Here is a 144,179-nt window from a genome sequence, read left to right on the forward strand (position 1 = left end):
TGTCAAAACTATTAAAAATATTACATAAAGTTTGAAGAGATAAGTATGTTAATTCGACCTTCCTCAACCTAAGATCTGATGTGGTGACATTGGTAAGACAGTTAATTAGTTGCGTGGGCAATCTGGGTTCAAATTCACCTTTTGCCCGTTTCACTTATCACTTTTCCCTTTACCGATCTATGTCAGTGAAGACAGACAGTACACGCCATCATAAAGTTATTTATTTTAAATAAAAATGAACACAAAATGTGTTTATAAAGTGTCTAAGGAGAGTGTGATATCAATGAAAGTAAACGCGGTGTTCTCGTTGTGATCGAGGGCTCACAGTGCAGAGAAGGGGGCGGACTGGCGCACGAACACCTTTCCCGGTCTGGAACGCATGGCTGGCGGCTTTTTCTAGCAGCTTGAGAGGGTCATGATGGAACATGGTTACCCGTTTCCTGGACCTGAAGAGACCACTCCCTCTAATGCCACCCTCGGCATTTGAAGACAGCGTGAGTTACCATTACATGACACATCAGGTGCGTTACATGTCACATCAGGTGCGTTTCTTCCCGCTGCCAGCGATGTAGTTAAGTTCCATCGCACTACTTATTACATGATATACTGTTTTATAATACACCAGGGTGCAAACAGTATATGCCACAGCAAGTTCAAATATCATGTATTGTACCATACCTTAATTTGATTATTTCTTATCCATTTGCATAGAATTTCATTAAATATCGTTTCTGTCTGATGAAAAACACGTATCTCCACCTTTGGCAATTTTGACTTTTAACCATAGACGGAATGCGCTGAATGACCACTTCCTACTGTTTGAATTGTGCATTGAAATGAAATGACCAATGAAAAGATGCCCCCCCTCTCCCCAATTTGGAATGCCCAATTCCCAATGCGCTCTAGGTCCTTGTGGTGGCGTAGTGACTCGCCTCAATCCAGGTGGCGGAGGACGAATCTCAGTTGCCTCCACGTCTGAGACCGTCAATCCGCTCATCTTATCACGTGGCTTGTTGAGCACGTTATCGCAGAGACATAGCACATGTGGAGGCTTCATGCTATTCTCTGCGCCATCCATGCACAACTCACCACACGCCCCACCGAGAGCGAACCACATTATAGCGACCACGAGGAGGTTACCCCATGTGACTCTACCCTTCCTAGCAACCAGGCCAATTTGGTTGCTTAGGAAACCTGACTGGAGTCACTCAGCACGCCCTGGATTCAAACTTACGACTCCAGGGGTGGTAGTCAGTGTCAATACTCGTTGAGCTACCCAGGCCCAAGGAAAAGATATTTAATCATCTGTTTAACAAGTATCTCCATTGGCCTTGAGAAGTGTCCATCAAAGCCGCATATGTTCCGCCCTTACGTTTTGAAGAGCATCAACTAATTTACCTCAACTGTCCAGTAGGGCTGGGCGGTTTTTCCGTTTTTTTCTGATTAATTCGAATATGCGTTTTGACATATTCTATTTGATTTATTTTTTTAAACCGAGAAATTGAGATTTAGCAAAAAATATTGCAAATGCTATAGTTACGTTGTAAATCCACCAAAGGCTGAATAAGGAAAAGAAAAATAATTCATAGCGCTTGTCTTAATGCCGCTTCCGATTTGATCAGCTGCACGTGTGTGGGACGCTCTAAATGAATGTGACAGGTTAACAACACGAAGACTGATAGAAAAGACAGCAGTAATATTCCCAGTACGATTGTACACAGTGTGATTGTAGCTCAACTTTGTCCACCATGCAGGTATACGCCAGCTTAAGACCATAACTGGAGAACTGAATGAATGACATGCAGCTCCTTCTCTCGATCAGCAGATCATTCATGGTGACTGATTCATTTAATTCGTCTGCGAACAAGTTTACCAGTACATGCAGTTCGTTCATTACTGACACGACCATCTAGTTCAGTAAAGGGGTGTATTCATTCAGGGGGTCAAACCAATGATATGCTCCTTCACAGCCCGCTCTCGAATGCTATTGGCTCACGCTAAAGTCAGTCTTGAAAAGCAACACAAATGGAATTTGCATGTCTACAAATGTACGAAGACACTTTAAAAAGAGTTGAAACCTTTTTCACCACAAATGCTGGTCTTAACTTTTTCCAAAATATAGAAAAAGTTCAAGAAAAGCCTAAATATCTTACACTATGCATCAAGGCACAACATTTCCATCTGTAATTCATGTCATTTACCTGTAAGTCTTCAGTCATTTTTACACATTCATAAATTGGGGATCATGTTTTGTATATACCTTTAAACTTGTCTTAAGGGCATCCCCTGTCTCTCCTTGTTGAACACGACTGACTCACATGCTGAACTGAATGAACAACATGCCGAACATCTCGTTCAGCCAGTCAGCAGATCTTCATTCACAAATAAAATGAACGAGATGTTAATTTAATTCACGATTGGGGATGGGGGATGTGCCAGCATATGTTGGTGCGCCGGTATTTGACGCGGGCAGTACGATCTCCACCGCGCCATCTCTGGACGTCGTAGCGGGGGTGTTGATCTATCTGTTGATCTATTGTAGCTTGGCTTTATCAAGCATGCATACATGTTAATTGGACCTCAATTAGCCTCGCTGTTGTGCACATGATCAGAAAGACAGAGGTGATGTGAAAAGTGTATCCAGGGCCAGCCCAAGCATTTTGGAGGCCCTTAGCAGATTTTCAAAATGGGGCCCCCTACAGCTATCCAAACACACCCAACATCAATAACTAAGCAAGTTTAAATTGTGTAAATAAACAAGTCTATTTATTCAAAAGCATAAGGCTTAAAAATGCAAAGGTATTTTTTTTTAAACAAACCAAACACACAATCACATGCACAAATGAGTAAATATATCGTCGCTGTCTGATGAAAAGCACGCATCTCCAAAAAAATTATTTTTGAAGCACATGGAAAAATTATTTTTCTCATAAACATTCTTACAAATTTAATCGAAAATAACATAATTAGTCACCTTTAGCTCCATAAATAGAATTCTATCATTACACATCTATTAGTGAACTGTTCGATATTTAGATTGGATTTTTGTTAGCGAACGTGGACATACACGGTTTTCTTATCATGGGTTCCAGTGGTGCATGTTCAGTTACAGACTCGAGTCTAACTGTTCATGTTCCCAGAACTCGGTAGGTTATTGATTGGTAGAGAATTTATTTTTGGATATAATCTGAGCTTTCACTTACTGTTTTAGATCGAAATCAGTTTTATGACTAGAGTTTCTAGTCCAGTTGTTGAGTGGACAGTTCAGTTTTGAGACACGTTTTCCAGGTCCAACGTATAAATTGTCTGTCAGAATTAGCATTCACTCGTGAAGATGGAAATCTGACAACCGTATATGGCTGGTATATTCTACTTTTCAAAAGTATAGTGTCCCTGTCACTATATTGGGGCATTTGGACCCACACAGACTGAGCACCCCCTGCTGGCCTCCCTAATACCTCTTCCAGCAGCCACCTTAGTTTTCCCTAGGAAGTTTCCCATCCAGGTACTAACCAGGCTCAACCCTGCTTAGCTTCAGTGGGCAACCAGTCTTGAGCTACAGGGTGATATGGCTGCTGGTAAGAGATATACTTTTGTTGTCATTTGTGGAGAAGTGCTTATTATGCTTTAACACTGCAGTGCTGCCATCTCTTAGTAGAATTGTAGACATGCTAATTTTAATAATAATTAGACTTATTCTGGTCGTGAATGACTACTTTTGGGTTTAATGCAATTAATTAAAAGACGTTCATTTGGCGGCATCTACACGCGCAAAGGCATAACTTGCAAATATGGTCAATGAATGAATTGGAACGAATCGTTTTGGTGAACAGAATCGAGTCAGTGAAATGAATCAAAATCACCCCCACTAATAAATTTGGATGCAATGTGTTGGATGTGCATTGTGTGTAAACCATGTAATTTAGTTTTATATTGTTGTGGAGCTGGTTCATTTTCTTTTGATTAAGTTTCAAACATACAGTTTATGGTAGTATGGCAGCACAAGCGGCCAACCTGCCAAAATGTCTCCGGGGGGTATTCCTGAAAGCAGGTTTAGCGACTTAAGCGGTTAAGTTTACTCAAAGTAAGCAAATAACCTTTCGGTTTCGTTTTTTTTTTTTTTTTCTCTCTTCAGTTAAAAAAACTGTGATAACTTTCAGGGAATGTTAGTAGCCATAGCAACTTACTCTCTGAAGATAACTTGCTCCGGAGTAGGTTATGTTTCAGGATTAGTTTATTTCAGATTACGCACATTATTATACTTTTAAAGCATTATTATGATATACTGCAATCTTTACTCACAAATCTTCTTCTCCCAGGTATTTCCAGTCTCACAGACCACAGATTTGCTTTCAAAAGTTAACAAATTGTGTTCATTGTGCTTTTTATTTTAACAGGAAGTTTTTAACACTAATATTTTCAACGTAGAACACATTGAAAAGGCCTCCACACTCTTCACTGTAAAGAGAGCTCTTTATGTATTTATATTTAGCCCTTCTAATAAATATTGTATTTCATGCTTTTAATATTATTATCATTTCTATAAAAATCATAGAATAAAATTAATATAGAACCCACATTCTTTTTACAGTTCTTTCAGTCAGTGAATGTTAATATGTTCATTGCAGGTAAGTTCTGCTAGATAACTAGATAATACAGTATGTGATCATCTCATGAACCACAGGTACAGCATAGAGGTTGGAGAACACTTTAATTCATGTACTCTACATGGAGAAATGCACACATTTCCAGACTTGTTTATTGTATTTTCATTATGTGAAAGTATAAATGAGACGTGTTGTCATTTAGAGTAACATACGGTGTCCTCATTTAGCTGGTGGTCAAGTGATTCAATCAAAAGATGTTTCTTTCTGATGCTCAGCCTCATCTATCTGAAACTTTATTTGGTCCATCTCTTAATTACATTTTTAATCTGCCTTTCAACAGGGACCTTTTACAGCTTTCTTTATGACTACAAAGAAATGAGTTACTTTTCCCGAATGCTGAGATCATGAACATCTATAATGTATAATCAGACACATGATCTTCAATTAAGACAACATCATTTCATTCAGTACCAAGTTGCTGTAGGCAGACGGGCCCTACTGTACATGAGAATCAAGCAAGTTTAACCCTAGAATGCATGACCCAAAAAACCTACACGAATGCATAAAGAGGGTCAAAATGACCCCTATTGGTTTCAGTGGGTTTCTTCCAAAAGTAAAAGGTATCATTTTTATATCTTTATCTTCAAGAACTTAAGAATTAGATTGTTCACAACAGTTGTAATGTTTAATTCATGTTTATTTGTTCACTTTATTAAAAGATAAAATTCAGTATTCTTTAAAATAATTGCAACATTTCCTGAACCAACTTTTTCTAAACCTTTATAACAAACACATTAAAAACATCTAATACGACAGAGAGCTTTCTTCACTTGAATGTTCTAAATCTCATCTGCTTCTCATTAAAACACCTAACAACTACACAATACTTTGTCACAATGACAGTCATCTCCAGGACAACCTGGTCTGCAGTCTGGATCATCATCATATGACTGATTTAAAATATCTGAATGTCAGTGCTTCAAAACGTGTCATACATTTTTTAAGTTGAAAAAACATACCATGTGAATTCAAATTTTAATAGGAAATGCACATGGGTCATTTTGACACCCTTTATAGTGTCTTGGGTTAGTGATAGAATTATTATTTTTTTTTATTATTTTGTTCTGAAAATATGACCAAGAAATATGAAAATGGTGAACATTTGTGAGGGTCAGAAAAAAGATTTTTGAAGCTTTCATGGACGATCAAGTAAATAAATATTTGTATTGATAAAATCGTTCAAACATCAGACCCCTTTGGGTCAATTTGACCCCTTTTTTGCATTCTAGGGCTAATGCCACATCAAATAAGAAAAGGACATAATGGACATATAACTCTGTGGGCCTCCCATCATTGTCCACCGCTGTTACAGCAGATCTTCATCTTATAATGCATCTTATAAATAATCATGAGTGGCCTACTGATAAGCATTTCATTAAATCTATGGAATATTATGACAACTGTGGGAGATCTTACAATTGAAAGAGGTTCTATGAATACAATGAGACCATCAGCAACTGTGGGAAATGGAAGATGATATGATGCTAATTCAAAGTAAGTTCTCAGAAACCCCAATGTTAAACTGGGTACATCAAATGGTATTAAAAAATAAGAAGTACAGGTGCATCTCAATAAATTAGAATGTCGTGGAAAAGTTCATTTATTTCAGTAATTCAACTCAAATTGTGAAACTCGTGTATTAAATAAATTCAATGCACACAGACTGAAGTAGTTTAAGTCTTTGGTTCTTTTAATTGTGATGATTTTGGCTCACATTTAACAAAAACCTACCAATTCACTATCTCAAAAAATTAGAATACATCATAAGACCAATAAAAAAAACATTTTTAGTGAATTGTTGGCCTTCTGGAAAGTATGTTCATTTACTGTATATGTACTCAATACTTGGTTGGGGCTCCTTTTGCTTTAATTACTGCCTCAATTCGGCGTGGCATGGAGGTGATCAGTTTGTGGCACTGCTGAGGTGGTATGGAAGCCCAGGTTTCTTTGACAGTGGCTTTCAGCTCATCTGCATTTTTTGGTCTCTTGTTTCTCATTTTCCTCTTGACAGTACCCCATAGATTCTCTATGGGGTTCAGGTCTGGTGAGTTTGCTGGCCAGTCAAGCACACCAACACCATGGTCATTTAACCAACTTTTGGTGCTTTTGGCAGTGTGGGCAGGTGCCAAATCCTGCTGGAAAATGAAATCAGCATCTTTAAAAAGCTGGTCAGCAGAAGGAAGCATGAAGTGCTCCAAATTTTCTTGGTAAACGGGTGCAGTGACTTTGGTTTTCAAAAAACACAATGGACCAACACCAGCAGATGACATTGCACCCCAAATCATCACAGACTGTGGAAACTTAACACTGGACTTCAAGCAACTTGGGCTATGAGCTTCTCCACCCTTCCTCCAGACTCTAGGACCTTGGTTTCCAAATGAAATACAAAACTTGCTCTCATCTGAAAAGAGGACTTTGGACCACTGGGCAACAGTCCAGTTCTTCTCCTTAGCCCAGGTAAGACGCCTCTGACGTTGTCTGTGGTTCAGGAGTGGCTTAACAAGAGGAATACGACAACTGTAGCCAAATTCCTTGACACATCTGTGTGTGGTGGCTCTTGATGCCTTGACCCCAGCCTCAGTCCATTCCTTGTGAAGTTCACCCAAATTCTTGAATCGATTTTGCTTGACAATCCTCATAAGGCTGCGGTTCTCTTGGTTGGTTGTGCATCTTTTTCTTCCACACTTTTTCCTTCCACTCAACTTTCTGTTAACATGCTTGGATACAGCACTCTGTGAACAGCCAGCTTCTTTGGCAATGAATGTTTGTGGCTTACCCTCCTTGTGAAGGGTGTCAATGATTGTCTTCTGGACAACTGTCAGATCAGCAGTCTTCCCCATGATTGTGTAGCCTAGTGAACCAAACTGAGAGACCATTTTGAAGGCTCAGGAAACCTTTGCAGGTGTTTTGAGTTGATTAGCTGATTGGCATGTCACCATAATTCTAATTTTTTGAGATAGTGAATTGGTGGGTTTTTGTTAAATGTGAGCCAAAATCATCACAATTAAAAGAACCAAAGACTTAAACTACTTCAGTCTGTGTGCATTGAATTTATTTAATACACGAGTTTCACAATTTGAGTTGAATTACTGAAATAAATGAACTTTTCCACGACATTCTAATTTATTGAGATGCACCTGTACATACAGTTCACATGATTTGCAGTAAAATAAAATAAGCATGCACAGTTGTAAATACCAGTAAAATTAACCTTAAAATAACAAATATAGTAAGCCTATATAGGCTATTATTATAATATTAATTGATATTGAATATCACCGTGATCACGCACAAACTCATGGTTGAGTGAGCTAACCAGAACTGATATTCTGGAACCAATAACCGTGAGTAAGCAACGCTTGGATTAATCAACAAGGAGTTCAGGGTTTATGTCACGGTAAGTTAACCTTGCTTTCCGGAATACCCCTCTGCTTCACGGAAACTCTAAAGTACGTTATTAACTATATACTGTTAAATGCCATCTAGTGGCATTTCTTAGAACTATTAGAAATAATACAATAAGTCAATCTATGGGTGAATTCCAAACATGTGTTTTTGGGCCCTTGAAGAGAACTGCGGGAAGGGGACGCCACACGAAGGACGTTCCAAACGAAAGTGAGCAACTCAACCCCTCCATGAAGGGCCCTTCCAGAAGGCCGTTAACCAAGGGTACAACCGATGGTCACTTCAAGGAAGTCATTTTACCGTTTATGATCACGTGACCCTGGGTGGTGTGTCCTCGTGATATATTTTAAAGCAAGGTTGTCAGTAAGAACATATTACCTGTTCAAACATGCTATAATTTCCAAAACCCTCATAATCCTAAAATGCTTTTAAATACGATAAATAAGGTACTCTCTCCTGTTTCCACCGCCTGTCTTGATGCCACCGCTGAGACCTGTAGCGTTTTTCGATTTTTTTACTGGTAAAATCAAAGCTTTGCTTTCAAGCTTCAACACTAGTATTGAACAGCCTTTGGAAGCTGTTGCCTGTCTTATTCTGTTAGACTGGTTTGCACATATTTCTCATATAAATGGCTTGGCCCCACTTTATCTCTCAGACCTCCTCATCCATCATCACTTCTCCAGGATTCTCAGATCATCTGACAAACTTCTCCTACATATAACTGCAATAAATAAGAGATTCCTGTTGTAGGAATAGCTAATGGTTTGATGGACGCTGTGCTGCGTAGTCATGGTAAACATTCACCTAATGTTAACCAATATACAACTTTAAAAAACACACACACAAGAACAAGTGCTGCAAACTTTTTCACAGCTTACTTAAAGCCACGCTATGTACAGTATGTTGTCTGGTAAGGTTGTAATACTTTTACGAATGGAACATTACCCGTGTGTTTACCAATCACAATATATCTATGTTGTGTGGTGAAGTTACTGTGCGTGTTACTAAATGTACAACTTCTAAAATTGACTTCTTTTCATTGTTATATTGCATATTTAAGCATATTATTTTCATGTTTAATAAAGTATATTTTATCCCCAACATTATTGCTCGTTTTATGTTTTTAGTTTATAGGGTTATTACAGTTTCACTTGCTTTATCAACTGATGCTGTACCCAGTGTTAATTTTTTAAGGTTTTCGTTTTAGTCATAGTTTGTCTTTTGACAAAAATGTCCTTTAAAAATAGTCAATATTTTGACTTGTCATATTCATAAGTTTTAGTCGGTTTTACTATAACGACATATAATTTTAGTCAACGAAAATAATATCTTTTACTCGATGTGCAAAATGGACAAAAACCTGCCAAACTATAACAGACCAAACTTGTATTAAAGGGATAGTTCACTCAAAAATGAAAATTCTCTCATCATTTACTCACCCTCAAGCCATCCCAGATGTAAATGACTTTCTTATTCTGCAGAACACAAATTAAGATTTTTAGAAGAACATCTCAGCTCTTTTGGTCCATACAGTGCTAGTGAATGGGTGTCAAAAATGTTAAGCTCCAAAAATCACACATGTCAGCATAACAGTAATCCAAAAGACTCCAGTGGTTTAATCCATATCTCCAGAAGTGATATGATAGGTGTGGGTGAGAAACAGATCAATTATTTAAGTCCTTTTTACTATAAATTCTCCTCCCTGCCCAGTCAGCCTCCACTTTAATTTTCACATTGACATTCTTCTTCTTGTGTTTTTGGTGATTCACATTCTTCATGCATATCGCCCCCTATTGGGCAGGAAGAAGAATTTCAAGTAAAAAATGACTTAAATATTGATCGGTTTCTCACCCACACCTTTCATATTGCTTCAGAAATAAGGATTTTACCTCTGGAGTCATATGGAATACTTTTATACTGCCTTTATGTGATTTTTGGAGCTTCAAAATTTTGGCATTGTATGGACCAAAAGAGTACTACTAATACTAATACTACCAAAGATCTAAAGTTTTTATTTGCACCTAAACAGGTTATGCTAATGTTTGTTCCACCAGAGATATTCAACAAAGAATGAAAACTATGCCTACTAACACTATTATATTTTTTCGTTTTTATTATATTCATTTTCTGATTTTAGCCCAGGGATCTCTAAAATACCGGTTTAGCCACAGCGTCTGAGCGTGTGAAAGGACTTTTATTTTGCTTCTCTGAACTGCTGTGCGTTTGTGACGTCATCAATGCTGCGCCGTTTGTTGTTGTTTGGCTGAGGTAAGTTATGTGTTTTAAAGTGTTTCAGAATTGAATGGGTATAAAAGCGTACAAAACATAAAAAAAAAAAAAAGTCCATTTTATTTTTTAACAATCTAATCATATTATGTAGAGAAGTTTGGGCGATTAATATGAAATGAGTGTAGATACCGATTATAACATCATAAAGCTTGATGTGAAGTTCTGATCGTTGGTCTCTCGTAAATGCTGCAACATGTATGTGTTATTTTGTGTGATGCTTTACGCAGTCCCACTTGAGGAACATAAAGATTTACTTGGCATTTCTTTTTCATTCTTTTCAGGATTCCAGATGAGGAAAAACTCCAGGTGAATCGACAAACTGCTGTAAAGATGGAGTTTATTAAAGAAGAGAGTGAAGACATCAGTATTACAGCAGAATGCGGAATAAAATGTGAAGATACTGAGGAAAAAATAGGTTGGTTTCCATTCTTGATTCTTCATTAATCACTGGTAACTAGGATTATGAATCTTAACAACAACTCTGTTATTTGACACTTTCAGTCATTGATTAAATTAATAAATTTCTACAATAGCATCTAAAACTAAAAACTCTTGCATTTGAATGATGCTGTATCCATTAGAGCCCGACCGATATGGGATTTTTGAGACCGATACAGATTTTAGAGGGGGAAAATTCACTGATTACCGATATGGTGACCGATATAGTTAATTTTTGAGCTGTAATGAAAACAGACCTTTTCTATGTGGATTTTGCACCGATGACTATGTAAAGGTACTCAGAAGGCTGCTTTCTTAAACAAATATTTTTATCAAAGAATATTTGACATTATTATTATATATTGTCAACAAATTGTAGGAATGAACACTGAGAAAATAAAGAATAAATAAAAATACAATAAATAGCTTAATAAACATCAGTACTGTTAGTATCAGTCAATTGCTGACCATTTAAATAAAGAATAAATACAAATAAAAATAAATAGCTAAATAAACATCAGTACTGTATGTTTAGTATCAGTAAAATGCTGACTATTTTAATACTGCCAGACAATTAATGGCAGGTTGTAAAACAAGAAGCTTTTACACCTGCCGAGACAAGAGATAAACAGTGGCAGGGGTGTTACACCGTATTCTGCTATACAAGTTCAGGGGAAACTTTCAACGGTGGAAAACCAGACTTTTAAATATTACATTTTATAAATGACACGACTGGTGTTGTTCGGTTGAAGGGGGTACCAAACTGTGAATTCTGAACAAAACAGTTTGGTGAATACATGTTTACACATTAGCTTCCACTCAGCTGACAACAATGAATGTAGCTATGTGATTAGCTAGTTAGCTATAAGCTCGTTGTCATGGAGAGTAAAAGATGGACTTTATTTACTTTCTAGCATTGCGTCTCACCAACTAGATAGCAGCGTAGCGTGAAATCAACACTCAGCAGACACAGTCCTCTACCACACCGTTGTCTGCTTAGCTGCAAAAAGATGCTCTGATGTTTACCTTTCAATCTGCTACTTTACTGACTGCACTGACAAAGTATAGCTTGCTAACAGCAAACAGACAATGAGTGACATGGTTGACAGGGTTAACGTTATTTTGAAAATGATGGGGTCATTGTTTATTGACTTTCCAATATGTATTTCACAAACTAGTTAGCAACTTACCACAAAGACACCGCTCAACTCCGCCCTGTCTGCAGAGCCACCATCAGTTCAGAGTCAGCTCTGTAAACAGTGGAGTCGGAGCATCCTCTGCTGGACAAACTACGTAATGACACCAATTATAAAGCATTGTTTTCTATATTATATGTTGTGAAAAAAAGTTTTCATATCTGCGCATATCAGTAAACATATACGCCGATACCGATATATCGGTGAAAGGCTAATATCGGCCGATAATATCGGCAGACTAATATATTGGTCGGGCACTAGTAGCCATTCCCCAGGTGTCAGTGTAAGTCCAAATCCACATAAACACAAAAATTACTGATTGCACCTTTAATTACTGCTAACTACTGGGAATTTATTCAACCCAGATGCTCTGTTTAATCCTTGTGCGACCTTCGGGACATTTTTGTCTTTTTCATTTTTTCGATCATTTTGGCTGTGTTAATGCCAACGGCATAAAATTTGCCAAAGGTGTGTATTTTTGGGGGGAATTTTTATATTTCAACCTCAGTTCCTATAATACATCTATAATACACTGTGTTCACAAAATAGTTACACTCAGGACCTTCAGGACCTTCAGGACATAAATGTCCTCATTGAAACCCATTAAAACTGCAATATTTGACATTTGCATAAAATCATGAATTCTAGGATATTATTCTTTCATTCCGGGGCCCTGGCTTCAAAATATAATTTTTTTATATTTTTCACCAGATGGCGCCATTTTCATGTTTAGCCTTTGGAGCAAATACATGCTTTTTCTATATTTTCTGTTTGCTGTATTATAGAGCACTGCAGGCCAATTGAATAAATGATGCAACTAAAATTGTGTGGGTGTGTTGGTATGGATGTCAGAGTGTGTTTTGTGTGTGTATTTAGATGTGTGTGTGTGTGTGTGTGTGTAAAAAACAACAGTGACATTATATAAACAAACTGGCATTTAAAGGGTTAAAATCCTGAAAATGAATGAATATTTGGTATTTATGATCAGGACTGATGTTGGATAAAATAAATTAACTAATTGAAAGTGGAAAATAATATTAATATATAATATTATTTTTTAAGATTAATATTTTTATTGATTCTAAGAAGACAAAGAAAAAGAAAATGCAGTCAGATTGCTCAAGTCTGGTGTTTCTATACAAAAATTTGTAAGACAGAATTACATAACAGAAGAAAATCTATAAAACAAACTCCAGCCCATAAGCAGAATAAACACAATAAAAAACCATGTAGATTCATCCACTTAACTGCCTCGAAGGTGTGTGCCTCCACAAAATAAGCTCCAGCCGCTAGCAGAACCAGAAAAAAAAAAAAAAGGCCGTTCAGTTCTTCGGGCAGTCAGTCTCACTCCAATGTCCTACAAGAAATATTCCACAAAAATAACTCCAGCCAACAGGAGGCATAAGCACCCAAAACGAGCAGATTCATCCACAAGCTGTCCCGAAGAAATGATATTACACTAAACAAACTCCAGCCGCTAGGCGGAACCAGCACAAAACGAAACGAAAAGGCGCTCAGTTCCTCGAACAGTCAAGTGAATGTTCAGTGAGTCGGACCACTCAGCTGCAACGTGAGTACCACAGAATAACTTACTCCATTGACTTTATGAAGGTTATCCCTTGCTGGGGACATGTGAATGTTTTTCGGCCATCCTTAGCATCTATTCTCAATTTGGCTGGGAACATCAGTGCGAAAGCGACCTTCCGTTTATGTAAGAGTTTCTTGCATTCCTTGAATCGATCAAATTTCTCTCTTGTTGAATTTGCAAAGTCTGGGAACGATAAAATGCTGTGGTTCTTCCAAAAAAGCCTTCCTTTACTCCTCGCCTCGCGCAACACAAGATCTTTATCGGATGATCTCAGAAGTTTGGCCGGAATTGATCGGGGCCTGTCTCCCTCGACAGATCTCCAAGCCGGAACCCTGTGAGCTCGCTCGATTTCCAGCTTATGGCCTGTTATGTCGAGCAGACTCGAAAAGAGCCTGTCCAGGAATTTAACCATATCCTGACCCTCTTCGGTCTCAGGAATCCCAATGATTCGGATGTTATTCCGCCGGCTACGGTTCTCCATATCCTCCAACTTCTTCCAGACACGCTCCAAATCCACCTTGGTCGCTAGCGGATTAGCAGATAATTCCCTCTCCGATGACTCCAAATAATTGATTCGTTTCTCCACATCCCCCACTCTTGTAACCACCTCAGTGAATTTCATCTCTATGGCCGTGATCGATCGACATATTAGAAGAAGATCCTTCAAGTCAGCAATGACCTACATCAGCATTGCCGACATGTTCAACATTTCTCGCCTCATTTCCCTCATTTCTCCAAATCAACTCCTGGGCTCGGGGCCTGCTCAGGGGTGTCAGCTTGAGCACGTAAGTGTCTTTTAATGTCTCCAGAGCAGGAGGATTTTGAATCCTCCTAGAACAGTTATGGAACAGAGTGTATCGAATCTCACCGGTTTATGTCATTAATAGTGTTAAAACTAGCAAAGTGCGCAGAGCCCGCCGTTCAGACATCCGAACCTCGCATGGCGTCACGTGACTCCCCTGCCCCTCATTTTCTTAAAAAAAAAAAAAAAAAAAAAAGCTGGTGATCTATCACTTTTAAGAAATACAATCTGTTTTGGGTGTGAAACAGACCAAAATGTAACTCCTTTTTCACCTTAAATCTTGACATCTGCAGTCTCCTTGGCAAAACGTATTTGTAAGCAAAACATTTTGATCCAAGATGGTGGCGCGGTAGCATGCAGCGGCCGCTCCAGATCCAAAATGGTGCTATTTTTTGTTTCTTAGCCCAACTTTTATGGCACATGGACATCGGAGCAACCGGTGTTCGTGTTTACCATTGCCAGACACTGCTCAAATACAAGAATCATGCAACAACCAAGCTGCATGATGATCTGCAGGAGAAGCTATGCGACCTCGGCTTGCTGCGGAGACCAGGCCTCCAATCCTCGGCGTCACCTGATGCCGGTGGCCAGGGGAGGGGACGTCGTAAGCTGTGTACGAGGAAGCGGAAGCGCAGCAAGAGGGCGGGGGTCCATGCTAGGCTAAAAACAAACCCTAGCCGGCCGGCTCTCCCGTCTATCCTGCTCTCAAACGTTTGCTTCCTGGACAATAAACTGGACTACATCCGACTCCAGCAGACTACGCGGCATGAGTTTAGAGACTGCTGTGTCTTTGTTTTCACGGAGACGTGGCTCAGCGACAGAGTTCCGGACGCCGCCATTCAGCTAGACGGGCTCACCTCGTTTCGTGCCGACAGAAATGCAGCTCTGTGTGGTAAGACTCGCGGTGGTGGCTTGTGTGTTTACATCAACACGGATTGGTGCAAGAACTCTATGCTAGTCTCTAGCTACTGCTCATTGCTGGTGGAGTTTGTGACTGTTAGATGCAGACCTTTTTATTTACCACGGGAATTCACCACTGTCATTATAACCGGAGTTTACATTCCCCCCTCCTCCCCCCAGTGCTAATGCTAAGGAAGTGCTCTGTGAACTGTATGGGGCTATTAGTGAACTGCAGAATGCTCACCCTGACGGACTGTTTATTGTTGCCAGAGATTTCAACCATGCGAATCTCAAGACAGTGCTTCCTAAATTCCATCAGTATGTGGACTTTGCAACGAGAGGGGTGAACACACTGGATCTTGTTTACACAAACATCCCAGGCGCATACCGGGCGGAGCCCCGCCCCCACCTCGGCTACTCAGACCACATCTCTGTTATGCTAATCCCAGCATACAGACCTCTCGTTAGGTGCAGAAAACCGCTTCTGAAGCAGGTGAAAACCTGGCCAGCAGGAGCCATCTCTGCTCTTCAGGACTGTTTTGAGTATACTGACTGGCACATGTTCAGGGAGGCTGCAACATATGGCGACTCTACCAACTTGGAGGAATACACAGCACCAGCTACATCAGCAAGTGCATTGATGATGTCACTTTCTCCAAGACCATTACCAGACGCTCCAAACAGAAGCCGTGGATGACTGCGGAGGTGCGTGCGCTGCTGAGGACCCGGGACTCTGCCTTCAGAGCAGGCAACAAGATGGCCCTAAGAACAGCGAGGGCCAAACTGTCCCGGGCCATCAGAGAGGCAAAGTGTGCACACGCCCAGAGAATCCACAGTCACTTCCAGGACAGCGGCGACACACGGTGCATGTGGCAGGGCATCCAGCCCATCACCAACTACAGGACAACATCAGTTGCCTGTGACAATGATGCCTCCCTTCTACGCTCGGTTTGAGGTGCAGAACGACGTGGCGGCGAGGAAGACCACCCCTCCTCCTAATGACCAGGTGCTATGTCTTACCATGTCTGATATGAGGAAAAGCCTATGTAGAGTCAACCCACGGAAGGCAGCTGGACCAGACAAAATTCTTGGCAGAGTGCTCAGAGGATGTGCAGACCAGCTGGTGGATGTTCTTACCGACATCTTTAACATCTCTCTGAGCAGCGCTGTTGTTCCAATGTGCTTCAAGGCCACCACCATCGTCCCCGTGCCGAAGAAGTCTTCAGTGTCCTGCCTCAACGACTACCGTCCCGTCACACTCACATCATCATGAAGTTTCTTCGAGAGGCTCGTCATGAGGCACATCAAGATCCAGCTGCCCCCTCACTAGAATTCTCAGGACAGCTGAGAAGATCATCTTCTCAAGGGTCTCACTTTCCTCCATCAAAGACATTTACACCACACGCTGCATCTGCAAAGCAACCAGCATTATGGATGACCCCACACACCCCTCACACAAACTCTTCGCCCTCCTGCCATCTGGCAAGAGGTACCGAAGCATTCGGGCCCTCACGGCCAGACTGTGTAACAGCTTCTTCCCCCAAGCCATCAGACTCCTCAATCCTCAGAGACTGGACTGACACACACACACACACCTGTACACCATCCAACTTTTGCACATGTCCAGAGTTGCACTTAATTCATTGTCACTTTATACCTGGCTGCTACCTCAATAACTGCTATGTCCATAGAACACTATTTCATAGTATGTTATGTTTACATTCTGCATTTTTAGAAAGTGTCATCTTTTTTCACTACTCAGATTAGAAATGTGTACTGGTCGGCACTGCACTGTCTCTTACTGTGCCTATTGTCCTGTTTCCTTTTTAGTAATTATTGTACTGTCCTGTACTTTTTGCACACGTTTGCACGTGCACTTTATGTAGGAATGTGTAGGTCTTATTCAGTCTGTGTAGTCTAATGTGGTTCTGTGTTTGTCCTATGTTGTTTTATGTAGCACCATGGTCCTGGAGGAACGTTGTCTCGTTTCGCTGTGTACTGTACTAACTGTATATGGTTGAATGACAATAAAAAACCACTTGAACTTGAATTACATTTCCTCTAGTTTGACGCATGTGCAGAGCGCTGTACACACAGAACACATGGATTAAACCACTCAAGTCGAATTAATTACCTTTACAGTGCTTTTTATATCCTTTTTTTTTTTTGGAGCCTTTGACTTATGTACTTGAATATATAATTTTGTGATTTTATCATAAGTAAACTATTCCTTTAATAGCTCTTGAATTTATTTTTTAACAATGTAATATTTTTACTTTAGACCTGATGAAGCTGAAAGAGGAAAGACAAGAACTGAATGAAGAGGAGGAAAAACATCAGTATCAGATAACTGATGATGTCATTACTGGAGTACAAACTTTAAGTTGCTCAAAGACTGGAGAAACAAAATCTAAAAAATCTTTCACTTGTCCTCAATGTGGAAAGAGTTTCACATGTAAAGGAAACTTTAATCGTCACGTAAGAATTCACACTGAAGGGAAGCCTTACACATGCCATCAGTGTGGAAGGAGTTTCAAATCCCGAGTAAGCCTTTTTAACCACATGAGATTTCACACTAGAGTGGACACTGTCACATGCCCTCAGTGTGGAAAGAGTTGCAAATGTAAAGTAGGGCTTGAAAATCACATGAGAATTCACACTAGAGTGAAGCGTTTCCCATGTTATCAGTGTGGAAAGAGTTACATATATAAAAAAAGCAGTGATTGTCATACAGCAGTTCATATTAGAAATAAGTCTTTCACATGCCCTCAGTGTGGAAAGAGTTTCACACAAAAAGGAAGCCTTAATATCCACATGAGAATTCACTCTGGAGAGAAGCCTTTCACCTGCAAACAGTGTGTAAAGAGTTTTACAAAGAAAGAAAACCTAAAGCAACACATGAGACTTCACACTGGAGAGAAGCCTTTCACGTGCCATCAGTGTGGAAAGAGTTTCACAAATAAAGGAAGCCTGAAGCAACACTTGAGAATTCACACTGTAGAGAGCCCTTTTAAATGCCTTCAGTGTAAAAAGAGTTTTACACAAAAAGGAAGCCTTAATATCCACATGAGAATTCACACTGGAGAGAAACCTTTCACATGTCTTCAGTGTGGAAAGAGTTTCACACAAAAAGGAAGCCTTAATATCCACATGAGAATTCACACTGGAGAGAAGCCTTACATATGCCATCACTGTGGAAAGAGTTTCAAATTAAAAAGAGACCTTGATAACCACATAGGAATTCACGCTGGAGAGAAGCATTTTTACATGCCATCAGAATCGGAATCAGAATCAGAAAGAACTTCATTGCCAAGTTTGCTCACAGACTCAAGGAATATTTCTTCAGTGACAGAAGCTTCCAATACACAAAATAAAAAGAGTAATATAAGATAATTATTTTAAAGAAATATAATAGCAAACAGGACAGGGTACACCACAATATCCCTGGTGTTAAATTAACACTCCTTGGTGTTTCCTCGAGTCCACTCTACAAGAGTGTTAAAAACTAACACTGAGCAGTGTTGAATCTACTCTGTGTTGTGTTGAATGATGAACTGGCCAAACAGTTAATGAGATCAAGTAGATACACTCTCTGAGTGATGATTGATCATTAGTGATGACACCTGATGTTAACAAGCAGAGTCTACTGAAGGAAAGAGAAACAACAAGAACAGGAAAACAAGAGAACAGACCAGCAAACACCACAACAATTGAATCTGTCTAACTGAGATGTACATCAACTGTAAATAAAATAGATTATTGGACAACAATCTCTTAATATGTTGTGTGAGGATGTTTAAGAAATGTGGGTTATTTTGTTTTTCATATGTGTACAAAAGTTATTTTTAACAGAGGTTTGTTCTATTTCAGTGTTGCTGATGTCATTGTTTAATTTGTGTTCACTTTGGTTAGACACTTGAACTTTGGTTAATCATTGTGTGGTTTTCTTCTAGCCAGTACAGTATTGTTCAAGAGGACAGTTGTGTTGTATTATGAAGAGGATATTTTTTGATGAGGTCAAGTACCTCATTGAGAGATCATTCAAATTGTAAAGAATAAAAGACATAGCTTAACTTAATGTTTGCTTTTGCTATGGAAATATAATTTATAAATAATAAAGATGGGTAGTTATGTTTTAACAAAGTGAGCATATAATTCCTCTTAGGGATAAAATTCTTGAGTTATCAATGATACACACAGACATCAAGACTCGGCATACAAAACGCAACAATGGTGGCAATCAACAAACTCATTTTCAGGCTCATGCTGCAATGCATTGTGGGTGTCCACATAGTACATAACTCAACATTGGCACCCAGCTTGCATTGCGGCATGAGCCTGAAATTGAGTTTGTTGATTGTCACCGTTGTTGCGTTTTTATGTGAAATGTTGATGTCTGTATTTCTTATTGTCAGCTCAAATGATTATCTACTCTAATGACAGTAACTGCTCAACTTGTCACAACAGTATCATATTGACCCATCTTTATTACCATATTCAGTCTGAGTTTTAAAATTATTTTCCACAAATCATATTAGAATGCCATATTATATAGGTCTTAGAGATATTTGCTCTTAACCAACTATTTCTTTCTCCATCACGATGCATTATTGTTGTTCTCATGAACAATATTGCACTGGTTTGTTCTCTTGTTTTCCTGTTCTTGTTTGTCTTTCCTTCAGTAGACTCTGCTTGTTAACAGCAGATGTCATCACTAATGATCAATCATCACTCAGAGAGTGTATCTACTTGATCTCATGAACTGTTTGGCCAATTCAACACAGCACAGAGTAGATTCAACACTGCTCAGTGTTAGTTTTTAACGCTCTTGTAGAGTGGACTCGTGGAGACACCAAGGAGTGTTAATTTAACACCAGGAATTTTGCTGTGTAACACATGTACAAATAAGCTACATACACACCAGGGCTCAATAATAACTGAAATAAAGGTGTTTTGAATTTATATGATTTAATCATGTACATCAGTTCCACATGAATCAATTAAGTTACATCAACATAATTTTTCCTATTGGTTTAGTTCATCAATTATATGTCAGAAAACATAATTTGTTCCCAGTAATTCAACATAATGGAATAACATTATTTTTAAATCACCCTATTAAGTAGATCCAAAGTGTCCCTATTGTGATTCATTAAATCCGTTTTACATAAAATTTTTTGTCACAATTCTGATTTACACAATAAGGTAATGCTAGATAGCTCGAAATAGGATTTGTTAGCATGCTAAATGTTAAGTAGTCCAGTAAGCAAAAGCTCCACTCTTTAGCACAATGATAAATAACCCAGCATTACGGAATCAGTTCTAAATCCCAAAGTAACAGAAAATCTCTGCCTTTTCTCATCTTGCTCAAAAACACATAAAATAACACTTAATTTTTACATTTTTACTCTCTCCATCAAGTCCCTTGCAAAGCATGCTGGGAACTACAAATCCCCCACCCAGTTACTGTATGTCAAGAAACGTTTATTCATGTAGTCCCAACACAAATGGATTAAGTAAAACTCCATTTAAACATTTAAGTAGATTGACTACAATGAAATTAAGTTGTAACAACATTTTCAAGAATTGTGTTGCATTAGGTCTTTTAATAATGTAAATTAAGCAAACATCAAAAACTACTTTTTTAGTAGAGTTCACATTTTAGAGAATCACATTATTCTAAATCAAAGAAAACAAGTTTAGAAGAGAAACACAATTTTGTTGTGTAGATCGCAAATAAAATGATTTAGTAAATCAGACAACTAGCGTTTTCCCATTTTTATTTTTAGTGATGCTGGCTTGGGGCAAATTCGAGAGAATTTTAGGCCAGTTAATGGAACTGTCACTTACCCTATTGTGTGGTTGATTGATCCCAGTTTACACCTGATATTAACATGCAAATGCAAAATGCAAGTGGTCACAGCAGATGGATTTGAGTGACTAGGGATCACCCGAGACGCATCTTAATACCTGGTGTAAAAGGGATTATTGTCACAAAATCTTATACATGTGTTTTTTATGCCTTGCAAATGTACATGTTTGTTTTTCTGTGATGTATTGAAAGTTGATACAGAAGGTAATGTTATTTAGCAGGCAAATACATCTTAGTTTGTTTTTTTTTAATTGGGAGATTGGCTTGAATATAGTTATGGAAGCATCAGTCTCAACTAGTTGAAAATTATAAACAAATTACTGTGTTATTGTTTTCTTGCAAAGGTGACTGTCTTTAAGTTCAATTAAAACTAAATTAAAACTTATAAATAAATTATTTGTTGTAAGTTGTTTAATTTTTTTGGTTGACTTATATGGTTATGTACACCTGTTACTATATAGTAACTCTAATAACTAAAAAATACAATTAAATATAAGAATGTAATACAAGATCTGATAAAATAGAACATGTGTATATATATATATATATATATATATATATATATATATATATATATATATACCGGTCAAAAGTTTTGAAACACTTACTCATTCTTTATTATAATTTTTCTTCACATTTTAGAATAATAGTAAAGTCATCAAAACTATGGAATAACATAAATGGAACTATGGGAATTATGTTGTGACTAAACTAAATCTAAAATAAATCAAAATTGTGTTATATTTTAGCATCTTCAAAGTAGTCACCCTTTGCCTAGAATTTGCAGACATGTACTCTTGACATTTTCTCAACCAACTTCTTGAGGTATCACCCTGGGATGCTTTTTAAACAGTATTGAAGTATTTTAACAGTATTGCTTTTCTTTATTATTTGGTCCAAGTCATCAATTTCAAAAAAGTTTTTTTTTATTACATTTTAGTTTTATAATTAAATAAATGAATATGGTGGCACAATTATATTTTTGTCTACAAAACTAATTTTAAACATTTAAGCATACACCCTCTGATCAAATATTTTTAAGATCATGAGAAACATTTCAGTCAAGTGTTTCAAAACGTTTGACTGGTAGTGTGTGTATATATATATATATATATATATATATATATATATATATATATATATATATATATATATATATATATGCTCACACACAGTGACCGACCACTTTATTAGGAACACCTGTACACCTACTTATTCGATTATCTAATCAGCCAATCATGTGGCAGCAGTGCATAAAATCATGCAGATATGGGTCAGGAGCTTCAGTTAATGTTCACGTCAACCATCAGAATGGAGAAAAAAGCGATCTCAGTGATTTCAACTGCGGCATGATTGTTGGTGCCAGACGGGCTGGTTTGAGTATTTCTGTAACTGCTGATCTCCTGGGATTTTCATACACATCAGTCTCTAGAGTTTACTCAGAATGGTGTGAAAAACATCCAGTGAGCAGCAGTTCTGTGGACAGAAATGCCTTGTTGATGAGAGAGGTCAACAGAGAATGGCCAGACTGGTTCAATAACCCCTCTGTACAGTTGTAGTGAGCAGAATAGCATCTCAGAATGCACAACATGTCAAACATTGAGGTGGATGGGCTAAAACAGCCGAAGACCACGTTGGGTTCCACTTTTGTCAGCCAAGAACAGAAAGCTGAGGCTGCAGTGGGCACAGACCGGAAAAACATAGTCTGGTCTGATGAATGTGTAAAAGTATTTTTATTGTAAAGAAAATAAAAAAATAAAAAAGGGAGACGCAATGGCTCCATGACATTCAGAGATATGATCACTCTGATCACTTTGCAATGGGAAGTATATATGGGAATTTATTTATTTATTTTTGTCTGATTTTTCCAATAGAGTCTCAGTTTAGATGGGCTCTCACACTCACATGCAGTTTCTTTGCAGGAACTGGAGATATCCTAAGTTGTCAGGTCATGTTTTCCAGACTCAGCTGAGCAACCAATCAAAACATTTGTTTCGGCCAGGATGAGATATTGCTAACCAATCACAGTTTCCATTTCAGTAAAGGGCGGGACATTAAAAGCATCTAAACTGAAATGCTGAAACGCCTGCAGCAATAGTCATCGTAATTTGCGCTGTTAACTTCGCTGCTAAACGTAAATATATTTATGCATTTAAACACAACTTATACTATTAAACTTTGTGAAAATACTGACTGAGAATGGCAATTTTTTGATGCTCTCAGCAAATACTGGCGAACTTAACGGAGTTGTCCCATAATTATGTCGTGTCATTTTTCTTTCTTGGTGTTGCCTTTTTTTCCCCAATAGGGTCTGGCTGCAGACCTCCACTCTCAGGCAGCTGCACTCTCAGACTGCAGACCTCCACTCTCAGGCAGCTGCACTCTCAGACTGCAGACCTTCACACTCAGACTGCTGACCTCCACTCTCAGGCAGCTGCATTCTCAGACTGCAGACCTCCACTCTCAGACTGCTGACCTCCACTCTCAGGCAGCTGCACTCTCAGACTGCTGACCTCCACTCTCAGGCAGCTGCATTCTCAGACTGCTGACCTCCACTCTGAGGCAGCTGCACTCTCAGACTGCAGACCTCCACTCTCAGGCAGCTGCACTCTCTGACTGCAGACCTCCACTCTCAGGCAGCTGCACTCTCTGACTGCAGACCTCCACTCTCAGGCAGCTGCATTCTCAGACTGCAGACCTCCACTCTCAGGCAGCTGCACTCTCTGACTGCAGACCTCCACACTCAGACTGCTGACCTCCACTCTGAGGCAGCTGCACTCTCAGACTGCAGACCTCCACTCTCAGGCAGCTGCACTCTCTGACTGCAGACCTCCACTCTCAGGCAGCTGCACTCTCTGACTGCAGACCTCCACACTCAGACTGCTGACCTCCACTCTCAGGCAGCTGCATTCTCAGACTGCAGACCTCCACTCTGAGGCAGCTGCACTCTCAGACTGCAGACCTCCACTCTCAGGCAGCTGCACTCTCAGACTGCAGACCTCCACACTCAGACTGCTGACCTCCACTCTCAGGCAGCTGCACTCTCAGACTGCAGACCTCCACACTCAGACTGCTGACCTCCACTCTCAGGCAGCTGCATTCTCAGACTGCAGACCTCCACACTCAGACTGCTGACCTCCACTCTCAGGCAGCTGCACTCTCTGACTGCAGACCTCCACTCTCAGGCAGCTGCACTCTCTGACTGCAGACCTCCACACTTAGACTGCTGACCTCCACTCTGAGGCAGCTGCACTCTCAGACTGCAGACCTCCACTCTCAGGCAGCTGCACTCTCTGACTGCAGACCTCCACACTCAGACTGCTGACCTCCACTCTCAGGCAGCTGCACTCTCAGACTGCAGACCTCCACACTCAGACTGCTGACCTCCACTCTCAGACTGCTGACCTCCACTCTCAGGCAGCTGCACTCTCAGACTGCAGACCTCCACACTCAGACTGCTGACCTCCACTCTCAGACTGCTGACCTCCACTCTCAGGCAGCTGCACTCTCAGACTGCTGACCTCCACTCTCAGGCAGCTGCATTCTCAGACTGCAGACCTCCACTCTCAGGCAGCTGCACTCTCTGACTGCAGACCTCCACTCTCAGGCAGCTGCACTCTCAGACTGCAGACCTCCACTCTCAGGCAGCTGCACTCTCTGACTGCAGACCTCCACTCTCAGGCAGCTGCACTCTCTGACTGCAGACCTCCACTCTCAGGCAGCTGCACTCTCAGACTGCAGACCTCCACTCTCAGGCAGCTGCACTCTCTGACTGCAGACCTCCACTCTCAGGCAGCTGCACTCTCAGACTGCAGACCTCCACTCTCTGACTGCAGACCTCCACTCTCAGGCAGCTGCACTCTCTGACTGCAGACCTCCACACTCACAGATTTCTGTGACATCAATAGCAAGCGCACATTATAAATCTGACCTCCATTTGCAATAGCAAGCATGGCTGTAAGTATGATTTTGTTGATATTCAATTGTACACGTTATAGAATTTTAATCAGTGATACACAAGGAAATAAAAGATAATTTTATGGTCTATTAGTTTTTGAATATTTGCTCTTTCTTTGTCTTTCTTGAAGAGCATCTGGTAATGTAGGTATGGCGTTATATCGCTTTGTTGGTAACTGGCTAGCTGGACCACATAAAACAAAATTGTTCAACTACGTGTGAAATGTACTGTCGTATTTTGTATTATATTGTTAATACGGTGAAACCATTCAGTAGTTAACCACCCCTCTTGTATTAAAAGAGTGACAGTGAAGGTGGTAACTTGTCAACTGTGTGTATTCACCGCAAGCTTGATGAATTATTAATCAGTTTACTGATATTATAATAAAATAAATTTGCCGTTTTGAAACCATAATCGGTCACTTCTGTGATTGTGAAGAGCAATGATTAATGTGCAAAAGTGACTGATATATACGCATTAAGGGTCTTTCACGTGACTTGCGTCAGCGCTGCAGAATACATTGAAGTCTATGAAGTGACGCCACTTTACACCAAAGTGTTTTTCACGCACATGTTTTTGCTTCACCAATAATGTCTTTGAGAGTACTAAGCAAAAAGAAATATTTAAAAACTGTCCAAATTTGTGAAGAGACATTGAATGTCTCATCATTTCTTTTTATTAAATATTAGCTTATAGTTTACGAATATCAGAGACCCCAGTTATTGAACTAATTTAAATTCACCAAGAAAACACTTGGACCTAAACATAAACGAGTCCTTTTATTACTTTCTGCTATCAAAGCAACTGAAAGCTTTTTTTCTCTCTTCCAAATACATGTTTTCAAAGTTTATTGTGCACACCTCCCGCTTTTTTACATGGCAACTCGTAAAATCGCCCCTCTGTGACACTTTCTGCAACTCTTGTCATGTGGAGGACAATGCGGCGCTTGATGCTGGCGTTGAACGGAGCGTTCTCGACTCAACTGCGAAAACTGTGAAATGCACTTTACAATGACGAAAGAACATTATTGAAACTCAAAATTATTATTATTTGTCTATTATTGTGGTCTTTTCTGATAAAAGCCATGCTCAGCAGTTTAAATAGGCTACTGTAGGAAAATGATACCGTAGATCTGCTTTGTGTTTATAATTCTTATACTGAAGTCAGTAGATTTGTAGCCATGCAAGTTTTAATAAAGGAGAAGGTAAGGACGTTATTGAAACTCACTATTATTAGACTATTATTGTTGTCTTTTTGGATGAAAAATAATGCTCAGACTGAAGGAAGACTATAGATCTGCTTTGTTCTTTTAATGCTTAAACACTTTAAAGTCTCTTGGTAGATTTCGGTCATGAAGGACTCAAAATGATTCACTGACTCACTCAAAGCACATGAGATGCTCATTTGTCGCCACCTAGTGACATTTCCAGAAGGGGTCACTGAACTAATCCGTTAATAAAATTGAACACATTTGTGAAACAGAAGCAAGCCTCACCAAAATACTCTTTATTTTGCAGCTAATTCTGCACAGTTGTAAACTTGAATAAACTTTAATCACTAAAATAGCTGCAATTGGTGCTTCTATCTTATTGTTTAAAAAAATATCCCCAGAAAAATGTTCGTGGACCAGTGATTGTCTTACCTTTTTCACCCCTCATGAGTTTGCGTCCCTGTAATTTGTTGTGGCATTGATAGAACAAATCTACAAATTAGAAAAGAAGCAAATTTGTTGTTTTTTCACTACGCATTTAACGCTCTTGCCACCTGTGACCTCACACAGCGTAGCCTACCAAGGTGATTTTTTTTTTGTTTTGTTTTGTTTTTTGTTTTTTTCATAGCCGAATTTCAAACATTACAAGTAAACACGCTACTAAGATGGACAGAAAACACGGACAAGTTCTTGAAAAGGAAAAATACTGACGATGATTAGCCTATGTGGGATAGTGGTGTGCCGTAGAATTTTTGAGTCATAAAAAGTGTGCCGGAGCAAAAAAAAGGCAGCGCATAGCCGGTGCTGTCACGTGACACCTGTTACTTTTGGCAGCGCTGTTCAGAATGAGCCAATCACAATCAAGTGTTACTGGAGGATTTTAAAAAATATATTTTATAGATACTGCTGTGGCGGATTTAACAAGTATGAATCCTTACAACTATCAGTTTTAATTAAAAATTACTCTCCAGAGTAAAAAAATTATATGAGACGTAAAACACTGTGAGATTTGAATGCAGATCAATGGAGGATTCAGTTTTGTGAGTCGTCTAGCGTCCCTTGATTTCATGGCATTTGTGTTATCAATGTTAAAACCTTTTTTTTTTTTTTTTTTTTTTTTTTTTTATGTTTTAAATTTTTTTTAAATACATAAAGTTGTGGAAAATAATTTTTAAGGTCTAAGTTCAGAGGCTGCTTAAATATGCATATATTGATTTACCCAGCATTAATTCACATTTTAACTAATATTTTCACACAGTAATATCTGGTGTTGTACCCCACTGAACCCTCAAAATGTGTTGTAACCCTCATTAGTGTTAACTTGCTTCATTCGTGAAACAAAATTAAATAATAAAAGAAAGAACAACAGCCAAGTTTTCCTTTATGAATAAAAAAATGAATGTCAACATGTTACAAAATGTTTACCCTCAAGCGTTAATATGCAAAAACTGAACTGAATGAAAATTTTTTATATTTTGTAAGTTGAAAAGTGTAAATTTTTTGAGAATGACCCATTTGCAGTTTGGGTCAGTTCCTCACATAAATCTGTTGTGTGACTTTATAAAACATGGGACACAGCACGAGTCATATGGACTACTGTTTACGGACACAGTTATTCACTTTTGTTGGAAAGTGAAGTGCATTTTAAAAGAGCACACTACAATTGCACATCAATTTCATCATGAATGAACCAAGAATTGTTACTGTGAGAATATGTAGTTAAAGATGCACATTGAGATATGTTGTACTTGTAATAAGTGGTGTTTTATAAAAATAAATTAATAAATCAAATATGTTCTTGGACAGTGGGGGGACTTGAAGTCACAAAGGTTGAGAACCACTGCCCTATCCCACTGTATCATGGGGTGGTTTATTGTCCTTTTAAGGAGCATTAAAGGTCCTAAAAATTCAATAGCTTGAGAATTAGGCTGTTCAGACTGAATGTCATCATCTGGCTTTTATATAATTAATGGATTAGTTGTTTTGTTTTTCTGACAAAAGATTCTATCGTTACCATTGTCCCGCTTTTAAAAATTCATGATATATTCCCATCATTATTTCTGCTAATAATAATTTCATAACTTTCTTGTCCTCATTTGTCTTGTGATATTTAACAGAAGTGTGTCATATTGAATCTTAAGAATGGAAGTCAGTGGTGTGTAGATAGAAAACTCTTCTTGGATGTTCTTCTTGGATCAGTTCAGCTGCCACGCATACTTTGCATGGAGGACGAAGATATTGCTGAGGCAGTGGACGATTTAGTCAGTGCAAAGTTCCCAGAAGAGAGGCATGTTGTTGTGGAGCTTTTCTGCTATGCAGGACCATTAGCAAAGTTGTCGACAAAATGAAACTGAAAGTGTACTGTTGCACAGATCTTTAAAGCCCATAATGTGGCCTCTTACACAACCTAGTTGAAACCTCTCTACAATAACGCCAATATTCTAATATTGGCTATGGTGTTTGAGCACCACCTGTTTTGGCGCGAAACTGTCCGCTATAAAAACAAGTGCACAAACACCATTTCCTCACAATTTCTTCCTTCAAGACAGCAATCATCTCATCTAGAAGCCTTCTACCCTTCACCGTTGATATACACGAGTCAGCGGGCGGAATCTTCACGGCAACGAGAAGACTCTCCGCTCCCCTGCAGTGCTCCGGCGAACATCACTCCGCCTCGCCGCTTGACGCTTCGCTGGTGAACGGGCCTCAGCATCCTGATTCCCCGCAGCGCTTCGGCAGGTGTTGTGCATCCTTACAAATCAGTTGCATATTGTGTATTGAATATTGTGTGACTGCAGTCTGAGAGTGGAGGTCTGCAGTCAGACCCTTCTCCATTTTTCTTGTGATATCAAATCAGTTCAGTTTATATTTCTTACAAGAAAAACAGTTTCACTATACGAAACAGATAAGCACATTACAGCACACCAATGCAAATAACGTTAATACTTATGTATAAAATATAAGATTAAATTGTTTGCCAATTGATCTTAAAATGTAAATAACGTAATGTAAATGAAGTTTTCTGTTAATTCCTAAACTATAATTACTAAAACTGAAGATAATATATATATAAAAACTGTTATAAATCACCCGGCTCAAGGTAGAGTAACATAGAGAGGCGACACGTGGATACAAATGAGAAAGGTGTTTATTATTTATTAACAATAAAATATCATAATAATCCAAGAAGAAAACAAAAGAGCAGATCCAGGTGCTGGTGAGAAGAGGCAAAAAAAAAAAGGCCCTTCTATAAAGCTCAATTCAGGGCTCAAGTAATTTATTGCACCTTTTCTAGACATAAATAGCATCAACACCCAGGACTGTACAAAGCAAAATAGAAATGTGTTCTCAAAATAAAAACTACATTAAAACTAACAAAACCATTAAAGAAACGAACCAAAACTAAACTGAAATTTATAACAAATTTGAAAACAGTGTGTATATATATAAATCCTTACTGGTGAAACTGCTGCCAGCAACATACTGTGCAATCTGGATGCCAGAACTGTACTGTAATGATTCTGAATAATAGTACTGGCAGCAAATTCACCAGAAATGTACTACAAATTTACAGTAGACAATGTAAATCTAAAGTTTTTTCAGTGTATACAACACATCCACGCATTCAATCTGGCGATGTTATCCGACCCAATTGCTCTACCACTCTGTCTGGTGAAAGGGGTGCAGGCAACAGATGCTTGAATTCATTTGGTGCTGCTGGAGTCACAGAAATTACATTCCTCACCTTTAAGGTACTCAATTTAACAAACAAGCAATTAAATGTCCTTTCTCCAGAAAATGAATTTTCATATGAACTATAAAGTCTGTTCGAACTGTGAAACTCATCCCGCACTGATGACATGTGAAAGGCTTCTCTCCAGAGTGAGTTCTTGTGTGAATTTTAAGGTTTCCTTTTTTATTGAAACTTTTTCCACACTGATGGCATACAAAACTTCTCTTTCCAGTGTGAATTTCTATGTGTTTACTAAGACTGCTTCTCTCTGTGAAATGCTTCCCACAATGGAGACATGTGAAAGGCTTCTCTCCAGTGTGAATTCTCATGTGATTCTTAAGGTACCCATTTTTCCTGAAACGTTTTTCACACAGATGGCATGTGAAAGGCTTCTCTCCAGTGTGAATTCTTATGTGACTCTTAAGGTTTCCTTTTCTCTTGAAACTCTTTCCACACTGATCACATGTGAAAGGCTTCTCTCCAGTGTGAGTTCTTTGGTGAACCTGAAGGTTTCTTTTGCAAGTAAAACTCATTCCACACTGTGGGCATGTGAAATGCTTCTCTTCAGTGTGAATTCTCATATGACGATTAAGGTTTCCTTTATGAATGAAAGTCTTTCCACACTGAGAGCAGGTAAGACATTTTTTTTTGGCACTTGTATGAGTTCTTTTTTTTGAGAATTTCTTTCCAGATTGTGAGCAATTATAATGTTGTTCTTCTGATTTGAAATGATCAGGTTTCTGACACTGATGTTTCTCCTCCACTTCATCCATGTCTTGACTTTCCTCTTTCAGCTCCATCAGATCTAAAATGAACATGGGTAGATGACATGAAATGTGGGATCATGGGTAGATGACATGGGGTATGAAGTACCCTTTTAAATGTTTCCAATTTGTCTCTAAAATGTATTTATGCACTTTGTATGAACTCATAATTGAGGCTACATGAAATATTTGTGCTTTTAAGGGGGCCAAAAAATGTACTGGTAAAATGACAAAAAGGTGAATAAAATGGTTAAAAATTTTGTTGACTTGGTGACCATTTACAGGACCTAAGATACTGTATATACTTTCCCTTTTACCCAAGTGTACATTTTAACCTTGAATCATAATGTTGAATAAAAAAAGTTCATGGCCATGTTATCTTTGTCCTATTTAGCCAGGGTACTAGGGTTACACCCCTGGGATTTTTAATGACCACAGAGAATCAGGGCCTTGGTTTAACATTTCATCTGAAGGACGGTGCCTTTTTTCAGTATCGTGTCCCCATCAGTATACTGGGGCAGTAGGACCCACACTAACAACTCTTCCAGCAGCAACCATTGTTTTTCCCCAGGAGGCCTACCATCCAGATACTGACCAGGCTCAACCCTGCTTAGCTTCAGTGGGCAACCAGGCGAAAGCTGCAGGGTGATATGGCTGCTGAGGTGACAACTAGCCCTTTCACTGCTAATATCATGGCTGCTATTTCCTCACTTAATAAAAGTGTGGACACTAAATTAGTAAGCATCACAAACTCTACGCAGGCCATGCAGAACTCCTTAAAGGCATTCACCGGAAAAGTACAGACACGATGAAAAGATGACAGCCTTGGAAAACAGGTGTGCATCCTTACAAGCTAGGCTATATTCCACTTTACTTTAAACGTACACTCGCTAACTTCACTAAGCACTTCCCCGCCCACACCAAATCCTTGCCACCATTTTGACCCACAACCCCTCAAATTTGACCATGGGAGCGAGCCTACACGGATGTACCAATTAAGCAGTTTATATTTAAGAGTTATATTGATATTTAGCCGCATAATACTTGTAGCTACCTTAAACTGACACAGTCATAGCCTTTGTGTTCATTGCGATGTTACCATTTTGTTTGTGTAAAACTTGACTTCCAGCTCTGCTTGGGGCAGAACATTTTGAATCACCCGTGGTGGTGTATCGCAGCCATCAGACAATGGCACCTACAGCCCAAAGTATACTTCGATTTTGATGCGAATGCTCAGCATCTGCGTACAGCTGAACGGGAGCCAGTCAAAGTATACTCTATTTGATGGTGCACACATACACTGGCGATTGCCGCATGCACACTGCGACTGTTATAAGATACCTGACTAATTCTCTTCAGGAGTTTAGACCCATAAAGATGTCTTTATATTCCTTCAGACTCGATTTATACAACTGCAGGTATCTCCTGACACCATGCTCTTGACATTCAAATCAGTTGCAGCAGTTTCCACTAAGCCACAGAGGCTCAAGGGTTTTCATTTTTTGTGACCTTGTCGAGGCGGTGAGAAAGCAGCAGAAAACATTTGGAGAGGTCTGACAGGGATGTAAGACAGCCACGCTCAAGTATGGATGGATTCCTCTTTCCTGCGCACTTTCGTATCAAGGTGGACGATATGTCCTAGATCTTCGAGGATGCTGGGAAAGTACAAGATTCCTTAACAAAAAGCTGACTTAAGACTGTGGTTTGGGCTAATTTAATTGAACTGGGTATTTAATATTCAAAAAGACTCACTGCCTTGCCGTAAGTTTGCCTATGTGGTTTATCTAGATTTGGAAAATGTATTGTTTCTATGTTCACTGGCAAGCTGATTAAAGGCAGTAGCCAGGTATGGTTTGTTAAAATTTAACTATGCAATATTTGCGTTCACGTTGCCAGTCAGTTCATTTAGGCTGGACCACATAAGTGTTCTTCCACTACAAATTTTATTGAGTTGTGCTGTATGGGATTGTTGATAAATTTACATGTTAAAAGTCCATAATGTAGGTCAGTTCAGATAACTTTAGCTGGTTTAGAAGTCTCATTAGAAGCTATGGGGTTTATAACAATCAACCAAGTGATTGAGGTAGCTAAAAATCAGATTTAGTGTGGAGCCTCAATTTATTAGCTGCGGGGAACTATGCGATCGAACCCTTTAATCGTTTGGGAGTTAGAGATGGGCTTCAGAGGTCGAGGTCTCTCTCTATTGGGAAGAAGTTGACAGGGCGAAAATAACTACATTTTTTTGCATTGGTGTTCTAAAAAGCAGGGGCGGTTCTAGGCGGGGGCCTTGTCAATAGGCTCGCCTAGATCTGGATCTGATTTTCTGACTTATTGAATGCACCTGAGCCCAACTCGTTAGAGATTGCTCTTATTTGGCAAGCATTCATTATAAAATATTATTTGTATGTGTATCTGTCGGGTTTTCATTTCTGGAACAACATACAGTACACACTTAGGCTATGTTATTTATAGTGAGGTATTTTTTCCACTGTCTTTAATGCTCTGCACTGTACAATGCAGAAACAAGACAAATGTAGTGCAACAAGTTTGGTAAAACAAACAATGAAGCGACTCTGATGAAACAGCACGCAGGAACAGATGTAAAGAAACAGGTATGAAGAAACAGCAGCTACCGCTATACAGGGCCACACCGGCACCTGCAATGGCAAATTTATTATGAATACACTTAAAAAACATAAAATAATTTGTAACCCTTTATAAACCACCCCACTAAAGCCCAAATAAATGCCTTACCTTCAGTGAGAAAGGCTCTTACCATACACTAAGCTCACCACATCAACGCACTTCAACCTAATAATATATACAGATTAATATTGGTAATGTTGTGTCACGGTCCTGTCACTCTGTCAGTCTGGGTTTTTGTGTGACAGGACCGTGACAACATCATCCGATGTCTGTCTTGTGTTTAATTTTCTGTCTCTGTGTGAGCACACAGGTTCGGTTGTTATTTCCCTGCCGTGCGCTCCTCTGTTGGTCTTGTGTTTCATGTCCGGAGCATGGTGTCTGGATCCTGACTCCCCTGTCTGGATTGGTTTCGGTCTGTCTCGGGATCCGGACACTTATGCTCCATGTTCTGTCTGTTATTGAGGTGGGTGCATTGCGCTTATGTCGTCTTGGTGGCATACACTCGTGTCAATAATTTATGTCTGTCTCTCATGAACACGGGTGCGCCTAGCATTGCGCGCCCGGGTCGCAAGCCGTCTTCACGTTTTGCTGAGGTTCGGTCACTTCGGTCTGAGGTGTCGGATTTGTGTGTGGCCGAGCTCTCGCACAGGTGTCCTGTCTCGTTTTGTGGCCTGTTGTGTGCATCGCATGGTGTTTGCCTTGTGGTGTACGCTCAGGCTTTGTCTAGTGTAAGAATGCGTGGCACTGCTTTGTTAGCATTGCCGTGCATTCTCTCATCTTATCTGTCAGCTGGCATGAGCACATGTTGCCATATTGTTTTGGCGATATGCGCTCATGCCATTCGGTTGTCTGTGTCTTGAGAGAGCACGTGGCTTTGTTTTGTTTCTGTATTGCCACGTGTCTCTCAGTCTTGTGTCATACCCCGCCTCCTTGTTTGCCTATTATTAGTTAATTTGCCTCACCTGTCCACTTGTTAACCTGTTTGATTTCTCTCCCTATTTTAGTCTCCTCATGTTTGCTGTTCAGTGCAAGTTCGTCTTGTTCGTTGGTCCTGTTGTTCAGTCCTGATCTTCAGTCTTGTTTCCAGTCCGGTTGGTCCTGTTATTTGCCCCATTTTCCTGCCCAGCCCATTTATATTTTCACCGCCCAGTTCCTGTTTTTTTCTCCCATTGGTGTAGTTTGAGTTTTTGCCTTTATTTTTGTATTAATAAAATGTTGTTTTTTAACTCTGCATTTGGGTCCTGAGCCTCTGCTTATTCTCTGCACAAGAGAACCACTAAATAGTTTACAGGGAAGATAACACACACAATGTCCTCTTTATGAACACTATTTATCAATCAAATACTTAACACGTGGCACACCAATCACAAGGGAGAGGCACACATCTGCTCAATAACAGAGAATTGAGCTTAATATTAGCAACAGCATTCTCTAATAAGAGGTGCACACCAAGCACTCTCAATAAGGAATGCGCATAGACACTGGCTGCATCAGAAAACGTAGGCAGCTGACTTTCTGCCTAATTGGTTAATGGCTTAACTGACAGCTTAAGGTTTTGAATGAATGGAAACTGGTCTCCGAACATTTTGAAAAGCACCTAATTTTCATCCTGCCTCCGTATACAGCCTCCAAAGGCAGCATTTTCCTGGATTCGGACACAGCCACTGACAGACATAATAATAATAAAAAACATTACATTTTTTTTTTAAAAAACCACATTGAAGCCATCTTATTGGTTACTTATTACGATGCATGCAACTTTTTTAAACCCATTTTAATTGAGATAGATACATGCATTAAAAAATTCACTTGTTACACTGGACCATTTAAAATGAACTAAATGAAAATTCTTAAAAGAATCTTAAAGGAAATGGTGACAATTTACAAGACCTGTACATGCAGATTATAGCCTACCACTTAAATTCTAACATCATTCATTTTACCCAAGAATTTTACTGCATTAAGGCCGTTTCAACCGGGACACGGAAAGTGGCAAAAATGCCACGTGACTGCCGCTTTCTCTCGTAGTGGAAACATTTTTGCAGTCAAGGCGGTGCTATTGTCGCGATTTCAGGGGCGGCTGTTGCCATAGTTACAATCAACATGAACTCGCGAAGTCACCTACATGCACACCAACAGCAGCAGCAGACTTGCAATGTATGTGAGAGAAATATTCTGCAACTATTTTACCTCACCTGACTGAGAAATGCCCTGGCAAAACTCTATTGTAAAATTTAGAAGCAGTTGGACCAAACAGATTTTAAACTGGGCTCACATTGTTTCTTTGACTGTGTATATAGTTCATATAGTAGTTATATCAAATCATTAGTTGCTCAATTAAGTCATAATCAGTTGAGAACATGAAACGTGAGATAAAACATGAGATAAACTAATGATAAAGTAAAAATGGCATTTGTGTTTATTGTTGATTTGTGTATGTCTGTGATCTGCTTACAAGAGATCCTGATGCATTATTTTGCTCATAATAATCATGTTTTATTTGTTTGTGACTACGTATGCCCGGCCCCCAATAGGGCTAATCAGCCGAGGAGAGGGATAAATGCAGCCGGATGCGGCAGTTTGGGAGAGAGAGCCACACGCAGCTGCCGTGTGTACATTTGTGTATTTTTGTTTAAATCAAATATTACTTGACTGTTCAGCAGGTTCCCAGACATGCCGTCGCCTGGTCCTTGACCACTCCTCCACCCTGGGTGGACAGCAGCGAGTCCTCTGACCCCTGGTGGATGGAACGCCCCTCCGCGTTCTGGCGGCCGATAGCGAGCCCCTCTGCCCCTGGCAGCGGCTCCACTGCTCCAGGCGGCCGCCAGCAAGCCCCTCCTTCCCTCGCGGACGGCGGCCATTCCTCCATATCCAGGCGGCCGGCAGCGGCGACTCCATCCCCCGGCGGACGGCGCGGCTGCTCATTGGGCAGACGGCAGTGGCGAGGACTCCACGACAGCGCATCCCTCCTCCTTCCCGGGTTTCAGCACCAATGTAACAGGGTTAAAATGGGCAAGGAGGAGGTGGGAACCAGCTGAACAGTCAAAGTAATATTTAATTTAAACAAAATGACACAAACACAAATGCACACACGGAAGCTGCGTGTGGCTCTCTCGTCACAGCCCTGCCCTCCTCCTCATCATATTGTTGTTATTTGTAATTTCATTAGAATTGAGTCAAATACTTTGTGTAAGTTTTATGATTAGCATAGAGCTTCATGACAGCTGTTAATTTTTTTAAGCTAAATTTAATTTTGCACTTTATTTTACCTGACAAACTAACTCACACTAACTCACTATGAGATTTTTGAGGCATAATATAACTTCCATATCTTCCATGTTTTCAGCAGTCTGCTATGAGCTCAGTGGAATTTTGTATGATTGGCTGTGAATAAAGCATTCACTTATTGGCTACGCCAGACACGGCTGCCGCAGCCACTCACGAAAAGATCATTTTATCTCTCACAGCACCTGCCGCGAAGAGCCGTGCACGTGAAAGCGGCAGGATTTTGGGTGTACGAGCACCACTTGCGTGCCGCCTCACACCGCTAGCAAAACCGCCAGTGATTTGCCGCTTTCCGCATGCCTCTCATTGAAAATGAACTAGACACTTGCACTTGCCGCGTCCCATGTGGAATGGCCTTTAGTCATTCCAAAGAACAACATGGCTTAAAGTTTGTGGGTAAAACCAGAATGTTAGGGTGTATTGACTAATTGAAACATTTGTCATGAGCCTGTTTGTTGATATATTTTACTAAAATTCGGTGAATCTTTGGTTGTCTTCAAAATTGCATGTCAGCAAATATTAAAACAGCAAATGATGTTTTACATGTGTACAGGAGACATTTAAGGTATAATACAGTTGCCCCCCTTCAAGCACACCCAGCACCTCCAGTCAAAATGGTTTAGAACCGCCCGTGCTAAATAGTCAGTCAAGGAATCTAGACAGAATTGTTTTGTTTATCTTGTCAACATCCAAGAATGTAGATCACATGCAGCATTGTGATGCACTCAAACTAGTCAGATGGAACGTGAAGGGCCTGGGCAGTCAGGTTAAAAGGGCGAAAGTTCTAATGCATCTCAAATCACTTCAACCTTATATATGGTTCCTTCAAAAAACCCATGACAATCAAAAGCAAGAAGGGTCGCTATTTCATTTATTTTTCTCTTTCATCATCTATTATAGATTCTGATGGTAGACAAATCATCATAACTGGCATATGAAGTTTAACCCCAGTTACATTGGTTAACATATACGGACCAAATTCAGATTGCCCAGATTTTTTTCGTAAAGTGTTTACTGCAATTGCAGATCATCATCTTACAAATCTGATTACATTTTGGGGCCTTAATTATTACTCATCACTCTCTTCCATATTCTCAATGAATTATGAATGACTTAATTATGATCATACAAGGAGTTTTCCAATTTTACTGGCCTATGGAGAACTTCCCAGGAGGACTTGAACACAGTTTAGCCTAAACCACAACATAACTGAAATGGTGTACCTTAGCAACCACCTAGAACACCCTAGTCACAACATACTGTATAGCATCAATGTGCTAAAAGCAAAGAGAACACTTTAGCAACCACCCAGAACACTCTAGTTTATTAAATAAATATTGTTAGACATTTTGAGTGCTGGTAATTATTTATACACATTGTCTGCCTTGGTTAAATGTAAAAGGTATTCTAAACACATTTGTTCAACTTTCATATGCTGATAGCACATAACTTATATTAAGCCAAAACACATCAAATTAATTAGTCAAAAAACAGATTTAAACTTACATGAGCAGTTTCTTGTCTTCCCCAGTGGAGACGACGGAACACACACTGTCTGGCACGTGCTTCGCTTGTGATTTTAATTCAAATTCATGATTCACGAAACAAATCATTCAAACCGTTTTTTTGAATCTTTTTGATCGGTTCAAAGGAATCAAATGTTAAAGATTCGACTCAAACAATTCTTTCAGACATCAGACATCACTATAGCTGCTCCGCATGGGATTTACACATACAGCTATGTTATTTTTTGCTGTGTTCAGTTGCAAAAGTAATGAAAGTGTCTGGAATAAAAGTATTAATTTCCTCTTCAAAATGTAGTGAAGTAAAAGTCCAAAGAAATATTTATACTCAAGTAAAGTACAAATATTAAAATATAGCTGCAAGTAGCGATGACTTGGCCCAAGCACAACTGGTCCATTTCCACCCAGTGGCTTTTGGAAAACGATGCAAGGTGGACACGTGCATTTGGCATTATTCTAAACAATTTTGAAGCAATTTGAGTAAATATAAGAGGACTATTTTGAAGTCTGTTGTAAGACCCACACTTCCTGCTGCCAGGTGGTGGCACTATGACCGTGACCCAAAATAGTCAAATCCATGTGATCAGCCCCCATTACTAAACATATAGCTGAATTTTCATCAAAATCACACAATGCACACAGAAGATATAAGGCACTTTCTGTTTGCCATTTTCCGCTATAAATGTATTGCTTCGCCATGGCGACACCATTCAAAATATCAAAAATCCATTCGCAATTTAGCATCTATAATGTCTTTGCATGATGTTGCACAAATTTGGTGCCAGTCACACAAATCCCCTAGGAGAAGTATTTAAAAGTTCAGAGCCTGCAATTTTCAGAAAATCCAAAATGGACGATTTCCTGTTGGGCGGAGCTAATGACTGTAAGTATGAAAGTTGTTCGGCTTGATGAGAACTATATATATACCAATTTTGGTGACTGTAGGTGAAAATGGGGGTGCTACAGAGCCCCCCTGCACGCCCTGCATTCACAAAATGTAATATTTAAAAGTCTGGTTTTCCACTGTTGAAAGTGTAGCAGATTTGTATAGCAGAATACGGTGTAACACCACTGCCGCTGTTTATCTCTTGACTCGGCAGCAGCGAACAATGAGTTATTGTTTGTGACTGTTTTGTTATACATTAACAGCTAAATATTGCTGATGATGTTTTGATAAGCAAGAAAACTGTACTTTAGTACAATTTAGAGTATTATCATGGCATTTTCTATTACTTTACACTTCCACTCCTCTACATTTCAGAGGGAATATTGTACTTTTTCCACTGCATTTACTTTTTAACAGCTATTGTTACTAGTTTATTTTCAGATCAATATTTTATATGTAAAATATATGATCAGTTAAAATTAACTGTTATCTCTACATTTAAAAACTACCCATCTTAAAAATGCCCAGCTTAAACAAAATGTTCTTTCCTCTATCACCTACAGATGGCTGAAAAGCATCAGTGAACGGGCAGTAAGGTGTGGGACTACTTCTCTAAAGATGGTGATGTACTGTAGTTGTCTGCAATACCTGCAAAGCAAAGATAAGCCAGGGATCTAGCAAACCCATTGAAAATAATACCACCAATTTGCGGTCTCATCTGAAAGTGAAACCAGTTCAGAAATGTACTATATTGGCCACCATATCGGTAATCTATGAATTTTCCCCTCTAAAATTGGTATCAGTCTCAAAAATCCCATATCGGTCGGGCTCTACTTGAAAGAATTTGGTTTTCTTTGTTAAAGAAACTGCAAAGGTTTCATGTTCATAAAAAGTAGTGTATGTCTGTTCACGCACAGCCTGTCAATCAAAAATGCATACTCTCAATCTCACTCATCTCAGTGCGAATCTGTGTCAAACCTGTTAAATACCTCATCAGAGATATATGCTCTTCATGATAAAAAAAAAACAAGTTTTTCTATTATAAATAAAAAATATTAATAACTTGAAAAAGGTTTATCAGAGAAGGTATCCTTTGTCATGTATCAAGTATCTCTTGTATATGAATTCTGAAGTCATTCTTAACGCCTGCATGTGTATATACACGTGCTCTTTTATGATACGTTAACAGTACTAGTGTTGTCAAAAGTACCGGTGCTTCGGTAACACGTCGGTACTAAAATAAATCAGACGTCACGATACCAGTGTTTCTGCAGTATCGAAAGTAAAGCATCGACTTAATTCGGTACCCGCACACTTTGACTGACACATGACTGCTTTCAAACGCTCACACGCTTATTTGAGCGTGTGTTCTGTTACTCCTTTTACACTGAAATGGACAATTCATCAAATTAAAATAGTGATATGTCCTAAATGTGCTCATTAAAAGGCTGAAGGCTGCAATCTCAGTCTTCATTCAAGCTGCGTGCAGCCCGTTCGTAAACACTGGGAGATTGGAGGTTTGGCAGATTAGATCAGGGGTCCCCCAAGCCCCACCCCTCACAACGCCCCTGAACTACAGTGTATATATATATATATATATATATATACACACTATGCATGCACTCAGTAATGTATAGTATGAATTTTCAAAGTGTAGTATCGTCTCAAATGGAACACTAACAGTTTTTGCCCCTCACGGAAATACTTTTTTCAGCTGACGGAAGTGACGTTTCAAATGCACAAGGTGTTGCCACTAACTTAAGCACATCAGCCAAACTCAGTTCAACACTTTGGGACGCATCTAATGTTTAATTAACTGTGAAACACTTTAAAGGAAACATGCAATTGTTTGCTTAAATGTATTATTTACACTGATTTTTAAGTTTTTACATAAGGCTAGGCGAAAACAGTGTGGTTAATAGCATATTTGCCGTTTTAGTTGTGGTATCAATATTGGTATTGACAATCATGACATTTTACTGGTATAGGCACCAACTACTGAAATTTTGGTATATGCTCCAAAACCTGATGAGCAGCTTGAAGTTGCATTACGAAAGACAAATGAATCAAGAATGGACACCCACCTCTTTGTCCATCAGTATCTTCACTTTTTATTGTGTATGGTTGTGTAATACTGATGTCTTCACTCTCTTCTTTAATAAACTCCATCTTTACAGCAGATTGTCTCACAGATCTCAGTCGTTACACCTGGAGATTTTCCTCCTCATCTGGACATCGCTTGAAAACACAAACCTTTCCTGAGCAGGAGACGCGGCGCAGCTCTAACAACGTCACAACAACAGCAGTTCGGAGAAGCAAAATAAAAGTCCCTTTGCACTCGTGATGGGCGCTTTCGAAACACAGCTTCAGAGACTTCGATGCCTTAACACATCTTTTATTTCGAACCAGTGCTTCGGAGCGCGTATCCCACAATTTATTTTATTTATTTTTTACATTTATTTTCATTTAACAAATTTACAAACAATACATTCGAAATCCAGTATCATAATCCACATTACCATTGACATTACCATACAATATCAATCGCCTAAATTAAAATTAACAGAAAAAAAGAAAAAGGAAAACACATTGGTTTGGTATTACTGTGCAAAATATTAAAGGTAGAAGAAGGTACAGAATATAAAAGCAGAAAATATTGCTCAATTATTGGTTGTGTAAAGTAAATGTTGCATAGTAAATTACAAGATGCTACAGGATAGAATTAGGGGCTTTCAAGTAAGAAGAATTTCTCAAAACAATTTAGTAAGGTTTCATTTTTCTTATTTACAATCATTTTTAAAGATTCCTTCAGAATATCCATTTCTAAGAAGAAAGAGTAAGATTTTGGTTGATTGTTGGCACATTTTTGTTTGTGGATGTCATCTTTGCCATGCAGAATATAAAAATGTACTACATACTCAAATAGTTTGCTCTTATTTGAATAGGTACCAATTATATCTTTCAAAGATAATCTATAATTAATTTTCCAAGGGTCAGATAAGTAGGTGCTAACATTCAACCAAAATTCTGAGGATATAATACAATTATAAAATAAATGAATTAAAATGTACATTTCTTATCAATGTCCATATACTTAGATAATATTGCATTATAAGGGTATATTTTGTGTAGAGCTTTAAAGTGCACTTCTACTTTGTTGGAAATACAGAATTTATAAAGTGTTAACCAAGCTTTATTCCTGTCAATGTCAGGTATTTGGGTATTCCAAAAGATTTTCCTCTAGGAGAAATCTTGTGCATGGATTGAAATATTTGTCTAATACATTTGTTGTTATAGGGGGAATTAAGTAAATTAAAGCCATTTACAGACAACTCAGGCATTACTCTTTCATGACTACCAAACTCCAGATGGCTTCTGGGACAGCTTTAACCACTGACTGGAACTCTTTAAAAGGGATGGGAAAATTGGATGAAAGCAGAAATACCTCATATGACATAACATTTCCATCTTTGTCAAATAAGTCCATAACAAAGTTTATATCCCTTTCAAACCATTTGTGCAAAAATAAAGATTTATTCCTAGAGGTAATATAATGATTGTTCCAAAGAAGCAATTTATGTGGAGAGAAATTATGATGGAAACAATTTGTCCACGCTTGCTGGTGAAATTTTGACAATTTAACAGGTAGCTTTTCAGGCAGAAAGTTACATCTTAAAAGAAATAAAAGACCTCCAATTTTCTTGAAGATGCATTGTGGGATAAAATACCATACTGACTTTTCATTTTTCAGGCACTTTCTTAGCCAAATGAGTTTAAAAGTGTCATTAACATAAAAAATCATTTCAAGACCACCTTCTGCCCTTTTACCAGACATAATGTCATTTTTTAATTTGTGTGGTTTAATTTTCCAAATAAAATCTAGAAAGGATTTATTGATTTCTTTAGCAATTCCATCACTGACATATAGGGGTATGACTGGGTAAACAAATCCAGACGGACCTTCAGCTTTGGATAACAACACTCTGCCGAAGATAGAGAGATCTCTTTGTAACCAATTGTTTAATATATTTTAAATTTTTGGTAAAAAAAAAAAATTGTTGGCGAGTGGAGCTATTTTTAATAATATGGATGCCAAGATATTTCACAGATTCTTTTACAGGTACAGTACTGTGCAAACAGTTTTAGGCACTTAAGATGTTTCACAAAAGCATTTGTCTTAAGATGGTTATTTATATCTTCAGCTTTAGTGTGTCAATAGGAAAAATATATTTTAGACTATTACATTACTTTTGCAAATAGAAAAGATTGGAATAGAAGAACAGGGAGCCCTGCAACAGATGTCATGGCCCCCACAAAGCCACCCACTGAACATTGTGTCAGTCTGAGATTACATAAAGAGACAGAAGCAATTGAGACAGCCTAAATAGAAGAACTGTGGTGAATTCTCCAAGGAGCTCGGAACATCCTATCTGCCAACAACCAAGAAAAACTGTGACCAGGTGTACCTAGGAGAACTGTTTTTAAGGCAAAGGTGGTCACACCGAATATTGATTTAGCTTTGTTTATGTTTACTGCACCTTGTATGACATTAATTGATAAATAAAAACTATTTATATCATTATTTTTGAAGACATCCTCACTATGCAACATTTTTCACAAGTGCCTAAAACTTTTGCACAGTACTGTCTATTTTCTACAAAGACTTTGGATGATTCATGTATAAATACAATTTCACATTTGTTAATATTTAACTTTAATCCAGAGCAATCAGAAAAATCTGAAATAGCATTTAGTGTGGTTTTAACTTGGTTCTTGTCTTTTAAAAATAATGCAGTATTGTTGTACCTCTCTTGCTGATGAAAATTTTACACACCAGCTTATTAAAGACACACATTTATCAAATACAGAGCCACAATGAGTTCAAAAAATAAAATACAGATGTTAACAAAAATATACCAAAGGAAACCAATGAAGAATGTTTTAAAACCATTAAATAATCTTTATCTTGATTTCCTGAACAGGATCACACAAGACCCGTCTGGTCTGGTTGTAGCTGTGAACAGGAGGTATGTGCCTTACCTGAAACCCCTCCCACCCCAGGCCTCTGAGTGCCCATAAGAACTCTTGTGAAAATGTTTTGATTCTTTGTGCTAAAGATACATTTAAAATTGAATGTATATTTTAAAAATGTTAAACACATTTTATGTTAAATTTTTAATCTTTAAAGTGTCTATGTTAATGATGTGCTTGACAGCTTCATACCTTTTGTTTAAAAAACACATTTTCTCCTCTTTGTTAAAAGTAAAAATGCAAGACAATTTGTGTTAAGCTACATCTAAAATTAAACTGAATTCTTTATTGTGTTTTATTGACATAAATCTGTTTGTTAAAATAATGCAACACAAAACTTTAGTTTTTTGTTAAACTATTTGTTCATATTTAAAGCGGATGTGAGTTTTGCTGCATAACAGTAGTCTTTGTTTTAGAAACACATTTTATCTCATTGCTAAAAGTAAAAAAAAAAACTAAAAAAAAAACTTTTGTATTAAAGATACAGCTAGAAATATAGAAAAATGGAATATTGTGTTGCAGTAACACAAACCAGTTTGGTAAAACACTGGAATGCTAAACCTTTTGTTCATCATATTTTTTTGTTATTAACAATTTTTATTGATTCCCCCCTCCCCCACAGCCACTACAGTGGACACCAACAATTAGAACATAAAAAATAAAATAAAAAATAAAAAAAAGTATACTTTAAAAAAAACAACAAGAATGCACATCTAAACTAGAAATTCCTCTCCACTGCCCCTCCCCGAGAATCCTCCAAAAAAGCCAAATATCCACGCCACTTCCTATAAAACAAATCCCATTTTCCCAGCCTTCTAAAAATCACCTCCTCAAATGCGCCCATCTCCCCGCACCACTCCTGAAACGAGGGTGCCCCAGCCGACTTCCATCCCCTGAGGATGATTTATCTGCTGATAATATCTCCGGCTAGGACCCAACTTTTTAAATGACTATCCCCAATATTAATGACCACCCCATCACCTAAGATACAGAGTCTGGGGCAAAATGAAAACTGAGTGTCCATTAAGTCACACATAAAGCTCTGAACCCTCAACCAAAATTCTTGGATCTTAACACATCCCCAAAAAACAAGGGTTGTGTCCCCGTCTTCTGACTGGCATTGCCAGCAGGTGTGTGTCTTTAAGACCAAGCCTATACAATCTAAAGGGGGTCCAACAGACTTGATGTAACTTCTTAAATTGCATAAGTCGCACCCTTGCGTCTCTAGATGTTGACTTTACGTTTTTTTAGAATCCTAGCCCACACTCGCTCCTCCAATACCAAGTTTAAATCTTTCTCCCATAATCTCTTGAGAGAAGCCAAAGCTCCGTCTCCCAGACTCTGAATTAACAAAGAGTAATACACTGATGCCTCATGACCTTTTCCAAAAGCAGTAATCACCACTCCTAGAGTATCTGCCGCTTTAGGGGGGTGTATGCTACTCCAAAAAATAGTACAGAGCACTTGGCGCAGCTGTAAAACCTGAAGAACTGAGATCTGGGAATCCTAAAATGTTTAACCAAATTCTCAAAGGATCTCAACACTCCACTCTCATATAGGTCACCGAGCGTATTAACTTCCCTCACAATCCACTCTGACCAGCAGAAAGGGGACTTATTAATACATAATTTTGGGTTCAGCCATATGCTCGAAGCAACATTTAAATAAATGTCTGAATTAAACACTCTGGACACTTTTGTCCATACCGTGTGCAAATGCGAGATAACGGGGTGTAACTTAACTTCTCCGATTAGTTTGATAGAAAGGCTTTGCAATGGCGAAATAGGGGCAAGAACTTCCTGTTCAATACAAAACCAGGGAGGGGCTCTCTCAGGTGGAAGTGACCAATGAGCCAAATGTCTGAGACCGAATAAACAAATTCTTGGGTAGGACTAGCCCACCTTGGTCAATCGGCCTATGTACTTTCTGAAGTGTAATCTGGGACGTTTAACATTCCAAATGAAGGACTTCGCCATGCTATTAAATTGCTTGAAATAAGAGAGGGGGACATCTACAGGGAGAGATTGTAGCAGGTAGTTGAATTTTGGAATACAATTAATTTTAATAACATTAACCTTCCCAATCATAGATAAATGTAATGAAGCCCACATTACTTGAAAACATTTTTATTAAGGGGTCAAATATAACTCTTATCTAAATCAGACAAATTTGCTGGGAATAAAATGCCCAAATACTACCGGAAGGCGCCCGGCTGAAAAGCCGTTACTGGGCAGTACGCTGTCAGAGCCAAAGCTTTGGATTTAGACCAATTAATTCTGTATCCTGAGAACTTAGAAAAGGAATTAATAATTCTGTGGAGGCAAGGCATAGATCTAGAAGGGTCGGAGACGAATAGTAAAATATCATCTGCGTAAAGCAAAAGCTTATGCGCCATACCTCCCGCCACAACCCCTGGACAATCATCCTCCTTTCTTATCGCGGCTGCTAATGGTTCCAGGGCAAGACAGAACAATAATGAGGAAAGAGGGCAACCCTGCCGGGTGCCCCTATCCAGAGTAAAATAAGCTGAAAATAATACATTCGTTCGTACCGCCACTGCCGGGTGTTTATACAGTAACTCAATCTATCCAATTTGTTCATCATCTTTAAAGTGACAATGTTAGAGATGTGTTTTACAATCTAATACCTACTGTTTAAAAATCAAATTTTCTTCTCTTTGTTAAAAAAAAAAGACTGTGTTAAAGCTACATCTAAAATTACATGAAATGCATTACTGTGTTTTAGTAACATAACTCTGATTAAATAACGTAATGTTAGACTTTATTTTTGTTAAACCATTTGTTCGTTATCTTTAAAGTAACTGAGTTTGCTGCACAACGTTCGCCTTTTTGTTTTGGAAACACATTTTCTCCTCTTTGTTAAAAGTAAAAAATTAACAAACTTAAAGATACAAGTGTTAAAGATACAACTAGAATTATGTAAAATAATTGTTGACGTAACACAAACCTGTTTGCTAAAATACTGTAATGCTAAGTGAATATGTGGATTTGTTTGCAGCACATGCTTTACTTATCGTTTTAGAAAGATACTTTCTTATCTTTCTCACAGGGGTGGGTCATTGAACCTTGTCTGCATGTTATGACCTGTAAAAGAGGAATGTCTGGACGGGAAGGCAAGAATGAGAAGCAATAGAAAGAATCCGGTGTGCAGCTGCAGGGGATGACAGGGAGACAATCCTGACTGCTGCCCCACCACCACGAGATGTTCTGGGATTAATGAGTCAAAACATATATGAAGGGTGGCTCCCAGCTGATGACCCTGCTGATGGACTGAAGGCACTGGCGGAGGGGGTGCAGGCAATAACGGCCAGCAGGTTTTAACAGCTACCTGTGCACCTGATGATTATACACAAATACGCAATAACTTCAGAATGTACTGCAAAGGTGGCTCATTCGGAAATACTTGGATATTTGACGACAGAAACCTCAACTTAAAGTTACCAGTCACAGTGGAGCGGTAATTAACACTAAAATATTCCACAGCAGTGTTGAAAGCATTCAGGGTTGGAAGGAGTTAAGCTGCAGTTAAAAAAAATGACAAGAGATATATATCATTAAAATATATATCATTCATTTTGTGGACTATCTTTCTTGTCTTTTGAAACGTGCTCACGCTTGACGCATGCATAGAGCGTGCACTGTACAGATGCTCTGAGCATGCATGAAGGGCAAGGAAGTGTAATCGAGCTTCAAATCATAATCGTGCCATTGAAACTGCAGATGGCAATATTTACAGTAAAAAAGTGTCAACATTTGGTCTGTTTCTCACACAAATCCCACTGGCTCTCATGTGTCATGTGACTGATAGTGACCAGCCCTGACTGTTAGCCTCTCCTATTTCCCTGATGAGACTGCTCTGGTTCAGTTTGGTGCCACCAATGATCAAAGATAAAAAAAATGGAAAATCAGTACTGAAAAGAGACAAAAAAATGTGATATTGTGCTAAATTTTCCCCAACTAAATCCTTGAGGCATTAAATGCAAATATTTGAAAATCACATCCTGCAGCACTTAAGCCAACAGCAATTCCAGTGTTGAGACAAAACCTAAAGAATGTGTGAGCAGAGAGCATAAATGAGCCATGCATTCAGATAAATCAAATCAATCAGGCATTACAAACTCTTACATGAAATTGCATGTTAGGAGAGACTCAGGACATTTTGTTTAAGCCAGTAAAATACACATCAGATTGAATTGTTTCCACATGAAGTGCAGTGGGATGGCTTCTCTCCAGTATGCGCTTTCAGGGCTCCTGAAGCTGCGAAACTTTCCATAGTGTGAGCAGTGTTAACTGAATTAAGTGTGATGAAAAAGACAATGTTTTATTTAACCACTTTGATCACAGTTAAATATCTTTAATCCAGAGTGAGAGAGCAGTATGGCTTGAACAAATTCTAATTTTTACTAGTCGAGTTACCACCCAGAATAGAAGTCAAGCACTCGATTACTCAGTGGGTCAATGTTTACCTTACGTAAATGACTTAGATGTTGTGTTAATGTAAAATGTTCTACTTTCTGCTAATTGAAGGCTAATTCCAAATGATGTTCTTCATTTTTATAGACAAAATAAAAGAAAACCATTTAAACCACAGTGTGCTAATTTTTACTGCATGTGGTATATATGTGGCTTCCCTTTTTCTCTCCCTGCACGCCATGCATGTGTGAAGGAGAGGGAGTGAAGACAATGCCCTCACAACTGAGATGATGTGGGAGAGAAACAAAAGCATGCATACCTCCATTGACAGATTCATGTTTTGCGTTTTGATAAATGATGCAAAAAAAGTCAATTCCCAGTAGTTTTTTTATTGGTTTCAGGACGCATCACAAAAATTCAGGCTTGTATGTGAAAAGAACACTTTAACCTCCTGAGACCCCCACATGACTGCTGTGTGCATTTTCCATTTGTCTTTTTGGTTTGTAACTAATAGGACCTAATAAACAAGCAAAAAAAAAGATTTTTTTCTAGAGCAAATAGTTTTCAATGTATGTCCACATATGTGGACAGTGGGACTAAGCTGTGAAATTTTAAATAATACCAAGCTATAGAAAGTCCAGGAGTGCAGGTTATTCATGTTTTTGAGACGTTATAGACATTACAGCTGATTTTCTATAAAGCTGAATTAATAATTCTTATGAAAAGTAATGACCAGCATCATCAAATCACTGCCAACCAGTTAAAATAAAATTTAGCATTATAAAAATGTTTTAGTCGGATTTTAGGAGTGAATGCACTTAGCTGCATAGAAAGATATAGGATGCACCCTTGCTCCCTATTTAGTGAATGACTTAACTTCCAGTGTGCTGTCTGTCTGCACTGGTCTCAGAACAGTTAGAAATGCACCTTATTTTCATCCTAACTCCATATAATGCCTCTAATAGCAAAACTTATCAGCTTTTGCATGAATACATTTATTCTCAATGTTAAAATGATAGTAAATATATGAATGCATTTACTAATGTTAATGAATAGAATCGTATTGTACAGTGATAACAAAATAAAACAATATCGACATTTCTATTAAAATGAAGTGAACGGACCTACAGATGTGTTAATGTTAAAGTTGAAAAATATTCAAAATAACTAACAAGTTTTTTCAACTTTTGAGGGAAAGCGGTCCAAATTTCAACATATGTGGACATCATGCTGACGAGTGAACAATGAACAGATTTTTTAAAGCCACATATCAAAGGAAACTACTGTTTACAACCAAACAGGTTTCAATCCAGAGGCACTTTTGTTGGCGCTGCGCCAGTAGCAGCGCTTCCTGTATATCAATGTCATGCTGTTGTGTCACGTGATTCTTGCGGCAGAAGTTTAACCCTTACATAATAGTGTAGAGTCTTGTGAACAGTATTCAGCCAGTTTTAATTCATTTAAATTATGCGTTGCGTATAGCGAAGCCAAAATACAACGTCCACACATGTGGACACAGGGTCGCACAAGGTTAAATGTGTGCACCACGGTTCCCTTATACAGTACATGTGTATGATTTGTAAATGAAAAGTGCTCAGAGTTCACATTATTTACATATAATGTAAATGCAAAGCACTCTGTATTCAATAATTTTTTTTAAGGTTTACAAAGCATGTAGGAGGGAACTGCGCAGCACAGCACTGCAGACGTTTAAAATGTTCATTTACACATACAAGCCAAAATTCTTGTGACGCTCCTGAAACCAATCAAGAAGCTAAAGGCACATGACTGTTTTTGCACCATTTATTTCTACGCAAGCAACATGAAACTGTCAATTGAGATACACATGCTTTCGTTTCTCACCCACATAGTCTCAGTTGCGCAGACATTCTCTTCACTCCCTCTTTCTCCCTATCACTCTGTCTCTCTCTCTGACACACACACACAAGCATGTGGAGGGAGAGAAAGTAAAGCCACATACGAATACATTTTGTAGGAATTTTCCTCCTGTTATGACCATATGGAATAAGCATGACTGAAATCATTTGATCCATGAGTACTCGACACTAGTGGTCGACCGATATATATCGCAGAGGCTGAAAAATCAGCCGATGTTATCAGTTTTTTAATTATCGGCATCGGTCGATAAATTTTCCCATTTGGCCTATTTCTTTTCTTGAGGGCACCGAAAATCGCCTTCTTACATGTGAAGTGACTGAGACTTGTAAACGACCATTCACGGTTCATTTTGTTGTTACGTGCCATCGTGTTCCTACAATAATAGACTGGTGTGCAACACAGTCTCATTTAAATGGTCCGCATATCAGAGCCGCAGCAGACGCGTTTGAGCTCATAATGTTAAAGTGCTTGTCTGTTTCATTCTCCCTCTCTCTCCTCAACAGTTCCCTGTAACTTTTAACTGCCTTGTCTAATGATGAAAAGACAAATATCAATAAAACTAATATCATATACCGTCTGCAAATATGCACATATCTAATTTAAACAGATGTAATAAACTAACCTCACACAACTTCAGCAGATCCAGTGTCCTGTGGAGTGCTCATAAATCTTCCTCTGAAGCATGTATTCTATCAGCCTCTCCTCAACAGTTCCCTATAACTTTTCTAATGATAAAAGGCAAATATCAATAAAAATAACATCATATACCGTCTGCAAATATGCGCATATCTCGTTTAAACATATGTAACAAACTAACCTCACACAACTTGAGCAGATCCATCGTCCTGTGTAACGCTCATAAATCTTCCTCTGAAGCATGTATTCTAACAGTCTCTCCTCAACAGTTCCCTGTAACTTTTCTAATTATAAAAGGCAAATATCAATAAAACTTGTATTATATACCATTTGCAAATATGCAGATATCTCGTTTAAACAGATGTAATTCATGAACCTTACAAAAATCCAAACAACTGACTGAAGAGCAGTGGTGCAGCCAGTTTGATGTCACTACAATGTAGAAGCAAAATAAAAGTCTTGTCTACACGCTGTGTCTACAATCACAAAATGCTTAAAAAAATGATAAAACCAGTATGCATGTTCTTATTATCAGTAAAACAGGACAGCAGCGGGGGGAAACAAACTCTTTCCACAAAAAGAACACAAGGATGGCTATTTGTATTACAATTCAATTGTACTCGGTCTCGAGTCCAAGACCATATTTTCATGATCTTGGTCTTGTCATGGACTCGTGAGCAATTGACTCGGTCTTGACTCGAACAAGCGTGGACTCTGACTTAACTCCGAGTCCAGTCTAGTCCCTTTTCAAAAAATATAGTGAAAGCTTCGACTTATCTGACAAATATTTTTGACTTACAATATCAGAGATCTTGACGTTTGTCACGCATTTCAGTCTGTTGCGTAGAATCAGAACTAGTGATGCCCATTTCACAAATAAATCATTCTATTGAGTCGGTTCTTTTCGGTGAATTGGCCAGACAGGTTTGCAAAAGGGTTTGAATCGACTGGCTATTCAGTCTGATTAGTTCGGTCCGCTATCTCACTGACTAATTTGCAGCAGTTTCTCACTCATTAAAACAGCATTGGGATATTTTTGAAAACGGAAAACAAACCAATCACTGGGTAAAGTGGATATTTACCTACAGTCAACAAAAGTCTGTTTTTTTTTTTGTTTTTGTTTTTTTGAGAGGTAACTTTGAGAAACTTCCATTGGTGCTGTGTCTTGTTAATAAAAGGCTTTTTACACCTTTTTACTTGCTACTATATGTCCAAAACAAACTTTTAAATACCTTAGAAAGATACAATGCTAATTGTGTCAGAAATTAACGGGGACTTGGGGCAAAAATGCCACTGAAATTGACAAAAATATCCCCGAAATTCAAAATATGGGGGCAAAAAATGGCCACACAAGTTTGGTATTGTACTCCCGCATTAAATTCCGGAACCGTTCTCCCCTCTTGTTCAAAATAAACTGTCCTAATGGGTAACAAGTACTGTATTATACTTCCCTGCCCTGTGCTGCTGTTTATCTGTCTGAAAAGCCTCACATGCTAGAGGCCAAAAGTGCGCAAGGGATGAATGTTATATAAAGAAGGTATGAGATATCACAAAACATAATGTAATCAAATGCTACAATTTACTTAATAATAATATCTCAATATGTTAAATAACCATAATGTTAATTAAGACTTTATTATTACAACTGTAATACAATAATACATATACAAAACAACCACTTTTAGTGTTTGAATCAATCATATCTCTCACTAAACACTGTTTATTTCAAATGTTTATTTTTGCATTATTTTATTCAGTTGGCATGTAGGAGTTGATAACAGTTTGCTTAATAATCTCATTCCATATCTGGATAATTGCTGCATTATATAGGATAAATTTCCTCCTCTATGATATTGCATTATATTAGTTTTGTACAGTATGTTAACTTAATAGCCAAAATACTTGGACATACGTGAATGAGAATAAATCTGAAATAGGAATGTGTTTCAGTCACAATGCACATTATGTAGATTAGAGATGATTTAGAGACATTTAGAATGTTACAAATGGCTGTTTCTATTTAAATAAATGTTGTATTCTTAAAATTTTCTGTTTGTACTAGAATCCTCTTGCAGCAATGCAGGTCTTTGGCATTTAGAAGCTGCTAGTTTAGAACCTGTGAGGAGTCTGTTTCTCAAACTAGAGACTGTGATTTATTTGTCTTTTTGTTGTGCATCTGGCCGTCCACTTTCCTCTCTATCCTGGTTAGAAATTCTTTTTTCAAAACAGTAATGCAGAATGGCCTTCATCTCTCTAAAACAATAAACTTTAGGAGAAAATAGAAGTTCAGGAGAAATGTGTTTCTTTTTGTCTATTTTTAAACCCAAAATTTGACTTGCAAGTGTAAAGCAACTTGTAAGAACTCAATACATCACCAAATGGGGAAAAACCCACTGTATTGTGATTTCCACATGGTAGCGCAACCATTTTCAATTGTTCTAATAATAAGAACGTTTTCTAGAGCAGCAAATTACCACTTTAGAATGATTTTGTAAGGAATAGGTGACACAGTATATGTTTGACATCATGGGTAAAGAAAAAAATGGAATAAATACCACTTAAAACAATTATTTCAAACCGTAATAATAATTTGCAATTAATGATTTTGGTTTCCAATTCCAATTTAATGCAACCTTGTTGAAATGAAACATCCATTTCTTTCAAGAACAAAAATGTCTTTGTGTTCTAAAAATGGAAGCGTATATACTATATATATAACATGTAACTTGTAATGTAATTACTTGAGTAGTTTTTTGGCAAACTACTTATTTACTCTTACTTGAGCCATAATATTTCTCAGTACTTCTACTCAAGTGAATTATTATTAGTAGCAGTACTTTTACTTAAGTAAAAAAAAAAAAAAACCTACTCTTTCCACCACTGGTTAAAACAGCTTCTTTTACTGATCACATGTGAATTCTACTCATAGAATGAGGCTTAAAGTAATTGATAACACATTTTAATGTCCCATTAGTTGATGTTTTACATGTAATCTTGAGCGTCCTCATTTTTAAATGCTCCTCTAAACAACTCCGTCAGCGACATGGCTGGTGTTTGAATATTCGCAAACAGCATGTTGTTGCTCAGCAGTTTCGCACTTCCTACTACCTCTGAGCGAAGAACTTCGCCGTGAATGAATCGGAGCCTTTAGGTGCTTCCTAAGATGTCTTTCTTGTGTGAAACTCTTTCCACACGGACTGCATATGTAAGGTTTCTCTCCAGTGTGACTTCGCAGGTGCTTCCTAAGATATCCTTTTAGTGTGAAACTCTTTCCACACTGGTGGCATGTGAAAGGCTTCTCTTCAGTGTGAGTTCTTGTATGCTCATTTAGGTATGACACATAAGTGAAACTCTTTCCACACTCAGTGCATGTGAAAGGCTTCTCTCCAGTGTGAAGTCTTAAGTGCTTCCTAAGGTGGCTTTCTTGTGTAAAACTCTTTCCACACTGAGTGCATATGATGGGCTTCTCTTGAGTGTGAATTCTCAGGTGCCTCTTAAGGTATACTTTTAATGTGAAACTCTTTCCACACTCAGGGCATGTAAATGGCTTCTCTTCAGCATGAATTCTTGCGTGCACATTAAGATATGATAAACAAGTGAAACTTTTTCCACACTGAATGCATATGAAAGGCTTCTCTCCAGTGTGACTTCTCAGGTGCCTCTTAAGATTTACTTTTAGTGTGAAACTCTTTCCACATAGACTGCATGTGAAAGGCTTCTCTCCAGTGTGAAATCTGATGTGGATATCAAAGTTTCCTTTATGTGTGAAACTCTTTCTACACTGAGGGCAGGTGAATATTTTTTTAGATCCTGTTCTTCGAGTTCTTTTTTGTGAGAAATTCTGTTCAGTCAGTGAGCAATTGAAAGATTTTTCTCCAGTTATGAAATTATTAGGTTTCTGATGTTGTTTCTCCACGTTATTGAATTCTTGACTTTCCTCTTTCACTTCCGTCAGCTCTAAAATGAACATAGCAAATTATGACAAATGTGAAACAAATATAAAATACAGTTGAACTCCAATTTATTGTCAGTATAGGCAAAATAAAGCATTATTTATTTGATTAATCAAATTATAAGCAACATTTCCTGTTTTTCATTAAAAAAAAAAAAAAAAAAGACACACCAGCGTCAAAAATGTTACTTTTTTTATTAAGGTACCATATTTGCTGCTGGATTTGATTTTCAGGGGCATTTTTTTCTTACCATTTAAAACAAACTGTATCTGTTGACTTCAATTTAATCAATTTATCAAAACAAATTCTTAAAATTGAAAATGCCCTAAAAATTCTATCAACACCATAATATGTATAACTAGGCTAATATCAGTCGGCCGATATTAGCCTTTCACCGATATATCGGTATCGGCGTATATTTTTACCGATATGAAAACTTTTTTTCAGAACATATAATGCAGAAAACAATGCTTTAGAATTGGTGTCATAGCGTAGTTTGTCCAGCAGAGCACGCTCCGACTCCATTGTTTACAGAGCTGATGGTGGCTCTGCAGACAGGGCGGATTTAAACGGTGTGGATTTGAGGAGATCTCTTCTCGTTAAATTGCTAACTAGTAAGTTAAATACATACTGAAAAGTTAATAAAAAATCTCCATCATTTTATATAACTAATATAACGTTAACCCTGTCCCTGACAACCATGTCACTCATGTTTATCACATATGTTTGCTATGTTAGCAAGCTATAGTTTGTCAGTGCAGTCAGTAATGTAGCAGATTAAAAGGTAAACATCAGAGCATCTTTTTGCAGCTCAGCAGACAACAGTGCGGTGGTGGATTGTGTCTGTTGAGTGTTGATTTCACACTATGTTATTACCTAGTTGGTGAGACACAATGCTGGAAAGTAAATCAAGTCCATCTTTTACTCTCCATGACAGGAGCTTATAGCTAACCAGCTAACCATGTAGCTACTTTCAATGTTGTCAGCTGAGTGGAAGCTAATGTGTAAATATGTATTCACCAAACTGTTTTGTTCAGGATTCACAGTTTGGTACCCCCTTCAACCGAATAATTCCAGTTGCTGCATTTACAAAATGTAATATTTAAAAGTCTTTTTTTTCCAGACATTAAAATAGGATACGTAATAAAAGTAGATTTAATAAATAGTATATTTGCCCTGTGTAAATAATAATATATAGGAACTGTATATAAAATAAATGAGAGGTGATACATACTAATACAACAGGCTGGAAAAATAGACATTATTTCATTTTAATATCCTTTATATATATATATATTTTGAATGTGGTGAAACTTGACACCGGACGACGCACCCTAAAAATGGCACCATTAGAACGGTTTCATGCTGAAGAGCCGTTTAAAAGTAAGATTTTTTTTCTCTCTCGTAAATATAAATGAGTGTAAAGGCCAACATCACCATATATGTCAAAAGGATTGAAGCCTGTCATGCAAAACATGAACTCATTGATGTCATTAAATGAGTGTAACACATCAATGGAAAGGAGGCGGCGAGAACCGGCTTGATAATATAAATAATAGTTTAATTATAAACTGAACCAAAAAGACAAACACACATAGGTGTCGGACAGCTGTCCGTAACTCTCTCTCTGTCGCACTTCCGTCTCCATTCGGCCTTTATCCCTCTTGGGCTAATCAGCCTGATTAGGAGATGTAGTAGAATCACGGCCCGGCCCTGCCCTCCGCCCTGCCACATTCCCCCCCCCCGTTCTCTCAGGCCGGGGAGCCGGGGAGCATGACGTTTCTCAGTGTTCATTTCTAGAATTTGTTGACAATGTATAATAATAATGTCAAACGTTCTTTGATAAAAAATATTTAAGAAAACAGCCTTCTGAGTACCTTTGCATAGTCATATTGGTGCAAAATCAGTGCACAATCCATACAGAAAAGATCTGTTTTCATTCCAGCTCAAAAATTAAGTATATCGGTCACCATATCGGTAATCGGTGAATTTTTCCTCTCTAAAATCGGTATCGGTCTCAAAAATCCCATATCGGTCGGGCTCTAATATATATATATATATATATATATATATATAGCCTTATTGTGTATTTCTATATACTTATATTTTCTATTCACTTTTTATTTTTATTCTATTTTTGTATTATTATCTCTGTCTTGTTGTTGTATTGTTTGTGTACTGGAAGCTCCTGTCACCAAGATTTCTCCAAATTCCTTGTATGTGTAAGCATTCTTGGCAATAAAGCTCATTCTGATTTTGATTACTATTATCTTATTGCAGATTCAATGGAACTTTCCTTCTGTGTAAAATCTTTATTATTTTATAATCTTTTTTTAAATATCTTTGCATCAGCGACATCACTTTAGTGAAAACACCTTTCGAAGAGGGCAAAAAACATCTGAAAAATGGTGTAGAGCTGCAGCAGAAAAAAACACGACCCAAGTTGCCCAAAGCATATGAGCACTTAATACAAAATGCTTTACAGAAGCTTCAGAGACGTTTATCCCCAGCCCATAACTTACACGTTAATGATTTATTCCAATCTTTAAATATTATAAACTCAAATTATGCAAGTTTGCATTTCCGTTTTGCAAAACAACTTTTAACAAACAGCAAGCAATTCATAGTTCTACTTCAAATACGCCTACTTCACAAGCAGAACACACACCTTACCCAAATTGAAAGCACATATAAAGGGACTGCAATTATATATATATATATATATATATATATATATATATATATATATATATCTCTGGAAAAATTAAGAGACCACTGCAAAATTATCAGTTTCTCTGGATTTACTATTTATAGGTATGTGTTTGAGTAAAATTAAAATGTTTGTTTTATTCTATAAAGTACTGACAACTTTCTCCCAAATTCCAAATAAAAATATTGTCATTTAGAGCATTTATTTGCAGAAAATTACAACTGGTCAAAAGGTGTTTTCAGACCTTGAATAATGCAAAGAAAACAAGTTCATATTCATTTTTAAACACCACAATACTAATGTTTTAACTTAGGAAGAGTTCAGAAATCAATATTTGGTGGAATAACCCTGATTTTCAATCACAGCTTATTCAAGCAATATTTAATATCCCTAATATATGCATGTTTACTAAAAATGTGGTAATATTAGCTAAGATTACAAGTATTTTACACCTTACTCATTTAAATTATTGTAGATTTTATAGACAGCACTTAACTAATCTATTTTAAAGACTCATACGGTACAACATTAATTGTTAATATTTTTTTATTGTTTAACGTGCTCAAATGCGGAATCGCGATCAGTAACCACAATATCCCATGAATAATGTTTGATTGATTAAAGCATGACAACCAATATAAGCTTCAACATATCTTAAAATGGTTAAAAATGTCAGAGGAACCATCATATCATCCAAACAGCCAAAAACTACAAGTTAACTCACTTTTTTATGAAACCTATTGAATATGATACAATAATGAATTATTATTGTGGGACCAAGTCACATTTATTGTTATAACATAATATTGAATTATTATTAGTTTGAGGACTGGATTTGTTTTATACAGTAGTAGTCAGAAGTTTATATACACTTAGTTGAAGTCATTAAAACTCATTTTTTAACCACTCCACAGATTTCATATTAGCAAACTATAGTTTTGGCAAGTCGTTTAGGACATCTAGTTTGTGCATGACACAAGTAGTTTTTTTTAAAAACTGTTTACAGATTGTTTCACTTTTAATTGACTATACCACAATTCCAGTGGGTCAGAAGTTTACATACACTAAGGGTGCTTTCACACTAGCAGTTTAGTTCGAAACACAGCACGGTTTGCATGAAAAATTGGTAATGTGAAAGCTGTCATGCGGACCGGGGAGCGCACCACGGTACCGAACCAGAGACTACCTGTGGGAGGTGGTCTGAGTTCGGCTGCAATGGAATTGTAGCGCAATTCACGTAAATGTGAAAGCAACTCGGACTCGGGTGCGCAATCGTTCAGGAAGTAAAGTAACCTGCGCATGCGTTTTAGCCGATGACGACATCTATCTATCTATCTATCTATACACCTTATAAATACTATATATAAATACTATTATAGGTTATAAATATAGGGTATAATAGATGACGACAGTGGCGATAACTTCACCTTGGACACGAGCGTGAGAAAGCGTGCAGTGAAAACAAAGATGCAAATTAATTTCTTTGCAATCAGCTGTCTCCTCATAAAATGCCGTTTGCGAGCAGCAGCAAGCCGCATTCCCCTGGACATCTGATGAGTTACACCATGATGCGCACATATACACAGCTGTCGTTCACTCTGCTGTGCATAATGGCACCAATATAACAAAAAACAAGAAGTACGATGAGTCGCGTTGTGTTCTCCATGCGTGTATGTGATGACGTAAACTGAACGCAAATGAACCGGGGTTCGATAGAATCAAGTGAGTGTGAAACCAGACCAAAGCTGCGGGGGGCACCGGGAACAATCGCACTCGGAATCGGACCGCAGCAAACATGCCCAGTATGAAAGCCCCCTAAGTTAACTGTGCCTTTAAGCAGCTTGGAAAATTCTAGAAAATTATGTCAAGCCTGATTTAGCTTCTGATAGGCTAATTGGAGTCAATTGGAGGTGTACCTTTGTATTTTAAGGCTGTGGCAGACAAGCCTCTTGTTCATCAGGAAAGGAGGAAGATGGAACCGGATTAACACTTAAGAAGACTTTAAAAATAAATTAAAACACTGGACTGCAACATAATAACAGGACGACACACACACATGCACACAGCTCTGTGTGTGTCTCATGCTCTCCAGCACTCCCAACTCCTCTTATCTCTCTCCCGCTGATTGGGCCACTCAGCACCAGGCGCGCACACTCACCGGCCACGCCCTCCTCCTCCTCGTAAGAAAGGCCTACCTTCAAATTCAGTGCCTCTTTGTTTGACGTCATGGGAAAATCAAAAGAAATCAGCCAAGATTTCAGAAGACCTCCACAAGCCTGGTTCATCCTTGAGAGCAATTTCCAAATGCCTGAAGGTACCACATTCATCTGTACAAACAATAGTACGCAAGTATAAACACCATGAGACCACGCAGCCATCATTCCGCTCAGGAAGGAGATGCATTCTGTCTCCTAGAGATGAACGTAGTTTGGTGCGAAAAGTGCAAATCAATCCCAGAACAACAGCAAAGGACCTTGTGAAGATGCTGGAGGAAACGGGTAGACAAGTATCTATATCCACAGTAAAACGAGTCCTATTTCTGCTTAGCTGCAGGAGGGACTGGTGCACTTCACAAAATAGATGGCATCATGAGGAAGGAAAATTATGTGGCTATATTGAAGCAACATCTCAAGACATCAGCCAGGAATTTGAAGTTCCGTTGCAAATGTGTCTTCCAACTGGACAATGACCCCAAGCATACCTCCAAAGTTGTGGCAAAATGGCTTAAGGACAACAAAGTCAAGGTATTGGAGTGGCCATCACGAAGCCCTGACCTCAGTCTGATAGAAAATTTGTGGGTAGAACTGAAAAAGCGTGTACGAGCAAGGAGGCCTACAAACCTGACTCAGTTACAGGAGTTCTGTCTGGAGGAATGGGCCAAAATTCCAGCTACTTATTGTGAGAAGCTTGTGGAAGGCTACCCAAAATGTTTGACCCGTGTTAAACAATTTAAAGGCACTGCTTCCAAATACTAACAAAGTGTATGTAAACTTCTGACCCACTAGGAATGTGATGAAAGAAATAAAAGCTGAAATAAATAATTCTCTCTACTATTACTCTGACATTTCACATTTTTAAAATAGTGATCCTAACTGACCGAAGACAGGGAATTTTTTCAACTATTAAATGTCAGGAATTGTGAAAATCTGAGTTTAAATGTATTTGGCTAAGATGTATGTAAACTTCTGACTTCAACTGTATATTTTTTGTTGTATTTATAGCACCTGAAGCGACAGAACACTGAAAGTGCAGTGTGTGTTTGACAATTTACAATGTTCCTCATTACAAATCTGGTGAAGCGCTGTCACCTTTTCTGTAAACTTGCGTCAGGTTTTTAGATTTGAATAATAACTTGTAGCACACAAATGTTTGGAATTGCATGTAAACCTGCAGCTCTTTGTTTTCACAATGCATGTGAACCGCAGCCTTTTGCAGTTTAATAATCACAAATGACAATACCAAGTTTTTATGTTATTTGTGCAGTCTTGAAGGATCATGAAATTAATGACATGCTCTTTAGAAACATAGTGGCCATGTAAAAAGCGCATTAAATTAATTGTGATATTCAATAAACTGCTTAATTTTATATCACCAGCCAAATCATCAAGATTATATTGTGAATATTCAGTATATCACCCAGTCCTAGGTTATACATTAATACTGCACCAAGATACAGAATTTGACATGTAGCCTAGTTTCGGAGCATATCCGAAGTGATCTTTAAGATTCTTGTTATTTGTGTCGTTTGTCTCTCTACTCTCGTTTCCTTTTGGCCTGTTAAAGAGATCAACCACCATTCATTCATGATTTAATACGACACATTATAAAAAATATTTTGATAATCAGTTCTGCTCCAAACAATGTGCCAACTGTATATACATTATGTACAAAATAAATAACCATAAAAAAAAGAAAAAACATTTGTCTACAGTTTTAAATCAATAAATAATATTATATTGAAGCAAACTCTGTGTTATAATCCCATATAGTTAATAAAGTCAAATGTAATGAGTGCACGTATCAAGAACTTACACCCACCTCTTTGTCCATCAGTATCTTCACTTTTTATTGTGTATGGTTGTGTAATACTGATGTCTTCAATCTCCTCTTTAATAAACTCCATCTTTACAGCAGATTTCAGTCGTTTCACCTGGAGATTTCCCTCCTCATCTGCAAACTTTTCCTGTCACGTTCGTGCAAGCTGGGAATAACCAATATAACTAAAAATAATTGTAAAGAAAATCACATCATGTGTGGATGCACTTTACACACACACTCTCACACACACACACAAAAAGTAATTTAAGAGAAACCAACTATCATCACTTCACATTAAACATTTCTGTAATCATATACATTCATTCCACATTATTAACCCAAAAACGAATCTCTGGTAATAGTACCATGTTATTGCAGCACATTAGTAAAAGCTTAAAATCAATTATGAACGTTCTGTATCGTTTTATCGTTCATCTTAAATGCTGAAGCGCTCAAGAACACAAACCTTCCACAGTCAAATCATAACAGACTTGAAAGCAGTGGCGCAGCCAGTTTGACGTCACAACATCGAAGAAGCCAGAATAAAAGTCCTTGAATGTTTCTAGTGTGTGTGTGTGTGTGTGTGTGTGTGTGTGTGTGTGTGTGTGTGTGTGTGTGTGTGTGTGTGTGTGTGTGTGTGTGTGTGGACTGTATCCAGAAACAATTTTTCATTTATTTTGGAGTTGTCCTTGCTCAGTGTATTTTTGGTCAGACTTCTGCTCATTTGTTACAGAACATATTATGTCTATTTTCCAACTTTGTTTGCAAAACGTTTTGTTTGGCTTCTTTAATTAGGATATGTATTATTGTAAAGAATATTATTGAATTAATCTGTTACTCCTTTTTAGGTAAATTTAGTATACATTTAAAAAAAAAAAAAAGTATGGAAAGAACAAACCATTGTATTTAATCTTTAAAACAGAAGTCCTACAATATTTTAAAACAACATTGAACTTGAAAAATAAGAAAGCTGTGAAATGTCAAAGTACACCGATCAGCCACAACATTAAAACCACCTGCCTAATATTGTGTTGGTCCCCCTCGTGCCGCCAAAACAGCGCCAACCCGCATCTCAGATCTGAGATATTATTCATCTCATCACAATTGTACAGAGCGGTTATCTGAGTTACCATAGACTTTGTCAGTTCAAATCAGTCTGGCCATTCTCCGTTGTACCGACTACCAGAAGTTCGGGGCACACCTGCATCCATGGGCCCAGGGGCTCAAGCCCCAGTAAGCCTGTAATGCGGCCCTGTCGACTACTGAAATTTTGGTATTAAGCTCCATAAACCTGATCAGCTGCCTGAAGTTGTTTTACCAAACTTTTAATACAACAGTTTGTCACGCAGATCTCAGTCGTTTCACTTTGAATTTTTCCTCCTCGTCTTGGAACTTTGTCATGTTTACGGGAATTATCAAAAAAGTGAAAAAGAAATGCCAAGTAATCATTCCGTTCCTCATGTGTGGATGTGCACATATCAGTGCATCACATTAAAGGAATATTCCGGGTTCAATACAAGTTAAGCTCAATCGAAAGCATTTGTGGCATAAAGTTGATTAACACAAAAATGTATTTAGACTCGTCAGTCCTTTTCTTTAAAAGAAGCAAAAATGGAGTTACAGTGAGGCACTTACAATGCAAGTGAATGGGGCCAATTTTTGGAGGGTTTAACGGCAGAAATGTGAAGCGTATAATTTTATAAAAGCACTTGTATTAATTATTCTGTTACAACTCAGCAGGGCTCCAGACTAAAAAAATGACTTAAGAGCCATTGGCTCCTAAACTGAAACATTAAGGAGCCAAATGGCTGTTTTTAGTCACCAAATCACAAATTTTATCTGTTTAGATTGCTGTTCAGAAACAAGATAGAAAGCAGAAGAAAAGGAAGTCAGATGGTAACCCATTCATTGAAGGTTTAATAAACAGTATATATAGTTGAGAAGATAAGTTTGCATTCCCTTTTGTCTCATAAATGTTCACACCCCTTTCATTATTTATACAAATATAAGAGATAAAAGATTTTTTTTAATTTAATACTGCTCTTCACAATCTTTACAGATATTTAATACTATAAAGTATATAGTATGCAGTAGTGTGTTGTCTTCTTGAGCATCAATTAATGTTTGCACCTTGTGTAATAGTTGTGTACAAGTCCCTCAGTTGTCCTAAGTGTCAAAAGCTTGATTTCACATATATATAGTAATATTTATTTATTTATTATATATATATATATATATATATATATAATAAATAAATAAATAAATATTATATATATATATATATATATATATATATATATATATATATATATATATAATAAATAAATAAATAAATATTATATATATATATATATATATATATATATATATATATATATATATATATATATATATATATAATATTTATTTATTTATTTATTATATATATATATTTATATATATATATATATATATATATATATATATATATATATATATAATAAATAAATAAATATTATATATATATATATATATATATATATATATATATGTGTATATATATATATATATATATATATATATATATATATATATATATATATATATATATATATACACAGTACTGTGCAAAAGTTTTAGGCACTTAAGATGTTTCACAAAAGCATTTGTCTTAAGATGGTTATTTATATCTTCAACTTTAGTGTGTCAATAGGAAAAATACATTTTAGACTCCCAAACATTACTTCTGCAAATAGAAAATATTAGAATAGAAGAACAGGGAGCCCTGCAACAGATGTCATGGCCCCCACAAAGCCCCTCACTGAACATCGTGTCAGTCTGAGATTACATAAAGAGACAGAAGCAATTAAGACAGCCTAAATAGAAGAACTGTGGTGAATTCTCCAAGAAACTTGAAACATCCTATCTGCCAACAACCAAGAAAAACTGTGTCCAGGTGTATCTAGGAGAACTGTTTTTAAGGCAAAGGTGGTCACACAAAATATTGATTTAGCTTTTTATGTTTACTGGACTTTGTATGATGTTAATTGATAAATGAAAACTGTTTATGTCATTATTTTTGAAGACATCCTCACTATGCAACATTTTTCACAAGTGCCTAAAACTTCTGCACAGTACTGTATATATATTTATAAATATATATATACACACACACACACACACACACACACACACACACACACACACACACACACACACACACACTACCGGTCAAAAGTTTTGAAACACTTGACTGAAATGTTTCTCATGATCTTAAAAATCTTTTGATCAGATGGCGTATGCTTAAATGTTTGAAATTAGTTTTGTAGACAAAAATATAATTGTGCCACCATATTAATTTATTTCATTACAATAAAAAAAAAATAAAAAAAAAATGAATGAATGAATGAAATGAAAGAATGAGTGTTTCAAAACTTTTGACCGGTAGTGTATATATGTTTTAAAATATTGCTTTAGTCTTTCTTTACTGTTACTGGATGGCCCAGACACAGAGACTACAAGAGTGCAAATTGAATGAAATTCCAGATTCAGTTTATTGTGCTACTCCAATCCCAATCAATAATTACAAGAAGAGAAACATGTTTTAAACAGTACAGGGCCTTCAATTATAAAGAAGCCAAAAATACACATGGGCCTCTTATTTTGAAATGTCTGCACTCCCAGTTGTGAGCTCACTGATGGCTGATTTGCTGAGAAAGTGAATCTGATTTAAACTGCTAACATGAGCTCCTGAGTTCAAACCCTCAGTTCTTTTCGAGTGATTCATGAAAAAGACCCGGTTCAAAAGAGTCATTTGTTCACGACTCTTTCACACTGGGATTGTTTTTGCATGCTACAGTGAGCTCTCAGGAACAGAATGGGTGAAAATGACAGAATGACTTCACTGTGAAGTCACAGTATACAGCTGTCTATTAATTACTACTATAAAATATACTGTGAAAGTCCTGCAACTGGTAGCCAGGAATTTACTGTAAAATCACACAATTTCTTTTTCTTTTTTCTTTTCTTTTTTTAACAGTGTAGAGATAATACAACAGTTTAATTTGTCCAAAAGGGGTCTGCTAGAATTTTGAAAATGCAAGAAAATTATAGTGCCTCATTTTGTTTTCTTTTGTAATAGACTCTAGGTTACACAGCCTTTCAAGCTTGTGGGGATGGACCTCATAGGAAAATTGACATTGATGGACAATGGCAATTATTACATCTGTGTGATGATTGATTTTACGACTAAATGGCTCAAGGCTTATCCTTTAAAATCAAAAGCCACCAGTGCAGTCACAGATTGCCTTGCCAAATTTGTACACCAATTTGAGGCACCTAAAAGAGTTCTCACTGACCAGGGGAAAGAGTTTGTTAATGAAGTGTGTTGTACAGGCTGTGTTCTGTGTAAGCCAATTCCTGTAGATCAACTGGCAGAGCATGATGTTAGAAATGCTAAGGTCATGGGTTCAGTTCCCAAAGAATGCACATACTGATTATGTATACCCTGAATACACTAAGATGCTTTAGATAAAAATGTCTACCTTTTAAAAGAGTTGCTGGATTTATCCACTTCAGTTACCTAATATTACTCAGTACTTTCTTGGCTAAGTACACTATAATAGTCAGACTGTAAAATAAAGTACAAACAATAAATAATAGCAATATTTAACTCCTTAATAGTTGGTATTCATGGCAAAATGTAAATTTTTTCCAGATTGACAAGAGTGTGGAGGACACTCTGTCAGTTGAGGGAGTGACTGAGTCTACAATCAGAATAAGTGAAGTTTTGATGGAGGCAGAAGGTAACATCAGAGCTACACAAGAAAGGGTTAAGAAATGACTAAATAAACCTCTCACAAAATTCAATGTGGGGGACAGGGTGTGAAGTCTCAACAACAGCAATTGTTCATATCCCAACAACAGCAACTGTTTATATCCCTAACATAGAACTCCCCACACCCAGCTCCACATCAGCATCAGCTCCAGTTCCAGTAGTCTCTCCAGCCCACTCCACACCAACATCTCCATCTTCTGTCCCAGTGGTCTCTCCAGCCCACTCCACACCAACATCTCCATCTCCTGTCCCACTGGTCTCTCCATCCTGCCCTGTACCAGCATCTTCATCTCCTGTCCCACTGGTCTCTCCATCCTGCCCTGTACCAGCATCTTCATCTCCTGTCCGAGTATTTGTTGTATTCTACTCGAGAATGTATGTTCTTGGTATATTTGACAGTATGTTGTACAGTAAATAATAACATTTTATAAGTTATGAAAACAGAATATATATAATTTGTCAGGAAATTAAAAAGCAGTTAAGAGTTAGTAATATTGCCTTTATGCATCCATATGGATCCAGTATCCATTTGATGCCGCTGGTGCTACAGAAATGACATACTTCACCTTTAAGGTACTCAACTAAACTTTAAACTAGCAATTAAATGGCCTTTCTCCAGAGTGAATGCACAGATGATAAATCTCTTATGTCGGCAAACCACCTGCCGTACTCAGAACACTAAAGTAATTTGTCTCTGGAATGAATTTTCATATGAATTTTTAGGCGTTTTCGAACTTTGCAGCTATTCCCACACTGATGACGTGTGATTCTTAAGATGTCCTTTTTGTGTAAAACTGTTTCCACACTGATGGCATACAAAACTTCCTTCCCCAGTGTGAATTCAAATGTGTTTATTAAGGTTCCCTTTTTCTGGGGGGGCCTGGGTAGCTCAGCGAATATTGACGCTGGCTACCACCCCTGGAGTTGCGATTTCAAATCCAGGGTGTGCTGAGTGACTCCAGCCAGGTCTCCTAAGCAACCAAATTGTCCTGGTTGCTAGGGAGGGTAGAGTCACATGGGGTAACTTCCTCATGGTCGCTATAATGTGGTTCTCGCTCTCTGTGGGGCGCATGGTGAGTTGTGCGTGGATGCCACGGAGAATAGCGTGAAGCCTCCACACGCGCTACGTCTCTGCGGTAACGCGCTCAACAAGCCACGTGATAAGATGCGCGGTTTGATGGTCTCAGATGCGGAGGTAACTGAGATTCGTCCTCTGCCACCCAGATTGAGGCGAGTCACTATGAGGACCTAGAGCCCATTGAGAATTGGGCATTCCAAATTGGGGACAAAATCAAATGCTAAATTCTTCCCACACTGATGGCATGCATAATTTCTATCTCCAGTGTGAAACCTTATGTGTCTATTCAGGTTCACTTTCACTGTGAAACACACTGATAACATGTGAAAGGCTTCTCTCCATTGTGAAATTTAATGTGATTCTTAAGGTGTCCTTTCTGTGTGAAGCTCTTTCCATACTGATGGCATTCACAATTTCTGTCTCCAGTGTGAATTCTTTGTGTTTATTAAGGTTCCCTTTATCTTTTAAACTCTTCCCACACTGATGGCATGTGAAAGGCTTCTCTTTAGTGAGAATTCTTATGTGATTCTCAAGGTGTCCTTTCTGTGAGAAACGTTCCACACTGATTGCAAGTTAGACAATTTTTTGGCTCTTGTTCTTCGAGTTCTTTTTTGTGAAAAATTCTTTCCAAATTGTGAGCAATTAAAATGTTGTTCTTCTGATTTGAAATCATCAGGTTTCTGATATTGATGTTTCTCCTCCACTTCACTGTGGTCTTAAATTTCCTCTTTCATCTCTATCATATCTAAAACGGGAACATGGGTAGATGACATGAAATTTGGGTACATGGGTAGATAACATGGGTTGTGACGTACTGAATCCTTTGAAAAAAAATTTAATACAATGTTTCTAATTTGTCTATAAAATGTATATATGTACTTTGTAAGACCTCATAATTGAAACAATATGGAATATTTTTGCTTTTAAAACTTAATTAGTTACTACACAGTACCATAATAAATACTGGTTTAGACATATACACTGATCAGCCACAACAATAAAACCACTGATAGGTGAAGTGAATAACATTTATCATCTCATTAAAATAGCACCTGTCAAGGGGTGGGATATATTAGGCAGCAAGTGAACAGTCAGTTCTTGAATTTCATGTGTTGGAAGCAGGAAAAATGGGCAAGCGTAACGATCTGAGCGACTTTGACAAGGGCCAAATTGTGATGGCTAGACGACTGGGTCAGAGCATCTCCAGAACGGCAGGTCTTGTAGGGTGTTCCCGATATGCAGTGGTTAGTGCCTACTAAAAGTTGTCCAAGGAAGGACAACCAGTGAACCGGTGACAGTGACATGGGCTCCCAAGGCTCACTGATGCGCGTGGGGAGCGAAGGATAGCCCATCTAGTCTGATCCCACAGAAGAGCTACTGTAGCACAAATTGCTGAAAAACTTAATGCTGGCCATGATAGAAAGGTGTCAGAACACACAGTGATAAACAAATTGAAGGGGATCTAGAAAGGGTCTTCAGGTGGGCCAACACCAGTCTCTCAAATTATTTCATAACCACAGATGTCAGGGCGACAGGTCTGTAGTCATTAAGTCCTGTGATTTTTGGTTTCTTTGGGACAGGAATAATGATTGAGCGTTTGAAGCAGCATGGGACTTCACACTGCTCGTGATCTATTGAAGATCTGTGTGAAGATGGGGGCCAGCTGGTTAGCACAGGATCGAAGACACGCTGGTGAGACGCAATCTGGGCCTGAAGCCTTCCTCGTCTTTTGTTTCCGAAAGACGCGGCTCACATCATCTTCACAGATCTTAAGTGCAGGTTGAGTAGCAGGAGGGGGGTTACAGGAGGTGTTGGTGTTTGTGTGAAGTGAAGGTCAGAGTGGGTGTGGGGTGTGAGATTGGGCCTTTCAAATCTGCAATAGAACACATTCAAGTTGTCAGCCAGTTGTTGGTCCACCACAGGGTTGGGAGTAGGAGTCTTGTAATTTGTGAGTTGTTTCATGCCACTCCACACTGATGCAGGGTCGTTAGCTGAAAACTTGTTTTTCAGCTTCTCAGAGTATCTTTTTTAGCCACTCTGATTCCCTTATTCAGTGTGTTCCTGGCCTGATTGTACAAGACTTCATCCCCACCCCTGTAAGCATCCTCTTTGGCCTGACAAAGCTGCCTGAGCTCTGCTGTAAACCACAGTTTGTTGTTCTTGAACTTAAAATAAGTCCTCGTAGGAATGCACATATCCTCACAGAAACTGATATATGATGTAACAGTATCTGTGAGCTCGTCCAGATTGGTGTCTGCAGCCTCAAAAACACTCCGACCCATGCAATCGAAGCAGGCTTTTAGTTCCCGCTCTGCTTCATTGGTCCATCTCTTTATAGTCCTTACTACTGGCTTGGTTGATTTTAATTTCTGCCTGAAGGTTGGAAGAAGTTGAACCAGACAGTGATCAGATAGTCCCAAAGCAGCTCTAGGGACAGAGCGATATGCATCCTTTATTGTTGTGTAGCAGTGATCCAGTATATTTCTGTCTCTGGTGGGGCATGTGATGTGCTGTTTGTATTTGGGCAGTTCACGTGTGAGGTTTTCTTTGTTAAAATCCCCAAGAATAATAATAACTGAGTCCGGGTATTGTTGTTCTGTGTCTGTGATTTGATCAGCCAGCTGTTGCAGCGCTGCATTCAAACACGCATTTGGCGCGATATAAACACTCACCAGAATAAACGAGGAAAACTCCCACAGCCAGTAGAAAGGCTTACAGTTAATAAAGAGCGCTTCCAAATTAGGACAGCACATCCTCTTTAACGTTGTTACATCTATACACCAACTTTCACTGATGTAAAAGCATGTTCCACCGCCTCTCGTTTTCCCCGTTAAATTCGCGATGCGATCCGCTCTAAACAGCTGAAAGCCCGGCAGATGTAATGTTCTGTCCGGAATGGCTTCACTCAGCCAGGTTTCTTTGAAGCACAAGGCAGCAGAGCTTGAAAAGTCCTCGTTTGTGCGGGTGAGGAGATGTAGTTTGTCCGTTTTGTTAGGAAGAGAGAGGAGATTCGCAAGATGAATGCTCGGCAGCGCTGTTCAAGCCGCGCCGACGGAGTTTGACCAGCACACCGGCTCGTCTCCCTCACCTGCGTCTCCTAGCACGTTTAAACAACACAGCCGCGCCTCTGACTAAAATGTCCAGCAAAACGTCTTGAATATTCAAAAACCGGGAAAAGATTGACTGGTGTATGCTGTCGAATGTTCAGCAGTTCGTCTCTGGTAAAACTGACTGGAAAAAGATTACTAAACACGGGACAAACAAACAAAAACAACAAAACAATAGGAGCGCTCCACACCGAAGTGGCCATCCACGGCGCCATCATGATGACAAGAAGCTAGTACACTGATATACAGTATATAGACCTTATCACGCTCGCACCATCTTTGATTTCTAGTGGGAATGACAATGAGGCTGTGAGGGATAGACTTACCAGTCTCTTCAATGGGCTGTACTGCAGTTTAAAGTGTTTTCGGATCATTCCGCGGACAAAACATTGAAAAATATCTTTCCAAGAACATTCAGTATACAAAGAACTCCAGACAACATGAGTTGTGGAAAGTCAGATGTGATCTAGGAGCTTTAAACAGCTTTATGCCAGTGAAGAGAATGTAAGTCTATCCCTCACAGCCTCATTGTCTTTCCCCTTAAAATCAAAGATGGCACTAGCATGAATAAGGTCTATTTATGCCATGTTGTATGTACATGAACATCAAAGCGCCACTTGTCAACAAAGTCACAGCATACAGTAATACACCTCAAGACAGTCACTGCAGGAGATAAATTCCTCTGCTGTAGTCTATTAATGCATAATCTAAAAGTGAAATGTTGTGGAGATTATTTTTCAGGAGTCATTCAGCAGATTCTGTCTTGCATTAATAAATCACTGCAGTAAAAAAGGCTCATCAAACTGTTGGATGCTCTGAACTGCATGTTGCGCCCCTGCAATATTTATAATCTAACTTATGCAGGTCAGAGGATCGAGACGCTCCACAAACAGTTCATCTTTATTATGTAATCTTTTCTTAAAGAATAAATAAATAAATATGCTACATTGGAAAAGGCATCTGTTCTTTCCTATGCATGTAACAACTACAATAGTACGTTAATGCACTGCAGTGCACACAACAACAACCTAAACTAAAAACATAAAACAAGGATTCAATAATGATGGCCACGAAATGCACTTTATTAAACATGAAAATAATATGCATATATGCATTTATAACAATTACAATAATAAGTTTCCTTAATCAATTTCTGAGCAGTAAAGTTACAATAGAGACACGCTAAACAAATTAGTATGTACATAACTGTGCAATGAAATCAGTACATTATAAACAACTTGAGATGATGATACATTTTATGGCGAACTAACTAGTTGTAATTTGTTCCTATAGTGGCTTTTAAATAGACAGACTATTGGCTAAAAGGACAATGGAAAGTAATAACTTGTGCATTTCTGCGACTGGGGCAAAACTATTTAGAAAACAGCTGCACACACGCACACTTTGGGAATTTCGAAAAAATGCAATGTAATAAAACACTCAGAGATCAACAATATTTGTAAACATGCTAAAGTAACTTCACCGGAAAACATAGATGAATTAAATAAGCCTGCAAATTTGTGCGAAATCCCACTGGACAGCTCAAAATACAAATAATTTTCGTAGGATTACCTTAGTGAATCAGAGTAAGGAAAACACATGGTTTTGAACATGGATTTTAATATACTTGCTCGATTATGTAATTTTGTTCATTTTTAACAAAATAATCTTCCATAGTGCAGTTTTGAGACCCCGGCACACATACAGAGAAGTTCTTCTTCGTTCTTTGCTCAGAGCCAAAAAGGAGTTCGAAACAGCTGATCAACTACATACTGCTTGTGAACATACAAACACTCGCCACACTGCTGGGGGAGGGGTTTCGTTATATTTACATACGAGAAAGATTACATGCAAAGTACCAACTAATGTGACATTAAAATGTGTTATCAATGACTTCATGCCTCATTCTATGAGTAGAATTCACATAAGATCAGTAAAAGAAGCTGTTTTAACGACTCAAAGATTATTTAAAATGTGATTATATATATATATATTGGGGTGTAACGGTTCGAATTTCTCACGGTTCGGTTTGTATCACGGTTTTAGGGTCACAGGTTTTTTACGGTTTGGTATTTGCTTTGTTCAGATAAAAAATACTATTCCCAAATCCAAAGAATATTCTATTTAGTAAACACTTCAACAGGTTTGCCCTTAAATAACAATCAGTTTTTTACAACAGAAACCATAGTTTAACCATGTTATCTGCAGTAAAATCACAGTAACTACAAAATAAACATGGTTACTGTCATGGATACTATATATAGTAAAATCATGGTTACTATATAGAAATTACAGTATTACTGTTATAAAACCATGGTTAATTGTATCAAAACCAGGATTTCTGCTCAAAAAATGGTAACAGCAGTCATGGTTACAATAATATTACTATAGTAAAACCATGGTTACATTTCGTCAGGGTCTTTTACTAAAAAAAAAAAAAAAAAAAAACATTTTCTCTAATTACTAAATTAGTAAATTTTCTCAGTACTAATACTCTACATACATCATACATACATGACAAACAGTACGGTTCGGGATTTTACCGAGAACCATTACGCTCCTAGTATATATACACACACACTGGCGGCCAAAAGTTTGGAATAATTTACAGATTTTGCTGTTTCGGAAGGAAATTGATACTTTAATTCACCAAAGTGGCATTCAACTGATCAAAGTATAGGCCTAGTCAGGACATTATTATATCAAACACAGTTGAAAGCTATTTGGTTAGTTAAATGAAGCTTAACATTGTCTTTGTGTTTGTTTTTGAGTTGCCACAGTATGCAATAGACTGGCATGTCTTAAGGTCAATATTTGGTCAGAAATGGCAAAAAAGAAACAGCTTTTTCTAGAAACTCATCAGTCAATCATTGTTTTGAGGAATGAAGGCTATACAGTGCTTGAAATTGCCAAAACAATTGAAGATTTCATACAAAGGTGTACACTACAGTCTTCAAAGACAAAGGACAACTGGCTCTAACAAGGACAGAAAGAGATGTGGAAGGCCAGATGTACAACTAAACAAGAGGATAAGTACATCAGAGTCTCTAGTTTGAGAAATAGACGCCTCACATGTCCTCAGCTGACAGCTTCATTGAATTCTACCCGCTCAACACCAGTTTCATGTACAACAGTAAAGAGAAGACTCAGGGGTGCAGGCCTTATGGGAAGAATTGCAAAGAAAAAGCCACTTTTGAAACAGAAAAACAAAAAGAAAAGAGTGGTCAAAGATAATTGAAACTGAAAAAGAGTGTTATGGATCTTAACCCCATTGAGCTTTTGTGGAATCAGCTAGACTGTAAGGTGTGTGAGAAGTGCCCGACAAGACAGCCACATCCAAGTCTGGATTGGTAATCTGGCATACCGGGCATTTTCCCGGTGGGCCGACGCACTTTGAGGCCGATCAGGGGCGGACTGGCCATTGGGAGAACCGGGCTGACCGCGAAACGGTCCGAATGGGCCGCGATAAGCTGAAATGAGCTGCCACGTTATGCAGAATGGGCAACAAAACGGCGCCGCAATATGCCAAAGGGGGCAGTGACATGCAGAAAAGGACATCAAGAGAAGATTTGGCAGAATAAAAAAAGTGATGATAGGCATATCACACTTTGGGCTGCAGACAGCATATGAGTGAAGCAGCATATCAAACAACAGAGTAAATAGTCACTCAAGAGTATTTGAGTAGATTTGATAGATTAGATTTGACTACCAAAAAAATTGTATGACATGGTCTTGGAAAATGCCTCTACGCAAACGATCGTACAGATGTAGTTAAGTTTAAACCAGCTCGCTAATAACTCTGCACGCCGGTGTGTTCATGTTGACTGATCTTAACTGACTGAACAGGAATTAGTTGTTGGTCTCAAAGTAGGTGGAGTTCCAGGTCACATCTACCGATGACGAGGACCAATAGCAGTAAGAAGGTGTTTAGCAGCCAGTAAGAGGTTTTCCTGAAAGTTCACCCAGGCTATATATTACGAACCACCGAAACGAACACAAAATCAACTTCATTTTGGCTCGATTTTGTTCTATAATAACATTATACATGTTCGTTCTTCGATTTCATAGAAAGTGTGCAGAGGCCTTTAAATGGTCTTTCTCCAGAGTGAATGCACAGATGAGTTTTGAAATTACTTGTCTCCGCAAACCTCTTGCCACACGCGGATCACTGGTGTATTGTCTCTCCAGAATGAATTTTCATATGAGTTTTTAGGTTTCTTCGAACTTTGTAACTCTCTCCACACTGATGACACGTGAAAGGCTTCTCTCCGGTGTGAATTCTTATGTGACTCTTTAGGGTACCTTTCTGCGTGAAACTCTTCCCACACTGAGGACATGTAAAAGGCTTCTCTGCAGTGTGAATTCTTATGTGTCTATTTAGGGTCCCTTTGTGCGTGAAACTCTTCCTACACTGAGGACATGTGAAAGGCTCTTCTCCAGTGTGAATTTTCATGTGATGAGTAAATTTTTCTTTTTGGCTGAAACTCTTTCCACACAGATGACATGTGAAATGCGTCTCTCCAATGTGAATTTTCATGTGACAATTAAGGTTTTCTTTGTGTCTATAACTCTTTCCACACTGATGACATTTGAAAGTCTTCTGACTTGTGTGAGTTCTTATGTGAATCTGAAGGCTTCTTTTACGTATGTACGTTTTTCCACACTGTTGGCATGTGAAATCATTTTGGCCTCTTGTTCTTTGACTTATTTTTTGTGAGAAAGTCTTTCCAGTTTGTGAGCAATTAAAATGTTGTTCTTCTGATTTGAAATGATCAGTTTCCTGATACTGATGTTTCTCCTCCACTTCATTCAGTTCTTGACTTTCCTCTTTCGGCTCCATCAGATCTAAAATGAACATGGGTAGATGACATGAAATTAGGTTATATGGGTAGATGACATGGGCTGTGACATAATGTACCCCTTTCCCTTACAGTCAATTTATTTATAAAGCACACTGTTTTATGTGACGTTACTGTATGACCGCGCCGCCATGCTTCTGACCAAAGTTCCATATACTTTCAATGTGCTGTGCTGTGGGATGCGACAAAAGTCTTCTTCAGGAGTTAAAAGCAGCTCAGACATTCACACAGAAGGGATCATCACAGATATTTTGTACTATTGTGACCAAATCAGACCAGAAAACAACACAAAACATTTGTAATTTCTGAATGAGAGATATTTACGGTGATGTACCGATGGGCGTGTGTACTCACCGGTCATCAGACTCACTGGCATACAGAGATGAATCGTGGATCAAATATATTTAAATGTTCACAAAAGCCCAATTTGGCAATATTTACGCTGACTTGAGACCTGTACACACGTTTCCTGTGCATCCTGTGCTTTACATGTAAGTGATTTACAGATCTGAATTCATGAATACATCATATTAATCTGCGTCTCAAACCACCTCCCGAAGTGGTTTGAGTGATCGGATTGCAATCTGTCTTGAATGTGTTTCTGAGGGCATCGGACAGCTATCCGATCTGTGAAAACGCATGAAGTGGCCAAGTGTTTCCGCTTGTTTGTCAAGCATCTCTCCATGCACTGACCACATAACTCGCACGAAACAGCAGCAGTCCTCTTACTAAATAGAAATGCCTTCTCTAGAATATGAAATATTTGTCCAAGCAAATGTATATCTTTTGCACTCTCAAGAGATGATTTTAGTTTAACTAATTAGGTGCAGTTATACTGATTTCTTGATTTTCTACGCCCTAAAGTTGTTACCTAAGTGACTAATGAATAATCAAGAACTTACACCCACCTCTTTGTCCGTCAGTATCTTCACTTTTTATTGTGTATGGTTGTGTAATACTGATGTCTTCAATCTCCTCTTTAATAAACTCCATCTTTACAGCAGTTTGTCTCACAGATCTCAGTCGTTTCACCTGGAGATTTTCCTCCTCATCTGGACACTTTCAGCAAGCTGCAGACAGGTATACTTGTAGAGACTGAATGACAGCCAGAGAAAATAATAGTTTTGAGATTTTAAACTTCAGCAAATTAAACATCAGCATTCAGTATGTTTTAAATCTGTATGTACAGTCTAATAATGCATTGGCAATGTACGCTTAAGCTTCTCTTGCCAGTAAAGTTTATTATTAATTGAATCTTCCCATTTGATCCTATTATTAAAACATTCCACTGTAAGAATTTGCCCAAATCTTAATTACAACATGCCTACTGATTTTATGGCATGTATACATATACTTGTATCAAAGATTAATACCTGTAAAAATGTGTCTAATTAACTCAATCGGGGAAAATGAACATTTTAACATGTTCACATTTTTTAAATAAAAATAAATGATGACTAACCAATTTCTTACATGTTCTTTGAGACAAAGTATAAAGTGAATATATTTTTGATGATTTTTAAATGTTTGTTGTAATGTATGTACCATAATTTAATCAAGAATAATCACAGAAAGCTGTGCGATTAATTCTTTTAAAAATTAAAATAAAAAATAAAAATCAACAAATCTACATTAATTGTTGTTAGAGAACATAAAAAACATACATTTTTAACGTTTTATATCGTTTTCTATTCTTGAAGAGCTAAAAAAAAATCAAAATAAAAAAATAAATAAAAATCATACCTTTTCAAAGCAAAAGGAGACGCGGCGCACTCCTTATGACGTCACAACAACACAGCTGTTGGGAGAAGTAAAATAAAAGTCCCAATAAACGTGTTGCGTAAAATCACAAAATACACTGACTATTGTCTATTTGTCAACACAGAAGGCAAATATATATTTAGAACTCTGAGAATTACAGCACAAAAAAAAAAAAAAAAAAAAAAAAAATTTTTAAAGTTGACACCACCACAAGTAATAGATAGATTGGGAAATAGCAATAGATTAAATATATATTGCCAAGAATACTTGTCAGATGAAAGATGGTAGAAAAGAAGTAAATATAAACTGACTAATCCAAGGTTATGAGTTATTTGGAACTAAATTTCCTTACATTAAGGAATTAGACATTTAAAACTTTTAAAATTGATCTATTTATGTACGTATGTATATATGTGTATATGTACGTATCTGCATGTTTAAGTATGCATATATATGTACAGTATATTTATAAATTGAATTATGCATATTATAGGTAAATTATATATATAATTTACCTATAATATGCATAATTCAATTTATAAATTGAAGTGCAGAAACTATGTAGGCCTATATTTAAAAACAAGGAAAATATCAAAGTAAGGGTAAACGTGCGGGTAGTTTGGGGTCAAACGAAATGCAGGTATATGTATTGATGTGTGTAGATACATGAGTACATGTATATGTATGGTTGTTTGAATGAACTTGTAAGCACAATGGAACTGTACCATTTCTTCTTCTTCTTATTATTTTCTATTTTTATTTATTACTTAGTTATGCATTAACTTATTTTTTTCTCTCTTTTTCTTTCGGTATTATTTTGTTATGGGTCTGTTTCAGTTACCATTAATTAAAATGAACTGTAAAACAATAAAAATACAAATATGAGAAAAAAAAAAAACATGCTGTGTAAAATCACAAAATACACAGACAATTAATAAAAACTCAAATAAGGTAATATCTGAACAAAATGTAGAAATTAATATAAATTCTATGCTGTACCATTTTAAAAAGCAATGTACCAATAGTTATATAGTATATATTATTACATGTATTTAATCTTGATTTTAATATGTCAATTCATGTTTAGTACATGTAATCAAAGTGTTTTTAGGTACTGTAGTTGTTCTAATATATACGTGTATATATAATGTATATAATGTGTGTGTATATATATATATATATATATATATATATATATATGATTAGTTCAGATTTGTTCACTGATTCGTTTAGATAACCATTTTTTACGCCAGCAGGTAGCAACAAATCAACGTCTTTCATGTGTTTTGAGTCATTAAACCACTGATAAAGCACAGAGACCAAAACAAGTCTAAGGCGCTGGTCCTCAAATCGAATGAGTAAATGGGGAAAGTGCAGCTTTGCTGTTTGCAAAATCACAGATTTTTAGGGGGAATGAGATTAATTTTAGGGGTCTGAAGCCCTCCTGAAAGGGTCTAGTAACGCCGATGTGCTACACAGAAATTGGGACAAATACAGTAGCATTCAATGATTGCCTGGACTTAGTTCTTTTTTGGGGATTTTGTAAATCGCTTGCACATTTTCATGCTTTCATTCTTGGAAATAAACAGTTCAACTCATGTTATTGTGGGGGACTTTTTCTCTGCAAAGGTGACAGTTAATCATAATAGAGGGCATGTCTTAACCTCATGCGACCCTATGTACACATGCGTGAATGTTGTATTTTGGTTTTGCTACACGCAACGCATAATTTAAATTAATTTAAATTGACTGATCTCAGTTCAAAAGACTCTTTGCTGTCAGTAAAGGGTTAAACTTTCGACGTGACAAAACAACATGGCGCCGATCTCAGCTGAGTTTGTCTTTGGGAGAAACGCCAACAAAACTACATCTGGTAAGAAACCTCATTAAGTTTTTACACTGAAACCTGTTTGAGTCAGAAGATTAGAGTCTCTAGGTTAATCTGATATGCCATTTTTGTATTTTATTTGAGCATTTTATTGCGGAACGCCACACTGCTGAACACAATGTACACAAATGTGTACTTTAGTGTAACATTTCCTTAGAAATCCTATATTTTCAGTGCATTATCACACTGAGAATCAATGGGTTTATTCTAAAGCTGAAAAGAGGCTTTATATGGAGTTAGGATGAAAATAAGACCCTAACTAATATAACTATTATAACTGATAAGATCCAAAATGCATTTCGAACTGTTCTGAGACCAGTGCACACATACTGCACTCTGGAGGTTAAGTCATTCACTAAATAGGGAGCAAGGGAGCATCCTATAACTTTCTATGTAGCTAAGTGCATTCACTCCTAAAATCAGAACAAAAGTTCAGTTTCAGGCTGCAGATGATGTTTGGACCACTCAACATGTTTGGCAGACATGGAACAATGGTCATCAGTACATAGATTCAGAATTTATAATGTAAAATTTTATGTTAACATGGTTGGCAGTGATTGGATGATGCTGGTCATTACTTTGAATCAGAATTATTTATGCTAATTTCTAATTGGTAAAGTGTTTTAGCGCTGGCTATCACTCTCTTGACAGTGAAAAAAAACCCCAAAAACATTGTGAATTTGTTGCCTAATCAGAAAAAAACATTGTAACATAGAATTCAAATCAAGTCAAATCATTTTTATTTGAATAGTTATTTATTTAATACACATTGTTGCAAAGAAACTCAGCTGTAATGTCGTAACATCTAAAAAATATGAATAACCAACACTCCTGGAAACATAAACAATTTGATGAAAAGAAAAATCTTTCTATAGCTTGGTATTATTTAAAATTTCACAACTTAGTACCACTGTCCACATATATGGACATCAATCTTTAGGAAAACTATTTGCTCTATTTTTTATTTTTTATTTTTATTTTTTTTTTGGCATGTTTATTAGGGGCTATTAGTTACAAATCAAAAAGGGAAATGGAAAAAGCACACAGCAGTCACACTCGGGTCTGTATAGGTTAAAGGTGAATACCCCCCCCAAAAAAGGAGTGTTTCAGACAAAGGGCCATGGACAACTTGCCATAATAACAATTTTATGTATACTTAACATAATCTAGCAATTAAATGGTCTTTCTTCTGAGTGAATGCACAGATGATTTTTGAAATTGCTTTTGTCTCCAAATCTCTTGCCACACTCAGAACACTGATGTAATTTCTCTGCAGAATGAATTTTCATTTGTACTATTAAGTCTCTTTGAACAATGTAAGCCTTCCCACACTGTTGGCATGTGAAAGGCTTCTGTCCAGTGTTAATTCTCATTTGACGATTAAATTTCTCTTTAAGCTTGAAACTCTTTCCGCACTGACGACATGTGAATGGTTTCTCTTCTGTGTGAATTCTTGTGTCTATTAAGGTTCCCTTTCTCTGTGAATCTTTTCCCACACTGATGGCATGTGAAAGGCTTCTCTCCAGTGTGAATTCTCATGTGACAATTATGGTTTCCTTTAAGCATGAAACTCTTTCCACACTGCCAGCAGGTGAATTGTTTTTTGGCTTTTGTTCTTTGAGTTCTTTTAAGTGAGAAATTCTTTCCAGATTGTGAGCAATTAAAATGTTGTTCTTCAGTTTTAAAATTATCAATTTCCTGATACTTATGGTTCTCCTCCACTGCATTCAATTCTTGACTTTCCTCTTTCAGCTTCATCGGGTAATGTTACTTTGAAAAGTAACTCATTAGAATATTGCGTTACTCCTTAAAAAAGTAACTTAATTGAAAGTAATTTTTTATGGAAAGTAAAGCATTACGTTTGCATTATTTTTGCGTTAATGTTTTCTCACAGCCACTTTCTCTTCTGCTATGCATTCCATACAAATAAGACATGCATTGCATACAAGAGACATTACAGGTCATGTTAGCTACTGTACAACACTCATGTCAAAACAACATAGTAAACAAACAGATATTTAGAAAGTAGGTCTTCACGTCATATTTATAATAAAGAATCAATAACATGAATATGCATGATTTGTTTTTCCATCAACATGGCAGCCAATATGAATAATGAAGAATAACCACTGTCTTACCTAAAGCAGCAAAGTCCAACACTTGAACCTGCATCATATCTGTCATCATGTGCTGTGCCCATCGACAATGTCAGAATCAGTGGGGATGTCAGCCTAAAATATTCAAGGAATGTGTCTGATAATAAAATAATATTTTTTCACTTAAGTCATCTCAGTGCACGCTTGTTTTGAGTTGATCCACGATGTGTACTGCGGACAGCCAACTGCAAAACGCGCATGTTGATACAACTTGAATGGAATCATTTTTAACGCTACCAAAATGTCATAAAAACGGTTTGTTTCATGAATCAAACTACTTGTTTATTATAAAACTATTATGTCCTCAGCGCACTATATCTAGGGGTTTTAGAGGAGTAACAGGATTATGGTTTTAAGAGCGATGATCAGTACCCTGCCCCAGCACCACAGACAAGAGTTATTTATAAACATTTACTTGGCTCAGAAAATAACAACTTAAATAGGAAGTATCAACTTCAGGAGGGGGAAAGGCCAAAACAACAAACATAAGAAAGGTCTGCCTAGCAGGAGTAAAACCGTAACTAAACTGTTCAAAGAAAAACAACTTAAACAGAAATGTACACCAACTCTCTGGCTGGCCAAAAACAGGAGAAAACAGTGTAATACAAACAGAAATGGCTCCTACCTCCCTACAGCTTCCATAGAAAAGTTAAACATAAACAACTGAACAGAGTTTAAGCTGTGCAACAGGTTTAAACATTGGAAAAATCACTAACAATAGTAAGTAATGGAAACAATAAATAACCACATTTAGGCTATAACAAGCTTAAAACTTGGAGTCACCATCAACAGTATTTAAAGTAATAATAACTGTGAAAGCTTCAACAGAGTACTAAGCAGTACAGTATAACACTCTATTAAGTGTAACGACCAACACCAAGACCAAGACTCTAGAGAACTCTCTGAAGGAAAGGATCTCACTGTAATATCCGCTACTAGTGACAGTGATAACCATACACAATAACAACAATAAAAATAACACAATGGATGTAGAGCGTTGCTTGGAACAACTGATCCAAAGTCTTTTCTCATCCCATTCCCCTAGTTACAGGGAGCTCTAACACGGAGCAGTTCGGCTGCATAAGTCAGTGAATTGAGTGAGTATTTCACCCTGTGTATCATGTCTTAGCCAGTGAAAGACTAGTCTTATAATCCCTCTGCCTAAACATGTTTACTGATTTTTTAATGCAGTGCGTTATGTATTAACACATGAATCCAGAGGCGCAAAAACCATATATGCAAGATATGCAATGCATAGGGGCACCATGTAAAGGGGGGGCGCCAGTGGCTCACTAAAGATGGTGCAATCAGCATCCTCGACCCCTCCAACATCAACATTTAAACCTCACAACCACCCCTCCCAATCTCCAACCCTGCCCCGACCCCCAACAAACATCCCCATGGTCGCACATAAGTAAATATACAGAAAAAAAAGAAGCAAACAAACACACACACACACACACACAGGAAAAATGAACATTTTAACATGTACACATAAAAAAACAACAAATCTAAGTTACCCCATCTTCCAAATGACACCTCTTCAAAAGCCGCCACCCTCCTCATCTCCGTGCACCACTCCCGAAATGGGGGCACACCAGCTGACCTCCAACCCCTCAAAATAATCTGCCTGGCGATCATCACACAAGTCAGAACCCAATTCTCTATGTGACTATTCCCAAAATTGATGACCGCCCCATCGCCCAAAACACAGAATCTGGGGCAAAACGAAACCCGAGTGCCCACCACGTCACACACAAAACTCTGAACCTTCAACCAGAGTTCCTGGATCTCAATACACCACCAAAAAACATGGGCCGTGTCTCCATCCTCCGATTGGCATCACCAGCGGGTGGGTGTGTCTTTAAGACCAAGCCTATACAATCTAGAGGGGGTCCAATAAAATCTATGTAAAATCTTGAATTGCATAAGGCGCACCCTTGCATCTTTAGATGCAGACTTTACGTTTTTTAGAATCCTAGCCCACACTCCCTCCTCCAGTACCAAGTTGAAATCTTTCTCCCATAATCTTTTGATAGAAGTTAAAGCTCCATCCCCCAGACTCTGAATTAACAGAGAGTAATACACTGATGCCTCATGACCTCTTCCAAAAGTAGTAATCACCATTCCCAGAGTATCTGCCACTTTAGATGTATGCTACTCCCTAGGAATCCCAAAATGTTGAACCTAATTTTCAAAAGATCTCAACACTTCATTCTCATATAGGTCACCGAGTGTATTAACCTCCCTCACAATCCACTCTGACTAGCAGAAAGGGGACTTATTAATACATAACTTTGGGTTCTGCCATATGCTCGAGGCAAAGTTAAACACTCTGGACACTTTTGTCCATACCGCGTGCAAATGTAAGATAACGGGATGTAACTTAACTTCTCCAATTAGTTTGATAGAAAGGCTTTGCAATGGTGAAATAGGGGCAAGAACTTCCTGTTCAATATAAAACAAGGGAGGGGCTCTCTCAGGTGGAAGCGACCAATGAGCCAAAGGTCTGAGACCGAATGCATAATAATAAAACAAAATCTTGTGTAGGCCTAGCCCACCTTTGTCAATGTAACTTATTGAAATGTAATCTGGGACGTTTACCATTCCAAATGAAGGACTTCGCTATGCTATCAAATTGCTTGAAATAAGAGAGGGGGAAATCTACAGGGAGAGATTGTAGCAGGTAGTTACATTTTGGAATACAGTTCATTTTAATAACATTAACCTTCCCAATCACAGATAAATTTAATGAAGCCCACCTGCCACATCGCTCGAAAACCTTTTTATTAAGGGGTCGAAATGAACTCTAACTAAATCAGACAAATTTGCTGTGAATTAAATGCCCAAATACTTAATGCCCTGTCTGGGCCACTGGAAGGTGCCCGGCTGAAAAGCCGTTTCTGGGCAGTATGCTGTCAAAGCCAAAGCTTCTGATTTAGACCAATTGACACTGTATCCTGAGAACTTAGAAAAGGAATGAATAATTCTGTGGAGGCAAGGCATAGATCTAGAAGGGTCAGAGACAAATAATAAAAGTATCATCTGCGTAAAGCAAAACTTATGCACCACACCTCCCGCCATTACCCCTGGAAAATCATCCTCCTTTCCTTTCACGGCTGCTAATGGCTCCAGGGCAAGACAGAACAATAATGGGTAAAGGGGGCAACCCTGCCAGGTGCCCCTATCCAGAGTAAAATAATCTGAAATTAATCCATTTGTTTGTACCGCTACTAACGTGTGTCTATAAAGTAACTTAATCCATCCAATAAATGTACTCTCAAACCCATACATTTCCAAAATCTTTAAAAGATAATCCCATTCTACCATATCAAATGCCTTTTCAGCATCAAGTGAGATGGCAGCGACCAGAGTCTGATCATTTGCCACTGACCACATGATATTGATGAAACGCCTAATGTCATCAGAAGAGCTGCAGCCCCGAATAAACCCACCTGATCTATATGTATGAGAGATGTCATAACTTTATCGATTAGCCAAAATTTTTGACAATATTTTAATGTCTAGCTGGATCAGGGAAATTTGATGGTAACTCTTACACTCGCTTGGATCTTTGTCATTTTAAGAATCAGACTGATCCGGGCTTGTGTCATGGTTGGCGGAAGCTTTCCATTCTTTAATGATTCCATATAAACTTCTAGCAAAAGTGGAGCCAGTTCTGTAGCATAATATCCAAAAAACTCAACGGTCAGTTTAGGGAGTTCTAAAGGTTCCACAAAATTTCTAATATCTTCATCAGTAGACGAAGACGTGGAACTATAGAGATCAAGATAGAATTCTTTAAAAGCATTATTAAAATCATTGGCCAAGGTAAAAATTTCGCCACCCACAGATTTCACTGAGGGAATTGTAGAAAAAGATTCTCTCTGCTTTATATATCTAGCCAGAAGCTTCCCTGCTTTGTCCCCTGACTCAAAGTATGACTGTCTTGCCCTGAATAGCCAAAACTCCACCTTCTGTGACAAAATAGTATTATATCTGTATTTCAATTGGGTCAATTCTCTGAGTCCATCAGACGACATTCGGCACTTCAGCTGTGCCTCGGCTCTTTTAATATTCCCTTCCAACTCCACGAGTTCTTGTGCTTTGGATTTTGTGGTGTATGAGGCATACTGTATGATCTGACCCTTAAGAACCGCCTTAAGTGCCTCCTAAGCCACGCCCACAGAGGATACTGAGGACCAGTTGGTCTCCATATAAACATTGATTTCAGTCTTTAACATTTGTTGGAAATCAGGATTTTGCAAAAGGGATACATTAAGGGTGGCAACTATATGATTTCTTTTTCTCCATATGTGGCAACACTTCTAAACACACCAGGGTGTGATATGAGACTAAAATGTTTTCAATTGAGCAATCAACAGCAGATGAAATAAGGGACTTAGATATATATATATAAAATCTATTCTAGAATAAATCTTATGAACTGATGAAAAGAATATATAGTCCCTACCCGATAGGTTCAAAAGTCTCCAAATATCTGTAAAACCAAGATTTTTACACAACTTGTGAAGCATCAATGTTGCTCTGGGGGGATTACACACTTTTGCTTCACTATGATCAAGGACTGAGTCCATCAAAAGATTAAAGTCTCCTCCCAATATTATATCATGAGGGGTGCCAGCGGCCTGCAACATCCCTTCAAGATCTATAAAAAAGCAATGATCATCAGCGTTAGGTGCGTAAATATTAGCCAAAATCAACATTTGCCCCAGAATTTCTACTAAAACAATAATGCCTCTTACTAATTTATCATTAATATGTTTGAGACATTTGAATTATAGATGTTTACTTATCAATGTTATGACTCCCCTGCTCTTACTTGAGCTAGCACTAAAGGAAACATGTCCACCCCATATCTTCCCAATTTTTTCAGCCTCCTGCGGGGAAAGATGTGTTTCTTGAAGAAAAACTATATCATATTTCCTACGCCCAAGAAAATAAATAACCTTCCTTCTTTTTATGGTGTGCCCCAACCCATTCACATTCCATGTGGAGAGAGACAATCCACTCATATTAACATTTGACATTTTGACATAATAGAAAAAATAGATTGTGTCAAAAATAAAATTATATAGACCACATTCTCCATTAGTGCAACTAACTTCCCTGGAACAAACAAACAAACAAAAAAAAAACCAGAAAAAATAAACGTGTACATTAACCCCGCACACGACAGCGCCAACCAGTGTCCATCCCTCTAAACTCAAACAGTCCATATACGCCAACGAAAGTCCCCCGCGACAACTTTGCTGTCGGATTGCTGAAGTCCGGTGCTTCAATACAAATTTTGTTACTTACTCCAAAGTTTTTATGAAGGACAGTGCTTGCTGTGGGCATGTAAATTCTCTATGTCCATCCTTAGTATCTATTCTCAATTTGGCAGGAAACATCAGGGCAAAAGCGACCTTCTGCTGATGTAAGAGTATCTTGCATTCCTTGAATTGATCACGTTTCTCTCTTGTCGAATTCGCAAAGTCTGAGAACAAGAAAATGCTGTGGTTCTTCCAAGAATGCTTTCCTTTACTCCTCGCCTCAAGTTACACAAGGTCTTTATCGGATGATCTCAGAAATTTGGCCAGAATTGAACGGGGCCTGTCTCCCTCAGCGGCTCACCGAGCCGGGACACTGTGAGCTCGCTCGATTTCCAGCTTATGGCCTGTTATGTCAAGCAGACTCGGGAAGAGCTCGTCTAGGAATTTTACCATATCTCAGCCTCCCTCATGCTCAGGAATTCCAACAATTTGGACATTGTTTCGTCTATTACGATTCTCCAGATCCTCCAGTTTTTCCCAAATGCATTGTAAATCCACTTTGGTTGCTAGCGGGTTAGCAGCTAATTCCCTCTCCGATGACTCCAGATAATCGATCCATTTCTCGACGTCCCCGAATCTTGTAACCAACTCAGTGAATTTTGACTCCATGGCCACAATCGATCGACATATTACAGCAAGATCCTCCAAGTCCACAATGACCTTCGTCAGCATCACCGACATGCTGGACAGTTGCCGCTGGATTTCTCCCACTGCACCGTCCAAACTGAGTCCCTGGACTGCGGCCTTGTATGGGGTATCAGCTTGAGAACGTAAGTGTCTTTTAATATCTCCAGAGCCTGAGGATTTTGAATTCTTTGACATATTGTCATCATAGAACAGTTATGGAACAGGGTGTATCAAATCTCATCGGTTTATGACACAAATAGTAATAAAACTAGCAAAGTGTGCAGAGCTCGCCGTTCACACATCCGACCCTTGCATGGCGCCACTGGAACTTCTTAATAACTTGTATTGATGCTATTAAATGATTTTAGAATCGTTACTGTGGTGGCGGGGGCATGGTCGAGCGTTCGTCCGGAGAGAAAAGCGGTAAGGGTGCACACACCTGAGTGCTATAATGTCTAACACCTGTCTCTGATTGCAGTAAGCACTGGGGAGAGCGATAAAAAGGGACCACGCCAGAGACGAGAGAGAGAGAGAGCTACCCATCTAAAAGAGACTGTGTTGTGTTTAGCTAAAGAGTGTTATGCTGAAAAGCCCCTTTGAGTCTGTTTATTTAAGTTATACCTTTGAGTTGAAGCCCAAGTTTCCTGTGTCCTCCTTTACCTCCCTTCCTTGAATGCTTACACTGCTGCCAAAATCCAGGAGAACTGGAGGAAATACGCCGGCATGGAGTCCTCGCAGTTGGCAGAAGTCATCAAGTTCCTTGCCAGTATGCACCATGCGCAACATCAGGCCCTGCTTGAGCTACACTAGGACCAGAATCGCCGATTCCAGGAGGTGCTCCAAGCTCAAGCATAGGACCGGCATATGATCCGGAGCCTACTACACCAGGAGAAAACCCCGACCGCGACTCCAGACCCAGCAGCCCCCATGCCCCCATTGCCCTCATGAAGATGGGGGCAGAAGATGATCCCAAGGCCTTCCTGGATCTGTTCGAGAGGACGGCCGAGATCTGGGGCTGGCCGTGTGCTCAGAGGGCGGCCAGACTCAACCCATTCTTGTCTGGGGAAGCTCAACTTGTAGCGTGGCAAGTCTCCCGGTGTATGATGACCTGAGGAAGACCTTCCTGCAGCGGGTCAGTCGCAGCCCTGAGCAATACAAAAAACTCTTCCCGTCAATGAAGATGGATGGGCGTAGCCACCCATTTGCCTTCAGTCAACAGCTCTGGGACGCCTGCCAGAAGTGGCTGCTGGTTGAGAACCACGATGCCCAGGGAGTCATTGCACCAATGTTTGGTTCAAGACGAGGCTTTGGGCACAAGCAAAAGTGTGAGGTGTGTGCATGGGGATATTCACAATTATCCTGTAGTGACACTCGTTATTAAATTTTGAGGACAAAAGCATAGAGTGGAGGCGGCGGTTAGTTCCCACTAAATTTGCGAACTAACTGGCCAGAATTTAAATGTGTATTAAAGGGAATATATGTGGATGAGTCCTGCGAGAAAGTTGTTAGATGTGAAATGTGCGATGCCTTGGCAGGGGAGGAAGAGCCAGGGTGGTCCTCATCAGCTCCACATCAGGATGACGTAAGGGAGGGGGAGGCTTCGGACCCTCCCGTCCTTAGAGGATTTTCTGAAAGGGATATCCCTCTAGAGCAGTCGAGAGATGAAACCCTTAGGCATGCCCTTGACCAAGTGAAAGTTATTGATGGTCATGACTCCAACCAAGATAAATAGGCCACATTTAGATTTGTACCATATTTCAGCCGCTGGCCATGGACTTCCCATGGCCCTTAGCTTGCCCGGATCATCGCTCTGAGGCACCCATGTCCCCTCCTTCAGGGTGAGGCATCGTATGTTCCACAGGGGCTGGCCATAAGTTTTTTCAGGTCTTAGCGCATTCTCCTCTGCTCTCGCATCCTTCACCCCAGCCACAACAGCCAGCCGGGCCAGTGTACAGGTTAATCGATCTATCAGCTCAGTATCAACCTTAACACATACAGCATTATGCATGGCATTGATTAAAGAAGAGAAGTTTAGGAATGCGGTTGGCACAATTGGGTGCTCCCTCCAGGCTGATCGAATCCTGGAGTTCGGTCATATTCACCATCTGCTGAAGTTTGGCCATTAAGGCGGCACACATCTCTTGTCTGGAACCCTGTACCTAAACCCCCCCTTTAGGATCACACAAAAGGTTTCTGGAATGTTTGCTTATTGTTCTGTCAAGGGCCTACTTTTCCTCTTGTGTCATGAATGTCAGGGCACTGTCACATTGACACCTATGCGAGCCTGGTTGTCGTGGTAATTTGTTGGAAGGTTATCAGATTCACAGCCCCCAATCCTACTCCCATACCCCATCTCTTGCACTTGGTGCTAGGGTCATCGTTTGTAGGTTGGAAGGCAGGGTCCAACAGTAGATCCTCTCAAGTCACTACTGAGGTGATGGCTTCCTCCAGGTATCGGTCCCCTATGGCAGTGTTTCCCAACCTTTTTTCTGCCACGGCCAAGTGGTACCAGGATGACATTATTGGCTGTCTGATAGCTGATGACACATTTTTCTTGACCAACAGGAAGCGTTTGATGTTCTGACTCATAATAGTTCAAATAGTTCTACTTTGCAAGGACAGTACTACCTCAGGAGCAGATACAAAAAAGGGTCCCGGTTTAGTTCAGGTTTTGGTTTTGCATTGAACTAGTTCATGTGGTGTAAAAACAACAAGAACCTGAAATAGTTCCAAGAACTAGGAAAAGTTTCTGCAGTAGGAAAATGCCTTTTGTCAAGCATCTCTGCATTGACCACATCATTCACAAGAAACAGCATCAGTCCTCTCAAAAAGGCATTCTGTGAAATGTTTGTGAAGGCAATTAGACTAATTCATTCTTTGTAACCTTTATGATGATTTTGAAGGGTTTAGAAAAGATTGAGAACCACTGATTCAGATAATTTTCAATGGCATTTTTTCTCTGTCAGTGTCAATTGGTGTTTGCTTGTTTGTTCGTTTAACTAGGCCTGTATAATTTTACTGATTTTGTGATTTTATATGCTCTAAAACCTGATGAACTGATGGTTTTAAGTTGTGTTACCTAACTGACATTAATGAAGAATCAAGAATTGATACCAGACTCTTTGTTCATCAGTATCTTCACATTTTATTCTGTATGGTTGTGTAATACTGATGTCTTAACTCTCCTATTTAATAAACTCCATCTCTACAGCAGTTTGTCTCACAGATCTCAGTCATTTCACCTGAAGTTTTCCCTCCTCATCCGTAAATTTTGTCACGTTTATGATGTTGAGAATAATCAAAAGAATGAAAAAGAAAAGCTAAGTAAATCGATCTTTTAATTGTGTGTGGACGTGATACGAGCACTCCACATGAAGCATTACAATATTACATTAAGTAAAAATCTACATTCATTTCAGATTGCTGAAGTTAAGTCAAAATGATCTCAGTCATATTCACATAAAACATATTTTTAACATTTTATAAGTTTTTTACTCTTGAAGGGCTCAAAAACAAACTTTTCCATAGCAAAAGGAGATGCGGCGCAGTCCTAATGACGTCACAACAACACAACTTCATCATCTTCTGTATAATAGCGGCTCACAAAATAAAATAGTGCATTACCACCATCTACTATTAACATGGACCAGAGACTCTCCCTTCTTATGGATGTTTTTCTTTTCTTTTCTTTTTTTTTTCTTTTTTCTCTTTCTTTATTGGAATACACAAAGGGTACAACAATATTAATAAATCTATACATTCCTTATATATATATATATATATATTTATATATATTAACAGCTACTAAGGGTGGACACAAACATGAACAGTCACATCCCTCAGTGGGCCCTACCCCCCACCCACCCCCCACAAGGAGGAGAATAAAACAGAGAGGTACATTTACAAATAAATAAAACACATACATACATACACACCTACATCAATCTTGCACCTGACGTTTATACATAAATATACAATGAGACAAAGGAGTGTAGACACAGGATATCTGTAGGTTAATAACTACATATTACAAATCAGCAAAGACAGAGGGTGTATTCTTAACAAAATTTAGTAGTGGATCCCAGTTTTTATAAAAATTTTCAGTGGAATCTTTTAGTGCAAACTTAGTTTTTTCAATATATAAAAAAGACATCAAATTTTTCTCCACGAGAAAGTGGGAGGAGATTTAGAGGACTTCCAGCGTAATAGAATTCGTCTACGAGCTATCAGTGAGGCAAAGGCAAGAACATTAGTATACTTCTTGTATGTTCATCTAGAACCGCTGGGACACCAAAGATAGCAATCAAAGGGCATGGTTCGCAGGAAATATTAAGAATGGTAGAAAAGTATCAAAAAAGGAATAGCAAAAATCCTCCAGCTTTGGGCAATAAAAAAACATATGAGTGTGATCAGCAGGAGCCAGAGAACACCTATTGCAAGTGTCATCTATGCCTGGAAATAGCTTACTTAGTTTGACATTTGTAAGATGAATTCTATGGAAATCCTTAAATTGAATCAGACTTAGTCTGGCACAAGATGAAGACGAATTAACCCTGCCAGCAGCAATATCCCACCATTCCTGGTCCAGACCACGTCTGAGTTCTATCTCCCATTGGTGTTTAAGCTGAGAGGTAGAAGGCAAAACATAAGGAAGAATAAATTGTATAAAATAGATATAGAGCCATGTTTCTGTGATAGGCACTTCTCATATAATGAAGATTCAGACAAGTCTGGGAAAAAAGGACAGTGAGAATGAACAACATTGCGTACTTGAAAAAAAGGAAATAGGTTGGACTGTGGTATATTAAATTTCTCTGCAAGATCAGAAAAAGATGCAAAAACTCCATCAATGAATAAGTCAGAAAAACATTAAAGGCCTCTGTTTTTCCATAGAACATAAGCAGAGTCTAAGGTTGAAGGCACAAACAAATGATTATTGCAAATAGGACCATAAAGAGAAGCAGCAGCAAGTTTAAAATGCTGTCTGAATTGCCTCCATATCCTAAGTGCGAACAACCAAATTTGTAGTGTAATTTGAGGGACGACTAGACAAAGGAGCACACGCTAAGGCAGAAAGCGAGGATGAAGAGCAGGACTGTGCTTTTACCCTACACCAATCTATATGGGAAGAATTATACCAGCTGTGAATTTTGCTAATATTTGCTGCCCAGTAGTAAATCAAAAAATTAGGCAGAGCAAGACCTCCATCTTTTTTATGTCTCTGAAGATTTGCCTTACTTAACCTGGGAGGACTGCCCTGCCATATGTAAGTGGAAATTGCTCCATCCAATGATTTGAAGAAAGATTTAGGTAGAAACACCGGGAGTGTCTGAAAAAGAAACAAAAACCTAGGCAAAGCATTCATTTTAATTGACTGAATTCTACCAAATAGAATAAGAGGTAGCTTATCCCATCGCTGTAAATCTAATTTAACTTGAGTAAGCAATTTAGAAAAATTATATTGATATAATAGTTCAAAGGAGTATGAGATATTTACTCCTAAATAACGAAACTTTGTGGAGGAAAGATGGAATGGCAACACCTTGGCTGGAATTTGTTTAGCTAAGTTATTTACTGGGAAACATTCACTTTTATTTATATTAAGCTTGCATCCTGAAAAAGAACTAAAGGTGTTAAAAATATGTAAAAGGTCTGGAACCGAGCCGACAGGATCAGAAACATAGAGCAGAATATCATCAGCATAGAGCGAGACACGATGTTCTATCCCTCCCCTAACAATACACGAGAAGAGCAGGGAATATTTCAAAGCTATGGAAAGAGGTTCTATTGCTAAAGCAAACAGTAGGGGAGAAAGAGGACACCCTTGACGGGTACCTCTGGTGAGGGGGAAATATTGTGAACATAAAAAGTTTGTTCTCACATTAGCAACAGGAGCAGTATATAGAAGGCGTATCCATGATGTAAAAAGAGGGCCAAAGCCAAATCTATCTAATATATTGAATAAATAAGTCCACTCCACCCGGTCAAAGGCCTTTTCTGCGTCCAATGAAATGACCAGCTCACTTGTTGTGGTGGTAGATGGAGAAAGAATAATATTTAAGAGTCGTCGAATATTTGATGACAATTGTCGCCCCCTGATAAAACCGGTCTGATCTTCAGAGATTATTTTAGGAAGACAGGGGTCCAAATGGCAAGCCAGCACCTTAGTTAACAATTTCACATTAGAATTTAGCAGACTTATAGGCCTCCAGCTGCCACATTCTTCTGGATTCTTATCACGCTTGAGTATAAGTGAAATAGAGGTCTGAGTGAGAGTTAGAGGGAGAGAACCATTCGCTAAGGTATCATTATACATGCCTAACAATAAGGGTGCCAGATATTTGGCAAACCTTTTGTAGAAATCAATCGGAAAACCATCTGGACCTGCTGCCTTGCCACTTTGCATAAACTGGAGACCTTTCAAAATCTCACCTAACTCTAGAGGCTTATCAAGATCATCTGCTACAGCTATATCAATACAAGGAATGTCTAGACTGTCTAAGAAATGTTCCATGATGGTATCATCTTCAGGTGGTTCTGATTTATAAAGGTCAGAGTAGTAAGAGGAAAAAACATCATTGATATCAGATGGATTTTTAAAGATCCAGATGAATCATACACCTGAGTAATTAGACAAGAGGCAGCAAGACCCTTAAACTGGGACACCAGTAGCCATCCAGCTTTGTCTCCATACTTATAATAAGTAATTTAGTTCTTCGCAGCATAAATTCAGCATTCTTTGTACTGAGCAGATCAAATTCTGATTTAACTCCAATTTCTTAGCCCGCAGCTCAGGAGTAGGATTATTAAGATACTGCTTATCAATCTCAATGATGGAATTAATTAGGTCTTGTAACTTTTGTTTTCTTTGTTTGTTATTATAACCAGTGGATGAAATAATGTGTCCTCGGACTACCACTTTGAAGGTTTCGCATAGCAAAGAAGGAGACACCGATTCTGACTTATTGGTCTTAATAAACACATCAATATTGGTACTGATATATTCACAAAACTGTTTATCCGATAATAATCCTGAATCAAACCTCCATTGATTTGCCCTGCCTCTATTATCAGTGAAAATCAGGTTAAGGGTGTGTGGAGCATGATCAGAAATAACTATAGCTGAATATTCTGAGGAATTAATTAATGGCAAGAGAGCTTTATCTAAAAAAAAAATAATCAATGCGCAAATATGATTAGTGTACACAAAAAAAAAGAAAAAAGAAAATTCCTTTTTTGACGGGTGAAGAAAACGCCATGGGTCAATGCATCCAATCTGATCCATGAATGCAGACACTGCCTTACCCATAGCTGTTTGCTCTAGAGTTTTAGGATTTGACCGATCGTATCTTGGGTCCATAATGCAATTAAAATCGCCTCCTAGTATAAGGTGATGGGAATTTAAATTTGGAATAGATGAAAAAAGGGAAGTGATAAATGTGGGATTATCCCAGTTTGGGGCATAGATATACACGAGCACAACTGGCGTATAAAAGAGATTGCCAACGACTATAACATAACGTCCCTCGGGATCTGCAATGGCCTGCAGCGGAGAGAAATTAATTTGTTTATGCATAACAATGGCAGTACCTCTGGCTCTGCTGTTGAAATTAGAATGAAACACCTGATCTATCCAGGGTTTCCATAATCTGATATGATCTTTAACATGCAGATGTGTTTCCTGAAGAAAAACAATATCAGAGTTCAAATTCTTAAGATGAGAAAACACTCTAGAATGTTTAATTTAATTGGTCCTCGCAAACCTCGAACATTCCAACTGACCACATTAACAGAAATCCCTCTACTGCTTAGGCCCATATTAGAAGCAGCCACTTCCTTAGAGCAGAAAAAAGAAAGCACAACTGGACATTATCCATTTTGAATATGTTTCTGGAAGTAATGTTCAGCCGCCTCCAGGGTGTCAAAAACATGCTCACCATTATGAGTGATGCGCAGTCAGGCAGGGTAAATCATCCCGAAGTGTATTCCCTTCTTGCAGAGACTTGACTTCACTTTGTTGAAGGCTGCACGCTTCTTGGTGATACCCGTGCTGAAGTCCTCATAGATCTTTATGGTATGACCTTGATATGAGATCTCTTTATGTTCCTTGACCCAGCGCAGCACCAAATCTTTGCCCAGAAACCGATGGAATCTGACTATTAATGGCCGCGGTCTATCGCCTTGACAGGGCTTAGGCGCCAGACTCAGATAAGCACGATCAATTTCAGGAGGGGTTGACAGAACGTCTCCCATAGTTTTAAAGAAAAAGTCAGTCATGAATTCTCTTGCATTTCTGCTCTCAATCCCCTCTGGGAGGCCTACCACCCGTAGATTCTGTCACTTCGAACAGGACACCAAATCATCCACAGCAGAACCAAGCGTTGCATTTAAATCTGACGCTGTTGTTAATTTGGCCTTCAACGAAGTGACTTCATTCTCCAACTCAGTAATCCTACCGATGTGATCGGTGAGAGCCGTCTCCATCTCTGAAATAGTGGCAGTATGAGAAGCCAGAGTGCTGTGAATGCTCTCCAAAAATGTTTGTAAAGGGGACAGAGAAGAGTTCAACAAAGCTGTAAATTCCTCTGGCCAACTTCGCCTTGACTTTTCAAGCTCCGACACGAGTACCTCTGTTGTTAAAGGAACAGGCACCACCGCCATGTCGGAAGCCTTGTTGTCTTTACCTGCGGTTTGCTGGTCTTGGTTGTTAGCACTGCCATGCACTGCTTTTCATTTCTTTTAGTTGGTCAAATTTGACCGCAAACAACACAAACATTGCTTCTTTTTTTTGTCATGCGCCTAAACATCAAATCCAGTCAAATTTGTATGTGTGTGTGTGTTCAGATGGCAAATCTAGGAAAAGTAACCAAACCTCAAGTCACTCAGATGAATTATAGCATTTTTATTAAACAAAATAGATTTCAGTCAAAAATAGCTGAACAGTGCACAAGGGTTAAGTACATATATAAGTATTTTATCTACTATTACTGTTTGTATTGTACTACACTTACCTAATTTAGAGGTGAGACTCATGATATGACTGATATGAGTTCAATTGAAGACTTTATTATGTTTATATTATATTGTACAGCCTAAGTCGATAATGCAAGTAAACATATTTGAAGTAAAATATGTCTATGCACTGCACATGGTAAAACTGTATAACAAAAAATAAGGATTCATTAATGATGGCCATGAGGGTAATTCCTGGGATTTGGTAATATTTCAACTCATCATTCAACATCAAAGCCCTTTTATTATTGCTTTTTTTTTGCAGTCACAGACACAATGGAAGTGGTTTGAAAATTATTCTACACAGTATTGGTTATAAAATATATATTTACCTACTGCTCATGTGTCCCTCATAACAATTTAATGACTACAGATATAACATTTATGACAGTTTTAATTATCTGAAATGTTTCATATTTGTATGGAAAAAGACAGAGAACGAGAAGACCAGGGTAGACAGGTTACATGAAAGAGCAGAGAGGAGATTCCAGGTAAGAAAGAGAACAAAGATGATTGTGGCAAGACAACTAAAATCAGGAGCGGACTGGCCATTGGGAGAACCGGGACTTTTCCCGGTGGGCCGGCCGCAAATGGGGCTGTTATGCAGAACGCGCCACAAAATGGCGCCGCGAAGGGGGCAGCGATATGCAGAAAAGGACAGCATGTAGCCCATACTTAAAATAATATGCTGCTCACAATAAAAATGTTGCTCACAAAGTCAACAGAATCGAACACTTTGGTGCTGTTTTAAAATAATAATAATAATAATAATAATAATAATAATAATAAAAATAAAATAAATTCTCATACAAGAGCTAGCAGAGGTCTGTCATGAAAATACACATTTAGCGAGAATGGAAAATTGTATGCTAGAGAACGCAAATATTTCTCAGGATAACTTCAAATTATTTGCGAGAGAATGCAAAGTTTCTCGGGAGAACTCAAAAGTTTTGCGAGAATGCATATTTTTCTCAGGAGAACACAAACATTTTGAAAGAGCACGCAAAAGCAATCGGTTATATTTTCCTCCTCCCTACTAATTTTCCCCGCCACCATGTCCCCTTAATGAATGAATGAACGTTACATTTATATAGCACTTTTCTGACACTACACTCAAAGCGCTTTACACAGTGAACAGGGGACTCTCCTCAACCACCATCAGTATGCTCAGGATGTCTCAACCCCGTCACAACTCTCCCACCACTTGGCTACACCCACATATTTTTAACTTGTTTCATTCAAGTAAATATATATAATTTGTAATGTATAATATATATTGACTAATCCATAGTTTTCTTACAGTATTCATATATGTAGTGAATAACTCAACCCCTTCACAGTGAAGAAATATGACAGGGTTGTGTGTCTGACTGAGTTGTGGTTTTCTGCTCAAAATGGCCACTGTTCCTCGTGTGGTGTAGGACAGAAGACCACATAGCATGCATGATATTTATATATTTATCTTAATTTAATGTGATTGGGTTAAGTTGTTAAGTTTGACCATACCATTTTACTATAATACACTTCCAAATATGAAAACAAATTATGACATTTCTTACCTATTTCTGCACCATGCTGTTGAAGAAAGTGGAATGATGTCACATGTATCTAGGTACAAATTCAGGGACATTACAAAATGCTTGGTATAAGATAGGAAGAAGGCATGATTTATGAAAAAGGTTTGAATGCATATTTTAATGCAATTTTAATACTTTTAATTATTTATAATGGACATATCAACATCTTGCAAAAAGCTTTTAACGTTTTTTTTAGTGAACCAAAACTTCTGGGGAGCTGAAATATTACTGAATCCCAGGAATGACCCATGAAATGCATTTTGTTAAACATGAAAATAATATGCAGAAATATGCTATGTAACAATTACAGTAAGAAGTCCTCTTAATCATTTCTTTAGCAGTGAATTTATAATAGAGTCATGCTAAAAAATGTGTATGTATATTACTGTGCAATGAAATCGTAACATTATAAACAACCTGAGATGATAACAGTATACATTCATGGGGAACTACCTTGTAGTAACCTATAGTGGCTTTTAAACAGACTTTTGCTAAAAGGACAATGGAAAGTGATAACTTGTGCATCTCTGCGACTGGGTTAAAAGGAATGAGAAAACAGCGCACACACACTTAGGGAACCTCGGAACTACTGCAATGTTATAAAATACTCAGAAGTTAATAATATTAGTAAACATGTTACATTAACTTCACTGGAAAATGTAGATACATTGCGATCGGTAAACACATGAGTAATGTTCCATTCATTAAAACGTGACAACCAATATAAGCTTCAGCAACTGTACTAGAAAACATATCTGAGCTTTATATCAAGTAAACAACTTTGCCAAACAGTTAACAGATAAACATCCATCCAGAGACTGATGTCCTGCTGCTGCTGTCGTGAAATGTGTGACTGCGCACGTGACAGGCGGACCTTCTTTTCTATGTTCCATAGTGCAGTTTTAAACGGTCTTTCTTGAGTGAATGCACAGATGATTTTTGAAATTACTTGTCTCCGCAAACCTCTTGCCACACTCAGAACACTGGTGTAATGTCTCTCCAGAATGCATTTTCATATTAGTTTTCAGGTCTCTTGGAACTTTGTAACTCTTTCCACACTGATGGCATGTAAAAGGCTTCTCTTCAGTGTGAATTCCTGTGTTTACTGAGGTTCCCTTTCTCTGTGAAACTCTTCCCACACTGATGGCAGGCGAATGGTTTCTCTCCAGTGTGAATTCTTATGTGGATATTAAGGCTTCCTTTTTGTGTGAAACTCTTTCCACATTGATGACACGTAAAAGGCTTCTCTCCAGTGTGAATTCTTATGTGTCTGTTAAGGTTCCCTTTCACTGTGAAACTCTTTCCACACTGATCACACGTGAAAGGCTTCTCTCCAGTGTGAATTTTTATGTGATCCTTAAGGTGTCTTTTCTGTGTGAAACTCTTTCCACACTGACAGCATACACAATTTCTTTCTCCAGCGTGAATTCCTATGTGTTTTTTAAGGGTCCCTTTGACTGTGAAACTCTTTCCACACTGATGGCATGTGCAAGGCTTCTCTCCAGTGTGAATTCTCATGTGACGATTAAGGTTTCTTTTTTGCATGAACATTTTTTCACACTGAGGGTAGGTGAAATAATTTTGGGCTCTTGTTCTTCGACTTCTTTTTTGTGAAAAATTGTTTCCAGAATGTTGTTCTTCTGATTCAGGTTTCTGATACTGATGTTTCTCCTCCAATTTAATCAGGTCTTGACTTTCCTCTTTCACTTTCATCAGATCTAAAATTAACATGAGTGGATGACATGAAATTGGGTTAAACTGGTAGATGACATGGGGTGTGACAATGAATCCTTATGAAAACTTTTGAAAAATATTTCCAATTCGTCCATGTATAAATGTATAAATGCTCTTTGTATGACCTCATAATTGAGACTTTATGGAATATTTGGTCTTTAAAGCTTCATTCTTGCACCGCAGGACCATATAAATGAACTGGTTTAGACAAAAAGACTAAAGTTAAAAAACTTAATTGAACTGGTGACCATTTAGAGGACTTAAGATACATACTGTACTTTAGGGCTGGGAATTGCCACAGACCTCCCGATTTGATATTACAGCAATATTTATGTGGTGATTTATGGAGCCAGAATGATCTCGAAAAGAATATATTTATTAAATAAAATTCAGAAATGCACAGCACAGATCACATTCACAAAATCCAATTCATAAATCCACACAGCAAAATCCCCGGTGTTAAATGTACACTCCTGGTGTTTATATGGTTCTCACTCGCTGGTGTTAAAAACTAACACTGAAGCAGTGTTGAATCTACAGCAGATAATTCAATAAAGTAGATACACTCTCTGAATGATGATTGATCATTAGTGACGACACCTGATGTTAACAAGCAGAGTCTACTGAAGGAAAGAGAAACAACAAGAACAGGAAAACAAGAGAACAGACCAACAAACACCACAACAATTGTATCTGTCTTACAGCAACACAACATTAAATGTACATCAGCTGCAAATAAAATGTTATTAGACAACAATCTTTCAATATGTTGAGTGAGGATGTTTGTTTTTATATGTCTGCAAAAGTTATTTACTGATAATTAATAGAGGTTTGTCTCTATTTAGTGTTGCTGATGTCATTTTGTTTAATTTTGTCATTTTGTCACCATTACGGTGATTATTGTTCTCTTTGGTTAGATACCTGAAACTTAATTTACTACTAGGCAGTGTAGTACTGTTCATGTATAAAACACTGTGATAGTAAAGCACCACCTGAATGTTATGTGGTATATTTAAGTGAGGTCTAGTCCAAAGTATCATTGTTAAATCATAGAAATACTATGGAAGAATATGAATAAAAATGGTAAAGTGAACGGGGAAACAGGTCTCTTAATGATAATTTCTGAGCTGTCAATGATACACACAGGAATCGAGACTCGGCATACAAAACTCATCAATGGTGACAAAGTCAATTTCATATTCATGCCACAATGCATTATGGGTGTTTGCATAGTACACAACTCAATGGCACCCAGCATGCATTGCGGCATGGATCTAAAAATGAGTTTGTTGATTGTCACCATTGATGAGTTTTGTACGCCGAGTGTTGATGTCTGTATGTTTAATTATGCAACAGTTCCATTTTTGTTTTTCATATGCAGCTGTTGCATTTTTCACTGGCAGTACCTGCTCAATCTGACAAATATCTGTTGCTGTAACTCTCTCATATTTATTGCTATGAATAATATAGCTTTAATTTTGCTTATAGTGAGTGGCCATTAAATGAAACCATTTAATTCCAAATAAGAAAAACCTGCTTTCAGCTAATTGTATTTTCTCTTGTTACAGTACAATAATACTTAAGATTAAATATTATTGCACTGTTGGAAGAGAACTTGATATTATAGAATAAGCTTCAAGTTCCTAACCAAAGATAACACTAATCACTGTAATGGTAACTTCAAATAAAAAAAATTAAAAAATAATAATAATAACACAAAATCAGCAACACTAAATGAGGCTAAAGCTTTATTAATTCTTAATCTTTTGCACACACTCTTGTTTTCCTGTTCTTGTTGTTTCTCTTTCCTTCAGTAGACTCTGCTTGTTAACAGCAGGTGTCATCACTAATGATCAATCATCATTCAGAGAGTGTATCTACTTTATTGAATTATCTGCTGTAGATTCAACACTGCTTCAGTGTTAGTTTTTAACACCAGCGAGTGAGAACCATATAAATATCAGGAGTGTACATTTAACAATGGGGATTTTGCTGTGCATAATTCAATTCATAAATACACAAGTGACAGCACAAATATTTCCCCAGTTGCCCACACAAATACTTAAAAAAAATAAATAAATAAAATAAATTCAAAATGTTTTTACAAATACGTATCTATCAGGTTCTTGAATTAATTTGCATCAAAGCATTTGTGAATGTTGTTACATTTATTTATGGATTGTTGAATCTGCATTTGCAAATCGTCACATGTGTGTGGCTATTTTGAGACTTCCCTGCCAGGTTTCGATTCACATTTTCTTTTTTTTTTTCTTTTTTGAGGAAATCCTCTTTTGCCAATCACATTAAGCTTTTAATCCACCAATCATAACACACCTTGCTGAACTCTGGTGGATATCGCCTCGGGTGCATTTGATCGTGGTTTAGCGTGGGGATAATCAATTTCCCATTACTGCAGTTACTCATTCATTCCTACAGTGCTGTGAAAAAGTATAGGCCCCCTTCCTGATTTTTTTCTATTTTTGTGTATATTTCATATTAAATTGTTTTAGATCTTCAAATGAGATATAACTTAAAACAAAGGCAACCTGCGTAAACACAAAATACAGTTTTAAAATATATATTTTTTTTTATTGAAGCAAAAAAGTTTCCCAACACCTATATCACCCATATGGAAAAACTAACTGCCCCCTTAAACTTAATAGCTGGTTGTGCCACCTTTAGCAGCAACAACTGCAACCAAACGCTTCTGATAACTGGACATCAGTCTTTCACAACACTGTGGTGGAATTTTGGCCCACTCTTCTTTGAAGGACTGCTTTAGTTCAGCCACATTTGCAGGTTTTCGAACATGAACTGCCTGTTTAAGGTCCTGCCACAGCATTTCAATCGGGTTCAAGTCAGGACTTTGACTAGGCTACTCCAAAACTTTAATTTTGCCATTCAGTGGTGGACTTACTCCTATGCTTTGGATCACTGTCTTACTGCATAATCCAGTTGCGCTTGAGCTTAAACTCACAGACTGATGACCGGACGTTCTGCTTTAGGATCTTCTGGTAGAGAGCAGAATTTATTTTTCCTCAATTATTGCAAGTCGCCCTGGCACTGAAGCAGCAAAACATCCCCACACCATCACACTACCACCACCATGCTTGACCGTAGGTATGATGTTCTTTTTGTGGAATTCTGTGATTGATTTACACCAGATGTAACGGGACCCCTGTCTTCCAAACAATTCCACTTTCAACTCATCTGTCCACAGAACATTCTCTCAAAAGGTTTGAGGATCATCAAGGTGTGTTTTGACAAAATTTAGACAAGACTTAATTTTCTTCTGGGTTAGCAGTGGTTTTCACCTCGCCACACATGGATGGCATTTTTGGCCAGTGTCTTTCTGATCGTGGAGTCATGAACAGTGACCTTTATTGATGCGAGAGAGGCCTGCAGTTCCTTGGATGTTGTCTTTGGCTTTTTTGTGACTTCCTGGATGAGTCATCACTGTGCTCTTGGAGGAATTTGGAAGGTCGGCCACTTCTGGAAGGTTCACTACTTTGTCAAGTTTTCTCCATTCAGAGTTAATGGCTCTCACTGTGGTTCTTTGGAGTCCCAGAGCCGTTGAATTTGCTTTGTAACCCTTCATAGACTTATGTATTTCAATCGCCTTTTCCCTCATAATTTCTGGAATTGCTTTTGACCTTGGCATAGTGCGCTACTGGGTGAGACCTTTTAGCCAACTTCATGCTGCTGAAAAATTACAAATTTCTAACAGCAGTATCAAGTATTAAAGTAAACATTCTTACATTCTCGTGCATTACAGGTCTTCTCTGTATGATTATAATACATTAATATTTTATTTTAAAGCAACTAAATGTATCCAGCCAAGAGCAATGAATGGATTTCTTGTTGTTTTTGTTGTTAATATTAATGACATAGACAGTGGCAGGTCTATATTTTTTGTTCCGGTGTTTACGCTTACTTCAGACATAACTGACTGTGTTTTTATCAATACCTCGCCAAGACTGGCATTATGAAATGTATTTGACCATCACCAAACGCATATTTGCATTACTGTGAGAGCTCTTACAACACACACAGACGCACAAAAAGAAGCCATCTGTCAAACAGAGCACTGGGGGAGAGTTTTCGAAACGTAGGATGGCAGGGAAAGAGTCATTTATATTCACAAGGAAAGTGATACCTGATTGGATGATTCAGTAATATTTATCAGGATAGCGCTATCTGATTGTTAGGAGAAAATATAGCCCTACCCCTAATCGTAACCTTAACCAATCAGGTAGACTTTTCCTTAGAAATATGAATGAGTCTTCTCCTGCTATCCTTCATTTTGGAAATCCACCCACGTGGCAGCCGAAATGAGGAAATAAAGTGATCTTTAAGAATTTCGTTATTTGAATAGTTTCTCTCTCTACTCCCTTTACCGTTTGACCTGTTAACGAGATTGACCAGTGGTTGTCTTGCGATCGATGTAATGAGCACCCCTGTACTAAACCATGTATCCAGCAGCGTATGGTGACTTCAGCCACAGCAGTCTTCTTTAGGCTTCTAGATTTGTTGGTTGAAAAGCGATAAAAAATCAGTTCCGGGTTTTTTGGCTTTGTCTAAAAGTGCAAAAAACTACACAACAGCTTTTCTTCATGTTTTTCATTGTTAAAATAGCCAAATCTAGCAGATATTCCACATAGGAATGATTGAGTAACTATGGTAACGTGGAATCGATATCCACCAGAGTTCAGCAAGGTGTGTTATGATTGATGGATTAAAAGGTCAATCTGATTGGCTAAAGAGGAATTTGTGGTTGCTTCTCATTTCTTAAATTGTGAATACTCATTTCCTCATTCCTCCATCCTCAATCCTGTGACCCAGAAACTGATCAAAGTCCATCATTAAGGACGTATCAATTCTCTAAATGCACCATGAGGAGGCGAGGCTCGAAGACAGAGGAAGCTTACTGAGGACGCTTGAGCGAGGAAGCACAGGAGCTTCTTATTTGGAAGACTTTTTGGTCAAAGCACCTGATGCACGCATATATTTTCCTCCCCTTCACATCTGACACGACAGTTTTAATACATTTTTCACCTTTGCAGTTTAAATAAACCAAAATTTTCACATTCTTTAACAGTGCATCTTGAATTATTTGGATTTATTATGAATATGTTAATAATTAAAGTTTCAATAACATAACACCGAGAGGTACTGCAGCTGCACAAAAACGTGCTCTGAAGTCACACTTGAGTGAGTAGGATATTTCATTTTACAAATATGCCTTGCTTCAATTTCTCTGTCCTCATTTCCTTTCCTTAAAAACTTTCCTCCTTTCCTAAGAGGTTGGAGCAAGGAAAGGAAATGAGAAAGCAGAATTTCAGATGAGTAGCACCCTGAGAATTGAAAGCTGCCAGGAAAGTCTCAAAATAGCCACACGTGATTATTTGCAAATGCAGATTCAACAGTCTATAAATAAATGTAACAACATTCACAAATGCTTCAATGCAAATTAAAGAACCTGATAGATACATATTTGTAAAAACGTTTTGAATTTATTTAAGTGAGAAGTATTTATGTGGACAATTGGGGAAATATTTGTGCTCTCACTTATGTATTTATGAATTGTATGTTAGATTTATGAATTGGATTTTGTGAATGTGAATTGTGCTGTGCATTTCTGAACTGTATTTTGTAAATATATATATTAATTTAGAGAACATTCTGGCTTCATACCGATTCGATATGTGCTGCAATTGTTTTTTTTTTTTTTTTTTTTTTTTTTTTAAGTATTGCGATTCAACGTTTTGATTTTTAGCTCTTTTAACTCCTTTTTCTTAGAAAGAAATGTCTATTAAAGAACATTTAAGTGAAATGACATTTGTTTCACCCTGTAATAAAGAATTTGCAGGTGGAGATGTGCAGAACTGCCAATTTAAAACTTTAAAACCAGTCTACGCTATTAGTTGACTGGTCAGTGTTAGGGAACCAATGTATAATTAGGCTGCATTATATGTCCATATTACCCAATCAGATGTGTTTCATAAGGACACATGTATGCTAAGCACAGCCATTTAACAGGATAACTAACAGATATTCAATTAAATAGGCTAAATAACTATAACCTCTTATTTTAAAAAACTACAAAAGTAAAAAAAGAAACATGAGATGCTCCCATACAGAGTGATACAGAACTGCTTATGTGCATCCCAGATGTTAAATGATGTGCTTCGATGCATTTATGCACATCCCAGACACAGAAAACGCACTTGAAGTAACCGGAGTGCTCAAAGTCATGTGGTGATCGGCTCCACATTCAGAAGTGCACAACTGTTAGATTATAAATATTGCTTGTGCACCAGCTGACCACTGGTGTTCCTCTGAGATCAGTGCTTGGATCCCCTCTTCTTCTCAATCTACACTACATCACTCAGACTGATCAATAAGGCACATGGTTTTTCCTATAACTGCTACGCAGATGATACTCAGCTCTACTTGTTGTTACAGCATGACGATCCCACCACCTCGGCTCGTATCTCTGCCTGCCTCTCAGAGATCTCGGCCTGGATGAAGAAACACCACCTTCAACTCAACTAACCAAGACAGAACTCCTCGTGATCCAAGCCAAACCGTCTGTTGACACTAAAGCCAACCAGATTAGCCTGGAACCTAGGAGTGCTGATGGTGGATGACCAGCTTAACTTCACAGACCACATCTCATCAACTGCCCGCTCTTGCATGTTCTCACTTTACAACATCAAGAAAATCTGACCTGTCCTGTTGGTCCAGAATGCAGCAGTGAGTCTGGCTTTCAATCAACCAAAGAGGGCTCACATCACTCCATTCTTGATATCACTCCGCTGGTTACCTGTAGCTGCCTACATTAAATTCAAGGCTTTGGCTTTCAGGACAGCCAGTGGGACAGCCCCCTTTTTAATTCACTCCTCCAGTCCCAACTCACTCTCTGTGGTCAATGAACGATGAACGATGTAATATGTTATATGTAACTACAGCATATCACTTGTAACAATGTGGCAGTAGCACTTCAAAAATTAATATTAGTGATCAGTATCTGCCTCAAATTTCCTGATCGGTGCACCACTACATTAAATCATTGGTGCAGTTATCGTGCAGATTGAAATGACTTCAATAAATCAGATGATTTGTAGAAGGAATAAAAAAACTCTTTAATTTGTAAAAATTAATAAATGATATAAAAATCAATGAAGATTTTGAATATGGGTTCTGTGGGCCAGCAGCCATTTCCGGCAGTCACCCAACAGGAGCTGTTGTGTTAAAGCGAACAGGAGGTTGTATTTCCCGAACTTCAGGGACCTAAATCGCTGGCAGTTCTGTTCAGGACTACGGCCAACCCGTTGCATGATGGCCTTTTTCAGATGTTGATAATCGAGGAGGCTGGCTGCAGGAAGTTTTTGGGCCGCTCTGGGGTCGCAGCTGCAGCCCCCTCTCTGTCAATCAGGCTCCAGAATACCTGCTGGTCCTCCGCTTGATCCTGGAGCAGGAGTTGGAAACGCTGTTCCTGCTCCAGGTGGGCCTGACTCCATGAGGGCCTGATGTTGACTTTGCTGGATGACAGCAAGGAACTTGATGACGTCGCTCAGCAGTGAATATTCCATGATGACGTTTCCTCCGATCGCTCCCAGGTTTTGGCACCACTGTAGCAAGTTCATAATTTGAGCAATGGAGGAGTCAGGAGGCAGCAAACTATCAACGTATGTATTTTATTACTCTTCAGCATCACTCAAAAACTTAAAAAGGGCTCTCAGTAAGCACATAACACACACACACAAACGCGTTGTATTGCTGCAGATGTAGGAACAGTCTCTCTGGTTCCACTCTCTCTATCACTAGCTATGTTTCCATCCAAGGATTTTTTGCGAAAAAAGATTTAGCGCATCAAAATAAAGCTGATGGAAACGCAAATTAACGCTAAAATTTCACAAGTGTCGACATAATATTTTTCCGTTTAACTCTAGCGCATAAACTCTATGTCGATACTTCAATATGTCACGAAAAACTGGTTTGGAAACACTTTTTGTCGAGAAAATTGGCATTATTGCAAAAATGTAATGTCACATGACAGAACTTACCCCGATGGTTAGCCTGTGTTAATCATGACGACTGCATCCTTGAAAGCCAATTTATTGTACGTGATTATGGATCGATCTTAACGGCATATAGATCCGATCACTGCAAACATGACACTTTCAGGAGTGCCAACACAAATATCTCGTATCATGCACATCGACAAGTGCACCGAGAACAAATTAATGGTCACTGTTTGTGATTAATTTAATAAAGGTTGCCATCCGTTTTATTTATTAAAGTTGCTTTTCCACACCATTCAAAATAATAGACGGCAGTCTGCAATTAGCCCACAATACAAAAAACATATTTCTGTGCACAAAGATATTTTAAATTAAAAATAAATACACAATACTAGGAGAAAAGCTTTAGTGTGCTTTTTTTGGAACACTAACATATAACCCAATTCTATTAAATTATTGTTTATACTTTTGAAAGAATGACAGCAAAATTCCCTGTATTAAATTAGGCTTAATAAATTACCAAATGAATAAAAGCATTAAATAAAATAATTCATTACTAAACAAAAAAATATATTTTTTTAGACCTATATATGCCTTTTCTTTACACAAATTTAAATTAGCCTTACCCTGTTCTGTAGATGCAAAAAGTCAGCTGAATGACATTCTCAGAATGTTCTACACTTTTTTCAAGACTTTAAACTATCAGAATTATTTGTCCAATGCGGAGTTCACTTTCAGAAAACCAGCTTTTGAACCTTTTAAAACTTTTAAATATTTTAAATCTAACCCTCTTTACCTCGGATCGCATTTGCTGAGCATCTTCAGAAAATGTAAATTGCATTATGGCACTAAAATTAATTTTAGATGACAATCAAGTTCAGTTGGTCGTTTAAAGTTGTTGGAGAAATATGCGGGACATAATGCAGCTGTGATGGCGATGTTTTAGATGATTGTTCAAAATAGCCTATTGAATATCAGGAATGTATCAAAATGTAAACCCTAATATTACACCGCATCAATTTTTCTTTAATAGTTGTGCACACAGCATATACACATGGATGGATGGTCCTTATACTAAGACCAAAAGGTTCCCCCACTACTTGATGCAGGTTGCCAGCTTGAACAGGACCATGGCGATTCACTTTCGGGTCGAACCGGTGGCAACCTGCGATAGACACAACATCAGGTCCAATATTACAGTCCAATCAGAAGGGCAACTGTTCCCTTTTGACTGCAATTCCTTGTCTTCTGATTGCATTTATTTGTGAAATTAAAATGACAGTAAGCTGGCTAATTTCAATGAATTGCCCCATTTTACCAAGGGAGGCGAAAGGTACACAATTAGTGATAAACACACATTAACGGCTTAAGGGCAGATTTCTTTTGCGATAAACCAAAACTTATGCGACAAAGTGTTTTTTTAGGCATGACGTTATCACGCACACCATTTTTATCGATAAAGGTCCATTTAAATGGAAACAGGCAGAAGATGGCAAATTTCGAAAAAAATAAAATTACGCATTTTCACTTTGTCGATAACAAAATAGCATGAAAAGTGGATGGAAACTAGGCTACTGACGCCTCGTGCGCCTTTCTATGTCTCCCTCCGCCATCACTACAACAAGAAACAGGTGTTAGAGATAATGACAACCCAGGTGACGAGATTTACCGCTCTTTCTCTCCCTCAGACAAACAAACGACCACGCCCCCATCACCACACCTTCATTCCTCAAAACAATGATTGACTGACGAGTTTCTATAGAAAGCTGTTTCTTTTTTGCCATTTTTTACCTAATATTGACCTTAAGACCTGCCAGTCTATTGCATACTGTGGAAACTCAAAAACAAACACAAAGACAATGTTAAACTTAATTTAATGAGCCAAATAGCTTTCAACTGTGTTTGATATAATGGCAAGTAATTTTCTAGTACCAAATTAGGAATTTGTCATGATTACTCAAGGATAGGTGTTGGAGTGATGGCTGATGGAAATGGGACCTGTCTAGATTTGATTAAAAATGGCTTTTTTCAAATAGTGATGGTGCTGTTTTTTACATCGGTAATGTCCTGACTATACTTTGTGATCAGCTAAATGCCACTTTGGTGAATTAAAGTACCAATTTTCTTCCAAAACAGCAAAATCTATAAATTTTTCCAAACTTTTGGCCGCCAGTGTATATATATATATATACAGTTGTGCTCAAAAGTTTGCATACCCTGGCAGAAATTGTGAAATTTTGGCATTGATTTTGAAAATATGACTGATCATGCAAAAAAACTGTCCTTTATTTAAGGATAGTGATCATTTGAAGCCATTTATTATCACATAGTTGTTTAGCTCCTTTTTAAATCATAATGATAACAGAAATCACCCAAATGGCCCTGATCAAAATTTTACATACCCTTGAATGTTTGGCCTTGTTACAAACACACAAGGTGACACACAGGTTTAAATGTCAATTAAAGGTTAATTTCCCACACCTGTGGCTTTTTACATTGCAATTAGTGTCTGTGTATAAATAGTCAATGAGTTTGTTAGCTCTCACGTGGATGCACTGAGCAGGCTAGATACTGAGCCATGGGGAGCAGAAAAGAACTGTCAAAAGACCTGTGTAACAAGGTAATGGAACTTTATAAAGATGGAAAAAGATATAAAAAGATATCCAAAGCCTTGAAAATGCCAGTCAGTACTGTTCAATCACTTATTAAGAAGTGGAAAATTCGGGGATCTCTTGATACCAAGCCAAGGTCAGGTAGACCAAGAAAGATTTCAGCCACAACTGCCAGAAGAATTGTTCGGGATACAAAGAAAAACACACAGGTAACCTCAGGAGAAATACAGGCTGCTCTGGAAAAAGACGGTGTGGTTGTTTCAAGGAGCACAATATGACGATACTTGAAAAAAAAATTAGCTGCATGGTCGAGTTGCCAGAAAGAAGCCTTTAATGCGCCAATGCCACAAAAAAACTCAGTTACAATATGCCCGACAACACCTTGACATGCGTCACAGATTCTGGCACACTGTAATTTGGAGTGACGAGACCAAAATAGAGCTTTATGGTCACAACCATAAGCGCTATGTTTGGAGAGGGGTCAACGAGGCCTATAGTGAAAAGAATACCATCCCCACTGTGAAGCATGGTGGTGGCTCACTGATGTTTTGGGGGTGTGTGAGCTCTAAAGGCACGGGGAATCTTGTGAAAATTGATGGCATGATGAATGCAGCATGTTATCAGAAAATACTGGCAGACAATTTGCATTCTTCTGCACGAAGGCTATGCATGGGACACTCTTGGACTTTCCAGCACGACAATGACCTTAAGCACAAGGCCAAGTTGACCCTCCAGTGATTACAGCAGAAAAAGGTGAAGGTTCTGGAGTGGCCATCACAGTCTCCTGACCTTAATATCATCAAGCCACTCTGGGGAGATCTCAAACATGCAGTTCATGCAAGATGACCAAAGACTTTGCATGACCTGGAGGCATTTTGCCAAGACGAATGAGCAGCTATACCACCTGCAAGAATTTGGGGCCTCATAGACAACTATTACAAAAGACTGCATGCTGTCATTGATGCTAAAGCGGGCAATACACAGTTTTAAGGACTAAGGGTATGCAGACTTTTGAAAAGGGTCATTTACTTTTTTTCTTTGTTGCCATGTTTTGTTTTATGATTGTGCCATTCTGTTATAACCTACAGTTGAATATGAATCCCATAAGAAATAAAAGAAATGTGTTTTGCCTGCTCACTCGTGTTTTCTTTCTAAAAATGGTACATATATTACCAATTCTCCAAGGGTATGCAAACTTTTGAGCACAACTGTATATAATTAGTTCAGATTTGTTCACCGATTCGTTTGGATAACCATTTTTATAAATCACACTTTTACGCCAGCAGGTGCCAACAAATCAACGTCTTTCATGTGTTTTGAGTCATTAAACCATTGATAAAGCACAGAGACCAAAACAAGTCTAATTTAATCTAAGGCGCTGGTCCTCAAATCGAATGAGTAAATGGGGCGTATTCATTTAGTGGCTCAAACCAATGATATGCTCCTTCACAGCCCACACTCCAACGCTCTTGGTTCACACTTTAGTCAGTCTTACAGGCAAGAAAAGCCACCAAAGCCAAAGTGCCTCGCGATATTCAAACAGTTGCAGCAGTTTAAAACACTTATGTGCTGATTGCAAAGTCACAGATTTTTAGGGAGGCTGCGATTAATTTTAGGGGGGCTGAAGCCCTCCTAAAAAGGGTCTTGTAACACCGTTGGTTAACACTCACAACAAATAATTTAAAGCATTCAATATTTCAGAGTCCAACACTGACTGAGTTTAAAAGGATAGTTCACCCAAAAATAAAAATTATCTTATTATTTAGTCACTCTCATGCCATCCCAGATGTGTATGACTTACTTTCTTCTGCAGAACACAAATTAATTGTTTTGGAAGAATATTTCAGCTCTATAGGTCCATACAATGCAAGTGAATGGGTGACAAAATTTTGAAGCCCCAAAATTCACGTAAGAGCAACATAAAAGTACTCCAGATGACTCTGGTGTTTAAATCCATATTTCCAGAAGTGATATGATAGAAGTTGGTGAGAAACAGATCAATATTTAAGTCCTTTTTCCTTCACTTTCTCCTTCTTCTGTTTTTGAAGATTCACATTCTTTGTGCATATCACCCCCTACTGGGCAGGGAGAAGAATTAATGATAAAAATAATGACTTAAATATTTATGTTTCTCACCCACACCTATCAAATCATGTCTGAACACATGGATTTAACCACTGGTGTCTTATGGATTACTTTTATGATGCCCTTGTGCTTTTTGAAGCATCAAAATTTTGGCACCCATTCACTTGCATTGTATGGACCTACAGAGCTGAAATATTCTTCTAAAAATCTTCATTTATGTTCTGCAGAATAAATAAAGTCATACACATGTGGGATGGCATGATGGTGAGTAAATTATGAGAATTTTTTTTTTGGGTGAAGTAGCCCTTTAACTTACTATCATAACATTTCATTTTCAAATGTTTAGTGCACAATCTGCCAAAGCGTAAATATTTTTAAAATTGGTTTATGAAAAACAAAGTGTTGTTTTAGAATGATATATATATATATATATATATATATATATATATATATATATATATATATATATATATATATATATATTTGTTTGGTATTTAAAATAATTTATAAACAGTAATCATAAAAAGGCCATCTTATATATATAAAGGTCTACATATTCTGCAAAGATTCAAATCTGTTTATTCCAGGATATTGTAGAGAACCATTAAAGTTATTTGACAAATCCAGGGCAGTAAATGAATTTCAAAGCATTGTGTCATTGTTGCCGCTTATCACTCGAGTCTTCTCATTGTATTTACACGCCTGTGACCAGCAGATGTCCTCAGCGTGCAGCGTTTCGAAACAGAAGCAAAAGGTTCAATTGACTTGAAGTTTCGGAAAGCTTCGTTTCTGCCATCACCAGACACAACCAATTCAGGTCTTGGAACACACTACTAACGGGCTGATGAATTGAACCATGTGTGTTTGCTTAGGAAATTAATTATAAAAAACAAAGTGTGTGTCGTTGTACAGGGACAGGTTTGTGACTTGACCACATCATTCACAAGCAACAGCTAACCGTCCTCTCACTAAATAACTGCATTCTCTAGTTGAGTGTGAGATATTTAGCAAAAGAAAATTATATCTGTTGCAGTCTTTAGAGATTATTTTGATTTAACTAGTTGTGTAGTTTGACCGATTTCATGATTTTCTGCACCCCAAAATCTGATAAACTGACATTGTGTTAACCAAGTGACATTAATGAATAATCAAGAATCGACACCAACCTCTTTGTTCGTCATTTTTTATTGTGTATGGTTGTGTAATACTGATGTCTTCACTCTCTTCTTTAATAAACTCCATCTTTACAGCAGTTTGTCTCACAGATCTCAGTCGTTTCACCTGGAGATTTTCCTCCTCATCTGGAAATCTTTTTCATGTTGTTTATGATGTTATGAATAATCAAAAGAATGAAAGACAAAGTAAATAAATAAATAAAGTAAATCACTGTGTTTCTCGTGTGGACGAGACTATAAGCACTTCACATGAAGCGTTACAATATTACTTTAAGAACAAATCTACATTCAATTCAGATTACTAAATCAAAGTAATCTCAGTCATACTGCCATGCTATTAGAGCACATAAAAAAACATGTAACTTTTAATGTAGTTTTATACTCCTGATACACTCAAAAACACAAACCTTTTTAGACCAGTAGGATACGCGGCGCAGTTTGTATGACGTCACAACAAAACAGCGGTTGATAGAAGCAAAATAAAAGTCCCGTTAAACACGCGGTGTAATATCACAAAATACATAGAAAATAAATAAATAATAATATCGAACTAAAGGAACCAAATGCAGAGATCCATAACAATTCTTTACATTTTGTGTGTTCATGACATAGAAGTTCCACTTGTTTTTAAGATTAGTAATATCTCGCGCGCACACACACACCAGTTGAAGTCAGAAGTTTACATATACCTTAGCCAAATACATTTAAACTCAGGTTTTCACAATTCCTGACATTTAACTGTAGAAAACATTCCATGTCTTAGGTCAGTTAGGATCACTATTTTAAGAATGTGAAATGTCAGCATAATAGTACAGAGAATGATTTATTTCAGCTTTTATTTCTTTCATCACATTCCCAGTGGGTCAGAAGTTTACATACACTTTGTTAATATTTGGTAGCATTGCCTTTAAATTGTTTAACACGGGTCAAACATTTTGGGTAGCCTTCCACAAGCTTCTCACAATAAGTTGCTGGAATTTTAGCCCATTCCTCCAGACAGAACTGGTGTAACCGAGTCAGGTTTGTAGGCCTCCTTGCTTGCACGTGCTTTTTCAGTTCTGCCTACAAATTTTCTATCAGATTGAGGTCATGGTGTTTATACTTGCATACTATTGTTACACCTTCAGGCGTTTGGAAATTGCTCTCAAGGATGAATCAGACTTGTGGAGGTCCACAATTTATTTTTCTGAGGTTTTGGCTGATTTTTTTGCTTTTCCCATGATGTCAAGCAAAGAGGCACTGAGTTTGAAGGTAGGCCTTAAACATCCACAAGTACTCCTCCTATTAGAAGCTAATTGGCTAATTGCCTAAAGGCTTGACATCATTCTCTGGAATTTTCCAAGCTGCTTAAAGGCACAGTTAACTTAGTGTATGTAAACGTCTGACCCACTGGAATTGTGATATAGTCAATTAAAAGTGAAACAATCTGTCTGTAAACAATTGTTGGAAAAATTACTTGTCATGCGCAAAGTAGATGTCCTAAACAACTTGCCAAAACTATAGTTTTCTAATATGAAATCTGTGGAGTGGTTAAAAAAATGAGTTTTAATGACTTCAGCCTAAGTGTATATAAACTTCTGACTTCAACAGTATCTGCGACATGCTTGCCTTGCATTATGATCATTGTACATTAAATATAGAGCATGACACACATTCACTGAAACAACATTAGCGAATACAGGCATATTTATTGAAAACAATTGAATGAAAAGTGCAGGACCTATAGAGCAACCCCAATAGCCTGTTCTAAATGGAATTCACCAAGTAAAAGTTACTAGTCAGGACGTTGTTGAAAATAATTAACCGGTAAGCCAAATCTACAAGAAAAAATGCTCTGAAAAGTTGCACCTATTTCACAACGTGCCAATGATCTAATATGACAGCTGATTGGTTAAGAACTCTTACCCAATAACAGTTACAATGTAAAATAAATAGCTAGGATATTAAAATAAGCCTGTGAGAAATATACAATAAACCTACTGTGTTGTTCTAAACATGATGTGCACAGAGAATAAAAGATAGTTTAACCAGTCAGCACATTGTTGAAAATAGTATTCTTGATCAGCAGGGTAAAACTAATTTGGAAAGAAATTGTGATAGTCTGTGATACTTATTTTCTAGAGTACTTCAAGAGGGTACTAGGGTCCTTTCCCATCTGCTCGGCGGGAAAGTAACTTGCAAGATGCGGTGTTACATCTAATTTGCGCTGGGGGTCCGGTGATGCATCTAACTCATGCCAGACCTTCCCCGCTCTGTTTCTGGACCTACAAGAACGGAAGTGGTTAGAGACTGGTTTCCCTAGGAGAGGCACGTTCAGTCTAAGGCCGCGGTGATGAGGATCCATTAACTTTAGGTGCACCCCATCACACGCTGCCAAATGGGGAATAGTCCCCTTGTCTGTCCTGCCCACTCCCTTCAGAAGCTGATCCAAGGGGCGGGGCATCAATGACATCAGGGGAGGAGGTCTTTCAGTCACATTCAAATCTCCTCCCTCCCTGGTCGGCCCAGTCGCATCTCCCATCACTCCTCTCCATCGCTGGGATCCAGAGCCATGCCTACACCGCAACTACTCCAATGGAACTGCTTATCCTTCTCTAGGCTTCGCTTCATATGGTCGGAGTGGGTGTGTTAAAGATATTTCTCCGGGCCAGCTCTCCCTCTCACTTGCACCAGGGCAGGGACAGAGAAACATGAGTTAAAGATGAAAGCCTCAACCAACAGCAGGGCAAATAGCACATGAATGCAACACATACCCTTTAGGCGGTTGGAAGACCATCACTGTGAATTCTCCGTACCCCTGTGGTTCTTCCAGTAGAATAGCATATGAGAGGGCTCGTGACATCACCGTTGTTTCCCAACTGCGCTGTCTCCACCAACACTCTTCACCACTGTGGGGGGTAAGCAAGAGACAGACACAGTGGGTGTGGTTCCAGGCCTCGGAGAAGCATTTATTTAAATTTTCCATATGGAAAAGTGTAGAAAATGATGTAGATTCTGGCATCCTCACGGTGAATAGGGCTATGTGCAGGAAGGGTAAGGTCCAGGTTATAGTGGGCAGGGTCCAGCAGTACACACTCCCCTGTGGGTCCAAGGCTGTGACTTCACTCGAGCAGCAAGGCTTCCCTGGGCCTTGGCGCTTGAGGGCAATTGCAGCCCAGCTTCCTGGCCTATCAGCCACGATGCATGCTCCAATCCCCCGGATTCGCATCTAATTTGTGCTGAGGATCCGGGATGCGGGTCTGGCGATGCATCTAATTTGTGCCAGACCCTCCCCGCTAAGTTCCTGAACCTATAAAGACGCCAGTGGGTAGAGACCAGTTTCCCTATGAGAGGCGTACTTCAGGTGTGCCCCATCATGTGCTACCAAACGGGGAATAGTCACCATGCCCCTCCTCTCTCCTACCCACTCCCGCTAGGAGCCTAGGCGGCTGATCTAAGGGGCGGGGCATCGCTGACACCAGGGGAGAAGGTCGTTCTGTCACAGGAGATAAACCAGGAAGGATGAATGAAAATGTTGTTACATTTTACTTGTGATAAACTCTATTTAAACAACACTCTTACATAGAGAACTAGACTAGTAGGCCACTTATACAAATGTTTTCTCTCCAATAAAAACCCATTATAAGACAGTGGCCCTGATCAAATTTATTTTTTAGTCTTGTTTTTGCACGTGAAAAACAGAAAAGCTTTAAAAAGAAATGGCTAAATGCACTTCATTATTTAGGAAAGAAAATGCTAAACGAGAAACTGTCTTTCTGCTTTTTAAATTATTGTCGTTCCTTTGACAAAAGATAGTGAGATTGAGAGAATTTTGGTTCTGCCTGGTCATTGTTTTAGTACATTAGGTCACGTAAAGCATTTTTCATGTTCTAGGTGTTTTAGAATGTCTCGTTACTCAAGTCAAGTATTTGCAAAATGAAATGTCTCATATTTGGCTAGAAGTTAGCAACCCATGCACAATGTGTATTTAAAACAGCAAATTTGATGTCCTTCCTTCAGTTATGCATTTTGTCATGTATACTTGGACAGACAGATGAAGACTTCAACTAGACTCCGCAAAAACCTGTTGTAGCTCGGTTATAGCTGCGCATGTAAATGTACTGAGTGTTTCCAACACGTTTTTAACAACTATGTATGCTAGTAAGGCTGCCACCTGTCTCAACTGTCTCGTCTTAGACAGGACATCACATATTTTAGCTCAAAATGAATGCATCGGGATGCCCATTGTCCCATATTTAAGTGTCACTAGATGTGATCAGGACTCATCCATGCGATTATCTGAGCAGCCAATCGTGTGGCAGCAGTGCAGTGCATAAAATCATGCAGATATGGGTCAGGAGCTTCAGTTAATGTTCACATCAACCATCAGAATGGGGAAAAAAATTTGATCTCAGTGATTTGGACCGTGGCATGATTGTTGGTGCCAGAAGGGCTTGTTTTAGTATTTCTGTAACTGCTGATCTCCTGGGATTTTCACACACAACAGTCTCTAGCATTTACTCCAAATGGTGCCAAAAACAAAAAAACATCCAGTGAGTGGTAGTTCTGTGGACAGAAATGCCTTGTTGAAGAGAGAGATCAACAGAGATTGGCCAGACTGGTTCAAACTGACAAAGACTATGGTAACTCAGATACCCGCACTGTACAATTGTGGTGAGGAGAATAACATCTCCGAATGCTATTCTGAGATGCGGGTTGACACTGTTTTGGCGGCACGAGGGGGACCACAATACAATAATACACAATATTAGGAAAGTGGTTTTAATGTTGTGATTGATCGGTGTATATACTGTATATACATTTCCAGAAAAAATTATGAGACCACTGCAAAATTATCAGTTTCTCTGGATTTAGGTATGGTTTGAGTAAAATTAAATTAAATGTTTTGTTTATTCTATAGAGTACTGAAAAAATTTCTCCCAAATTCCAAATAAAAATATTGTAATTTAGAGCATCTTTTTTGCAGAAAATGACAACTGGTCAAAATAACAAAAAGATGCAGTGTTTTCATATTCATTTTTACATTTTAATAATACCAATGTTTTAACTTAGAAAGAGTTCAGAAATCAATATTTGGTGGAATAACCCTGATTTTCGATCACAGTTTTCATGCGTCTTGGCATGATCTCTACCAGTCTTTCACATTGCTATTGGGTGACTTCATGCCACTCCTGGCGCAAAAATTTAAGCAGTTAAGCTTTGTTTGATTGCTTGTGGCCATCCTCTTCAGATTTACTTTCTCTCCATAATTAATTTTGACATGAACTATAAAGTCTCTTCAAACAGTGTAACACTTCCTACACTGTAGACATGTGAAAGGCTTTACTCAGTGTGAGTTCTTATGTGATTCTGAAGGTGTCCTTTTTGACTGAAACACTTTCCACACTGATGACATGTGAAAGGCTTCTCTCCAGTGTGAGTTCTTATGTGACTTTTAAGGTTTCCTTTATGATTGAAACACTTCCCACACTGAGGACATGTGAAAGGCTTCACTCCTGAGTGATTTTTTATGTGTTTATTAAGGTTCCCTTTCTCTGTGAAACTCTTTCCACACTGATGACATGTGAAAGGCTTCTCTCCCGAGTGATTTTTTATGTGAACATAAAGGCCTGTTTTATGAGTGAAACTCATTCCACACTGATTGCATGTGAAAGGCTTCTTTCCGGTGTGAACTGTCATGTGACGATTAAGGTTAACTTTGTGTCTGTAACTCTTTCCACACTGATGACATGTGAAAGGCTTCTCTCCAGTGTGAATTCTTCTGTGACTCTTAAGGTTTCCGTTTTCTGTAAAACTCTTTCCACACTGATGGCATGTGAAAGGCTTCTCTCCAGTGTGAATTCTTATGTGATTCTTAAGTTTTTTTTTATGCACGAAACTCTTTCCACACTGAGGGCAGGTGAAAGAATTTTTGGCTCTTGTTCTTCGAGTTCTTTTTAGTGAGAAGGTCTTTCCAGATTGTGAGCAATTAAAATGTTTTTCTTCTGATTTGAAATGATCAGTTTCTTGATACTGATGTTCCTCTTGAACTTCATTCAGTTCTTGACCTTCCTCTTTCAGCTCCATCAGATCTAAAATGAACATGAGTATTTGACATGAAATTTCAAGCAGTTTTAGCGGTGTTGTGCAGTGTGACATAAATAAAAAAAAAAAAGTTTAATAAAAAGGTTTCAAATTATTTTATAAAAAAATATACATACACTTTATGACCTCATAATTGAGACTACATGAAACATTTGTGCTTTTAAAACTTCAATATGTTACACCACAGGGCCATATAAATGTACTGGTTTAGCACTATGCAAGTCTGCACTCAAGAACTGTAACTTCTGATGCTCAAGTCAACAGCTTGTCACACATATGATCAAAGCTTTTGATTGGCTCAGGGACAAAGGCAAACATGCCCCTCTGGCCATCGAGCGCTCGTTGCACATGCGCATGATGTTCTCCAGATCTCCCTTGATTAATAATGAGGATGACGGGCTGGCCCCACACATAGCAAATGAGAATTAAATTAAATGGCTTTAACGCCAAAGAAACTTATAATTATAGAATTTATCAAAATAATATCTACTGTTGTCTTGTATAATGAACACAAAAAAAATTTAAGATGCAGAAATTATATTATTTCTTAAAATAAATGTATGATTATGCCATGCATTTTGCACAACAGCGCCACATCTGGTGGGGCTCAGCCCCACTTACCCCAAATGTAGAGACGCCACTGATAGTTACATTATACTAATGCTTCTTGAGGCAGCATATATATCATGTTTAAAGGAATGGTTCACCCAAAAATGAAAATTCTCTCATCATTTACTCACCCTCATGCCATCCCAGGTGTGTATTTCTTTCTTCAGCAGAACACATTTGAAGAGAAACAGAAAAATATCTCAGCTCTGTAGGTCCTTAAAATTCAAGTGGATGGTGATCCGACTTTTGAAGCTCCAAAAATCACAGACAGTCAGCATAAACGTCTATACGACTCCAGCTGTTAAATTATTGAAGGCATGCAATCGCTTTTGGTGTGGAAAAAGATCAATATTTAAGTACTTTTTAACTATAAACCATAGCATCTGGTATACACATTCACAAGAGCGCCAAGTTTACGTCCTCTTGTGACGAATTCGCATTGGCATGTTCCAGATGTAATTTGGGGTGACTCTGGAGGGTGAGTTGTTGGCAATTCTAAGCATTCACAAATCACAAATTTCAGACATGATGTAATTCAGGTGAATATACCGGTTTGTTTTTAAAAATGTGTAAGAATTACACATGTATGAATATTATATTGCCCATTTTCTAGAGTCATTACGGTAGTAATTCTGGCTACATTCTCACCGCCGCTAAAAGTGGCCCAAATCTGATTTTTTCACTCACATGTGACACATCTGTTAATTAGATGACCATGTGAACACTTTCATATGTGGAAATAAATATGGCGCCATCATGGTGTTAAATACATCATGATGGCGCCGCGGATGGCCGCCTCGGTGTGGAGCACTTCTATTGTTTTGTTATTTTTGTTTGTTTGTCCTGTGTTTAGTAATCTTTTTTCAGTCAGTTTTACCAGAGACGAACTGCTGAACATTTGACAGCATACACCAGTCAATATTTTCCCGGATTTTGAATATTCAGACTTTTGTTTGACATTCTAGTCGGAGGCGCGGCTGTGTTGTTTAAACGCACTATGAGACACAGGCGAGGGAGACGAGCAGGCGCGCTGGTCAGGCTCCGTCGGTGCGGTTTTCGAACAACGCTGCTGAGCATTCATCTAGCAAATCTCCGCTCTCTCCCTGACAAAACTGATGAACTACATCTCCTCACCCGCACAAACAAGGACTTTTCAAACTCTGCTGCCTTGTGCTTCACAGAAACCTGACTGAGAGAAGCCATTCCAGACAGAACATTACATCTGCCGGGCTTTCAGCTGTTCAGAGCGGATCGCATCGCGGAGTTAACGGGGAAAACGAGAGGCGGTGGAACATGCTTTTACATCAGTGAATGTTGGTGTACAGATGTAACAACGTTAAAGAGGATGTGCTGTCCTAATCTGGAAGTGCTCTTATTAACTGTAAGCCTTTCTACTCGCCGCGGGAGTTTTCCTCGTTTATTCTGGTGAGTGTTTATATCGCACCAAACGCATGTTTGAACACAACGCTGCAACAGCTGGCTGATCAAATCACAGACACAGAACAACAATACCCGGACTCAGTTATTATTATTCTTGGGGATTTTAACAAAGCAAACCTCACACATGAACTGCCCAAATAGAAACAGCACATTACATGCCTCACCAGAGACAGAAATATACTGGATCATTGCTACACAACAATAAAGGATGCATATCGCTCTGTTCCTAGAGCAGCTTTGGGACTATCTGATCACTGTCTGGTTCATCTTCTCCCAACCTACAGACAGAAATGTAAATCTGCTAAGCCTGTATTAAGGACTATAAAGCGATGGACCAATGAAGCAGAGCTGGAACTACAAGCCTGCTTTGACTGCACTGATTGGAGTGTTTTTGAGGCTGCAGACACCAATCTGGATGAGCTCACAGATACTCTTACATCTTATATCAGTTTTTGTGAGGATATGTGCATTCCTACGAGGACTTATTTAACGTTTAACAATGACAAACCATGGTTTACAGCGGAACTCAGGCAGCTTCGTCAGGCCAAAGAAGATGCTTACAGAGTTGGGGATAAAGTCTTGTACAATCAGGCCAGGAACACACTGAAATCAGAGTGGCTAAAAGAAGATACTCTGAGAAGATGAAAAACAAGTTTTCAGCTAACGACCCTGCATCAGTGTGGAGTGGCATGAAACAACTTATGAATTACAGGACTCCTACCCCCAACCCTGTGGTGGACCAACAACTGGCTGACGACCTGAATGTGTTCTACTGTAGATTTGAAAGGCCCAATCTCACACCCTACACCCACTCTGACCTTCACTTCACACAAACACCAACACCTCCTGCAACCCCCCTCCTCCCCTCTCCTGCTACTCAACCTGCACTTAAGATCTGTGAAAATGATGTGACCCGCGTCTTTCGACAACAAAGGATAAGCAAAGCACAGGGTCCAGATGGCGTTTCACCTGCATGTCTTAGATCCTGTGCTAACCAGCTGGTCCCCATCTTCACACATATCTTCAATAGATCACTGGAGCAGTGTGAAGTCCCATGCTGCTTCAAACATTCCACTATCATCCCCATCCCAAAGAAACCAAAAATCACAGGACTTACAGACCTGTCGCCCTGACGTCTGTGGTCATGAAATAATTTGAGACTGGTGTTGGCCCACCTGAAGAACATCACTGGACCCTTTCTAGATCCCCTTCAATTTGCTTATCGAGCAAACAGGTCTGTGGATGATGCAGTCAACATGGGATTGCATCATATCCTGCAACATCTGGACAGACCAGGGACATATGCAAGGATCCTTTTTGTAGACTTCAGTTCGGCTTTCAACACCATCATCCCAGCTATACTCCAGAATAAATTACACCAACTCTCTGTTCCCTTGTCTATCTGTCAGTGGATTTCCAGCTTTCTGATGGACAGGCAACAGCTTGTGAGACAGGGGAAACTCACTTCCAGCACCTGTACAATCAGCACTGGTGCCCCCCAGGGATGTGTGCTCTCCCCACTACTCTTCTCCCTCTACACCAATGACTGCATCGCCAAGGACCCCTCTGTCAAGCTCCTGAAGTTTGCAGATGACACCACTGTCATCGGCCTCATCCGAGATGAAGATGAGTCTGCATACAGAAGGGAGGTTAAACAGCTAGCTGTCTGGTGCAGTCAAAACAACCTTGAGCTGAACACGCTCAAAACGGTGGAGATGATTGTGGACTTTAGGAGGAATATCCAACACTGACCCTCCCTCACCATTCTAAACAGCACTGTGGCAGCAGTGGAGTCATTCAGGTTCCTGGGCACTACCATCTCACAGGACCTGAAGTGGGAGACCCACATTGACTACACTGTGAAAAAGGCCCAGCAGAGGTTGTACTTCCTTCGCCAGCTGAGGAAATTCAACCTGCCACAGGTACTGCTGCTACAGTTCTACTCAGCAGTCATTGAGTCTGTCCTCTGCACTTCAATAACTGTCTGGTTTGGATCAGCTATGAAATCAGACATCAGAAGACTACAAAGGACAGTTCGGACTGCTGAGAGGATTATTGGTTGCCCCCTGCCCCCCCTTCAAGAACTATACACTTCCAGAGTGAGGAAAAAGGCTGGAAAAATCACTCTGGACCCCACTCACCCTGCCCACTACCTTTTTGAACTGTTGCCTTCTGGCCGATGCTTCAGAGCTCTGAGCACCAGAACCGTCAGGCACAGGAACAGTTTTTTCCCTCAGGCTATCCATCTCATGAACAGTTAAATTGACCCATTGAGCAATAACTATGTGCAATACACAGTTTAGTCTTTCTTATATTTATCCAACACATCCAACCTCTTCTGCCATTTTATTCCTCTGGGAAAAAAAAACACAAAAAAAAACATTTGCACTGTACATAACAGATTTGTATTTACAATGTACATAACAGATTGTATTAGATTTGCACTACCCATGTGTATATGTTTATGTGTGTGTCTGTACGTATGTGTATAATTAATTTTTATTTTTTATTATTATCTATGTCTTGCTGCTGTTTTTGTATTGTTTTTGTATGGTTGGACACTGGAAGCTCCTGTCACCAAGACAAATTCCTTGTATGTGTAAGCATACTTGGCAATAAAGCTCATTCTGATTCTGAAATCGGACCCGTATTTGATTTTTTCCGATATGCCTTCCGTCTTAAAAGCCAGATCAGATTTAATGTGATTTGTTATATCAATCTAACAGAACATTTGTCATTTGCATGCTTGATTTACCATGTAATATGCCTGTTATGGTTTCATATCTTTTCTAGTTAATGCATTCAGTTCCTTTTTAAGAAAAGGAGTCACATGACACTATGCGAGTGGAGGCTGCCTAGTGGCGAGCTCCGCTTCACTTTGCTACAATTATCCTTTTAATCAATATTACTCGACAATACAAGATATTGTGAACATTTATGCAGCACTAATGGAAATACGTTGGCTGACCACATCTGTGGAGGCGATCACAAGAATAGACAAGGTTGAAAATAATGTTGCGGAAAATCTCGTGAGCATGCATGGACCATCGGATTTCTGGGGGATGGACACCAGTTGAGACTGTTATGCGTGAGGTTGAAGCGCATCTTTTTTCTATTAAGGATTTTATGGTTACATCAATGTTGGATAGTGGTCTATATAATTTATCCTTGGGTGCTCCTTGAAACAACCACACCGTCTTTTTCCAGAGCAGCCTGTATTTCTCCTGAGGTTACCTGTGTGTTTTTCTTTGTATCCTGAACAATTCTTCTGGCAGTTGTGGCTGAAACCTTTCTTGGTCTACCTGACCTTGGATTGGTATCAAGAGATCCCCGAATTTTCCACTTCTTAATAAGTGATTGAACAGTACTGACTAGAATTTTCAAGGCTTTGGATATATTTTTATATCCTTTTCCATCTTTACAAAGTTCCATTACCTTGTTACGCAGGTCTTTTGACAGTTCTTTTCTGCTCCCCATGGTTCAGTACCTAGCCTGCTCAGTGCATCCACGTGAGAGCTAACAAACTCATTGACTATTTATATAGACACTAATTGCAATTTAAAAAGCCATAGGTGTGGGAAATTAACCTTTAATTGCCATTTAAACCTGTGTGTGTCACCTTGTGTGTCTGTAACAAGGTCAAACATTCAAGGGTATGTAAACTTTTGATCAGGGCCATTTGGGTGATTTCTGTTATCATTATGATTTAAAAAGGAGCCAAACAACTATGTGATAATAAATGGCTTTATATGATCACTATCCTTAAATAAAAGACAGTTTTTTGCATGATCAGTCATATTTTCAAAATCAATGCCAAAATTTCACAATTTCTGCCAGGGTATGCAAACTTTTGAGCACAACTGTATATGGCTGAACACCAAATTATGTATTAACAAGTCCCCCTTTTGCTGTAAAGAATGGATATAATTTTTCAAGAATTTTCAGTTGCGCCATTTTGTACTATTTTTGGTGGTAGTACACAGCCCCTTAAGGCTGCAGACACTCTTTGTACGGTGCTCACAGCTATAGAAAGGGCATGAAGTGTCAGTGTATTATTCCTCGTTGATTCAGAGTCTTGGTGATGGGGCCTTAACAGCACTTAAGAGGTTATAGGAAAGAGATTTTGAACTTAGTATTAGAGGATGAGGAGTGGGAAAGAATTAAAAAAAATGTTAAAACAATCTCTAGGGATGCAAGGGTACACCTTATTCAGTTTACATACACTAAGTTAACTGTGCCTTTAAGCAGCTTGGAAAATTCCAGACAATGATGTCAAGCCTTTCGGCAGTTAGCCAATTTGCTTCTGACAGGCTAACTGGAGTCAATTGGAGGTGTACCTGTGGATGTATTTTAAGGCCTACCTTCAAACTCAGTGCCTCTTTGCTTGACATCATGGGAAAATCAAAAGAAATCAGCCAAGACCTCATAAAAAAATTCAAGTCTCAGAAAACAAGTCTGGTTCATCCTTGGGAGCACTTTCCAAACACCTGAAGGTACCACGTTCATCTGTACAAACACCATGGGACCACGCAGCCATCATACCGCTCAGGATGGAGACGCATTCTGTCTCCTAGACATGAACGTAGTTTGGTGTGAAAAGTGCAAATCAATCCCAGAACAACAGCAAAGGACCTTGTGAAGATGCTGGAGGAAACAGGTAGAAAAATATATGTATCTATATCCATAGTAAAATGAGTCCTATATCGACATAACCTGAAAGGCTGCTCAGCAAGAAGGAAGCCACTGCTCCAAAACTGCCATAAAAAAGCCAGACTACAGTTTGCCAGTGCACATGGGGATGAAGATCTTACTTTTTGGAGAAATTTCCTCTGGTCTGATGAAACAAAAATGTAACTGTTTGGCCATAATGACCATCATTTTGTTTGGAGGAAAAAGAGTGAGGCTTGCAAGCCGAAGAACACCATCCCAACCGTGAAGCATGGGGGGGGGGGCAGCATCATGTTGTGAGGGTGCTTTGCTGCAGGAGGGACTGGTGCACTTCACAAAATAGATGGAATCATGAGGAAGGAAAATTATGTGGATATATTGAAGCAACATCACAAGACATCAGCCAGGACGTTAAAGCTCGGTCGTAAATGGGTCTTCCAAATGGACAATGACCCCAAGCATACTTCCAAAGTTGTGGCAAAATGGCTTCAGGACAACAAAGTCAAGGTATTGGAGTGGCCATCACAAAGCCCTGACCTCAATCTGATAGCAAATTTGTGGGCAGAACTAAAAAAGCGTGTGCGAGCAAGGAGGCCTACAAACCTGACTCAGTTACACCAGTTCTGTCTGGAGAATGGGCCAAAATTCCAGCAACTTATTGTGAGAAGCTTTTGGAAGGTTACCCAAAATGTTTGACCCAAGTTAAACAATTTAAAGGCAATGCTACCAAATATTAACAAAGTGTATGTAAACTTCTGACCCACTGGGAATGTTATGAAAGAAAAAAAAACTGAAATAAATAATTCTCTCTACTATTATTCTGACATTTCATTCTTAAAATAAAGTAGTGGTCCTAACTGACCTAAGACAGGGAATGTTTTCTACGATTAAATGTCAGGAATTGTGTTTAAATGTATATGGCCACGGTGTATGTAAAATTCTGGCTTCAACTGTACCTGCTGGTGATGTCAGTTGGAGGATGGAGACATAGACCATGCTCTGTGGTTCTGCACTAAGATTCAAGAATTCTGGTTAAGAGTCCAGAATTTTAGATTCTGTGAGGTTTTAGATCCTCAAATTTACTTCTTCCCTAGACTATGTATATTGGGTAATGGGGCGGTTATTAAAGTAGGTGACGAATATACAAAAAGCTGGGTGCAATGATTGGCAGACAGATAATTCTCAGAGAATGTCAATTGCCGCTCCCTAATTTCAATAACGGTTCACCGAATTGGACAGGGTGGTGACATTCGAAAAGATGTCATATAAACAGCTTGGCAGATAGATGCAGATGGAAAGAAAGGGACAAATACATGACCTTTCTGGAAGGCTCTTGTGAGGACCATATGGAGAGAAACTTCTTTTTATTTATTTTTTTATTTATATATGTACACTCATGCTTGAACCACAGGAATGTTTGTTGGGGGTTGGGGACTGGGAGGGGGGTAGGGAATTATAGGCTTTCACATAGTAAAATATGATCTCAATTTAAATCACACTGATGTTGGTCACAATACCACTAATAACAGCAATTACAGTTATACCTAAACAGCACCGCGTCTTTCACGCATTTTAAGGAGTGATTCGTGTTACAACAAAATACCAAAGACAATAATCAAATCAAAGAAACAAATGATTTCTCACTGGAGCAGTTTGGAGCTTGTAATGGATAACTTTCTTATTTTTTACTGTGTCAGGTATAAGCATATAACTGCAGCATATAATTTGTAAAAGTGTGGCAAAGGCACTTAAAAAAAAAAATCCGTATCGGCCTCAAATTTCCACTAGACGTAATCTCATGTTTTTCTCTTGGTTGAGGGATCCAGGATAAGCACACAAACGCACAATTGTGAGTAAACAAACAGATAAAAATACAGATCTAAACAAAAACCAACAAAGCTTCTGTACAGCGTTCCTCCTCAGTTGTAAACAGTGCTGCTCTTCCGGGTGTGCCATACTAGCGTCAGTTCTCATGTGAACATGCCAGTGTGATTATGTCACACGCGCATACTGCTGCTGACAGGAAACAATGCTTTATAGTTAAAAAGTACTATCTTTTTCGCACCAAAAGTGATCATGTCGCTTTAGAAGACATTCATTTAACCGCTGGAGTCGTATGGATGACGTTTATGCTGATTTTTGGAGCTTCAAAGGTCTGATCACCATCCACTTGCATTTTAAGGACCTACTGAGCTAAGATATTTTTCTATTTTTCTTCAAATGTGTTCTGGTGAAGAAAGAAAATCATACACACCTGGGATGGCCGATGCAGTCTTCATTTGCTGCTTCTAGGCTTCACCACTATGTGGTGCAGTCAGGTGTTGATAAAGACCAAGAGCAACAGGTAGAGGTCCTCAACTAATAAAGCTTCATTACAATCTGTGTCATTACATTTGGGTCTGATTAGTAGCATTATCAAAGTTCCACTTGCATTGTTAATGGAAGGAAGTCAGTATTCATAAATCAATTAAGCTTGGTAGAAAATGACAAAGTCATTTTAAACTTTTTTTTATTTTTTTAATTTTTTTATTTTTTTAAGTTTCTGCTTTAAAACAACTGTTTCTTGCTTTATTTAATAAAGCAGTATTTCCAGTCAAGAGTCTTACTCAAAAATACCTGGTTTAATCATAAAAGTGGAGTTATGTCCTTGAGTGGAGCGCAATCACTGGGGAAGCATTCACTGGTTACCAAATGTACAGAACAAGATAAATTGCAGTCTGAGTTTGAATTTGTTGGTCTTCTGATTTTCATGCAATTTCTTTCTTTTTCACTACACAAGGGAAGGAATAAAAAAAAAAATAATAAAATAAAACAAAAACAAAAACAAAAATCTGCTTACTGATGTCATACAATGGCAGTTTATAGTGACTGCCTCTTCACAAGCAACAGTAGTTCTCTCACTTAATAAATGCATTCTCTAGTTAGGGACTGTGACATTTTTGTGAAGGTAAATTCATCCTTTGCCATCTTTAGTGACCTTTAGAGCTTTGAAAAGAACCACTGATTCTGATCATTTTCAATGGATCCCCCCTCCTGTCTTTCAGTCTTTTTATTATTATTATTATTATTTTTACTAGGCCTGTGCAATTGTACTGATTTCATGATTTTCTATACTCTAACACCTGATGAACAGATGGTGTTGTGAAGTTGTTACCTAAGTGACATTAATGAATAATCAAGAACTTACACCCACCTCTTTGTCCATCAGTATCTTCATTTTTTATTGTGCATGGTTGTGTAATACTGATGTCTTCACTCTCTTCTTTAATAAACTCCATCTTTACAGCAGTTTGTTTCACAGGTCTCAGTCGTTTCACCTGGAGATTTTCCTCCTCATCTGGAAATCTTTGTCACGTTTATGATGTTGAAAATAATCAACAGAATGAAAAAGAAAAACAATGTTAAACCCTGTTTCTCATGTGTGGACAAGTGACCAACTATCACCAAATGAAGTACTGCAATATTTAATTGAGTAAAAACTTTATTAATTTAAGATTACTAAATCAAAGTTATGTCCGTCATTTTGACGTGTTATTAGAGCAATTACAAGTTTCATATTCATGATGTACTCAAAGAACGCTTTCCAAAGCAAGAAGAGAAGGGACGCGACGCAGTTCTTATGACGTCACAACAACACAGCGGTTCAGAGAAGCAAAATAAAAGTCCCGTTAAACTCGCTCGCTGTGTCTGAAACTGCCCCCTATCCACTATATAGTGCACTATTTCGGGTGTCCGCCATTTTGTAGGAGTGCCTGAATTCTGAGTCATTACTTGATTAAAATAACAGTAACACAGAGAGGAAAAACATACAGATACATTTTAAAATGTACTCTTTATACAGAATTTTGCCATTAAGATTTTATTTATCATATTCTTTATTTACTATATAATTCACTGAGGTGATATTATTTGAACTCAGGAGACTGCACATAGTGGAAATGATAATTCTGTGGATGGTTTCAATATTTGGTTATAACATGAAGGTTATGATAATTTGGTTGGATGAAACGCTACCCAGATTGCATTGAAGTTTAAATATACTAAAGCATAATAAATAAATACAATAATGTACATTTGATAAAATGTGTTTACTCTTTATATTAACATATAGGCCTACAATGCTGCTGAGATTTAGTGCACTCACTGCCATTCACTATATATTCTCAATTTCTCATCATCAATCATTCATCTCAGTGCTATTCTGTGAGGATCCCAGAATATATATATATATATATATATATATATATATATATATATATATATATATATATATATATATATACATACATACACACACACACACACGCACAACAGTTAGTTCCGGTTGGACGAGAGACGTTCTATGAGTACTGATGGTCTCACACCATCATCACTCGGATGCTTCACTGTGTGAAAACTGGGGAAAGAACGTTTCATAATTGTAATTATTTTTCCATCTCCATTTATGTCACCCCTTCTCTAAAGGGTTTGAAGTGGCTGACTGCTGCCTAAATAGACATACATAACGGTTGACAAATGTGTTATATAATAATTGCTGAGGTAATTTACTTGTGCGATCACTTCTCCGTGCTTTCTAGCAAAACAGATGCTGACAGGAAAACTTAAAGGCATCCGTGACTAAGGGAAGCGGGGCTTTTGTATCATATCTCATCTCTCACCGTGTTTGGTCACACGTGCAAGAGAGAGGGAGCACTATCATCCAAGGCCGTGAGAAATGCAAAATTAATGCAAAAGTATAACAACTGATAAAAAGAATATATTACAATCTAATTATTTTTTGGAATGCGCATTCTTTGCCATGCGGCGGGATTTTGCATAACCGCGAAAGACAAGATACTTTAACATTTCTTGCTGTTAACACATTTCTACTGGTATTTAGTCCACTCCGATGCAGAGCCCTGCATCTGTTTGATGGTCTTCTTATAATGCGATAACACGTCAACAAAGTATGCAGTTTTAATAAGTTTTTGCAGTCTTGCAGTGCATGGTTATGATGTTGAAGTTATTCCAAAATCCAAGAAAAGTAAACTCACAAGCACTTGGCCATGTGACAGTCAGCGCACCTCCGCAAAATATATTTGATGCGCTTCATCCCATTGCAATTTTGTAAAGAGGCTCTGGTCGGTTGAGTGACATTTCATGAAGTTTTGCTACAGTTGCCAGTAAGTCTTTGCACTGTTTTTTTATATTGAGATATTACTTATCACGCTGAGTTAGACGAGGAAGTTGACATGCTGTCTTACTGCTATTGCGCATTTTATCAATTTTTGACCGCCTCAAATAGTGCAGGGTGGACCCCAGGTTGGGAACCACTGCAGTAGACAATTAATAAAAGAAAAAGAAAAAAAACCCTCAAAGATGGAAATAACGGAACGAAATGTAGAAATTCATTTCAAGACTGGTATTATTTTAATAGTATTTTAAGTCACATAAAATACACTGTGTGTGCTGACATGGAAGTTCCCCTTGATGTTTACATTAGTAATATAGTAGCCTATATATTATTGGTATATTTAATATAGTATATATTATTGGTATATTTAATATAGTATATATTATTGGTATTTATAACAGTTTACAATAAGTTTCCATTTGTTAACATTAGTTAACAATATTAGTTAACATGAACTAACAATAAGTAATACTTTTACAGCATTTATTAATGTTGGTTAATGTTAAATAAAACATATTTGTGTTTCCTTATGATGGGTGTATTTTAAATGAGAACACACAGGCCAGGATTTCACAAACTCCTGTCTTTACTGTTCACTTTAACAACACTTTTACTGTTAAAGGAACACACACACACACGCGCACACACACACAAATGTTCAGTTTGGGCTGTACCAACTGCAGATACTGCTGGGGGGCATCCCCCTTTTAGAGCCTGATTAAACTAATCAGTAAACCAAAGTAACCCATAACATCCTCAACATTATGAATGCTCACACAGAAAATCAACTATTAACATTCAAATAAACTTCCATTATTTAAGAAAGAACATAGTCCTTAAACTTGTCAAGAAGTCTGACAGGGCGTCTAGCCCTTGTGCACTGGGGGCTTTGAGTGTCTCTCATCTCAGTTTTTCGACTGTGATCACTTGGGCTAACCTGACCTGATACAGCATCAGTACCATTTATTATGTCACTGTCTATATCCAGGGAACTGTGCTGCTGACAGTTGTGCTTGACTGATCTTTCAGGCCGGAGATGTCTTCTGTTTTGGCGGTAAGAGACACCTGATGGTGTGAGAACGTCATATGAGTGGGGGTCATCTCTGACTGCAGGGGTCATCTCTGACCACTGTTGCTGGTTTCCATGTGCTTTTTATCCTCATGTACACTCTCTCCCCCTTCTGCAAAGAGGAAAGTGGGGCAGCTGTTTTGTCATAACATTTCTTTTGTTGCAGTTGACGGTGCTGCAGTGCTGCCTGTACATGTAGTGGAGTTGAGGGCTGTAGTACAGCTTTACTCACAGGCAGATTGGAATGTAGGACACAGCCCATGAGCAGCTGAGTACTTGAAACCTGTGACAGGAGTATTTCTGAGATTCAGAAGGGCAAGGTGGGGGTCAATGCCAGTGCTCACAGCAGCTTTCCTCATGGCTTTGACAGTTTTAACTGCCCACTTAGCCAGGCCATTAGACTGAGGAAAACATGGGCTTGAATGAGTGATGCTGAAACCCCGGTCACGGCCAAAGCGAGCCATTTCTGCACTCGCAAATGGGACATGATCTGAAGTTTAGGCACTCCATGTCTGGAAAATACGGTTTTAAATTTGGTGATGAGAGAACCTGATGTTTTATCTGGTAGCTTATGGACTTCTGGGAATTTAGAAAAATAGTCCACAATTAAAAGAAATTCTCTTTCTTGGAATTCAAAAATGTCAGCAGCTATACTTTGCCAAGGACCCTGCGGAATAGGATGTGGGAGAAGTGGTTCTTTCTGATTATCAGGTAAGCTTTCCTGACAGGGAATGTAGGTTTCAACCATCTTGTGAACGAAGTGCTGAGATCAGGCCAGTATATGCATGAGCTGGCAAGTGCCATGTAGCGCTGGATGCCTTGGTCTGCAGTGTGAAGACATTTCAGTACCTCCGATCTTAACACTTTTGGGACCACTATGTGATGGTCCACCATTAGGTGTCCATCATCTGTGCAGGGAGTATGTCTGATGGGCCAGTATGGCTGGGCTGCCAATGGAACACTTTTTTCTGTTAGGCTATCCATTTTTGTGTAGCTGTTTAAGCAACTGCAGTTCACTGTCTGTCTCTGTGGCGGTATTTATCAGCTGCATTATATCGCCTTGAAGTGGCTCCTCCGTAACAGCATAAATGACTTTCTCGTCACTCAGGTCGAAACTCTCCACACCATCTGACCAAGGGTAGGCCCTGGATACTGTGTCTGCTATTAACATGTGCTTCCCTGGGACGTACATAATGTGAATGTCATACCTTTGCAGCTGAAGCAGTATTCTCTGAAGATGTGCTGGAGCTGCTCCAATCGGCTTGGAGAAGATGGCCACAAGGGACACCATAGACATACTGGTGAAACTTACGGAGAGCAAACATTATAACCAGCAATTATTTTTCTATCTGGGCATAATTTTGCTCCAAGGCCGACAATGCCCTAGACACATATGCTATTGGCTGTTTGCCTTGTATCAGGCAGGCCCCAAGGCCGTCTTTTGAAGCATCTGCTTGTACCTCAACAGGCTCTTTTGGGTTGAAAAATCTCAGTAATTGTGCAGTGGAGATGGGTTTTTTTTTTTTTTTTTTGGCTCTTCAAGCGCTGCCTGCTGTTCAGGATGCCACTGCCAGGCTATGGGGGTGGACACTGCGATGATCATGTCATCTGCCACAATGAACACAATGTCCCCAAAGCTCTCCGAATTCAGCCGCTGGAACACTTCACTCAAAGTTTTTACACTAAATGGCATCCGATGAAAACATTACCTGGCCCACGGCATATTGAAGGTGCATAAGTCAGCTGGCAATTCATCCAGTTTAATCTGCCAATATCCATCCTTCTCATCAAGGATGGTGAAGAGCCTTTTTTCTGGCAAGTTTACACTGGACATCTTCTGGGGTGGGTATTGAGTAGTGTTGGCACTTTATGGCCTTATTCAAGTCTCTAGGATCTAGACACACTGAGGCTGCCATTTTTTTTATGGGATCTTTTTGTACCCATGGATGACAGAGGGCACACTGGGATCTGTTTAAATGTGGTGCTCACCTAGGAATTGGCCAGTACCCTCAAACACAGAAGGATAATATCTGAGAAGCACTTCCTTGGTAGCAGGGGCAGAGGATGTGATTGGATCAACTTTTCTGATTAGGTCAAGCTGGACACATTCCTGCCTTCCTAGCAGTGCTGTATCTGACACAGTGGTAATGAAGAATGTCATTTGAGTCATTTTCTGCTTAGACTGCACAGGAAGTTCACAACACCATCTGGTTTTATGCGGGCACCACCATACGCCACCAGTATTGTGTCTGTCTTTTGCATGGTGACGGGTCTCTGTAGATTGTCCATGATTTTTCTAGGCAGCACATTTGCTTCAGCTCCTGTGTGACTCCAATTCACCTTTGTTAGGAGTGCTTGATAACGCTTACACTACTGACACCATGTTGTGTTTCCTTATGATGGGTGAGTTTCAAATGAGAACACACAAGCCAGGATTTCACGAATTCGCATTTTTACTGTTCACTTTAGTAACACAACTTGTTCAAGGAACAAACACACACATAATCAGTTCGGGCTGTACCAACTGCAGATACTGCTGAGGGGGGTGGACGAATCCATCAGCTACTTATACAACATATACTAATACATTAATAAAATATGTTAACATTAGTTAATGCATTATGAACTAACATGAACTCAAAATGAAAATGCTCTCATTATTTACGCACCCTCATAATATCCCAGGTGTTTATGACTTTCTTTCTTCACTAGAACACAGTTGAAGAAAATTAGAAAAATATCTTAGCTCAGTAGGTCCTCAAAATGCAAGTGAATGGAGATTTCTCTTCTGAAGCTCCAAAAAGAAATGACATAATTACGACTCCAGCAGTTAAATTAATGTCTTCTAAAGTGATACGATCACTTTTGGTGCCAAAAATGATCAATAGCCCAAGCATTCTCTCATGTGACGTATTTGCGTTGCCATGATACCAAATTAATCTTACATTCTCCACTCGGTTGAGACATCCAGGATAGGCAAACAAATGCACCATTGTGAGTAAAGAAACAGACAAATATAGATCTAAACCAAAACCAGCAAAGCTTCTGTAAAGTGCTCACTTGTAAACAGCACAGCTCTTCCAGCTGGGACGCACGTGTGTCAGTTCTTGCATGTTTCAAATGCCAAAGCGATTACGTCACTAGCATACCGCTCCTGACTGGAAGCATGATTTAGAGTAGGGGAGTGCACGACTAGTCGAATATTCGATCAGCAATAATTATTTGAAAAATAAAAATACTATTCAAATTTCGCTAAATGTTGCTTTTGCTGGCCGTAAATGCAGTGAATCCTTGATTAATCCTGAGCACACAAACTAAAACTCACATTTATAACTAAATGCATTGGGTGGTGCTGTGGAGCATGGAGACAAGTTGATTGTATTTGATGATAGAATGGCGTCGTCTGCCTCTAGGTACAGCGAAGTTTGGAATTACTTTGACCAAAATAATCAACATATCGTGTGCAAACTTTGTCAGGTGAAACTGAGTTATCATAAAAGCACCACCACAATGAGAAATCATCTGAAATCCAAATACCGAACCGTCATTAGTGACTGGTTGAATGAGGAAAGACAGCCGCCCATCACTGCATTCATGACTGCAGTTAGACGCAGATGTACCCCCGAGCGATCCGAGAAGACCACTCATCTGATAGAAAAAATTATCTCGAGAGATATGCTTACAGATTATAAAGTTCAAACGAACGAATAATTTATTACTTAGTTCTAGATCATGCTGATCACTGATCTCTTTTTAGTTCTAAAATTTTCTGTCAGATTGTTCTTTTCATTTAAATATATAAATTCATAGAAACATATAAAACGTAAATTAATTTGATGAGGAACTCCAGTCCAGTGTTTTAGCATTTATTTATATGATTACTTACAAATTAAATTATATAAATTGGCAATGCTGAATAAGGCTACAATTCAGTTTTTCTTATTCAGTTATTTATGTTATTTAATCTGTATCTACAGACACCTTCAGATGAGCAGTGGAGAATCACAGAGAGTGACTGAATTCAAAAACACTGTTGCAGCATCTCTCAACCAAAGAATATGCACCGCTAACTTGCAGAATGCAGGGAAAACACCTCTTCTCATGTCCACCCAAGATCCTCGGCACAAACACCTCAGGTTCCTCAACAAAAAGATGAGAGAAGCAGTGAGAGAAAAACTTTTTGAACAATATCAGAGCCTTTCCCTTGCTATGAGTGATGCAGATGCAGCCGCCACCGCCACCAATGATGGAGAGGATGACACAGAGTGGGAACAATTCTTAATGGAGCCATGCATTCCACCAGATGAAGATCCTATTCATTGGTGGACAGAAAACACAAAGCGCTTCAAGAAACTTGGTCATTTAGCACTCCGTTATCTGTGTGTTCCTGCAACGTCTGTGCCAGCAGAGCACGTTCCCTTACGACTCAGTACACTGGACATTGCATAGCTATGCATATGGGGAGTGCCTTCTTACATGACCTAGTTAAAACCTCTCTACAATAATGGCAATATTCTAATATTGGCTGGGGCCTGGGAAGCTCAGTGGTAAAAGACGCTAGCTACCACCCCTGGAGTTCGCTATTTCAAATCCCAGGGCGTGCCAAGTGACTCCAGCCAGGTCTCCTAAGCAACCAAATTGCCCCATTGCTAGGGAGGGTAGAGTCACACAGGGTAACCTCCTCGTGGTCGCTATAATGTGGTTCGTTCTCGGTGGGGCGCGTGGTGAGTTAAGCGTGGATGCCGTGGTGGATGGCGTGAAGCCTCCACACATGCTATGTCTCCATGGCAACACACTCAACAAGCCATGTGATAAGATGCGCGGGTTGACGGTCTCAGACGCGGAGGCAGCTGGGATTCGTCCTTCGCCACCCGGATTTAGGCGAATCACTACATGACCACGAGGACTTAAAAGCGCATTGGGAATTGGGCATTCCAAATTGGGGAGAAAAAAAAATCATCACAGAGATGTACGGAAGTGAACATTTGTAGTTAAAAAGTATACAATATTGTTTTGTTTCTAAAAATGATCAATCATTTGGGTTCAGAAGAACTTTATTTGCTGACTGGAGTCATGTGGATTATTTTGAGGTACCCTAAATATGCATTTTGGACTGTCAAAAAATGGAGAACATTCACTTGCATTGTTTAGAGGAGGCCTGAAATGAAATCCTAAAAATCTTAAATTCGGTTTTGATGAAGAAAGAAACTCAGAAACATCTTGGATGGCCTGAGGGTGAGTAAATTATCAGCAAATTTTCATTTTTGGGTGAACTATTCCTTTAACATTTTCTTTGACTTGAGCCACAGTAGACCTTCTGTCAGTTCAGACCAGACGGGATAGTCTTCGTTGCCCTCACGCATCAATGAGCCTTGGGCACCCAACACCCTGTCACCGGTTTGTGGTTTGTTCCTCCTCGGACTACTGTTGGTAGGTACTCACCACTGCTGACCGGGAGCACCCCACAAGCCTTGACTTTTCAGAGATGCTCTGACCCAGTTGTCTGGCCATAACAATTTGGCCCTTGTCAAAGTTGCTCAGGTCTTTACTGCTGCCCATTTCTCCCGCATTCAACACGTTGACTACGAGAAATGATTATTCGCTTACCATCTAATCTACCCAGACCTTGACATGTGGTCTTGTTAGGAGATGATCAGCATTATTTGCTTCACCTGTGAGTGGCTCATCAGTGTATTTAGACTCAATAAGTGCCTGAGAAAATACATACAGTATGTGTAGGTTATGTGTAGCTTGTGTGGAGCTTATGTTTATCTTATGTGTTATGTGTAGCTCAATATTTGTTTGACAGCCAGTTGCATTTCATATTTTAATGTGAAAGTAATGAATCATGTTCTATTTTTGTACTATGTGGACACCCACAATGCATTGTGACATGAGCCTGAAAATGAGTTTGTTAATTGTCACCATTGTTGCATTTTATATGCAGCAGCATGAGCTCACCTTCTAAACAAGGTCTCCATTGATATCTCAGAAAAACTCAATAATTGTGGCAAACAACTGTCTTAAGTGAGTGAGACTGTTGCCCTTGGAGAGCCAACACACTTTGGTGTGAAACAACAGATGCTTAAATGTCTCGTCGTTATCACTACAGAGCTGTCAGAACAGCTGGTCATTCAGAGTATGGGCCTTGATATTGTTTATGCATTTTTGCACAATTGCTATATTGGGGGAATTTTATTTTTAGCCACCAGATTGTGTCGATAAAGCACACAATGGACAATAAGGACATGGGGTGCACACTCCTTCAGCAAGGGTGTAAAGCCATGGTACCTGCCAACCATAGAGGGAGCACCATTTGCGGCACAGGCTAGGATGTTACTTATCGGTATAGACCTCCCTGTCAGATACTCCTCCAATGCCCTGAAAATGGTTTTACCGTGCATGTCGGTGATGAGATACCTCCCAAAAAGTAACTCCTCGACAGCATCATTGCCATTGAAATAGTGGACATAGGCCATTAACAGGATGTTATTATCTGCTGTTGTCATCTCATCCAGCTGAATGCTGCATGGACTTGCACGCAGTGCAGTACACAGCTGCTCTGCAGTATCGAGCACCATCTCGTAAATCATCTGTGCCACAACCACGGACGATGGGTCCTGCACCACAAACATAGTATTGATGGCCTCTTTAACCGCAGGTAGTACTAGCACCTCCCCCAATGTAAAAGGTAGCCCAGACTTTGCAATTAAAAGTGAGATGTTTTAAAAAGCCATCAAACTACTGTCAGTCTGACTTGCCTTATGAGCAAACATGCTGCTGATGGTCCGCTTAGGATGTTTTTCCTTGAGGGCCTGGAAATAAGCTAGTTTCTTGGAGTCTTTGTCAGAATGCATTTTTGACAGGTGCTCCTTAAGACATGGCAGTTTCATAGGCTCATTTGAGAAAACCTACTCACAAAGATGGCACATCGGAAGCTGCACATTTGTAGGTGAGGGTATGAAGCCATACCTAAGGTACTCAACATTGTATTGACAGCTTTTTTTCTTGTTCTGCGCCATGTTGTTTTATTCTGTCATTTGTCAGTAAACCTTTTGTTATGCAATTGTGCTTGTGTCCTTTAATCGGTCATGGGGTATCTGTAGCACTAACATTTCAAGGCTAGCAATTAATTGAGGACAATGTCAAGAATTCAGACAGGATTAGTTTTTCCAGACATACATGTCTGGACGTCGAGGTTTACCGTCAGCTCGCACAGGATAATTAATTGATGTCTGTGGAAATTACCTAGATGGTTGCGTCTACTGCATTTATGCAATGCCATCACACATAACTGACCTATCACAAAATGTATTTCGCTTTTCTAATTAATTATGCAGGAAATAATAAACATGAACTTACCCTCTTTACTCTGCTCCAATCACGACATTTTATGCTTGGATACTTTTCTTATTTTCTTATAATAAAAGACAACACAATATTTTTCTTTTACAGTACATGGGTAACAAATGTCATGTGCATTAAAGAACAATATACAATTACTTTTAAATGTTTTATTCCATGATCAGGCTGAACATTAACTACTCAGGGCAGATTCACTGGCTTTTAACAAAATGGCAATTTGTATGTTACCATTACCTGAGATATATTTTCTGGGCATTTTATAAAAGGGAAAAGATGCTGTAATCTTGACCACCACAGAAACATGCATGTACTTGAACGACCCCCCCCCCCAGGGGTCATCGCCATGTCAGCGTGTGACAGACATTTAGGTTCAAATGAATGCTTTGTCACAGGCACATACAAAATGTACATTTCCAACAATATTACCAGAACTACTAATTACTAATTCAAAATGTTAACTGAAAAATATCTGCATTATTATGCTAGAGCTAAATGAATCACTGTTTGCTTAAAAACAGAAGGAAGATGTTTGTCATTTCACCCCCATATGCACTTCACTAGTCTATACATGGCGATGTACAGTGCATTCAGGAAGTATTCAGACCCCTTCAGTTATGTTACATTTTGTTATTCAGCCTTGTGCTAAAATGCTTTAAATTATTTTTTTTCACACCAATCTACATTCCATACCCCATAATGACAAAGCAAAAACCAGATTTTTGATAATGTTGCAAATAAATAAATATATATATATATATATATATAAATGAACTATCACATTGACAATTCAATGTTTTGCCAGAAGTATATGGCACTCAAGTTGAATAATGTCTGCAAACAGTAACTGTTTTTGTCAATTTTTTACAAAATATTTCCAGACAGCAGACTATAACAATATCAGGAACTAATCTATCAGCAGATTACCTTCTCCGCTCACCATGCTGTACTTTAACACATCCAACACATTCAAAACTGTGACGCCATCAACAGATTAACATTCTAACAGTTGATTGGACATCTACTCTCAGCAGAACGCTAACCCATGTAAGACACAGGTAGAGCATATCCATCTACAGAGCCATACAGGTGCATTAGCGGAGGTTGTGACACCACCTGTCTATTTGACGTCACTAAACCAGATACGTCGCTAGACTTCAGCTGAACTGCATTACAAATGTGCACCAAACCGTATAATGGAGAACTGGTACATTCCAAGTCAGACACTTGAACTTTGGTTAATAGTAAAATAGTAGTGTATATATATATATATATATATATATATCTAAGCGAATGATCATACAGATGTAGATAAGTTTGCACGAGATCGCTAGTAACTCAGCACACTATTGTGTTCATGTTGATTCTTTTTAAGTGACTGAATAACGTAACCGAAATTGCCTCAAAGTAGGTGAAGCTCCAGGTCACACCTACTGTGCAAATGTAGCAAATCAGTAATCATTAATCAAATCTAAATGCAAAGAGGAAACTGAAGATAGATTAATCAAATCTATCTTCAGTTTCCTCTTTGCATTTAGATCTACTGAATTGGGCCCCCTCCCTACTGATTTGCTCTCAGCATCCCCTGGCATCCTTTGATAGCATCATTTGATGTCCCCCGCTGAGAACCCCGAATCTAGAACAACATTTGGCAAAAACAAAGGTGTTTTTGAGTTCGTAGAGGTGGTTCATAACAGCTCAACAATGCTAACTTTTATGAAAACTGGCTGCTAAACATCTTCTTACTGCCATTGGTCCATGTCATCAGTAGGTGTGACCTGGAGCTTCACATAATTTGAGGCAATTTGAGTTACATTGTTCAATACCATCCCATCAGTGAAGCATGATGGACTGCGGGACTGGTCAGGGTTGAGGGAAAGCTGAATGCAGCAAAATACAGAGATATCTTTAATGAAAACCTGGTCCAGAGCGCTCAGGACCTCAGACTGGGCTGAAGGTTCACCTTCCAACAGGACAATGACCCTAAGAACACAGCCAAGACAACACAAGAGTGGCTTAGGGACAACTCTGTGAATGTTCCTGAGTGGCCCAGCCAGAGCCTGGACTTGAACCCAATCGAATATCTCTGGAGAGACCTGAAAATGGCTGTCCACCGATGGTCACCATTCAACCTGACAGAGCTTGAGAGGATCTGCAGAGAAGAATGGCTGAAAAAAACAAAATCCAGGTGTGCAAAGCTTGTCACATCATACCCAAATAGACTTGAGGCTATAATCGCTGTCAAAGGTGCTTCAGCTAAGTATTGAATAAAAGGTCTGAATACTTATGTTAATGTGATATTTCAGTTTTTTTCTTTTTAATAAATTTGCAAAGTTATCAAAAATCTGGTTTTTGCTTTGTCATTATGGGTTATGGAGTATAGATTGATGTGAAAAAAAATAATAATTTAAAGCATTTTAGCATAAGGCTGCAACTTAACAAAATGTGAAAAAAGAAGGGGTCTGAATACTTTCTGAATGCATTGTGTGTATATACTGTATAAATACGTGTGTGTGTGTGTGTGTGTGTGTGTGTGTGTGTCTGTCTGTATATACAGTGCTGTGAAAAAGTATTTGCCCACATCCTGATTTCTGTTTTTGTATTTATCTCATACTAAATTGTTTAAAAAATAAATCTAACATAAAACTAAGGGAAACTGAGTAAACACAAAATACAGTTTTTAAATGATAATGTTATTTATTGAAGCAAAAAAGTTATCCAATACCGACTGGGCCTGTGTGAAAAAGTATTTACCCCATAGTTACTAAATCCCCAAATCTATGAAACTGCACTCATAATGGGGTTCAGCTTGACTAGACACACACAGGTCTGATTACTACCAGCCCCATTCAATCAAATCAACACCTAAACAGAACTTTTTCAGCAGCATGCAGTTGGCTAAAATGTCTCACCCAGTTGCACACTATGCCAGGGTTGAAAGAAATTCCAGAAATGGTGAGAAAAAAGTGATTGAAATACATCAGTCTGGGAAGGGTTAAAAAGCTGTTTCAAAGGCTCTGGGACTTCAAAGAACAACAGTGAGAGCCATTATCTCCAAATAGAGAAAACTTGGCACAGTAGTGAAACTTGTCCGACCTTCCAAAATTCCTCCAAGTGCACAGCGACGACTCATCCAGGAAGTCACAAAAAAAGCCAAAGACAACATCCAAGGAACTGCAGGCCTCTCTCACATCAATAAAGGTCACTGTTCATGATTCCACTATCAGAAAGACACTGGCCAAAAATTACATCCAGGAAGTGTGAGGCGAAAACCGCTGCTAACCCAGAAGAACATTAAGGCTCGTCTGAATTGTGCCAAAACACACCTTGATGATCCTCAAACCTTTAGGGAGAATGTTCTGTGGATTGATGAGTCGAAAGTGGAACTGTTTGGAAGACAGGGGTCCCGTTACATCTGGTGTAAATCAATCACAGAATTCCACAAAAAGAACATCATACCTACGGTCAAGCATGGTGGTGATAGTGTGATGGTGTGGGGATGTTTTGCTGCTTCAGGGCCAGGGCGACTTGCAATAATTGAAGGAAACATGAATTTTGCTCTCTACCAGAAAATCCTAAAGGAGAACTTTCGGTCATCAATCCGTGAGTTGAAGCTCAAGCACAACTAGATTACACAGCAAGACAATCATCCAAAGCATAGGAGTAAGTCCACCTCTGAATGGCTCAAAAGAAGCAAAATTTAAGTTTTGGAGTCTAGTCAAAGTCCTGACTTGATTCTGATTGAGATGCCGTGGCAGGACCTTAAATGGGCAGTTCATGCTCGAAAACCCTCCAGTGTGGCTGAACTAAAGCAGTTCTTCAAAGAAGAGTGGGCCAAAATTCCACCATAGCATTGTGAAAGACTGATCTCTAGTTATCAGAAGCGTTTGGTTCCAGTTGTTGCTGCTAAAGGTGGCACAACCAGCTATTAAGTTTAAGGGGACAGTTAGTTTTTCACATGGGCGATATACAGTGGTGGGCAAAAATATTGGCATGCTTGGTAAATATGAGCAAAGAAGGCTGTGAAAAATACATCTCTATTGTTTATCCTTTTGAACTTTC

The 144,179-nt window shown here is 38.5% G+C and overlaps 5 protein-coding genes across 15 annotated transcripts; 1 reads left to right on the forward strand and 4 right to left on the reverse strand.

Moving 5' to 3' along the window:
* Positions 1–425: 425 nt before the first annotated feature.
* LOC127440576 (gastrula zinc finger protein XlCGF57.1-like) lies at positions 426–19,995 on the forward strand. Its single transcript, XM_051697259.1, has 5 exons — positions 426–521; positions 8,237–8,336; positions 10,238–10,340; positions 10,643–10,776; positions 17,567–19,995. Exons 1-5 carry the CDS (start codon positions 426–428, stop codon positions 18,676–18,678), a joined length of 1,545 nt encoding a protein of 514 aa, XP_051553219.1. The 3' UTR covers positions 18,679–19,995.
* A 9,460-nt stretch (positions 19,996–29,455) lies between these two features.
* LOC127440883 (gastrula zinc finger protein XlCGF8.2DB-like) lies at positions 29,456–51,250 on the reverse strand. 3 transcript variants are annotated; one of them, XM_051697961.1, is made up of 2 exons: positions 51,148–51,250; positions 29,456–30,863 (listed from the first exon to the last, which is right to left on the reverse strand). In XM_051697961.1, exon 2 carries the CDS (start codon positions 30,856–30,858, stop codon positions 30,082–30,084), a length of 777 nt encoding a protein of 258 aa, XP_051553921.1. In that variant the 5' UTR covers positions 30,859–30,863; positions 51,148–51,250; the 3' UTR covers positions 29,456–30,081. The 3 variants fall into 3 exon arrangements, with proteins under 3 accessions (XP_051553921.1, XP_051553919.1, XP_051553920.1); XM_051697959.1 differs by lacking the exon at positions 51,148–51,250 and adding an exon at positions 41,247–41,447; XM_051697960.1 differs by lacking the exon at positions 51,148–51,250 and adding an exon at positions 38,260–39,693.
* Positions 51,251–52,869: 1,619 nt separating this feature from the next.
* LOC127440852 (gastrula zinc finger protein XlCGF8.2DB-like) lies at positions 52,870–62,364 on the reverse strand. 3 transcript variants are annotated; one of them, XM_051697856.1, is made up of 3 exons: positions 62,329–62,364; positions 61,863–62,025; positions 52,870–55,118 (listed from the first exon to the last, which is right to left on the reverse strand). In XM_051697856.1, the coding sequence occupies exons 2-3, from the start codon at positions 61,945–61,947 to the stop codon at positions 54,184–54,186; spliced, it is 1,020 nt and encodes a 339-aa protein (XP_051553816.1). In that variant the 5' UTR covers positions 61,948–62,025; positions 62,329–62,364; the 3' UTR covers positions 52,870–54,183. The 3 variants fall into 3 exon arrangements, with proteins under 3 accessions (XP_051553816.1, XP_051553814.1, XP_051553815.1); XM_051697854.1 differs by having other exon boundaries at positions 61,863–62,044; positions 62,329–62,363; XM_051697855.1 differs by lacking the exon at positions 62,329–62,364 and adding an exon at positions 62,228–62,310 and having other exon boundaries at positions 61,863–62,044.
* A 9,574-nt stretch (positions 62,365–71,938) lies between these two features.
* On the reverse strand, positions 71,939–77,502 carry LOC127440900 (gastrula zinc finger protein XlCGF7.1-like). The gene is made up of 3 exons (XM_051697995.1): positions 77,466–77,502; positions 76,631–76,817; positions 71,939–75,708 (listed from the first exon to the last, which is right to left on the reverse strand). The coding sequence occupies exons 2-3, from the start codon at positions 76,713–76,715 to the stop codon at positions 75,029–75,031; spliced, it is 765 nt and encodes a 254-aa protein (XP_051553955.1). The 5' UTR covers positions 76,716–76,817; positions 77,466–77,502; the 3' UTR covers positions 71,939–75,028.
* A 20,570-nt stretch (positions 77,503–98,072) lies between these two features.
* On the reverse strand, positions 98,073–130,128 carry LOC127440890 (gastrula zinc finger protein XlCGF7.1-like). Of its 7 annotated transcripts, none has more exons than XM_051697978.1 (4): positions 129,707–130,128; positions 129,130–129,283; positions 113,704–117,187; positions 98,073–99,797 (listed from the first exon to the last, which is right to left on the reverse strand). In XM_051697978.1, exons 3-4 carry the CDS (start codon positions 113,777–113,779, stop codon positions 99,163–99,165), a joined length of 711 nt encoding a protein of 236 aa, XP_051553938.1. In that variant the 5' UTR covers positions 113,780–117,187; positions 129,130–129,283; positions 129,707–130,128; the 3' UTR covers positions 98,073–99,162. The 7 variants fall into 7 exon arrangements, with proteins under 7 accessions (XP_051553938.1, XP_051553937.1, XP_051553935.1 ...); XM_051697977.1 differs by having other exon boundaries at positions 113,704–119,783; XM_051697975.1 differs by lacking the exon at positions 129,130–129,283 and having other exon boundaries at positions 113,704–116,600; positions 116,720–119,783; positions 129,701–130,128.
* Positions 130,129–144,179: the final 14,051 nt, after the last annotated feature.

Source organism: Myxocyprinus asiaticus, chromosome 5, assembly GCF_019703515.2.
Source record: "Myxocyprinus asiaticus isolate MX2 ecotype Aquarium Trade chromosome 5, UBuf_Myxa_2, whole genome shotgun sequence".
Classification (NCBI taxonomy): Eukaryota; Metazoa; Chordata; class Actinopteri; order Cypriniformes; family Catostomidae; genus Myxocyprinus; species Myxocyprinus asiaticus.

Coding starts and splice junctions, on each gene's coding strand:
- LOC127440890 (XM_051697975.1), bottom strand. CDS start 129,791: ATGGAGTTTATTAAAGAAGAGAGTGAAGACATCAGTATTACACAACCA. Junction 119,784..129,700: donor TGATGGACAAAGAGGTGGGT/GTAAGTTCTTGA, acceptor TGTTCATTTTAG/ATCTGATGGAGCTGAAAGAG.
- LOC127440852 (XM_051697856.1), bottom strand. CDS start 61,947: ATGGAGTTTATTAAAGAGGAGATTGAAGACATCAGTATTACACAACCA. Junction 55,119..61,862: donor AGATACTGATGGACAAAGAG/GTGGGTGTAAGT, acceptor TGTTCATTTTAG/AGCTGACGGAAGTGAAAGAG.
- LOC127440883 (XM_051697959.1), bottom strand. CDS start 41,331: ATGGAGTTTATTAAAGAAGAGAGTGAAGACATCAGTATTACACAACCA. Junction 30,864..41,246: donor AGATACTGATGGACAAAGAG/GTGGGTGTCCAT, acceptor TGTTCATTTTAG/ATCTGATGGAGCTGAAAGAG.
- LOC127440576 (XM_051697259.1), top strand. CDS start 426: ATGGTTACCCGTTTCCTGGACCTGAAGAGACCACTCCCTCTAATGCCA. Junction 522..8,236: donor ACCATTACATGACACATCAG/GTGCGTTACATG, acceptor GGGCCCTTGAAG/AGAACTGCGGGAAGGGGACG. Junction 10,341..10,642: donor TTTGTTGTTGTTTGGCTGAG/GTAAGTTATGTG, acceptor CATTCTTTTCAG/GATTCCAGATGAGGAAAAAC.
- LOC127440900 (XM_051697995.1), bottom strand. CDS start 76,715: ATGGAGTTTATTAAAGAGGAGATTGAAGACATCAGTATTACACAACCA. Junction 75,709..76,630: donor AGATACTGACGGACAAAGAG/GTGGGTGTAAGT, acceptor TGTTCATTTTAG/ATCTGATGGAGCCGAAAGAG.